This window comes from Podarcis vaucheri (assembly GCF_965113315.1).
Source record: "Podarcis vaucheri genome assembly, chromosome: 8".
In the NCBI taxonomy this organism is placed as follows: domain Eukaryota; kingdom Metazoa; phylum Chordata; class Lepidosauria; order Squamata; family Lacertidae; genus Podarcis; species Podarcis vaucheri.
In genome coordinates this window covers 89,052,246-89,195,744 of record NC_138766.1, presented here as the reverse complement: position 1 = coordinate 89,195,744, position 143,499 = coordinate 89,052,246, and the positions used below count along the sequence as shown (strand labels likewise).

At 47.6% G+C, this 143,499-nt stretch overlaps 1 protein-coding gene across 4 annotated transcripts; it reads left to right on the top strand.

The window, feature by feature from the left end:
- The first annotated feature begins 31,546 nt into the window (after positions 1-31,546).
- Positions 31,547-140,970, top strand: PTP4A3 (protein tyrosine phosphatase 4A3). 4 transcript variants are annotated; one of them, XM_082235989.1, is made up of 7 exons: positions 31,547-31,706; positions 48,103-48,225; positions 112,566-113,413; positions 120,378-120,470; positions 134,826-134,956; positions 136,602-136,676; positions 139,793-140,970. In XM_082235989.1, the coding sequence occupies exons 3-7, from the start codon at positions 113,309-113,311 to the stop codon at positions 139,908-139,910; spliced, it is 522 nt and encodes a 173-aa protein (XP_082092115.1). In that variant the 5' UTR covers positions 31,547-31,706; positions 48,103-48,225; positions 112,566-113,308; the 3' UTR covers positions 139,911-140,970. The 4 variants fall into 4 exon arrangements, with proteins under 4 accessions (XP_082092115.1, XP_082092118.1, XP_082092116.1 ...); XM_082235992.1 differs by lacking the exons at positions 31,547-31,706; positions 48,103-48,225 and adding an exon at positions 69,054-69,200; XM_082235990.1 differs by lacking the exons at positions 31,547-31,706; positions 48,103-48,225 and adding an exon at positions 105,960-106,182.
- Positions 140,971-143,499: the final 2,529 nt, after the last annotated feature.

The following is a 143,499-nucleotide window of genomic DNA, read 5'->3' as shown; positions in this document are numbered from 1 at the left end:
GGCGAAGCACCACCAAGCAGGAGGCCAGAGGAGCAAATGGCAGCCGGTAAATCTTGCGCTGTGAATTAAGGCAGCACTGCAGAAAGAGAATTAGCGTCCCTGCTGAGCATCCCACATTGTCGTTAGGTTTCATTAGCCTTCAGTTAACTGCCTGGGATGCCTGCCAGTGAAGGGTCCCTGTTTTAGTGGGGTGTGCAGAGTCGCTGTCATAGAAACACAGAACTGTAGAGTTGGAAGGGACCCCGGTGTTCATCGTCCAACTCCCTGCAATGCAGGGATTTCGACAAGAGCATCCATGACAGATGACCAGCCAACCTCTGCTTTAAAACCTGCAAGAAAAGAGAGTCCACAGCCTAGCAAAGGAGACCATTCCACTGTCTAGCATCTCCCACTGTCAGAAAGTTCTTCCTGGTGTTTAGTCAGAATTTGATTTCTTGTAACTTGGTATAGGCCCCAACCTTTGGCGCAGAAAACAAGCTGATTGCATCTTCCATGGGACAGCCCTTCAGATATTTGAAAATGGGTGTCCTGTCTCCAGAAAAGCAATGACAAACCTAGACAGCATCTTAAAAAGCAGAGATATCACCTTGCCAACAAAAGTCCATATAGTTAAAGTGATGGTTTCCCCAGTAGTGATGTGCCTGATCTAAAGGAACTGGCGGTGTTCTCATTTTGCAGGCTGGCAACAGCAGTGCCAGCAGCAGCACTCGAGGCAAGAAACCATCTTCTAGAGCAGTGTTTCCCAACCGGTGTTCCGCGGCACACTACTGTGCCGTGAGACGTTGGCTGGTGTGCTGTGGGAGGGAGGCGGGCGAGGCGGGCGGTGAGAGGCGGTGGCGGCGAGGATCCGCGTCGAGCCGGGGCCGGCTCCGCGGTGGTGGTGCCGAGCGGCGGGGCAGCGTGTGCAAAAGGGAGGAGCGCGAGACAGCGGAGGAGGAGGAGGCCAGCATGTCCGGGCAGCAGCAGCAACAACAGCAGCAGCAACTCCCGGCGACGGCTCCTCAAGCCCCACCGCCGCCCCTCCTCCGCCCGCTATCGCCGCCACCACCACAACAGCCGCCGCCGCCTCAGTTGCCGCCGTCCCTCAGTCCCTCGCTCTGCTGCCTCCTCCCACCCCCAAAGCTTGGAGGTTCCCCGGCAAGGGGGAGGGAAAAAACTTTCACTTTCGTGCGTCCCTCCCGGCGTGACGCTGCGCGCTGACATCACGGGGCTGTAATAGTGGTGTGCCGCGAGATTTTTTTCAGTAAACAGGTGTGCCGTTGCCCAAAAAAGTTTGGGAAACACTGTTCTAGAGATCTTGAGCTTGCATAGGGACAGTGGCATCCATTCTGGAACAGATGCTGGGAAGAGTGAAAGAACCATCTAGTGGAAAGTTGGGGAAGAAGAAGCAGCCCAGCAGCAGATCCCCCACACAGAGTCACGTTGCTATGGGAAGGCAGCTCCAAGCTCAATAGGAGAAGGCACATTTTGAATGCAGAAAATCTCAAGTTCATTCCCTGGCATCTCCACCCAGAACTGGATCTTGGGTGGAGGCATGTCAGTGCTTGGCCCTCCCCAGACCAAAACTTCCACCCCCATCACTCAGCCCGGACACTGAGGTCCAGCACCGAGGGCCTTCTGGCGGTTCCCTCACTGCAAGAAGTGAAGTTACAGGGAACAAGGCAGAGGGCCTTCTCGGTGGTGGCACTCGCCCTGTGGAATGCCCTCACATCCGATGTCAAGGAAATAAACAACTATCTGACTTTTGGAAGACATCTGAAGGCAGCCCTGTTTATGGAAGTTTTTGATGTTTGATGTTTTATTGTGTTTTTAATATTCTGTTGGGAGCCACCCAGAGTGGCGGGGTATAAATAAGTTGTTGTTGTTGTTGTTGTTGTTGTACCTTCTCAGAGCTAAGGTAACAGTAAAGGTAAAGGACCCCTGGATGGTTAAGTCCATTCAAATTTGACTGTGGGATGTGGCTCTCATCTCCGCTTTCAGGCTGAGGGAGCTGACGTATGTCCACAGACAGCTTTTCCGGGTCATGCGGCCAGCATGACTGAACCGCTTTTGGCACAACGGGACACTGTGACAAGTGCCAGAGTGCACAGAAATGCTATTTACCTTCCTGCCACAGTGGTACCTATTTATCTACTCGTGCTGGTATGCTTTCAAACTGCTAAGTTGGCAGGAGCTGGGACAGAGCATCGGGAGCTCACCCCGTCGCAGGGATTCGAACTGCCAACCTTACAATCAGCAAGCCCAAGAGGCTCAGTGGTTTAGACCACAGCACCACCTGTGTCCCTTCTGAGAGGAGAAACAGGGAGAGCCTCAACTGCCCAGATCAGGGCTTGGCTGAAAGCCAGGAAGGAGTGCAATCCCCGGCGGATATATAAGCTGCGAGTCTGAGCTGCTCCATTGCTGAAGCAATGTCTCCACGCTCTAGCCTTACTGAACTAGAGAGTTGGTCACAGCACCCAAAAAGATGCCTATCTAGAGAGCCACAGCCAACCAGAGGTGGATGGGTCAGTGGTCTGGCAGTTTCGTATATCTCTAACATGCATAATGAGTCTGCTTTTTTCCTCTCTGCTTTTTGAAAAATGGACGTTAGGTGGCGCCAGTGCTTAAGGTACTACCTTTTGCAACATTATCAACACAAGTCCAGTCAATCTATCCAAGGTACATTCAATGGGTTTTTTTTTTTCCTAACCAAGGTGTTCTGTAGTTCATCTCACAGAGAATCAGGCATAGGTTGGATAATACCTCACACTGAACCATTCAGTAACTTTAAAAAAGCAAAAAAATTCCTTCCAGTAGCACCTTAGAGACCAACTAAGTTTGTTATTGGTATGAGCTTTTGTGTGCATGCACACTTCTTCAAAATACAGGTTAAAATGCAATTTAAAATGCGGCCTCATTTTAAAGTAGCTGATAAATCAAGACCACAAGGGGAGGTCAGACTGAGTCCAAACCAAAGAAAGGCCAGGCGAAACAGCTCTGTCTTGCAGGCCCTGCGGAAAGATGTCATGGGCCCTAGTCTCTTGTGACAGCGTTCCACCAGACCGGGGCCAGTACTGAAAAGGCCCTGGCCCTGGTTGAGACCTATCTAACCACCTTGTGACTTGGGACCTCCAAAGTGTTGTCATTTGTGGACCTTAACGTCCTCAGCGGGGCAGACCAGGTGAAGCTTTGTCTCCAGTTGATGTTTTTGAGCTATTTCTGAGGAAAACCGGCAAAAACGACACCACCGACATGGACTGCCATATGTCCAGATTTCCCCAGACATTTCATTGATTTCCGCCCAAACACTACTTGCAGTATTCCGGATAGGTCCAGGAATTCTGAACGTACAGCAACCCTATCTTAGTTGCTCAGTTAGCTTATTGAAACTCACACAATTAACCAGCAAATATTCTTTAACTAGCTTACAGCATTAGGAGGTGCAGTCAGTATAATTTCTAAATCCCACCCAAACCACATAAGCAGAAGATGCTGGTGTTACGCCAGGCGTTCGTGGGAGCAACCAGCCAGGGAGGAGATGGCATCTACCTTGCCAGTCCAAGTGAGGTGTAAAACCAGCTGCGTTGTTTTTTTAGAGACAGGAAGAAAGATGCTTTTGGCACCGACGAGACAAAACAGAGAAACTCAGTTGCCTGCCTGTGATTATCCAGGATGTTTGGGGATTTAGGACTTAGGAGCAGATATCCCAATGTCTTACTCGCTCTCATGTGGATTAAAAACTCCTTAACTCATATTTAAAATGTTTCTTCAAGAAGGGAGCAATAAGTGGAACATCCTCAGGGGGTTTGCAACTCTGCTGTCTGCCAGAAATACGGGAACGGTGGGCTTTGTCTAACTTTCCTCAAGTCAAGACGTCACATAGTTAAACTTTTGAACAAATGTTGTCGTTTGGTCGTGTCCGACTCTTTGTGACCCCATGGACCGGATTCTGAAGATCCATTATTGGTTAAAACTTATCTTTTTCCCTGTTGGGTTGGCTTTCATTTTATGGATCAATGGTCTCGTTAGATAGTAAAATTCATGTTAAATTTCTGTTTCAGGGGTTGTTTTTAGAAGTCTGGAACGGATTAATCCATTTTGCACTACTTTCTATGGGACAGCACGCCTTGGTTTTGGAACGCTTTGGTTTTGGAACTTTTGATTTTTGGTTTTGGATTACGTTTGAGAACCAAGGTACCACTGTACTATTTTAGACGTGTGGTTTATATGCTTACATGTGTGTGTTCACCATGTGCATTTATGAACATTTATTCGATATTTGAGCCCTTAGAATTCTTATAGCAGAGTCATGTGATCGATTATGCAGGGCAGGGCATACTCAAACCCCCCCCCCCATATTTTATTCAAGTTGGCACCTAAGCTACTGAAGGTAATGGGGCCCTTTATACGTCCAGCTGTCCTTTGTCAACAACAAATTGTCGCTGGTTTCTTTGTGCTGAATATATGCTATATGGTAATTTATGGACCTAATAGGTATCTAAAGCCATTTGCACATCTTGTCATGTGACCAGTCCATGCAGAATGTAGGCACCCCATATACAGAAATGAGCAAACCAGTGATATTTTAGGGAGCAGGCTAGCAGGAGGAGCCCATTGCTTACATCATAGGAGCCTACACAACACAAAACACTGTTGCTGTATGTTGGTTTTATTCTGTTTTTTATCTTATATTTTGGAAATGTACGTCCAGGTTTTTCCCTTTAAATTTTTTGGGTGCCCCCAAGAGAGTGGGGCCCTAAGCTATAGCTTGTTTAGCTTATACAGTGGTACCTCGGGTTAAAGTTGCTTCAGGTTGAGTATTTTCAGGTTGCGCTCTGCGGCGACCCGGAAGTAACGGAATGCATTACATCCGGGTTTCGCTGCTCACGCATGTGCAGACGCTCAAAAGGACATCACGCGCATGCGCAGAAGCGGTGAATTGCCACACACACACACACAAACGTGGGTTGCGTTCGCTTCAGGATGCGAACGGGGCTCCGGAATGGATCCTGTTTGCATCCAGAGGTACCACTGTATGTAAATCTGGCACTGCACCCCGACTCCTGATTGCACAACAGCATTGTAAGGCGGGCTTTGGCTCTGCCGCCCATCAACCGACGGGCAGTGGAGCCAAACCCTGCCAGATCAGCTGTGCAAGCAAGTTTCTCCGGAGGGAAGTCGCTCATGCACCCAGTGGCTGCAGAAAGCTGGCTGTGGCTCTTGTGCCCAGCTGCTGATCTGGGCGCCAAAGCCAAAGCCTGCTTTCCCCCTTGCCAGGAGTTTCCCACGGGCAATTTGCCTGCCCATCCGATGTTGGCAGAAAGCTCCTGGCACCAGCTGCAATGTCATTCTGCCATCAAGTGAAAGCATATTTATTTGCCCAGGGGGGGTCCAGCAAGTAATGTGAGCTGGTTTTAATGAGCAGGGCTCTTTTTCTGTTTTTTCTTTTCTTTTCCTTTTTCCAAGTTTGCAGTTGGACGCTTAAACGTGCAGTTGGGAAAATGGACCTTAGATGATTTTTGAAAGCCACTTAGAAGGCAGGCAATGTCAGAGAAAGACTTATGTACCCAAATTATATGAGAGTGAAATGGCCTTGGCCTGCATACTTAAACGACCCAAAGCTTATTATTATTATTATTATTATTATTATTATTATTATTATTATTATACCCCATCCATCTGGCTGGGCTTCCGCAGCCACTCTGGGCGGCTTCCAACAAAATATTAAAATACAGTAATGCATCAAACATTAAAAGCTTCCCTGAACAGGGCTGCCTTCAGATGTCTCCTAAAAGTCTGGTAGTTGTTGTTCTATTTGACATCTGGTGGGAGGGCGTTCCACAGGGCAGGTGCCACTACCAAGAAGGCCCTCTGCCTGGTTCTCTGTAACTTGGCTTCTCGCAGTGAGGGAACCGCCAGAAGGCCCTCGGAGCTGGATCTCAGTGTCCGGGCAGAACGATGGGGGTGGAGAAACTCCTTCAGGTATACTGGGCCGAGGCCATTTAGGGCTTTAAAGGTCAGCGCCAACACTTTGAATTGTGCTCAGAATTGGGCCAGAACCTCCTCTACTTCTTCCTGCTTCTATCTTCTCTTCTAGTTCTACTGTTATCAGAAAAAACTGCTCCTTTTCACTTATGGGGTACCCAAGAGCCCATATAGAGTCCTTTTGTAGGTTCTCTATTGGTAGGAGAAAATAACAGGCCAATCAGAGAATATTAAGAAGCAAAGCAGCTAGTAAGCCTGATCTTTATTAAACTGTTGCAAGAGGGTCCCCACTCACCACAAGCAGGAGGCAGGAGGGACCCCGAACAATGGTGTGCAAGCCCTTAAATAGACATTTGAAATTGTTAAGACCACGTTCATGGAAGACAATCTTACTTGGCTACAGGTGATTGCAAAAGAAGGAGGAGGATTATTATTAGTTCATTTGTTTCGGTCATGAATTACTTCGCATCAGACGCCCTGAAACCATTTACAATATGCTTTAGGCATGGAAAACTTTGCCGCAGTGGAGCAGAATGTGTGTTGTTTGTTAAAATTGTATATCCCTTATATCAAGTCAGGGCACTGGTGCATTTAGCTCAGAATTGCCTCGTGGTTCTTTAGCGTTTGCCAAACAGTAGTTTGACCGCAGATGGTGACAGCAGCCATGAAATTAAAAGACGCTTGCTTCTTGGGAGAAAAGTGATGACAAACCTAGACAGCATCTAAAAAAGCAGAGACATCACCTTGCCAACAAAGGTCCGTATAGTAAAAGCTATGGTTTTCCTGGTAGTGATGTATGGATGTGAGAGCTGGACCATAAATAAGGCTGATCGCCGAAGAATGGATGCTTTTGAATTCTGGTGCTGGAGGAGACTCTTGAGAGTCCCATGGACTGCAAGAAGATCAAACCTCTCCATTCTGAAGGAAATCAGCCCTGAGTGCTCACTGGAAGGACAGATCCTGAAGCTGAGGCTCCAAGACTTTGGCCACCTCATGAGAAGAGAAGACTCCCTGGAAAAGACCCTGATGTTGGGAAAGATGGAGGGCACAAGGAGAAGGGGACGACAGAGGACAAGATGGCTGGACCATGTTCTCAAAGCTACCAACATGAGTTTGATCAAATTGCGGGAGGCAGTGGAAGACAGGAGTGCCTGGCATGCTCCAGAGTCCATGGGGTCACGACTAAACAACAACAACAACAGTTTGACTAAGCACAGAATCCAGAGTTGTACTACAGAAACAAAGACGTAATACAGTTATGGGCGGCTTCTGCTATTATCTATGGGACAAAGTAAACAATTTGGGTTTTTCAAAAACTGAAATTAAGATATCGAAAGGAGAAAGAATCTGGGAACTCTGATGCTCATGAAACCTGTCCCTCTCCAAGTTGTTGCTGCCACTGCACTGACTCTTGAAACACACAAGCCAATCCTAACAGCGTTCTTTTCACTAGCAAAAATTTAAAAGGCGATTCCCGTTGCATTTCCCCCATGTCATGCTGCACACCTGCGAATTATCACAGGCAACAGGCATTATACTCTGACGCAGAGCCAGCTGCTTTTCAAGGACATGTTGAGGAGCTCTGGTGCATTTCCACAAGTGCAGGAATTCAGTTTCTGATTCAAATTGAGAACTCAGCAGTGAAGGACCCACGAGAAGGGTCCAGGAGGTCATGAGAAGGGGACGTATTTCAGTAGCCAAGTACATTCTTCGCATGCATCACGTCCCAGGTTCAGTTCCTGAAAGCTCCACTTAAAAGAATCTCCGGGCTGGGAAAGAAATTTTGCCTGCGGCGGAACGAAATTCCCAGCAGCTTTTCAACACATGTATATGAAAAATTGCATTGGGAGGTAACCATTTGGCAATGAGAAGCAGCTCGAGAGAGGAAAGGAGGGACTTAACCTGCTACAGCTTCTTTGCTCAACTCTCACCCCACCCCAAATCTAAGGGCTACCTCATGAGAAGAGAAGAGTCCCTGGAAAAGACCCTGATGTTGGGAAAGATTGAGGGCACAAGGAGAAGGGGATGACAGAGGACGAGATGGTTAGACAGTGTTCTCAAAGCTACCAACAAGAGTTTGACCAAACTGCGGGAGGCAGTGGAAGACAGGAGTGCTTGGCGTGCTCTGGTCCATGGGGTCACGAAGAGTCGGACATGACTAAACGACTAAACAACAACAAATCCTATCTCCTCTCGGTCTCCTCTTTTCCAGGCTAAACATGCCTAGCTCCTTCAAGTGCTCCTCATAAGGCTTGGTTTCCAGACACTTTATCATCTTGGTTGCCCTCCTCTACACATGTTCCAGCTTAAATCGTGGTGCCCAGAACTGGACACAGTATTCCAGGTGTGGTCTGACTAATAGAGAATAGAGTAGTACTATTACTTCTCTTGTTCTGGACACTATACTTCTGTTGATGCAGCCTAGAATAGCATTCGCCTTTTTTGCTGCAGCATCACACTGTTGACTCATGTCAAGCTTGTGGTCCACCAAGACCCCTAGATACTTTTCACATGTACTGCTACTAAGCCATGTGTCCCCCAGCCTATATTTGTGCATCTGGTTCTTCCTGCCTAATTGCAGAACCTTCTATTTGTCCCTGCTGAAATTGGTTTTGCTAGCTTCAAGGGCCCCGTTCTCTCTATGGCACCGATAGCCACAGAGGTGTGCTTAGCATCAGGCAGGTCTACTTCGATGGGTGAAAATGAAGGCCTTCTGAAACAATTGCAGTGGACACTTGGGTTGCGAACGTTTCCGAGCACAATTCAAAGTGTTGGTGCTGATCTTTAAAGCCCTAAACGGCCTCGGTCCTGTATACCTGAAGGAGCATCTCCACCCCCATTGCTCTGCCCGGACTCTGAGGTCCAGTGCCAAGGGCCTTCTGGTGGTTCCCTCGCTGTGAGAAGTGAGGTTACAGGGAACCAGGCAGAGGGCCTTCTCGGTGGTGGCACCTGCCCTGTGGAAAACCCTCCCTTCAGATGTGAAGGAAATAAGCAGTTATCTTCTCTTTAAAAGACATCTGAAGGCAGCCCTGTTTAGGGAAGTTTTTAATATTTAATGCTGTATTGTTTTTAACACTTGATTGGAAGCCGCTCAGAGTGGCTGGGGAAACTCAGCCAGATGGGCGGGGTATAAATAATATATTATTATTATTATTATTATTATTATTATTATTATTATTATTATTATTATCTCTGTGGGAGGTGTGTTCGCAACCCACAGCGTTCGCAGCCTGCAGCACCACTGTGCATGCGCAACGTGCAATTTAGCGCTTCTGCGCATTCGCGACCCCCGAAGTACCCGTACTTCCAGGTTTTGGCACGTCTGGAAGCTGAAAAAACGCAACCTGAAGTGTCTGTAACCCAAGGTATGACTGTACATCCACTTTTTTTGCAGGGCCCTTCAAAAGACATTTCAGACCCATCGGGAGGCTGGCTCGCCCTTCCCAAGCCTCCGATTTCAGAGGCTTTGCTGCATCCTGGAGGGAGCAGGGCAGTAAACAGACACTCCCTGGGGAGACTGGGGCCATCAGAGCCAGTGGTGGACCCTGGTCACGCCAGAGAGTGACGTCAGGCCTGTGTCCCAGAGGCTCAGAAGAGAAAGACCCAGCTGCTTGTTAATCTGTGTTCTCATCCGATCATTTCTCGGGATAACCCACCCTGAGAATTCGCGGGGAGGGGGGGAGGGACTTAAAATAAACCCCCAGTAACATACACTGTGAGAATTCTTCCTTTTAACTTTCTCCATGCCAACGCATGGAAACCTAATGCCGTCTGAGGGCCCGAGAGACTCTCCCTTTGACTGAAAATGTCAGTTCGGATCGTGACCTCGCTGCTGAGCGCAAGATGACAGCTCCGGTCCTCAGCGTTCACATCCAGAAGACAGGCCTGCCAAACTCAGCGGGAGTTTGCCCCAAGTAAGCATGCATAGCATCAAAGTGCAAGAAACATATCAGCCAGGGTAAAGTGATTTTGGTAGGGGGGCCCATTGGTTTCAGTGGGCTGGATCTTGCCCCATGGCTATCAAAGCAAAGCTGTGATTGTTTCAACGAAAGCGTGTGATTAGCTGTCCTGTTGAAATCAAAATTATGGGACAGCACTTAGATAGTCTTACCTTGGAGTAAGTGCCACTGAATTTAACAGAATGTATACCCTCCAATATTTCCCCAATGAAAATAGGGATATCCTATCCTATATTATAGAGACGCAGGTGGTGCTGTGGGTTAAACCACAGAGCCTAGGACTTGCCAATCAGAAGGTCAGCTGTTTGAATCCCCGCGACGGGGTGAGCTCCTGTTGCTCGGTCCCTGCTCCTGCCAATCTAGCAGTTCGAAATCACATCAAAAGTGCAAGTAGATAAATAGGTACCACTCCGGCAGGAAGGTAAATGGCGTTTCCGTGCGCTGCTCTGGTTCGCCAGAAGCAGCTTAGTCATGCTGGCCACATGACCCGGAAGCTGTACACCGGCTCCCTCAGCCAGTAAAGTGAGATGAGCGCCGCAACCCCAGAGTCGTCCACGACTGGACCTGATCGTCAGGGGTCCCTTTACCTTTACCTTTATCCTATTATTATTATTATTATTATCATTATTTTCTATTTCTACCCCACGTATCTTACTGGGTTGCCCCAGCCACTCTGTGTGCTATATAAAACATAATAATAAATTAAACATTTTAAAAAGCTTCCCTATGCAAGGCTGCCTTCAGACGGCTTTGGGGTCCAATAACTCCATACCCTCCCACATTTCTCCAATGAAAATATGGAGATCTTAAGGGAAAGCGGGACATTCTGGGATCAAATCAGAAACTTGGAAGGCTTCTGTAAATCTGGGACTGTCCCCGGAAAACAGGGACACTTGGAGGGTTTGAGAATGTACTGCTAATTAGATATACATAGCATGCTGCTGGGAAAACCATGGCTTTTACTATACGGACCTTTGTTGGCAAGGTGATGTCTCTGCTTTTTAAGATGTTGTCTAGGTTTGCCATCGCCTTTCTCCCAAGGAGCAGGCGTCTTTTAATTTCGTGACTGCTGTCACCATCTGCACTGATCATGGAGCCCAAGAAAGTAAAATCTCTCACTGCCTCCATTTCTTCCCCTTCTATTTGCCAGGAGGTGATGGGCCCAGTGGCCATGATCTTCGGTTTTTTTTATGTTGAGCTTCAGACCATATTTTGCGCTCTCCTCTTTCACCCTCATTAAAAGGTTCTTTAATTCCTCTTCACTTTCTGCCATCAAGGTTGTGTCATCTGCATATCTGAGGTTGTTGATATTTCTTCCGGCAATCTTAATTCCGGCTTGGGATTCATCCAGCCCAGCCTTTCGCATGATGAAGTGAGAGCTGGACCATAAAGAAGGCTGATCGCCGAAGAATTGATGCTTTTGAATTATGGTGCTGGAGGAGACTCTTGAGAGTCCCATGGACTGCAAGAAGATCAAACCTCTCCATTCTGAAGGAAATCAGCCCTGAGCGCTCACTGGAAGGACAGATCGTGAAGCTGAGGCTGCAATACTTTGGCCACCTCATGAGAAGAGAAGACTCCCTGGAAAAGACCCTGATGTTGGGAAAGATGGAGGGCACAAGGAGAAGGGGACGACAGAGAATGAGATGGTTGGATGGTGTTCTTGAAGCTACCAGCATGAGTCTGATCAAACTGCGGGAGGCAGTGGAGGACAGAAGTGCCTGGCGTGCTCTGGTCCATGGTGTCACGAAGAGTCGGACACGACTAAACGACTAAACAACAACAACAACAGCATACTGCTGCTGAAAAACATGTTCTCAGGCTCCCAATATTATCTGGGAAGATTCAAGGACAAGCAAAGAAACATTTCAACATTTCCGTGTAGTACAGTTGAAAACCATTTCACATGGGGGTTCCGTTCCTGGCCCCCAAGTACGTCAGTGGGGTGCATATAACCGTACCAGACCCTGTCCCCACCCCACCCCCCTTTTCACGACATGTTGAATGATGTTTTCTGTCACTTCCAGGTTTGTATATGTTTAAAATAATAATAATAATAATAATAATAATAATAATAATAATAATAAGAAGAAGAAGAAGAAGAAGAAGTTTGTGGGAATGGGTAGAGGGAGCACAGATTATTTTTTTGTTTCGTTCGTGTTTTTATTCTGTATTTTGTGTTTTCATCTTGCATTTTTATGCTTTGAACTGCCTTGAGATCTATAGATAAAAGGCGATGTACAAATTTAATAAATGATAATAGTAATTTGAAAGTTGGTGGCCCTGACAACGGGAGACCACATCTACTTTCCAGCCAGGCTATTCTGGCTCTGAGGATCTGCAGTTTTTTCCTTCTTGGCTGCTTGATAGTCTAAGTCACTTTTTTTATTATGCCATAACTTTTTTAACGGCATGTTCTAACTGCTCCCAGAAAATCCTGCATTGATGGTGCGATTTCCCCCGGCCCTCGTAAAAATCTTCTCTTCGCCCTCCAACTTTTATCGCACAGTAAACTGGAAAGCCAAATTGCGTTATTCCGTAAGAGAGATACTTGGAGGGGGGTCGCTTCTGCAAATTGTGCCACAGAAGCAATTGAATGCATGCATTGCTGCTCAGTTTCACTCACAGTATGGATGTCATACATTTGACAGGTGAAACTCTTCCATCGCTTTACTGCTGCGTAAATTTACCCTTTGCCAAATAAATTTCCCACTTCTGCTGCCACTTCCATTTAGCCCATCGTTCAGCCTGGACACTGAGGTCCAGCGCCGAGGGCCTTCTGGCAGTTCCCTCCCTGAGAGAAGCCAAATTACAGGGAACCGGGCAGAGGGCCTTCTCGGTGGTGGCGCCCGCCCTGTGGAACGCCCTCCCACCAGATGTCAAAGAGAACAACAACTACCAGGCTTTTAGAAGACATCTGAAGGCAGCCCTGTTTAGGGAAGCTTTTAATGTTTGATTGTGCTTTCAATATTCTGTTGGAAGCCGCCCAGAGTGGCTGGGGAAGCCCAGCCAGATGGGTGGGGTAGAAATAATAAATTGTTGTTGCTGCTGCTGCTGCTGTTGTTGTTGTTGTTGTTGTTGTTGTTGTTGTTGTTATAGCCAGGAGCATCTTTCTCAGACTGAGGGCCGCATTCACCCGAGGGTAACATTCAGTGGTCCTTCTGTGATCAGAGGGGGTTGGGGTGGGATCATAGAAACATAGAATTGTAAAGTTAGAAGGGACCTCAAGAGTCATCTAGTCCAGCCCCCTGCAATGCAGGAATCTCAGCTAAAGCATCCCTGAGAGATGGCCATCCAACGTCTGCTTAAAAACCTCCAAGGAAGGAGAGTCCACCACCTCTTGTGGGAGTCTGTTCCACTGCCTAACATCTCTTACTGACAGAAAGTTCTTCCTGGTGTTTCATCAGAATCTTCTTCCTTGCAACTTGAAGGCATTGGTTCAAGTCCTACCCTCCAGAGCAGGAGAAAACAAGCTTGTTCCCTCTTCCATTGACAGCCCTTGAGATACTGTATTTGAAGATGGCTATCATATGGAGCTGGAGGAGACTCTTGAGAGTCCCATGGACTGCAAGAAGATCAAACCTGTATCCATTCTTGAAATATACTCAGAGTCGCAAAGTGATTTCATGCTCTTTATTCAGCTCATAGTGGTGAGGAGGAATGAATGAAAGTCCCCTCACAGTATCTGCTTTATATACACTATTTACACAATGGGCTGCACATGATTGGCTAATTCCGGAATTCTACTGTAAGCCAATCAGGTTGTGGATTCACTTCAATCTGGAGCAGGATTGGGTGGTTCCTACCAACCAATCATACTGCTGCATTGTTCTAGGACCAATCAGACTGCTGCAATTTGGATCCTATTGTTCTCAGTACATAACACCCCTCCCCTCTAAGTTCCAGTCCTGCCCGGGAGGTCGCATTCATAGTCCTCAAGGTATGCCGGCGGCCTACGTGTGCGTTGCGGCCTGGGGTGTTCCCTGGTCCGGGCTCCAGGTTCTGGCTCGTGTTCCAAGGATGCTGGCTGTGATGGGGTTGTTTGGTCTGGTGCAACCGGCTCACTCAGTCGTGGTTCTGGTTCTGGTGTCCTTTCGACCTCACGGGTCCTCTCTGTATTTACTGATTCTGCCTCTCCTGCTGGCCCCTCCTGCTCTATGGGCCTCACTGCCCCGCTGTTCCCTTGGGACTCCTCTGACCTGTCCTCCTCCTGGGTTTCTCCCGGGAATCGTCGCCGTATCTGGTCGCAGTGGCGGCGCCAGCATTGCCCCCCATCCGTTAGCACCTCGTACGACACTGGGCCAGTGACCCTGGTGACTGTGGCGGGTACCCATGCTGGGCCTGCCCCAAAATTCTTTGCGTACACTGGGTCCTGGGCCTCGAAGATCCGAGGGTTCCTGCCTTCCCCCACCACTACCTCATCCTGAGCTCTATCGGGGTGAAGGCGGTCCAATCTGATTGCAAGGCGCCAACCCATTAGTAGTTCAGCGGGGCTCCGGCCAGTCGTTGAGCTGGGGGTGCTGTGCTGTGCTAGAAGGAATGTGGCAAGGCGGTACTCCCAGTCCCCTTGCATCATGCGGCGAAGGGTGTCCTTGGTGGTCCGCACCATGCGTTCTGCTTCGCCATTGGTGGCAGGGTGGAACGGCGCCGAACGGATGTGGCGGATGGCGTTCTGTGCTGTGAAGGTTTGGAATTCTCCTGACGTAAATGCAGTCCCGTTGTCTGAGACGAGAGTGTCAGGGAGCCCGTGGGTTGCAAACAGCCTGCGTAGTACACGGATGGCTGCGGATGTGGAAGTGGACGGTACCAGTGCGACTTCCAGCCATTTGGTGTAGGAGTCCACCACTATGAAGAATGTTTTCCCCTGAAAGGGGCCAGCGAAATCCACATGCAGGCGTGACCATGGTGCTCGGGCGGACTCCCAGGACTGGACTGGGGCCCTTGGGGGATCTGGGTGGGATTCTTGGCAGGTCTGGCAGTGTTTGACCCAGGCCTCTATCTCTCCATCAATCCCCGGCCACCACACATAACTCCTGGCAAGGGCCTTCATTCTTACTACCCCTGGGTGTGTCTCGTGTAGGGCTGTGAGGACCCTTTTGCGGAGGGGCTGGGGAACAACGACTCTGCTTCCCCATAACAGGCACCCTTTGTGGGCCGACAGTTCATGTTTGCGGGTTGTGTAGCCGGCGAATTCTGGCCCGGGGCTGCTGCTGGGCCATCCCCTCCACACCCAGTCCAGGACCCGGGAGATGACCCTATCTTTCTTGGAATGGTGTGCAACTTCTTGTGCCTGAATGGGGCGGTCGGGAAGCAGCTCCAGGCTCATAACCTCTTGTGCAGGTGCTGGGTCAGGGCCTGTTTCCGGTAGTGGTAGCCTGCTGAGGGCGTCCGCATGGCCCATCGCCTTCCCAGGTCGGTGAATCAGTGCATACTGGTAGCTGGCAAGGAAAATTGACCACCTGAGGACGCGAGGAGACAGCACTTGGGGGGTTTGCCTTTCGGGGGCAAACAAGCCAAGCAACGGCTTGTGGTCAGTCACCACGGTGAAGGGCCGCCCGTACAAGAAATCATGGAATTTTTTTACTCCCTTCACGATTGCCAGACCCTCCTTGTCAATTTGCGAGTAGTTCCGCTCGGTTGCGTTGAGTGTCTGGGAAAAGTACGCCACCGGTACCTCTCTTCCATCCGGGAGTTGGTGCCCCAGGACAGCGCCAATGCCATAGGGTGAGGCGTCGCATGCTAGCACCACCGGCAGCCTCTCGTCGAAGTGCGCCAAGACAGAGTTTGAGACAAGCAAGTCCTTGACTGCCTGGAATGCGGCCTCCTGGCGCTGGCCCCACACCCAAGGGGCCCGCTTGTCCAGGAGTCTGTGTAGGGGCTCCGCTACCGCCGCCTTGTGGGGAAGGAAGGAATGGTAAAAGTTCAATAGTCCCAAGAAGGCCTGAAGTTCAGTCTTGCTCTTGGGCGCTGGGGCATCACAAATAGCCCGTACCTTGTCCCCAGTTGGGTGGACCCCTTCTGCGTCCACCATAAATCCCAGAAAGTCCACCTGAGGCACTCCTAGTAGACATTTCTCCCGCTTCACCTTGAGACCCGCCGTCTGGAAACGGTGCAGAACGGTGCGGAGGCGGTCCTCAAACTCCTCTGGTGTGGGCCCGGCAATCAACACATCATCGAAGAAGGGGGTGACACCAGGAATCCCTTTAAGGAGAGAGTCCATTAGATTCTGGAATATGCCTGGTGCCACGCTGACCCCGAATTGCAGCCGCTTTACCCTGAACGCTCCTCTGTGCGTCACAATCGTCTGTGCCTCTGCTGTGGCCTCATCTACTGGCAGCTGTTGATATGCTTGGGCCAAGTCCAGCTTGCCAAAAATTTTCGACCCAGCCAGGGTGGCAAGGACATGGCTGACCACTGGCACTGGGTATGCGTGGGCCGTGAGGGCCTTGTTTATGGTACATTTGTAGTCTGCGCAGATGCGGACCGAACCATTAGGCTTGACGGGTGTGACGATTGGAGTTTCCCAGGGGGCATTAGGCATCGGCTCCAGCACTCCTTGCTCCACGAGTCGGTCCAATTCCTCGTCTATACGGGGTTTCAAGGCGAACTGGACCCGGCGGGCCTTGAGCCTGACCGGTCGTACTGCGGGGTCAAGCTGTAGCGCAATGGGGGGCCCGTATACTGTCCCAATTTCCCGTCGAAAACCCCTGGAAATTCCTTACATATGGCGTCCACGTCCACTTGTAAGCTAGTGTGGTTCACCCCGGTGACAGCTAGCCCCAGTGGTCCAAACCATGCCAATCCCAGTAAGCTAATGTAGGGGCCCTTGACCACAAGCAAGTCCAGTTGCCGCGTCCGCCCTCAGTATTGCACCCTGAAGGTCCCCACCCCCATTGTGGGGACCTTACGTTTCTGGAAGTCCCGGAGGGTGAATGGGGCCGGCCTGAGTTTGGGACCCCCAGTAGGACACAGTTTCCTTAAAGTCTTTGCCGAGATTATGGATAGAGTTGAACCCGTGTCAAGCTCCATGCGGCATGGGGCTCCCTCTATCTGTACCTCTACATAAATTTTCTCTACATTGGGGTGGGGCAACTGGTATACCTGGCAGTCCGTGAGCTCCGTCGAGTTGCCTTGGTGCGTTGGGCCCCGGGACCTGGGGCTCTTGGGTTGGTCATCTGATGCCTGGTGTCGGGTGGGCCGAGCCCGACACACCCGGGCGATGTGTCCCGATTTTCTGCACTGCCTGCACTCTGCGTTGCGGAAACGGCAGGTCCTCCTCTCGTGACTCTCCCCGCAGCTTGCGCAGTTTCCTCCTTCTCGTTGAGGCAGCTGTGGTCTGTGCGCTGCTTGAGTGCGCTGCTGTACTCGGTGCACCTCCTCCCTGTCGGATCCTGAGTCGTCGGTGAGGTCTTCGTGGTGGACCCTCGGTTGGGATGGCAGGCTCGGCCGTGCCTCTTGCGTCGACCTCTCGGCAGCTTCCGTTGCCAGGGCCTCCTCCAGAGCAACCTGGAACGTTAGGTCCTTCTTAGCGTAGAGCCGTCGTTGCAGCTTCTCATCCTTCAGGCCACCGACGAGGCGGTCACGAAGCATGTTCTCCAGCTCTGAGAAGTTGCAGAACCGGGCGGCTTGGCGGAGAGAGGTCACAAACCCAGTTATGGTTTCCCCAGGGGCTTGTCGCTTTGCGTAGAAGGCATTTCGACGAGCCACCACTGAGGGCTGCGGCGAAAAGTGCCCCTTCAGCTGTTCCATTATTGTTTTGTATGGAACAGTAGCGACGTCTTCAGGCGCAAGGAGAGCCCGGGTGATTTCAAACGATTCCTCTCCGCAGACGCTGAAGAATATCGCCCTCTTCTTGGCGTCTTCTTCGTCGGTGACCCCTGTGGCTTCTAGGAGGAAGGTGAAACGGGAGGCGTATGCTTCCCAGTCTCCAGATGCTGGGTTGAATGGCGAGAAGCTGCTGTTGGCTGCCATTCTGAGTTCCTTGTGTCCCGGAGCTGAAGCCTGGATACACGGTGCGAGGCAGCGGTGCGGCAGGTGGCGGTGCTGCGGTGCTGTGTGTGGCAGTCAGCTCAGCGGGATCCCACCTTCGTCGCCAGTGAAATATACTCAGAGTCGCAAAGTGATTTCATGCTCTTTATTCAGCTCATAGTGGTGAGGAGGAATGAATGAAAGTCCCCCCACAGTATCTGCTTTATATACACTATTTACACAATGGGCTGCACATGATTGGCTAATTCCGGAATTCTACTGTAAGCCAATCAGGTTGTGGATTCACTTCAATCTGGAGCAGGATTGGGTGGTTCCTGCCAACCAATCATACTGCTGCATTGTTCTAGGACCAATCAGACTGCTGCAATTTGGATCCTATTGTTCTCAGTACATAACAATTCTGAAGGAAATCAGCCCTGAGTGCTCACTGGAAGGACAGATCCTGAAGCTGAGGCTCCAAGACTTTGGCCACCTCATGAGAAGAGAAGACTCCCTGGAAAAGACCCTGATGTTGGGAAAGATGGAGGGCACAAGAAAAAGGGGACGACAGAGGACCAGATGTTTGGACAGTGTTCTCGAAGTTAATAACATGAGTTTGACCAAACTGCGGGAGGCAGTGGAAGACAGGAGTGCCTGGCGTACTCTGGTCCATAGGGTCACGAAGAGTCAGACAAGACTAAATGAATAAACAACATCATATCTCATCTCATTCTCCTCTTTTCCAGGCTAAACGCACCCAGCTCCTTCAACTGCTCCTCCTAAGGCTTGTTTTCCAGACCTTTGATTATCTTGATCGCCCTTCTCTCCCCACCTTCTAGCTTGTCAACGTCCTTCTTAAATTGTGGTGCCCAGAACTGGACACAGTATTCCAATGCAGAATAGAATGAATCCAGGGACCTAAACAAGGACATGACATTAGCTGATTCAGAGAAGTTCATCCACCAGAACCCTTGTCTTAGGAAAGAGAGAGAGAGGGAAATCCTATGTCGTAGGGGGTGGCATTAATTATTCCAGTGTGGATCAGTCTATTTTCCTGTTTCTCATTAACTGTGAAAGGAGGAGCAGGTCTTGTCTCTGAAAGGAGAAGGCTGTAAGGAGCCACACATTTCATAAGGAGCTAAGAAGATTAGGGTAAGTCTCTGAGGCTGTCACAGGTCAAAGCTTAAGATAATTCGATCTCTGTGAGAAGCTGTATGGCACACCCAGTGCCTGGGAGCTTTGGCGGGACTCTGGCCTTGTCCTTATCTTGAGGGAAACAGAAATACCCACCAAAGAAAAAAACCTCTCCTGCAATCATGCAACTGTGCTAAGCGAAATACTAGATAGGCGCACTTTCAAGAGGAGACAAAGAAAAGATAATTCAATCCCAGGCTAGAAGACAGAATGACATTACGGTGCAGGGTGAGGTCAAATCTTTTCCCCCAGTCACATTTGGTGTGGTTTCTCCTTTCCCAATCGTTGCAATCTGTGCCCGTTGGCTAAAGCTAGCGAGGAAACCTCGCTGCGTCTTCCTGAACCTATCCCGCAAAGGATTCCTGTTTATCCGGCGCAGTGCCTGAGTAAACCTCACATTTAGATTTTAAGGAAGCTTCTTGCTCTCACGAAGGCAAATATCTGGAAGCGTATGAACCGCGTTAGCAAAAGTTCCTCCCACTGCTTGTGTCCTGTCCTGCACAACTGAATCTCTTATTTGTCCAGGGCATAGCTGTCAACTTTCAGATTTGAAAATAAGGGATCAGCAGCCTCGAAAATAAGGGATCAGCAGCCTCACCTGTCCCAGGGACAGTCTACAGGATATCTAACAATCCGGGATAGCAGTGGGAAACAGTGCTGGAATAAGGGAATTTCCCGCAAAAAAAGGGATGGTTGACAGCTATGGTCCAGGGCCGGCTCTGCTGTTAGGCAGAATGAGGCAGCTGCCTCGGGCAGCAAATTCAGGGGTGGGGATCAGGTGAGAGAGGCTGGAGGGCAGAGCTGTGGGTACCACTTGGCCTGCCCTGTGCCCTCTGACCCTGGCCTGCTGCCTTCAGGGGTCTGTGGAGAATATGCTGTTCCATTGCCGGCATCAGGGCTTCCAATCTGGGGCACATTTCCACCATAACCTCTCTTACCAGTAAGCACTTACCAATGTTATCTCTTCCACTGCCATCTTTTTTCCCACCTTGGGCTGCCTTTGGATGAAGGGATGTCTCTCCTGGAGATCCTTTAGGCTGCAGCAAGGGAAGAGAGAGCAAGGGCAGTTTGTGCAAATTAATGGAGTGTGTGTGTGTGTGTGTGTGTGTGTGATCTGCAACAAAACGTTGCAGCACAGAGTGTTTCTGCAGCTAAGGATTTTCCCTAAAGCAATTTTTTGGTGCTTTGGCAAACCTACGGGACCGCCTCTCCTGATACGCCCCACGGAGGACCTTAAGGTCCATAAATAGCAACACCCTAGAGGTCCTGGGCCCTAAGGAAGTCAGATTAGCCTCAACCAGAGCCAGGGCCTTTTCAACATTAGCTCCGGCCTGGGGGAACGCTCTGTCTCATGAGACCAGGGCTGTTATGTAGTGTAGTTTCACCCTGGGCCAACAGGGGGATATTGTATATAGTTTTCACTCAGGTCTGTAGATAGTTTTCACTCAGGTCCGCGGCAGTTATTTTAGGCGGGAACTCTGGGCTGTTGTGGTTACAATGTTGACAGCCGGCTGCCTATAAATACAGGCCGGCTGAGCTGTTCACAGTCAGTTCTGTTCCAGCTTACCTTAATAAAGAGCTACTTGAAGAAATCGCTGTGCCGGCTGCTATGTCAACCCACAACTTAATACTGGCGACGAGGATGGGATAGATGGACATCAGAGCACAGCCAGATGCGGCCAGCCTCTGAACTAAGCTGAATCACAGAGCGAAATCACTGAGCGAAATCACTGAGCGAAATCACTGGGCAGAACCAATTCAGAGCTGACTGTTCTGGCTAGAGCGCTGTGTTCCATCCATCGCCCTTCACGTCGGCATCGGAATCATGGCTTCACTTGTGCCTCTACCGCCGTTTGCGCCAGCCTCTGAATCATGGGACTCCTACCTCGCTCGGTTCGACTGCTACCTCCAAGCCAACGAGCTGACAGCAGTATCAACGGATCGGAAGCGGGGCCTATTCCTCAGCCTCTGTGGGCCTGAGGTGTTTGAGACGGCCCGAGCATTGGTTGCGCCTGAAGCAGTCCAGGCAACACCATGGGACACGATCCAAGAGAAGCTCCGCAACCACTACGCACCGAAGCCGTCCAAGATTGCTGCCCGCCATGCGTTCTACCACCGGAACCAGGCAGAGGGGGAGTCAATCAACAACTACACCACCGCCCTGCGACAGGCTGCAATGCACTGTGAGTTCCGAGACTTAGACGATGCCCTGATGGATCGAATCGTCTGCGGGGTCCGGGACATCCATCTGCAACGGCGTCTCCTAGCCAAGCCAGACCTCACGCTACAGAAAGCCATTGAGGAGGCTGTGGCCTCAGAAGCTGCTGAACGCTCCGCCCAGGAGATCCGCAAGTCCAGCAGCCCGCGTCTTGCTAGGGAGCCAGTTCCGGTGCATCATGAAGAGGCCAGCAGTGATGAGGCATCCTCCAGTGAAGACGATGACGTGCACCAGACAAAGCGGGAGCGCAGGAAGTTCCAACAGAAGTCCAAGGGCCAACCGGAATGTGCTGGCTGCGGAGGCAACCATTCCCGTGCCAAGTGTCGATTCAGAGACGCCATCTGTAGGAAGTGTTCCAGAAGGGGCCACATCGCTAAGGTCTGCCGATCGGCTCCGTCTGACACCCCCCCTTCATCGACTCGCAAGTTCAAGTCTTCACTCCAGTCTGCCAAGGAAAGTTGTTTCGCTCTCACCAACTGCCGCTGCCCGTCTGGAACCACGATTGGCCAAACCAACTCGCCTACGCGACGCAAGCTGAACGTCACGGTACTCATTGAAGGAGCTCCATGTGACATGGAGATCGACACCGGGTCTGCCCTGTCCATCGTGTCATGGAGCACCATCAAAAGACTGGTACCCAGAGTGTCCAAAAGGCAACTCGACTCTCACCGCGTACACCTGAGAGACTACCAGGGAAACGATGTTCCCGTGGTAGGCGTTGGCCGGTTCCGGATCGCCTTCAAGGATTTTTCAGGCCTGCTCCGGTTGGTGGTGGTCAAAGGTCAGCGGCCAAGCCTCCTAGGGCTAGACTGGTTTGATGCCCTCGGCCTGGAAGTCACCGGCATCAACTGCATCTCTAACGCAGAGACTGAGGGTCTGGTCAAAGACTTTGCCGAGGTTTTTGACGGCACCTTGGGACAATATACAGGTACGCCCATCTCCTTTAGCCTTGATCCACAAGTCGCCCCCATCAAGCTAAAGCCACGCCGGGTTCCCTTTGCGCTCAAGGCTAAGGTGGACGAACAACTGGACAAACTGATCGCCCAAGGAGTTTTGGAGCCAGTTGACCACGCAAAGTGGGAAACCCCCATCGTCACGCCTGTCAAGCCAGATGGATCGGTGAGAATCTGCGCTGACTACAAGTGCACGATCAACAAGGCACTTCCGCAGCACGCTTATCCGGTTCCTGTTGTCCAACACCTGCTGCATTCCCTGGGTGAGGGTAAGGTCTTCGCTAAGCTGGACCTTGCCCAAGCCTATCAACAACTGCCAGTCGATGATGCCACTGCTGAAGCCCAGACGATCGTCACCCACCGGGGGGCATTCCGTTGCCGCCGGTTGCAGTTCGGGGTGAGTGTGGCTCCTGGCATCTTCCAAAGCCTTATGGAGCGTCTCCTGCAAGGGCTTCCTGGCGTGGTACCATATTTTGATGACGTCTTGGTGTCTGCAGACTCACACCAGCAGCTGTTCGAGCGCCTCCGTGCCGTGCTGACCAGGTTCCAGGAGGCCGGGCTCAAGGTAAAGAGGGAGAAGTGCCAGATTGCCGTTCCACAGGTAGAGTTCCTGGGCTATCTTATCGATGCCTCCGGCCTTCATCCAACCACATCCAAGATCCGCGCTATCCAGCAGGCCCCCACCCCAAAGAACAAAACAGAATTGCAGGCATTCCTGGGGCTGCTGAACTTTTATAACATGTTCCTGCCCCACAAAGCCACAGTGGCTGAGCCTCTTCACCGACTCCTTAGCACTAAGACGCCTTGGGCCTGGGGTCATCGAGAGACGGTGGCCTTCAACGCGGTCAAGGCCCTCCTTTCTTCAGACAGTGTGCTGGTACAGTACAGTGAATCCAGGCCGCTGGTCCTTGCCTGCGACGCCTCACCTTTTGGCATCGGTGCTGTCCTTAGTCACCGTTTTCCAGATGGAAGAGAAGCACCGCTCGCCTACTTTTCCAGGACACTATCTCCGACGGAACGGAATTACAGCCAGCTCGACAAGGAGGCATTGGCACTTGTGGCTGGAGTGAAGAGGTTCCATGAATACCTCTATGGCAGGACCTTTGACCTCATCACTGACCACAAGCCACTCCTGGGCCTCCTCGCCGGTGATCGTCCAACTCCACCGGTCCTCTCACCACGCATGCTGCGATGGACTGTTTTCCTGGCTGCCTACCACTACCGGCTCATCCATCGCCCGGGGAAATCGATGGGCCATGCCGACGCCCTCAGCCATTGCCCTCTTCCAGCATTTGTGGAAGACCCGGCTCCAGCTTCATCGCTCCTTCTGATTGAGGATCTTCCGGCAGCGCCTGTATCGGCTGCCACTGTGGCCTCCGCGTCTGCCCAGGATCGCACCATCAGCCGGGTGCTCAACTGGGTGTGGAGGGGGTGGCCACAAGGGCCTTTTGCATCGGAGTTCCAGCCCTTCGCAACCAGACAACATGAACTCTCAGCTCATCGCGGCTGTCTGCTGTGGGGAGACCGCGTCGTGATTCCCCAGGGACTCCGTCAGCGCGTCCTGGAGGCTCTGCACGTTGGCCACCCGGGAATTGTCAAAATGAAGGCGTTGGCTCGGTGTTACGTCTGGTGGCCTAATATGGACGATGCCATCACTGCCTGGGTGTCCGCCTGTCAAGCGTGCCAAGAGTCGAGGCCTGCACCACCGGCAGCTAAGGGACACACCTGGGAGACTCCAAAGACACCCTGGTCGAGGGTGCACATCGATCTGGCTGGCCCCTTTCACGGCCGGACCTTTATGGTAGTGGTGGACGCCTATTCCAAATGGCTGGAGGTCGCCCTGATGCCCTCCACCACTACCGAAGCTGTCATCCGGGTGCTGCGAGGCCTGTTTGCAACGCATGGGTGTCCTGATGTCCTTGTCTCTGACAACGGACCGCAGTTCACGTCAGGCACGTTTGAGCGGTATCTTTTGGGACTGGGCATCCGCCATGCCCTAACGGCACCTTTTCATCCATCCAGCAACGGGCAAGCGGAAAGAATGGTGCGCTCGACAAAAGAGGCACTGGCGCGCCTGGACCGGGGAGACTGGCATGAGCGGGTCGCCGAATACTTGTTTGTGCAACACATCACCCCTCATGCGGCCACAGGGAGGAGTCCTGCTGAACTGCTTATGGGCCGCCGCCTCAGGTCACCGCTCGACCGGCTGCACCCGGACTTTGCCGTGGCTGAACCCCCAGGCTGTGCCAACGCACCACGGTCATTTGTCCCAGGAAACCAGGTCTTTGCCTGGAACTATGTGGGGGACATCCCTTGGGTGCCAGCCACAGTAGTGGGAGTCACTGGACCTCGCTCGTACCAGGTGGCACTCGAAGACGGACGTTTGTGGCGACGGCACATAGACCAGCTTAGGCGCAGGGTTGGCGACTTGGACACTACCGAGGTGCCCCCAACTGCGCTTGCGGCTCCAGAAGAGACACGTACAGATGGCGAGGCCCCACCTACACCTCCCTCGCAAACTGCCAGCGTGGAGCCGAACCAAGCCGTTTTGATTATTTCATCCCCAAAAAGTTTTTGAGTTTCTACTGAAATGAGGCTGCATTTTAATGTTGTATTTTAATCTTGTTTTTAAGTTGTATTTTAATTCATTGTTTTTATACCTGGTGTTAGCTGCCCTGAGCCTGGTCTTGGCTGCAGAGGGCGGGGTATAAAGAAAAGTTAGTAGTAGTAGTAGTATTAATACTGTTAAGTCACGTCGCGAATGACTCTGCGGTTGCGGCGCTCATCTCGCTTTACATGCCGAGAGAGCCGGCGTTTGTGCGCAGACAGTTTTTCCAGGTCATGTGGCCAGCAGGACTAAGCCCCTTCTGACGAACCATAGCAGCGCACGGAAACGCTGTTTACCTTCCCGCCGGAGCGGTACCTATTTATCTACTTGCACTTTGTGCTTTCGAACTGCTAGGTTGGCAGGCACTGGGACCGAGCAACGGGAGCTCACCCCATAGCGGGGATTCGAACCGCCGACCATTCGATCGTCAAGCCCTAGGCTCTGTGGTTTAGATTACAGCGCCACCCGCGTCCCTTCGGCAAACCTTTGGGTTGCCCTGAACCTGCAGATTATGTTCCCTGCACCCTGTTTGTGTATGAATGGCGCTGTTTTGGTTACACAAGCAATGAGACTCACATCCTGAGCATCGGGGACAGAAGGAATGGTTTCCGACAAATTGGCAGCTCTTTTCTCAACTCAAAGATGGCGGCGCTGTTCTCTTGTGCCTGCGAAGTCCATTCCTGAAGGTTTGTTGTCGAACCGCTGCTCGCTCCTGTCCTGATAGGCTGTGTATCTATAATCTGTTGCGCAGCTCATCTTTATTTCATCAGGCTGACATTTGCTGTGAGTGCAAGTCCCCCTCTCCCAATTCTTCTTCTTCTTCTCCCTCCTTGCCTTCCTGGAATGAATATTTTAAAAATAACATCTTGGAGATGTGTTCCTAATAGGTAGAGAGGACACGAATTCTTTTAAACTGGCTGTTTGTACCACATAATCTTTCCAACGTGGAATTTCACTATAAATATGGAGGCATCCATTTATTCAGTTCTGCATTCTTTGGTTTCTTAAACAAACTACCGGTAGTTGTCAAGGCAACTGCACTCTCTTTCTTTGTTGCCCCATTCTTTTAAGCTTTATTTATTTTATTTTTTTAAAAAAAGAAAGTAGCCATTTAATAATAATTGAATACCAGCGGCGCCTTCACTCTGCCTTCTTCATTAGGGGCAAGGATTGTTTGGCAGCAAAACGAGCACAAATCAAGGTCTGGGAGCACAATGCGGCAGGATATAATGTAATCAGTAACACCCAATTATCGAAACCGAATCAGAACAGCAGAAAGAAAGAGGAGGGGAAACTAAGTCAATATCAGCAAACAGGTTACACTGGACACTAGGCTATGGTATCTATTTTTGATGGTGCTGATGGATCTTACTTCCCAACAATCAATTTTATATCTAGTGATTGCTGCTCATCTAGTGATCTCTCAAAGGGTAGAAGAACTAGTGTGTTCTGGCGAGTTCCCCCTAAAACAAAAAACCCTGGGAAGGACACATTTTGTTATTAAATAGATCTATGGTTTTAAAAGGGACGCGGGTGGCGCTGTGGGTTAAACCACAGAGCTTAGGGCTTGCCAATCAGAAGGTTGGCAGTTCGAATCCCCGTGATGGGGTGAGCTCCCGTTGCTCGGTCCCTGCTCCTGCCAACCTAGCAGTTAGGAAGCACCTCAAAGTGCAAGTAGATAAATAGGTACCGCTCCAGCGGGAAGGTAAACGGCGTTTCCGTGCGCTGCTCTGGTTCGCCAGAAGCGGCTTAGTCATGCTGGCCACATGACCCGGAAGCTGTACGCCTGCTCCCTCGGCCAATAAAGCGACTGCACCTAACGGTCAGGGGTCCCTTTACCTTTACATTACCTTAGTTCCTGCCTGCACCCTGTCCTGCTTTCCTGCCTGAGCTCCTGACCCGCCCTGGCTCCCTGCTTGCATGCCTGTCCCTGACTTCACCCGACTCCCTGCCCTGCACCCAGCTTTAGCTACTACGGACTGCCTCCACGTTGCACCTTTGACCACAAACTGGACTTGGACCTCGCCTCTCGGGTAACCCACGGGACTAGCACACCTGTCCAGACTGAAACAGTGGAACTGTTTAGCTGCCTGTTGTCTGCTTCGGGTGCAAAATTGAGTGAACTTCAACAATGCAAGGCCAGCCAGGATGAAATTAGATCATCCAATGGCAGCTGGCTGGGTAATCAGGACTCCACACTCCCATCTTCCCTTGGTTGCATGTACGTAACTGCTGCTACATACAAGACACAACCGTATCCTTTAAGTACTGGGGAATAAAGTTGCACTAAACTGAAGAGCTTTGCTGTTTCGGCGAGGTTAATGTTTTGTTTGTTATAATCAGCGCTTTTTTTCTTCTTCTTAAAAAATGTTTAGGGGTACTCTCATTTTGACTCAAGAAAATCACCACTTTATAGTTCAAATCGGGGAAAATAAATACACTAAATGGACAAAAGTACAGTGGTGCCCCGCAAGACGAATGCCTCGCAAGACGGAAAACTCGCTAGACGAAAGGGTTTTCCGTTTTTGAGCTGCTTTGCAAGACGAATTTCCCTATGGGCTTGCTTTGCAAGACGAAAACGTCTTGCAAGTTTGTTTCCTTTTTCTTAACACTGTTAATACAGTTGCGACTTGACTTCGAGGAGCAACTCATAGAACGCAGTGTACATAGTAGCCTTTTTTGAGGTTATTAAAGACTTTGGTGATTTTTGAAGCTTTTCCAAAACTTCTTTTGCAGCCATTTGGTAAGTTAAGCTTTTAAAACTTTTTTGGGGGTTTTGGATTTTGGGTTGGGGTGTTTGGAATTCAAGGACTTGGTGTTGGGAAGGGGTTTGCAAGAATCTGGAAGCTTGTGTGTGTGTTTTTCTGCATTTTTATGATTTTCTGTGACCATTGGGCCACTCTGCTGTATTTTAAAAAAAATTCTGGATTTGAATTTCTGTGTGCTGGGTGGCTGGGGGAACAGTTGGGGAGGGGTTTGCAAGAATCTGGAAGCTTGTTTTTTTTCCCCCTGCATTTTTATGATTTTCTGTGACCATTGGGCCACTCTGCTGTTTTTTTAAAAAAAAATTCTGGATTTGAATTTCTGTGTGCTGGGTGGCTGGGGGAACAGTTGGGGAGGGATTTGCAAGAATCTGGAAGCTTGTTTTTTCTGCATTTTTATGATTTTCTGTGACCATTGGGCCACTCTGCTGTTTTTGTAAAAAAATTCTGGGTTTGAATTTTGAAATGCTCTTTACAGTATGTGTGACTCTAAAGAGCACTTAATAAACTCTTGTTGTACCAAATTTGACTTTGTTTGGACTTATTTTGACCATAGGAACGCATTAATTGATTTTCAATGCATTCCTATGGGAAACCGTGCTTCGCAAGACGAAAAATTCGCTAGACGAAAAAATTCGCGGAACGAATTTATTTCGTCTTTCGAGGCACCACTGTACAAAGATTCACAAAATATTTAGGGTACCCCAATGTCGTCCCCCCCCCGGAAAAAAACACTGGTTATAATGCATTTTTGTGTTTCCAGACTGTAAACAGCTCTGTGATCCTGAGGGTTCTATAAATTTAATACATAAAATAAATACAGTGGTATCTTGGTTTCTCAACGGCTTGGCTCCCGAATAAATCGGTGAGTGTTCCAGTTTGTGAATGTTTTTTGGAAGCCGAATGTCCAACGCGGTTTCTGATTGGGTGCAGGAAGCTCCTGCAGCCAATCGGAAGCCGCGCCTTGGTTTTCGAACTCTTTTGGGAGTCAAACGGGCTGAGTTCGAGAATGAAGGTACCACTGTAAATAAATAAAGCCTGAATAGGATTGGGCAGCGAGTCTTCAGCATATTGAAACCAATCCTGTCCATGTGTCCTTGGAAGCAAGTCCACCAAAATTAATGGGATCCAGTACCAAAACATTGCTCTCTGAACCTGTATTATATCAATATTACTACTGCTTCATTCATCACCTTATGCCACAAAAGCCTCAAGGCTTCTTGCAAAAGTAAGGTAAAGGTAAAGGGACCCCTGACCATTAGGTCCAGTCACGGATGACTCAGGGGTTTCGGCGCGCATCTCGCTTTATTGGCCGAGGGAGCCGGCGTACAGCTACCAGGTCATGTGGCCAGTAAGACTAAGCCGCTTCTGCGAATCAGAGCAACGCACGGAAACGCCATTTACCTTCCTGCCAGAGCGGTACCTATTTATCTACTTGCACTGGTGTGCTTTCGAACTGCTATGTTGGCAGGAGCAGGGACTGGGCAACGGAAGCTCACCCCGTTTTGGGGATTCGAACCGCCAACCTTGTGATTGGCAAGTCCCAGGCTCTGTGGTTTAACCCACAGCGCTACCCGTGTCCCCTTGCAAAAGTAATCACACACTAAGTCCAAGCATTAAGTCCACCTTCCCCAAGTACACCAGCACGATCAACATTAAAACAACGAATTAACAGAACCCATCTAGCAAAAGGAGAAGAAAGGAAGGACAACATGCCTGGGACTGGGAGTAGAGGAAAGTCTTGAACTGGCTCCAGAAAAAATAGTAATGTTAGCACCTTGGGTGAGTGTTCCACAGTCCGGGAGCCACCACCGAAAAGGCCCTCTCTCTTTTAGCCCTGCCAGAGGGGGATCTCAGAGGAGATTCTAAGCATTGAACTAAGCATCCAGGCGAGGCCACAGGGGAAGAGGTGCTGGGCATCTTTGAACCGAGCCCGGAAACATTTCGGAAAGCCAGCGCAGCCGGGTCAGAATCCATGCCGCAAAATCCAAAGATGAAAGTCTGTGCGGTAAACAGACTCGTGAACAGTCAGTCTTGTAAATCAGAACGGAGTTTTGGCCTGTTCTCGTTTCTTATGACTTTATTAGGGGTTTTTGTTCCAGGCTTTAGATACTTGGCGTGATTTATAGGCAGACCGACAGGCTAAGACAAGGACCCTCTGCCCTGAAGCGGCAAGCTTTGGCGGCTTTTAAATCGCCCCTCCCTCCAGAGTAGTGACCCTCCTGCAATGGAGACGATTCACTTAGCATTTGAAATGCACACTCAAGCATAATTTAGGAAATTATAACACTTTCCCCCTTTTCCTTTCATTTTTAGCTGCTCTTTGACCTGCCAAGGCTTGGTTCCGGTGCTGACCCAACATAACGACACCGGAATCCTAGAAGCCTCACGCTACCCCAGAACCACCATCACCATCAACCCCAAGATACTTGCAAACATATCATTCTCCTCCTCCTCCATCACCCCAGTCCTTGGGACAACATGATTTGGGGCAGAAGGCAGGTGAGTCCTAACCTCAGAGTCTTCTGTCTTAAGCCACGTGCAAAAAGTTGTGTGAGAGAGAGGAGAAAAAAATAGAATTAAGGAAAAACTGCCTGCGATTATTGGCTCACCCCATTTAAATCTGTTAACGGGCGATTGATAACATTGTGACCCACCTGTATTGCAGCTACCTACCTGTGACAAGACAAAAGAGGAGTTCTCCTGCTTATTTTTAAACAGCAATATGCCAGGCAGAAGCCCAACAGGTTAAAAGAGATGCCTCCACCAACTGTATCTTCTTCTTTTTGTATATAATTTTAAATAATTTTTTTCTCTTTTGCAACTTAAAACACTCCTTTTACATCCTTAAGATATCAATGACTTCTTTTCATCTCTTTTCATGGTTCATTTTACATATCATAAATCCCTGCATATTTTTTTTAAAAAACTATACCATTCAGTATTCCATTACTGCGTCCATCAAAACTTGTTTACACTGTTGAATTTATCTGCATGCTGCCAGAGTTTTCAGCTGTACGCAATTATTTCCCATATATTCAATAAACGTTTTCCAACCTTCTTTAAACTTACGCTCTTCTGTGTTTGAGGAGTGTGCGTTTGTTGCTACCTACATATAAATAATAACAATCAGGGGCTTTCCCACTTCCATTTTATTTTTTTTATATAAGATATTTATTAAAGATTTTAAACAATTCAAACAATACAAAAAGAAAGCATACAAAAATACAGATAGAAAAATACATAAAACAAAAACACACAAAATAAACTAATTCAATTTTTTAAATGTTATTTCCATAAACCTCTTTCATGACTCCCTCACGTCTCCTTTTACTGTGTTCCTAAATTCAAAATCATGTTGCGCAATACTTCACCTTCTCCCAAAATTTGTTTTCAATTATACATTTCAGCAGTTATGTCTCCAAATTTAACGTTTCAATATCAAATATTCAAATATTTAAATTTGACATAATATTATTCGAGTTTCATCTTTGTTCTTATAATTCAATTATTTTCATAGTTTACTAATGCCATCTTATTTTTATATCCATTTTAACAGCAATATGCCAGGCAGAAGTCCAACAGGTCAAACCCGCCTCCATCCACTGCGACCTCAATGCTTTGGGAGGGAGGAAGTGAATGAGTGTGCAATTGTTTTGTGTGGTTTTGCATGTGTGTGTGGTGGGGATTGGCCTGACCTGTTGGATTTCTGCCTGCAGGCGAGAGAAGCTCCCCCTCCCTCCTCCCCCCCAGTCGCCCCTCCCCTCGTCTTACTTCTGATTGGCTCCTCCGCCTCCCTCCCCTTCCCAGTCCCTTCGCGGAAAAGGAGGGCGGGCGGGCGCTCGCGAGCGCTGATTGGCTCCGGCTGGCTCTCTGTTTCTCCCTCCCACGCCGCACCCCCGCCCATGCGCGGGCGGGCGCGCGCTGCCGCGGATCGCTGAGGCCGGCGCGCGCACGCGCAACACACCGCCCTTTCTCTCTCTCTCTCTCTTTTTCCCCGGGTCTGGCATGCGGGAGCCGCGAGGCTGCGTGGCTGTTGCTGGGGCGGCCGGCTGGCTTGCAAAGCAGCGGGCAAATCAGGTCAGTGGAAGCATGGATGGGGGTGGGGCGGGTGTCTCCCCCCTTTAAACTCCCCCCTTCCTTGCAAATCAGCGTTGCACCGCGTTTTACGGCATTGCAGCGCATATGCATTTTGCAATCTGTTGCAAATCTATTTTGCCATCTATTGCAGTAAGTCCGTGCAGCTGCATTGTGCATCGTTTGCTGCACCGCGCGCGCATCGCTGCTTTTTTTGCGCCTTGTCCGCCCGGCAACGGCATTGTGTGCTGCAAAGGCAAAGGGCGCCTCGCGCGCACGTGCAAGAGGGGAGAAGGCTCCGTCTGCAGTTGCAATGCACGCCCCGTTGTCCGCCTTGCATTTCCCCAGGTCGGGTTGCAAGAATCCGAAAAGGAAAGGCATGCATGCATGGTTGCAAAAAAAAAAAAAGGAAGGCGCCGCCGCCGCGGAAGAGGGTGCGCCGCGGAAGCGTTGGGCGGGGCTGCAAAACTGCAAGCGAGAGAGAGAGAGATTTTGCAAAATTTAAAATAAAAATGGCTCGTGTGCGTTTCTGACGTGCAGGAGAGGAGCGGCGGAGTGAGGGAGGGCGCGCGCCTGTGCCATGCGGTGCACTCAAGAAACGGGGCGGGGGTGGAAGCAGGCGATCCTGCAGATAATCCCCACTCCCCCCAGGCCTCCGCCTTCCCTCTCGCCCCACTGGCTTTCCAGAGTGCGCAATCGGGTGAGGTGAAGGTTGAAAGAGGATCGCTGCTGTGGGGAGAGAGGGTGGGAGAGTGACTGGGGCCCATGCAACCCACAGCCAGTTTGCATGCTAGGTCTTTGTCACCAAGCGCTCCTTTCCCTTCGTCCCGGATTGCACCAGCCTTGCGCCACCTGTGTGATTCTCCATCAATGCAAAGGACCTTCTGGAGGGCAGAAAGCTCTCATATTTTAAGTGCTTGCTTCCTTTATGAACTAGTAGCGCCTGGAATGTGGGTTGTTGGCGGGCATCCATGTGGCAACGGGTTGGCATGACGTTCTTTGCTTTTCCACCCCCCGCTGCCTGCAGGATGCATGATGTTGCTGCACATGGATAGGGAAGGCCCACTTCAGTTCATCTTGTTGTTGTTTAGTCGTGTCCGACTCTTCGTGACCCCCTGGACCAGAGCACGCCAGGCACTCCTGTCTTCCACTGCCTCCCGCAGTTTGTTCAGACTCATATTGGCAGCTTCGAGAACACTGTCCAACCATCTCGTCCTCTGTCGTCCCCTTCTCCTTGTGCCCTCCATCTTTCCCAACATCAGGGTCTTTTCCAGGGAGTCTTCTCTTCTCATGAGGTGGCCAAAGTATTGGAGCCTCAGCTTCAGGATCTGTCCTTCCAGTGAGCACTCAGGGCTGATTTCCTTCAGAATGGAGAGGTTTGGTTTTCTTGCAGTCCATCGGACTCTCAAGAGTCTCCTCCAGCACCAGAATTCAAAAGCATTAATTCTTCGGCGATCAGCCTTCTTGATGGTCCAGCTCTCACTTCCACACATCACTACTGGGGAAACCATAGCTTTAACTATACGGACCTTTGTTGGCAGTTCAGTTCATACTGAGCACCAAACAGATGGACGTTTTCCATGTCCTCCATGCGCCGATCGAGCTGTCTGGCTCAGGTTTGCAGCCAGTCGGAGAAACTTTAGTTTAAGAGCATAAGAAGAGCTCTGCTGGACCAGCATCCTGTTCTCACATTGGCCAAGCAGATGAACCAGTGAGAAACTAGCAAGCAGGATTTGGTTTCCAGCAGCTGGCATTTGGGAGCATTGCTGTCTCTCACTGTGGCATAGCCATTGTGGCTTATAGCCCACTCACTGCCCTCTTTATATGAATGGGTAAAAAGGTAAAGAGACCCCTGACCATTAGGTCCAGTTGTGGCCGACTCTGGGGTTGCGGCGCTCATCTTGCTTTTTTGGCCGAGGGAGCTGGCGTACAGATTCCGGGTCATGTGGCCAGCATGACTAAGCCGCTTCTGGCGAACCGGAGGAGCGCACGGAAACGCCGTTTACCTTCCCGCCAGAGCGGTACCTATTTATCTACTTCCACTTTGACGTGCTTTCAAATTGCTTGGTTGGCAGGAGCAGGGACCGAGCAACGGGAGCTCACCCCATTGCGGGGATTCGAACCGCCGACTTTCTGATCTGCAAGTCTTAGGCTCTGTGGTTTAACCCACAGCGCCACCTGCGTCCCACCATAAATGGGTATTATTATAATATTATTATTAATTTCATTTCTATACCGCTTTACATTTCAAATAAAAAAAATCTCAGTAGTCTTATAATGACACATTGCAGTGTCAGACAAAACAATCCAGAATAAAACAAATTTCAGTGTCAAGGAAAATATTTTGGATCCTTCTCCAAGTGGGGGGTAGTGGCCGTCCCTGCCTCGTGTGGGAGCATGTTCAATAGTTTTAACTGTGGGTAGGCAAACGGGGCCCGAATCCGGCCCAGTCGGCTTCTCAATCCAGCCTGCGGACGGTCCGGGAATCAGCGTGTTTTTACATGAGTAGAATGTGTCCTTTTATTTAAAATGCATCTCTGGGTTATTTGTGGGGCATAGGAATGCGTTCATTTTTTTTAAAAAATCAAAATATAGTCCAGCCCCCCACAAGGTCTGAAGGACAGTGGACCGGCCCCCTGCTGAAAAAGTTTGCTGGCCGCTGGCTGTGTTCCATGTGAATAATTAGTACAGTCATACCTCGGGTTGAAGTAGCTTCGGGATAAGTATTTTTGGGTTGCGCATTGCGGCAACCCGGAAGTAACGGGGCACGTTACTTTCTGGTTTCGCCGCATGCGCAGACGTTCAAAATTATGTCAGGTGCAGAAGTGGCGAATCGCGTTTGCAGGTTGCGTTCGCTTCTGGATGCGCACAGGCCTCTGGAACGGATCCCATTCGCATCCCGAGGTACCACTGTATTAGTAATAGAGCAATTTCATTTTAAAGAAAAAAAGTGCAAAGAATCCCTTGTGTGTTTTGCGACTGGCACGGGTCCAGTTGCGACCACGTGGAGATCTTTAGGTGCCAGACCACAACCTTTCTTAAGCAGGTCAGAAGAAGAGCTTATTAAATGGGCCAGACTAATTGGGACAAAAAGAACTGATAATCCCGGGACCGGGGGGAGGGGACGCTGGAAGAGGATTGGATTGTTTTGATTCTCTTTTTTTTATCGTCAGAAATGTTTTTATGAAAGTTGCAAAAATGTTGAAATGAAATTACTAGGCTCTTGTAAGAATTAGGTAAAAAGGTAATGGTTATGAAAAGCTGGTATAAATAAGATTTAAATTTTAAGGTTCAAGGTTTAATATAAGATAAGATGAAAATAGAGCAAGGTAATGTATTGACAGAATATTATGAATTATGGAAAGGATTTGCTGTGACAATTATCAATCAAGATACAAGAGATGGGAGGAGGAGGAGGTCATGGAAAGAAGGTAAAGAAAGTGGAGAATTTGAAAATGATGGTTTTATTTTTTATTTCTGTTTTTGTCTTTTCTGTAATTTTGTCTTTTTCTTTTCTCTGTGATTTTAAAAATTATTTTTTCAATAAATATCATTTAAAAAAAACAACAGAAGAAGAGCTTATTCATTGCATTTAAATCCTACCTTTATTTCCAGGGACTACATGGTTCACGGCCCCCCCCCAAGTTAATCCTTATAACAACCATACCGGGCGGGTTAAAAGGCTGCGACTGATTCCAGAGTCACCCAGTGAGGTTCGCAATGGAGTGGGGGTTTGAACCCCAATCTCCCAGTTCGTAGTCTGGCTCTCTTAACCACTACACCCCACCGGCTTCCTAGAAGACATTTGCTATGGGGCAGCTCTACAAATCAAGTAGGCAAATAAATACAGGGAAAGCCAATTGTCACTTAAGAGAAGGGCTTGAAATACTCTCCTTGAAGCCTGAATTCGTTTTACTCTGGATCGTTTTATTTGCTGGTTTAATGTGTTGTGAACCACTTTGAGATTTTCTTTATATAGTGGAATAGAAATGTAATGAATAATATTAATAAATCCCATTGGAGTGGGGGGGGGACAGGCTGCCTAGACTTTCTGTGGTGGCGACTATAATGTAGGTTTAAGCTGCCATTTGGTGATTATCTTATATGCCTGAGTTTCTAACACTGCCCCATTTCCAGCTCCAGATTAGGATCAGGAAACTTTCCAGGGCTTTCATTTTTCTGTGCAAGGTTTTCCATTTCTTAAGTTCGTTAGGAGCAATGAGTGGGTGCCAGCAGCTGCTACTGCAATATCTGGCAAGCTTGGCCACTGCAAAGTTTTGAGCTTTGTTTACTAAATAGAAGTAAAACAAACTCTCTAGGGCATCAGGAAATTTGCCCATGCAAGCCTAGTTTGTCTAGAGAGATCCCTCCGCCAAAAGCCCACGTCACCAAAACTGGAGAAGGGGGTTGATTTGGATGCTGGGTGTGCAGAGGGAGATTTATGCACAAGCATCGCAAGATAACGGTGAAAGCATTTTGGGTTGCACAGTTGACATTCTTTTAGTAAATGTGGCAAAAGGCTAGGAACTGTTAGTCTCTCCTCCTTGTCTGATTTAGTCGCCTGCTCTGACTTCTGAGTCCTTGGCACACATTTATATATATATATATTTAATAGTTTTTTAACATACCATTTTTAACAGTAATTAAACATGCTTTTACATCTTTACAGTTTTTTAGACTTCCATCAATCCTGTCTGAAAATTTTCCAATCTAATCTCTTAGTATACATTTCTTATTTTCCTTATTACATCTTTATTCATTATCTATTTTGTAACATTTCACATATTTCTCCTTACAAAACTTCTTGTCCATGCTAGCGTAATTTGTTGATTACAATTGCTCTTCAGATAGTTCATATACTTCTTCCAATCTTCTGTAAATCTCTGGTCCCGCAGGTTTCAAATCCTTCCTGTCATTTTGTCCAATTCTGCATAGTCCATTAATTTCCTCCGCCATTCTTCTTTCATCCTTAGAACACATTTCTTGCATGCTTTCAAACGTTCTTCACAGCCGGTCTAGAATAGGAATAATAATAATAATGATAATTATTTATTATTTATACCCCGCCCATCTGGCTGGTTTTTCCCAGCCACTCTGGGCAGCTTCCAACAGAACATTAAAAAACTGATAAAACATCAAACTTTAAACACTTGGCTAAACAGGGCTGCCTTCAGATGTCTTCTAAAAGTCAGGTAGTTGTTTATTTCCTTGACATCTGATGGGAGCAGGGAGCATGTCCTGCAGATCTTGTTGAACGCCATCTCCCATCAGGCCTAGCTTGCTACATTAGGAAGAACTTTAGGAAGAACTTCCTGACAGTAAGAGCTGTTCGATAGTGGAATTTGCTGCCAAGGAGTGTGGTGGAGTCTCCTTCTTTGGAGGTCTTTAAGCAGAGGCTTGACAACCATATGTCAGGAGTGCTCTGATGGTGTTTCCTGCTTGGCAGGGGGTTGGACTCGATGGCCCTTGTGGTCTCTTCCAACTCTATGATTCTATACATTGTCCATGGCCTTGAGAGATTTGAAGATGGCTATGCTATCTCCTATGCTTTTGAATTCTGGTGCTGGAGGAGACTCTTGAGAGTCCCATGGACTGCAAGAAGATCAAACCTATCCATTCTGAAGGAAATCAGCCCTGAGTGCTCACGGGAAGGAAAGATCCTGAAGCTGAGGCTCCAAAACTTTGGCCACCTCATGAGAAGAGAAGACTCCCTGGAAAAGACCCTTATGTTGGGAAAGATGGAGGGCACAAGGAGAAGGGGACAACAGAGGGAGAGATGGTTGGACAATGTTCTTGAAGCGACCAGCATGAGTTTGACCAAACTGTGGGAGGCAGTGGAAGTCAGGAGTGTTGGCGTGCTCTGGTCCATGGGGTCACAAAGAGTCAGACATGACTAAACGACTAAACAACAAAAATCCTATCTCCTCTCCGTCTCCTTTCCCAAGCTAAACATACGCAGCTCCCTCAACCGTTCCTCATCAGGCTTCGTTTCCTAAGGAGCTGGGGGGGCTGCCTTATTATACCATTAGTTCAATGATTCTTGAGGATTTCTGTTAGGAGCTGCTGGGGATCGAACCTTTGACCGTCTGCTTGCAGGGCAGATAAGCCTACAACTGAGCTATGGCCCTTCTTAGCACCTGGAGGTTCCTAATTCTTGGTGTTGAACAGTGTTTCCCAAAGTTGGGTCTCCAGCTGTTTTTGGACTACAACTCCCATCGTCCCTAGCTAGCAGGACAAGTGTCCTGGGATGATGGGAACTGTAGTTCAAAAAACAGCTGAAGACTCGGTTTGAGAAACACTGGTTTGGAAGGTTTGCGTTTCTTTTTAAAGTGAAAGGGGAGAATTCTTCCAATTTTGCAAATACTGCATTCCATTCCCTGGTGTCGCCTACATTTTGGTGAAATCATGTTACCCGCTAAAGCCCTAGGTGCAGAATCTGGCATGTACACCTCCTACAACCCCTTTGGGTGCTTTTTCTTAAAAAGCATTGCCGTCGAAGGTCTTTGTGTGTAATTATTGAGGGGAAGTGCGTGGAACAGGTCTCGATAGAGTTGAGAGATGACCTAACCTGGGGAGACAGCAAAGACCTGATGAAGAGAGCACAGCAGAGGTTATATTTTCCGAGAATCCTCCAGAAAAACAATCTCTCAAAGGACCTGTTGATGGCATTTTACCATTGTACTGTGGAGAGCGTATTAACTAATGGTCTGTGTGTGGTTTGGGAGCTGCACGGCCAGGGGAAAAACAATGCTTTCCAGGGTTGTAAAGACTGCGGAGAGAATAATTGGGTGCACTCTTCCCACCTTGCATCTCCAAAGTAGGAGACTCCACCACACTCCTTGGCAGCAAATTCCACTGTCGAACAGCTCTTACTGTCAGGAAGTTCTTCCGAATGTTTAGGTGGAATCTTCTTTCTTGTAGTTTGGATCCATTGCTCCGTGTCCGCTTCTCTGGAGCAGCAGAAAACAACCTTTCTCCCTCCTCTATATGACATCCTTTTATATATTTGAACATGGCTATCATATCACCCCTTAACCTCCTCTTCTCCAGGCTAAACATGCCCAGCTCCCTTAGCTGTTCCTCATAAGGCAATTCAAAAATTCAGGTGTCGTTTTGGGGGAAAACAACAACAAAAACCAGTCAGTAGACATCAAATGACCACCAGGGCTAACTGGCCAAGCTGGTCCTACTAGGGCCAGCAAGGAGACCAGGGAAGAATTTAAATTTCTTCATAGAAGAGGAAAGGGAAAAGGGAATAGAGGATCAGGCTAATTCACATTGAGCCGCAAGAGGGATGCTCCAGCTCTGGGTTTTCTGCATCAGCCAGGGGCTTGCATTACAAACTCGCTCCCTCCCATCTCTGTGGTTTTGTTGAGCACGGGGAGCTGTGGGTTTGTTTGATGCTGAGATGCGCAAACGCCACCCGTATCTGCAAACGATACTGCATTTCCGCGAGAGCGCATGTCGATTGGGAAATCGGTTCCCATGCAAGAAGTGCTGAGCGTTCGGTGATGCTTCCCCCGCCTCTCTCTAGCTTACCTGCATGCTGTTCCGCATTTCATCTCCCAAGACCTGCAAAATCAGCAAATATATTTGCCAGGTGACGGGCGCCGCCACCACATCCAGAGCCATCAGATCATTAAACTGTGATGCAATGCCCTCATGGTTTGCATGTTCACTCCAGCGCCAAAGATGGGTATGCTGGTTATACACCTGATGTTTAGAAAACAGCTCTGTTATTTTGTCAAATGTTTGCATCTCACCATTTAAAGTGCCATTTGGGTCCCGTAGGTTCATAAAGCAGGTATACCGTTCCCACGGTGGGAAAGGGTTTAAAGACATTGCCAAAGGAGTTTGGATCCTGCAGTGTTCCCTATTCAAAGTTGCTGAGGTCATGTATCTTAGTGTGCACCTATCCTGTCTGGTGCTTGTCCCCTAATGGGGTGTAACAGTTGCTGACACCATTTAACCCAGGCATGTTCCAAATCCGGCCCGGGGGCCTAACCCTGCCTGCCCATCGGTTTAACCCGGTCCCTTTGGCGGTTTATTTCGTGGGGGGGGGGGAATCCTAAAAGGTCAACAACTTCCATCCCCCCAAAAAGAAAGGTCAACAACTTTGGGGGAAAATCCTAAGTTCCATCCTTAAAAAAAGGTCAACGACTTTGGTTGGTCCTCACACATGTTCACTTCACCAAATCTGGCCCTCTTTAAAAAAAAAGTTTGGATTTACAGTGGTACCTCGCAAGACGAATGCCTCGCAAGACAAAAAACTCGCTAGACGAAAGGGTTTTTTGTTTTTTGAGCTGCTTCGCAAGACGATTTTCCCTATGGGCTTGCTTCACAAGACGGAAACGTCTTGCAAGTTTGTTTCCTTTTTCTTAACACCGTTAATACAGTTGCGACTTGACTTCGAGGAGCAACTCATAGAACGCAGTGTACATAGTAGCCTTTTTTGAGGTTTTTAAAGACTTTGGTGATTTTTGAAGCTTTTCCAAAACTTTCCCGACACTGTGCTTCGCAAGACGAAAAAAACCGCAAGACAACAAAACTCGTGGAACGAATTAATTTCGTCTTGCGAGGCACCATTGTAACCTGTTCGAATATCTTGTGTTGATTTTTGCTGAGCTGCTTGGCTAAACTAGAAAGCTTGGTTTTTGACATTGTGGCATTGCTTGCTTTCCCTTATGGCATAATTCTTAAATCTCAACCCCTTGCAATGCAAAACTGCGCAGCTGCCCCATACGGGGATCAAACCTGCAGCCTTGGCAGTACAGTGGTACCTCGGGTTAAGAACTTAATTCGTTCTGGAGGTCCGTTCTTAGCCTGAAACTGTTCTTAACCTGAAGCACCACTTTAGCTAATGGGGCCTCCTGCTGCTGCCGCGCCACCAGAGTGCAATTTCTGTTCTCATCCTGAAGCAAAGTTCTTAACCCGAGGTACTATTTCTGGCTTAGCGGAGTCTGTAACCTGAAGCATCTGTAACCCAAGGTACCACTGTACAGTCAAACCCCGGGTTACAGATGCTTCAGGTTGTGGGTTTTTTGGGTTACAGACTCGCCAAAACCTGGAAGTACCGGAACGGATTACTTCTGGGTTTCAGCGGTCGCGCATGCACAGAAGCACTAAATTGCGCTATGCGCAGAAGCACCGAATTGCAACGTGCGTGCGCACACGGGGTGCTGCGGGTTGCGAACGTGTTCCCCGCACGGATTACATTCGCAACCCGAGCATCCACTGTACATCAGCACCACGCTCTTACCATCCAAGCTGTCCAGGCTTTCTGTGTCCCTGTCTCAGTTATCCTCTCCCACACCTGATTTTCTGCTCCATGGCCATGCTTCTGCCTCTATTAGAAGCCTTTGATGTAGTCACAATTTCATTCCTACCTTTGGGAAGCTCATTTCTGAACCCTGCAGGGTCCTCTCCAGCCTGTCGATTGCTGATTTCTGCTGTTGCTGGAGGAACGACGGTTTCTCCCAGGGTGCCGGGAGGATGGAGACTTCATTCTCTCCAAAATTGATGTCATCATTGGATGTAATCAGACAGAACATTCGAAGCCACTTTCCCCCTCCGCTTGTTCCATCCCGTGCCGCTAGCAAACTCTCCCTCATAATAACCTGAAGCTAATTTTCCTCGCTCTCGCCGTAGAGCTGGAGTGGAATGCATTATTTGCAAAGATGACACTTATTTGAGCAAACCCGTGCATATTTCCTATTTGGATTTTTCATTTCGTTTTCCCATTGCAACGTCTTCCCCATGGCCCTTCTTTTTTAGTGCTATTTTTCCAAATTTGTTTGAAGTTGATGTTGGATTTTCCCGTAGCAAAATGGAAGCCAGTCGTAGGAGGTAGAGGATAGCGAATGCTGGACAGAGGAACAAGTTCTCTGAATCTGTTCTCAGACATTAAGACTTTCCGCATTATTCTTTTTTTAAGACTCCAAATTGCTCTTTTCTCCCCATGTAAGCATAACAGTTTTGCAATCTCCCAGTTCATTTGTAGTTCTGCCCACTTTGCTTGCTGTCCTGCGTTTCTCTCGCTTCTTCAATATATGATTCTAAAATTGCTTTTGGGGGGGGTAATTAGATTTCTTTACATCCTCTTTTCATGTCCACCACCAGCTTCAATTTACTGTCTTGCTGTCTAAATTCTCCTCTGTTCTTTGTTTCCAGGTGTCTTTGAAATCGGGGTTTGGGTGGGGAGGAGCGGAATTCATTGTACCGTCCTGCCTTTGCCAACTTGGCACCTTCCAGATGTTTGGGGCTATAGCCCTATGGGAATAAAAAGAATTGTAGTTGGAAGGGACCCAAGGGGTCATCTGGCCCAACCCTTGGCAGTGCTATAGTCTAAAACATCTGGAGCATCTCAGCTTTGTGAAGAAAATTCAAATACAATGGCAGCTTGGTTCTCAAACGCCTTGGCACTCAGAACAACTTGGAACCCAAATACTGCAAACCCGGAAGTAAACGTTCCGGTTTGCAAACTTTTTTGGAAGCTGAATATGCTCCGTTTTGAGTGTTACGCTTCTGTTTCGATTGTTATGCTGAGGTGTGTCTGTTTTTGCAATTTATTTTGCATATTTGTTTTTGCGGCTTTTTGTTTTGTTTTTGTGACTCTGTGGAATCCAGCCCAGCTACTGATCGATCAATAGTGTGACTGCAGTACACTGGTAGTACATCCAGTACACTGGATCAATGGTCTTGTTAAATAGTAAAATTCATGTTAAATTGCTATTTTAGGGGTTGGAACGGGTTAATCCATTTTGCATTACTTTCTAGGGGAAAATAAAAAGTGCTACCGATGCGTGACTAGGCATTTTTTTTTGGCACCTAAACCCAGGACCCAGAAGCCATTTGGCTCCTAGCTTTTTTCTCCTAGTTTCTAACACTGGCTGTGACTTAAAAAAGAAATAAATTCTAAAACAAGGCTGAAACGTGGTGTTATTTAGAAGAAGCTAGAAATTGGAGAGGGACACGGGTGGCGCTGCGGGTTAAACCACAGAGCCTAGGACTTGCCAATCAGAAGTTCGCGGTTCGAATCTTTGTTATGGGGTGAGCTCCCGTTGCTTGGTCCCTGCTCCTGCCAACATAGCAGTTCAAAAGCACGTCAAAGTGCAAGTAGACAAATAGGTATTGCTCCGGCGGGAAGGTAAACGGCGTTTCCGTGCGCTGCTCTGGTTCGCCAGAAGTGGCTTAGTCATACTGGCCACATGACCCGGAAACTGTACGCCGGCTCCCGCATCCCAAGGTTGCAGTTAGGCATTGGTTAATTTTGGTTGGTGGACGGGATGTGGTTGGCTGTGCCTGCCCCTCCAATGCTGCTGCTGCAAGAATATTCCATTAAAGGAATCCAGGGGCTCGTCATGCTCTTGTCCGAACCCCTGGCAAGGGGCTACGGCCATGTAAGAGCCCCTGGGAACATTTGGGGAGAGGTGAGAGCCTGGCACCCAGCTGTAGTCTCTCCCCAAAAATGTTTACCCTTGCTGACTTCCGCAGGCTTACAGTTGTTAGTTCTGTTCCTACCTCTATGTGGGAACAGATGGTCGCTAACCAATGCCTACGCAACCACTCACATACTGTAATTCAATAAAGTTGTGGCCCAAATTATGCCAAAAACCCAAACAAAAGTGGTGTGTGAACTGTGTCTTTATTTGGGCGTTGACACGCAAACCTGTTACCTCTTCGTCTCCTCTAAACTAAAAACACCCCGCGCTCTGCAGCTTTTTCTCATTGCAGCGCCGCTGCACTCAGTCGAGGCGCAGGGCTGCCTTAACGCTGTTTGCAACGTCACTTTCTAATTGCAAGCTGCGTTCTTGTTGCTGTGCAGCGGGGAGGAAAGCTTGGGAAACCTGGGAGATCTGAGGCTCCATTAATGAGCTGAACTGATTAGTAGTAGCGGCTTAGCAGGGGAGGAACGCTTTGGCCGGGCACTTGAGAACGCAGCTCCCACTTTTATCGGGCCTTGAAGAGACAGCTGCAGACTTCTGAGCGGGGCAACAGATGCTGGTTTCAAGAGGTGCTTTCTACGTCTTTTTGTCTAGCGATACAAAGGATGCTTTATTTTCTTAAAGATTTTCTTGTTTTACAAAAGCGTGTGCAATCTCTCGCTCTCGTATATTCCCCCCCCCCATGTAACATTTTTACAAATCAGTTTCATTTGTTGAGACATTGGGAAGAAAAGGGGGAAAGATGAGTGGGGATGAGGTCGGGTGGCGATGTTTCTATTTTACTTACTATATGTAGGGTTTGGTGTCAGGGTCGCTTGTGCAGGTTCTTTGCTGTTTACTTGTGTTCCTTTGGTCGTGAGAGAGGTTGGGGTTGGCCTGGGGTGTGGTTATTCATTTGTGGTTGGCTGTGGTGGTCTTTGTTATCATGTGGGGTGGGTGGGCGTTTTGGGTCAGGTTAGCCATATTGATTTGTATGCTGTTGGTGGATTATTGCCATTGTCTTGTTGGGCTGTGTATGTGTTAAAGGGGAGCTATACCAGGGTGAAGGCGTCTTCTTCTATTCGTCCCTGTGTCAGTTACAGTTTATTGGTTAATTTTTCTACTAGGGCTGTTTCCCATACTATTTAGTACCATTGGTCCAGGCTTACTCCTGACAGGTCTCTCCAGTGTCTAGCTATGGTGCTTCTGGCTGCTGAAAGTAGGTGGGTTATGAATTCTTTGTGGTGTAAGTGGGCATTATTGTCTTGGATGATGTTTGTTGTTGTTTGGTTGTGTCCGACTCTCGTGTCATGACCCCATGGACCAGAGCATGCCAGGAACTCCTGTCTTCCACTGCCTCCCACAGTTTAGTCAAACTCATGCTGGTAGCTTTGAGAACACTGTCCAACCATCTCGTCCTCCGTCATCCCCTTCTCCTTGTGGCCTCCATCTTTCCCAGCATCAGGGTCTTTTCCAGGGAGTCTTCTCTTCTCATGAGGTGGCCAAAGTATTGAAGCCTCAGCTTCACGATCTGTCCTTCCAGTGAGCACTCAGGGCTGATTTCCTTCAGAATGGAGAGGTTTGATCTTCTTGCAGTCCATAGGTGACCCGGCACTCCCATTTCTTTAAGAACTTGCCATAGTTTGCTGTGGTCGACACAATCAAAGGCTTTTGCATAGTCAATGAAGCAGAAGTAGATGTCTTTCTGGAACTCTCTAGCTTTCTCCATAATCCAGCGCATGTTTGCAATTTGGTCTCTGGTTCCTCTGCCCCTTTGAAATCCAACTTGCACAACATTGCCACAGTCGCTCCTTCCAAACTTCCTTGCACAAAATCCCAACTCTCCACAGCCCTCAATGGTCAGTACAAGGACCCCTGCAATTGCACTTGCAAAGGTTTGTGGGATCACTAGGCACTGTTTTTACACATTATTTTGACCTTTCTGGGCTGTTTTGCCATTTTTAAAGTCACTTTTGGATTCAGCATGTGTGCGTGGCTGCACATAAATTGCTCCTTGCCCATATTTTTTATTTATTTTCAGAATGAATTTTTTTTCATGAATGAAATATTTATTTTCAAAATGAGAGCAGAGAGTGTCAGGTGATACTGATTGCAGTCCCGGTTGTGAACCAGAATCGCCTTTCAAACAGAGCGCTAGAGATGACTCGTTTATAATTACCGTATTTTTTGCACCATAAGACTCACTTTTTTCCTCCTAAAAAGTAAGGGGAAATGTCTGTGCGTGTTATGGAGGGAATGCCTACGGGTGGCATGCCTACGGATTTTCCTCCTCTAAAAACTATGTGCGTGTTATGGTCGGGTGCGTGTTATAGAGCGAAAAATACGGTATATTTTGGAAATAGTTCATGTTCTTAAGTAGCTGCGTTGTTTGGACTTTCTGGGTGTCCCGTGATCGTACTATAAAGTCACTGTGTTCTATGTTATAAATCAAGCATTGCTAAGAGTTGCTGCTTTTCTGTTTTCAAGTGCATTTTTTTATCAATAAAAAAATTGGCATGGTGCAAGCTGATTTTTATTCTGAAAATGTGGTCCTGAGAATAAAGTTTGAGAACCACTGTATTTGCATATGCATGCACACTGGGCAGGTTTTGACTCAGCATGCCTCTTTCACAAGGTAGGAGCATAATGCAAAACGTTTGGTCATGCACTAGAGAAGTATCTGTTTAGAGACAAGGTGCAATTATGAAATTAATGGATTTCTGTCTGTCTCCGTACGTTTTCATGGACAGCAAGCAGAATCGTCAGTCAACAAATTGTTTTCTTTATTACATGCGGCTTGGCAATTGGCAAAAGAGTGGCTTCAGTCCAAGAAAGATTAATAACGACAAAGTCCCAAAGGCTGAATTGATAGAGGTTAGTTGAAAATAAAGTTCGCCTCCACTGCTTTCAAAGAGTTAGTCATAGCAGGTTGGATTGGGGGCCAGTGCTTCTCTGTGAGACAGAATATGGCCATAATTCAACTGGACTTTAGGGCTATTTAAATACCACTGATTCCTGTGAGCGATTAAAGCAAACTCTCCCTCTGAAGCCATTGCAAGTTTAAAATGACTTGTGTCTTAAAGCAATCGATATGTTCCGTAGACAGGAATAAATGCTTATAACTTGATGCAATGACACAAGACCTATCTTGTCCCCTTTCTTTCACAAAGAAGCATAGCTGTCAACGTTTCCCCTTTTTTAAGGGAAATTCCCTTATTCCGAATAGGGTTCCTTGCAAGAAAAGGGAAAAGTTGGCAGCTATGCAAAGAAGCAGACCAAGTTCAGTAAACCAATCTAGGCATCAGTCCACACCATTGTTAAGTTGCCAACAAAGGTCCGTATGGTTAAAGCTATGGTTTTCCGAGTAGTAATGTATGGAAGTGAGAGCTGGTCCATAAAGAAGGCTGATCGCTGAAGAATAGATGCTTTTGAATTCTGGTGCTGGAGGAGGAGAGGAGACTCTTGAGAGTCCCATGGACTGCAAGAAGATCAAACCTCTCCATTCTGAAGGAAATCGGCCCTGAGTGCTCACTGGAAGGACAGATCCTGAAGCTGAGGCTCCAATACTTTGGCCACTTCATGTGAAGAGAAGACTCCCTGGAAAAGACCCTGATGTTGGGAAAGATGGAGGGCACAAGGAGAAGGGGATGACAGAGGATGAGATGGTGGGACTGTGTTCTCGAAGCTACCAGCATGAGTTTGACCAAACTGCGGGAGGCAGTGGAAGACAGAAGTACCTGGCGTGCTCTGGTCCATGGGGTCACGAAGAGTCGGACACGACTAAACAACAACAACAGTTTAGTGTCTGAACGGGTAAACCGTGGCTTGCAACCAGGCAGCAAACCTAGAATGAGAAACCAACGGTGTTAGAAACTCGGATATATAAGCTTGGTGCTAAGTGGCTGAAGCTCCCAAAACGAAATGTCTAGTTGGGCCATATTGCTCTAAAGTCTTACTTTTCAAGTGTAAAATAAGGGGGCACTGATTCTGATGAATGTGGCTCTGCTAGGGATTGCAGTCTGTGTTTCTTGCTTTGATCTAGCCTCTTCCTGTTTGGCTATATTGCTGTGGGTTGTTTTGCAAGTATTGCCTCATCTGACTTCCCAGCTTTCACCATAGCATCATGTAAGGTGAGATCATGGGCTCCGCAGAACAGAAACCTGATGGGGATGATTCTCGCTCGACTACTTAAACTTAGGGACAAGAGTCCCCATATCAAAATAGAACGTAACATGCAAAACCTTGTGTGCTCTGAACAGTTTTCCTGTGCTTAGGAACTTTGCCGTGAAGCAGAGCCTTGAGTCTTCTTACTTAACTGCAGGAAATTATGTGTGTCCTCCGCAATCCACAGCAAATTTTGAGTATCTCTATGTTGTCTGCCATAGAATCTCAGGCAGCTTTTGTGTCCATTTTTAAAAAGTTGTGTGCGTCTCTTTCTCAGCTGCCATCCGTGTACATTCTGCTCTCCCTGCAAATCTGTATTTTAACTTAGGATGGTGCTGAATGCATTTGCCTCGCAGCTTGTTAAAGAATCTTTGCAGCCAAAAAAGAAAAAAAAAGAGCATGGTAGTTTTAAATATTACGTTTGGGACGCCGGAATTTCTGTAGATGTTAAATTTAAGCAATTCTTCTAACCTTTAAATGGACTTGGCTGCTTCGTGCAGCAAGAGGCAATATCTAGTGCACTATCTACTTTGGTCTGTAACTGGCAGTGATGTGCTTGAGAACAGCAAGATCAGAAAAGTGAGCCAAGTTAGTTGGTTAGGGCACAGGTGGATTTTAAAGATAATCCTAAAGATCCATCCTAGCAGATATTATTATTTTATTTATACCCCGCCCATCTGGCTGGGTTTCCCCAGGTACTCTGGGCAGCTTACAGCATATCTAAAAACTAATAATAATAATAATAATAATAATAATAATAATAATAATAATAATAATACAAATCATTGTTCCTGTTGTCAATATCTTTACAGGCGTGGGGCTTGGATGGTGACCTGGGAAACTGCTGAGCATGGAATTTGTTGGAGGCAGATGAATTCACTGCTCCCGGCTTTTGAATCTGTTGGGAGATTTCTTGGATGCGTGTGCTGATTTAGGTAAGTAACTTTTATTTTTATTATTTATATTATTAAAACAACATGGTTGTGGTCCAAGCTGCCTCTGGAGCACGGCTGACGCCATTCCTATGCGCACGCCCTGTGTTGACGGAGTTTTGACATTTGCACATCTTTCCTTTGCTTGCCATTTTGTCGTTTTGGGTCCAGCCCACGGTCAGCATTCTGGGCAACGATTCGAGGGCATTTCCTTTCTTGACTCTGTGGTGTTAGAGTAGGAGGAAGTTTTGAAATGCGATGCCCTGTGTGTTGGTGTTTGGAGGTATTTTTACCAACCTGAAGGTGTGCCATGTTCCTAAGGGCCGAAAGCAGGGGTCCCAGCGCCCAAATGTGGCCCTTTAGGCTTCTGTACCTGGCCATCCTCCGGCTTCACATCCTCCTTGAATGTTTGTACTTGGCTGGAAGGTGTTCTTGAGCTCTGATCATGCCTCCCTCTCCCGCCGCCCCCATATAAAGAATAGAGGTGCTTCGGTGTGTTGAAAGTACTCCAATGAAAAATGATTTTTATAATAATAATTTATTATTTATACCCCGCCCATCTGGCTGGGTTTCCCCAGCCACTCTGGGCGGCTTCCAGCAAAACACTAAAATACAATAACCTATTAAACATTAAAAGCTTCCCTAAACAGGGCTGCCTTCAGATGTCTTCTAAAAGTTTGGTAGTTATTTTTCTCTTTGCCATCTGGTGGGACGGCGTTCCACAGGGCGGGTGCCACCACCGAGAAGGCCCTCTGCCTGGTTCCCTGTAACTTGGCTTCTTGCAGCGAGGGAACCGCCAGAAGGCCCTCAGAACTCAACCTCAGTGTCTGGGTTGAATGATGGGGTGGAGACGCTCCTTCAGGTATACTGGACCGAGGCCATTTAGGGCTTTAAAGGTCAGCACCAACACTTTGAATTGTGCTCGGAAACGTACTGGGAGCCAGTGTAGGTCTTTCAAGACCAGTGTTATGTGGTCTCGGCGGCCGCCCCCAGTCACCAGTCTAGCTGCCGCATTCTGGATTAGTTGTAGTTTCCGGGTCACCCTCAAAGGTAGCCCCACACAGAGCACATTGCAGTAGTCCAAGCGGGAGATAACCAGAGCATGCACCACTCTGGCGAGACAGTCTGCAGGCAGGTAGGGTCTCAGCCTACGTACCAGATGGAGCTGATAAACTGCTGCCCTGGACACAGAATTGACCTGCGCCTCCATGCACAGCTGTGAGTCCAAAATGACTCCCAGGCTGCACACCTGGTCCTTCAGGGGCACAGTTACCCCATTCAGGACATACGTTGCTGTGCTGAATTTTGCCTCTGACATCTGGCCCCTGGGGGGGGGATGTGGCCCTTGATCTGAAAGTCATCGCCATGACAGGTTTGCACTCATCCTTTGCGACCCTTTCCTATTCCTCCCTTGTCCTTTCCTGGCTCCCTCAGTGTCAGGATTCCAGTTTGTATGCAGCTCGGGGCAGAGATTGCTCTTTTTCTGACGTAGCTCCATGGTTGCAGTCTGTGGAAACTAGCCTACTTAGGAAAAAGCTTCAATTCATTGTCCCACGCACTATTACCTCTGGCCTTGCCCATGGCATTTGGCTCTCAGAAGGTTTTCAATCAGGGAATGTGGCCCCTGGGGCGAAGTAGGTTCCCCACACATCCAAAATCCCCAAGAGTGCTTCCATATTGTTACGTCACTCGCCTAAGGCGAGCGGAATATTCTCCAGGTTATCAGTCAGGAACGTGTGACGTGATTTTGTTCCCCTGCACAACAAATGGCTTGATACTTGGTTCCTAGGGGTTAGTAACCGTGCCTTAACTTTCGTGGACCACGCCTTGTGTGTTAGTTTTCTAAAGAATGTCAGAGTTGGAGCAAGGAAGACAACTTCGGTGGGAACCAGTGTTAATTGCATTGCGAGGTGGATACAAGCCGAAATCATTTGGTCAAGTGTTTTTTAAAAGCCTTAACTTTATTGGAGCAACGCACAAGATTATTGAATCCTCAGCAGCCTGGGCGCTTGAACTGATTTGATTTTTGTAACCAGATTAATTGTGAAACACAGAAATCGAACAGTTGCCAGGAACTGGAAAATATAACTTAGCAACGTTAGACAAAGTTCCTATGAATGATCCCCTGGGCACATACATAGACAAAGTTCCTATGAATGATCCCCTGGGCACATACATAGACAAAGTTCCTATGAATGATCCCCTGGGCACATACATAGACAAAGTTCCTATGAACGATCCCCTCGGCAGTTCTTCTCTTTTGGTTTTTATTTTGGAGAGCCCACGTCGTCAGCCTGCCAGAGCCAGGGTGGTGTGATATTTAAACGTGCTGGACTAAGACCTGGGAGACCAGGGTTCGAATCCTGACTCACTGTCTTCCAGTCCAGCCTATTACTCAGGGTTGCTGTGTGGATAAAATCAAGAGGGGACGATGATACGCACCATCTTCAGCTGCCTGGAGGAAAGGTGGGTTGGAAATGTAAGAAATAACAAAGTTGTCATTTTCCGTTTTAAAAAATGGAATTGGAACAGGGATAGAAGTGGCAATCGCTGAAGGAGTCCATTTTAGAAGATGGGTCAAGCAAAGTACTGTCCAGGGCAATGCAATTCGAAATATGTGGCCTTTCTGCTGATAGTTATGCCAAGCCTAAGGCAAAGACAACCGTGCTGTCTTGAGAAACTTGTCGATACAGTGTGCAAAAGGCAAAATTGCTTAGCTCGGAACAGAAATAAACAAGATGGAGGTTGTGTCTATTTAGTGTATCTCTTCCTGTGTATTCAGTTACGGGTCCAGTAAGGAAGGGATTCATTGAAAACTTGAAAGCAGGCGTGTGGCGTTGTTTGTGTGTAATGCATCACACGTGCTTAAGGGAACACACAAATTCCTGTGCGTCATTTTGGAGCGCACGTAACAGAGCTGTGGAAGGATCCTGGGACGCAAGGGACCACCCCCCTCGACTCAGCTGGCGATTTGAATTTCAAAGCAAGCTATTAAACCACATCAGAAATGCAGCCGCAGCACCAAAGCAGGGAGAGAAAGGGGGGGGCACAGCATTAAATTGGAGCAGCGCTGGGGAATAGCAGCGTTGGCAAAATGTGTCCCTTATGAGAGCTTAAATCTTAAATACTTCCACACAGCCTCGGTGGCTGGCAGATTAAGGGAGGCCCTTTCCTCTGGGGGGCTTTAAGAGACTGCGGGGGGTTGTATGTTCGTGGTGAGGAGGGTTGTGGGGGTTCTTGCTCCCCTTCCCCTCCCTCCAAACTCTTCCTTCGCCAGTTACAAATTCTGCAAATTAAATGAAACAAACAATGTAGTTTATTGTACACATACATGTACAAAACTCATATATACATACATTAGTAGTGGATATGACCTCTGCTATTTTTAAGCAGCATTTGAACACGGTTTGGCATGGATTCTACTAGTTTTGAACAGTCGCTGTTGATTTTCGGATCCCTGTACCACTCTTGAATAAGTGCCTGAATGAGCTTCTCCATAGTCATACAGTCTCCAGCACAACACTTCTCACAGGGAGGGATCCGCGAGAAGGCCGTCTGCGCTGGACCTCAGTGTCCAGGCTGAACGATGAGGGTGGAGACGCTCCTTCAGGTATACTGGGCTGAGGCCATTTAAGGCTTTAAAGGTCAGCACCAACACTTTGAATTGTGCTCGGAAATGTACTGGGAGCCAATGAAGATCTCTCAGGACCGGAGTTATATGGTCCTGGCAGCCACTCCCAGTCACCAGTCTAGCTGCCACATTCTGGATTAATTGCAGTTTCCGGGTCATCTTCAAAGGTAGGCCCATGTAGAGCACATTGCAGTAGTCCAACCAGAGCATGCACCACTCCGGCGAGACAGTCCACGGGCAGGTAGGGTCTCATCCTGCATACCAGATGAAGCTGGTAGACAGCCGCTCTGGACACAGAATTGACCTGCGCCTCCGTGGACAGCTGTGAGTCCAAAATGACTCCCAGGCTGCACACCTGGTCCTTCAGGGGCACAGTTACCCCATTCAGGGCCAGGGAGTCCCCAACACCTGCCCGCCCCCTGTTCCCCCAAAACAGTACTTCTGTCTTGTCAGGGTTCCTCCAGGTATACTGGACCGAGGCCATTTAGGGCTTTCAAGGTCAGCACCAACACTTTGAATTATGCTCGGAAACGTACCGGGAGCCAATGTAGGTCTTTCGGGACCGGTGTTCTATGGTATATAATCAGGTTCTCTCTCCCCAAACCAAGTTTGCAATGCGCGCCCGGCCTTTCGAAACAGGCAGCGTTCCATGTGCCAGCGAGCTCTGCCAAATAGGACTGGGCTTGATTAAATCCATTCATCAGGGATCTGAAGCCACAGGGCTGGCTGCTCGCTTGCCACAGACTCCGAGATGCAGTTGGCAGGCCTGGGATCAAAGTGCCGATCTCTCTGTGGCTCGGTGGGGGAAGCAGGAGAACCTCAAAACAGGTTCTTGCCCTGCCAGGAAGCTGCTAAACTGGAGCCGCGCACCTGGTGCCAGAGGCAGGGAGGCCGTGTCGCGGTTGGCGGTGCTGGCTGAGTGCGCAGGAGGTGCGTTCTCTTTCCCACAGCTGCTCCTGCGAGAGGCAAACAAATGACCTTCTGATAAGGATCTCGCTAGACTGGTGTCCTCCCCTTTTCTCTCGCACGCCTGTAGGCTCTCCTTCTCTCCCACTGCAGCTGGAAGAGCAGGGCTGTTCGTCTGCCAGGGATACGCAAACAGCCCCCTCTGACTCTTAGGGAAAGTCTTTCTCTCTCTCGTGGGCTGGATTGAAAGCATGCAGACGGCTACAAATCTGCCGGTAAGTGATAAGGCTCGGGGAAGAGAAAGCAGGGGAGATCCAGGCAGCCGAATGCTGAAGATTCAGGGACAGGTAAAAAGAATATCCTCCTTCGCATAGCGTGTGGTTAATCTGGAACTCGCTGCTGCAGGAGGGGCCCACCCAACTGTTGTTTGTTTAATCATTTAGTCATGTCTGGCTCTTCGTGACCCCATGGATCAGAGCATGCCAGGCACTCCTGTCTTCCACTGCCTCCCACAGTTTGGTCAAACTCATGCTGTTAGCTTTGAGAACACTGTCCCACCATCTCGTCCTCTGTCGTCCCCTTCTCCTTGTGCCCTCCATCTTCCCCAACATCAGGGTCTTTTCCTGGGAGTCTTCTCTTCTCATGAGGTGGCCAAAGTATTGGAGCCTCAGCTTCAGGATCTGTCCTTCCAGTGAGCACTCAGGGCTGATTTCCTTCAGAATGGATAGGTTTGGTCTTCTTGCAGTCCATGGGACTCTCAAGAGTCTCCTCCAGCACCATAATTCAAAAGCATCAATTCTTCAGTGATCAGCCTTCTTTATGGTTCAGCTCTCACTTCCATACATCACTACTGGGAAAACCATAGCTTTAACTGTACGGACCTTTGTTGGCAAGGTGATGTCTCTGCTTTTTAAGATGCTGTCTAGGTTTGTCATTGCTTTTTAAGGCCATCCCAAATGGGATGGCTTTAAAAGCGGATTGGACAGCTCTGTGGAGAAGTCTTATCGATGGCTACTAGCCGCGATGGCTGTGCTGTGTACCTCCGCAGTTGGAGGCAGAAATGCTTCCAGATACCGGTTGCGGGAAAGGAGGGGGCTCCTGTGTTCGAATTCTGCTTGCTGCAGGCCTCTGGTTGGCCGCTGTGAGAAGAGAATGGGTGAAATACAGTGGAGCAGATGGGCTATTGGCCTGACCCAGCAAGGTCTTCCAATGTTCTTATCAACAGAGCGTTCATCCTCATTTGTTTACAGCAGGCATGGCCAAACTCGGCCCTTCAGCTGTTTTGGGACTACAACTCCCATCATCCCTAGCTAACAGGACCAGTGGTCAGGTATGATGGGAATTGTAGTCCCAAAACAGCTGGAGGGCCATGTTTGGCCATGCCTGGTTTACAAGGAAGTTAGATCAGTGGTTCCCAAAAGTGCCATGGGATTACATAGCGGGGGCGCTGAGAGGCAAGTGTGTGGCGGGGTAGGAGGGGCTGCGGGGGGGGTGTCATTGACTATCAGGCTTAAGAATCCGTGTCGCTGAAACTATAATTAAATAGTTTCATTCGGATTTTGAATAAATGTGCAATTAATTGTCACTGCTTAAATTTTTTTTGTGTCACTCGCTTCCTTGTGCAAACTGCCGTTTTTGAATGATTACATTTATTATGGCACCGAGGGGGCATTGCCCTCAAAACATTTGGGAACCACTGGGTTAGTTGAGAGAACACATTTGTCCTGGTCTTTGATGCTGTGCATTTTCCCTGTCGCTTTCCTTCCTGCAAAAAAATCATCTCTTGGGGACGTGGGGTTTTTGCTCAAGACCAGGGGTCAATAAAAACACAAGACGTAACCAGCTGTACGTTTGAAAAAATAATATATACTATTCATTGTATTGAGACATAGCTCAGAAAGTTCAACGAAAAACGTAGTGGGCTTTGAAGTCTTTTGGGTCCGATGAATTGCGTTTTAGTTTTAGAAACTGACCTATGGGATGGTTATCACAGATATGTTTGGGATGATTAGATCTATAATGTAACAAGAGATTTCTAGTCGTACTTTTCTTATAAGGACATACTTTAATTCTTGACTCATCCACAAAAATTTCTAAATCAAGAAAAGTTAAATGATGTGAACTTGATGTTCCTTCATAGGTCAAGTGAGAATTTACACTATTGATCCAGCGGTTAAACTGTTCAAAAATATCCTCAGAAAATATGAATATCAAATCATCTATATATCATCGACTCTGAACAGACAGGTGGAATAGACACTTTCACATATATGGACCTTATGCATAAACTGATTAAAGAATAAACTGGGTCTTCTACTTTTTTCGTTGAACTTTATGAGCTGTTTCTGTTGAAAACTACAATTCAATACAATGAATAGTATACATTATTTTATCAAACATACAGCAGGTTACGTCTTGCGTGTTTATTGAATATGTTTCATGTACCCAGAGGTTTGTTGTTGTTTTGCTCAAGACCAGGGGTTGGCAAGGTGTACCTCGCCTGGGTTGGTTCACTCCAGCAGAGATCCTTCCATGGGCCGGATCGCGCCCGCATCCGCGATTTCCGGCGTCTGCTCAGATGCAATTTCCGGTGCCATGGAAGCGAGTTGCCGTGCCGCATTGCCCCGGTTTAGCGCAGTGCACAGGGACTCGCATAGCAGGCTGCTCGGTTCAGGGGCAGATCGTGGGCCGGTTAAACGACCCCCATGGGCTGCTTGAGGCCCATGGGCCTTACGTTGCCGACCCCTGCTCAATACCTTCCAATCACTCGTAGCTGTGCCACCTGGTTTTGCTGGTACAGTCATACCTCTTCTTACGTTCGGTTCAGGTTACGTCTTTTCAGGTTGCATCCCGCGGCGACCTGGAAGTACCAGAAAGGGTTACATCTTGGTTTCGCTGCTCGCGCATGCACAGATGCACAAAATGCCGTCATGCGCATGCGAAGAAGCGGCGAATCACAACCCGCGCAGACGCGGGTTGCGTTCCTTTCAGGTTACGAACTGGCCTCCAGAACGGATCCCGTTCACAACCAGAGGTACCACTGTATGTGATTGAACCCCTACCCCAGAATAGTTGCAGTTCGGAATCAATGAGATTAAACGCCTACCATTGTACGAAGCCATGGCATTAGATGTTCTCAACGTTTTGGCTCAAGGTCCAGCAAATTCACTAGACACAAAACAGGCTAAACTCCCTGGAGCTGCCTTTTCCTTATTCCGTCTTCGGATTAACCCTTCATTAAAGGACCCCTGACCATTAGGTCCAGTCGTGGCTGACTCTGGGGTTGCGGCGCTCATCTCGCTTTACTGGCTGAGGGAGCCAGCATACAGCTTTCCGGGTTATGTGGCCAGCATGACTAAGCCGCTTCTGGCCAACCAGAGCAGTGCACGGAAACGCCGATCACCTTCCTGCTGGAGTGGTACCTATTTATCTACTTGCACTTTGTCGTGCTTTCGAACTGCTAGGTTGGCAGGAGCAGGGACCGAGCAACAGGAGCTCACCCCGTCGCAGGGATTTGAACAACTGACCTTCTGATCGGCAAGTCCTAGGCTCTGTGGTTTAACTCACAGCGCCACCTGCGTCCCTAACCCTTCATGGGGTGAGCGTAAACGTTGGAAGTGGGTTGTGATGGCTATTTTTGCAATGCTGTTGCGGAGGGTGGGGAGAGATCCTTGCAAAATGCCGTCAGCAGGTCCCGATATTAAAGCAAAACAATATTCTGAATGAATCAAAAAGTACAAGAAAATCAGACAGAGAGGTGTGTCAGGCGCTCATTAACTGCCCCCCTGCAGTTGTGACATCCTCAAACGCCCACCCCACATTTGCAGGGACTTTTTCTATTTCTTTTACACCAGCCGGGTTTTACCGTAAGCGCCGAAACCATCGCGAAAGCAAAGGGCCCCCCCTGCCTTTTTCGAGTTCTGCTCTGCTCGAGGAGGCTTCTTTTCCCGTAAGATATTTGCATTTCTCCAAGGATTCTGCTCTTCATGCAAATAGAATTAAAAATGTAAGCAGATGTGCGGCGTTTAGCGCTTTTTTTGAAAAAAGAGTTTTGCATTTCAGAATTGGCTGTGACAAAGGGGAAGTGATTTTTAAATGTGTGCGGGGGGTGGCAGTTGCCTTGACAAAAGTCTCTTAACAGCTGTATGTGTGATTCTTTTTTTGGACGGAGGAAAGAAACAGCACCATTCACACACACAGGTATAAGCTGTTAGTTTCCTGTTTTGCTTTTTAACTGGCAATTATCAAGGGTCTGCAGCCACAGGGTTTCAGCATCTGTGTTTCATCCTGTTTTTCTCTGTTTTTCCTCATCTGTCTGTGTTCCCCTCCCTTCTCTGTCTCTCTCCAGATCAGAGCTGCTAGCATTTAAGAAATCACATTCAGCAGCTTTGCAAATATGCTGGTATCTCCTTGAATCCTGGAGGCATTCCAGGCTTTGAGAGGTCATAAGGTGGCAGACCTCTGTTCTCTGCTAATCTGACCATTGGCGCATTTACAGACACGAAACTGTCTTTATCCCCCCACACACTGGCCCCATCTATATCTCCAGGTGCCCCCATATCTTGACCGAACAGGTAACCCCATGACCTGTGCGTGTCCTTCTTCCCTCCACCCAGTTCTGTATTTATTTATTTCACAGGTAGGCAAACTAAGGTCCGGGGGCTGGATCCGGCCCAATCGCCTTCTAAATCTGGCCTGCGGACGATCCGGGAATCTGTGTGTTTTTACATCAGTAGAATGTGTCCTTTGATTTAAAATGCATCTCTGGGTTATTTGTGGGGCGTAGGAATTTGTTCATTTCCACCCCCACCCCCCAAAAAAAATATAGTCCGGGGCCCCCACAAGGTCTGAGGGACAGTGGACCGGCCCCCCTGCTGAAAATATTTGCTGACCCCTGATTTATTTCATAAAATCTACATACCGCTTGATTGTAAAAAAACCAACAACCTCAAAGCGTTTTATAAATACTACTACTACTACTACTAATAATAATAATAATAATTTTTATTTATACCTTGCCCTTCCCGGTTCAAAATCCGGGCTCAGGGTGGCTAACAACAAATTTAAAACACTTTAAAACACTTAATTATAAAACAAAATTATTAGTGAAAGCGAAACGTTAAAAGAATTGAAGCCAGCAGTGACCTAAGAAAAACACACACACACACCCTAGGATTCTGAATATCTGGGCAGACTTGCCTAAGCAAAAATGTTTATAGCAGATGACGAATGGACTTCGCGGAAGATCCCTGCTTGGAGTCAAAAGGCGGGGAGTTCCAAAGGGTAATGGGAGCTGCTACAATGTCAGATCACTTTTTTGAGAATGTGGAACACGTGTCATGTGGCACCTTTGCGTGCGGAGAACTCAAGGAAGGGCCGTGCTTTGCCAAGCACCAGATATCTGTGAAAAGTGAGAGGTAGTGTTGCATAGTGGCTAGTGTTTTCGGAGCCAGAACTGGGAGACCGGAGTTCAAATCCTCACTCGGGCATGAAGCTCGGTGGGTGACTGTTGCCCAGTTGCTGTCTTCTCTGAGCCTAACCCAACTCACAGAGCTGTTGTTGGGTTTTAACGAGGAAGCGGAATAACCATGCACATCAACTCAAGCTCCTTGGAGGTAACACGTTTCATGCTCGCCCCAAGAAGCGCAGCCCGCAGCTGTGAGCCTGCTGGGAGCCTAATTAGGTGCATCATTAACCTGTGGAACTCCCTCCCACAGGACGGCTCCAACTTGGATGGATTTAAAAGAGGATTGGAAAAAATTGTGGAGGAGAAAAAGGCTCTCAGTGGCTGCTAGCCAGGATGGCTGCGTTCTGAATACCAGCTGCTGGAAACCACTGGGGAGGAGAGGGGTCTTGTGTTCAAATCCTGCTTGCCGGTTTCCCACAGGCTGCTTCACTAGATGGGCTGCAGCGAAGAACTGAACACACTTCCCTCCTTGTGTGCATTTCTTTACATAATTTTTCCCAATAGGGATTTTTGTTTTGGGGGTGGGCGCACTTTTTTGAGTGTTGCATCGTATCGCAAAAGGTTCAAAATTCAAAATGCGATTCTGTTCCGATCAGAGCACATTAGGAGTTTGAGGTATGGTTTGCATGGGGATTTGCAAAATCTTCGTTGCCTGCCTTTAAAATATTCTGTGTGAATATTCCAGTGCGGTTAGGGAAAATGTACAAAACTAGACATTTTATCATATGTGGTGGGATTGTAAGGTAATTAAAAATTTTTGGGAAATGAGATACAACGAATTGAAGAAAATGTTCCATTTAACATTTGTTAAAAAACCCGAGGCATTTTTGTTGGGGATTGTAGGGAAAGACCTGCCAAAAAAGTTGAAAAACATCTTTATGTACGCGACAACGGCTGTGAGAGTTCTGGTAGCACAAGGATGGAAGACTGAAGAAACCCCAACTAAAGAATCATGGCAAGAAAAATTGATGGACTATGTAGAACTGGCAAAACTGACATATAAGCTACGGGACAAGGAGAACTGTGAGTTTAAGGATGAATGGGAACCCTTTATAAAGTATTTGAAGACGCAACAAAGCGAACTGGACTCCTTGGCAGGTTTTGAATAAACATTCACAAACATTTTATTGATAATAATCAGCTAAATAGTTTGAGGATCGATACAACTTTGTAACATGCAGAAAACAGCAGTCTCAGAGAAACCAAAGACTGGTACTAAGGGAAGCCGGGGGGTGGTGGGTTTTGTGGGGGGGGGGAACAAGGATGATATTTTTTGGATAATATGTCTTGTTGTAATTTTGAATTTAAAAAAACTTTTTTAAAAAAGAAGTTCAAAGTATGGTTTGCATGGGGATTTGCAAAATCTTCATTGCCTGGCTTTAAAATATTCCTCGTGAATATTCCTGGCTTGCAAAGAAAGCAAAATCGCAGCAGCTTTTGTGTGTGTGTGTGTTGTTTTGTGGCCTCACGGTCTCATTGTCGCTGTTAGCGCTGCTCCGGCTGAATTGCAAAAGGCACTTGAAGATTCGAGTCAGAGGCCCGGGTGGATGATGAGACAGTAACCTACTTTCTGTTTCTGGTTGACAGCCCAGATGCAGACCAGGAAATCTGCAAACAGCCAGTGTGTGAGAGAGACAGAGAGAAACAGGCAGCCGTTCTTGAGTTCTTGGCGCTGCCGTCCGTTGCCAAGGGCGTAGGATTGGACGGCCTGCGTCTCGGGGAGACAGCCATGGTTTCTGCATGCGCGGAGCATGTTCCTTGTGTCTATGTGAGGAGGAACGCTGCGGCCTCAAAAGTTAAATGTCACTGGAGATCGCTTCTGCGGCAGGCAGGCGCACTATGCGTTCCTACCCGGGGCACTTGGAATTCTGCCAACGTCACGGCAAGCACCACCAATGTGCAGCTGAAAGGGCGCGGGACCCAGAAGCTTGTGGTGCTTCTCACAGCTCTGCGGTGGCGCCCAAATTTGAAATCCCGCCGGTGACGTACGGGGGCGTTCGTTTGCCCTTCAAAATATAGTCCAGCCCCCCACAAGGTCTCAGGGACAGTGGACCGGCCCCCTGCTGATAAAGTTTGCTGACCCCTGGGCTAGAACCAGCGGAAATGCGGTTTCGGCCCTTCTATCTGGGAGTGAAGGCAGGAACTCGAATCCCTTGGCATCCCTTATTATTCCTGACCGAACTTGTTGCATTTTGGCAACGCAGCAGGAAGATAATCCTGTTTTATGCTTTTTGCCTGCTGGATTAAAGATGCAAAATACGAGTATTATTATTTTTTTATTCCTGGAGCTTCAGAGCCCATTTTGCAATGTAGAATACTACCCACCTTCGATCATCCAAAAGTTGGCCTCGTCTTACCTAGTCCCCGCCGGCTATATCCCTCTAAGCAAGCAAACGTTCGCAAGGGAGGGTATTCCCCACCTTTATTCCCACCTTCCAATTTTATTAGCTTGAGTCAGGTGCTCCCTCTCTGAGCGGGATGCCAACGTTCTTCACCTCGCGTGACCCCCCTGTGCCTTTCGCGGTATTAAACGAAGGGTGCTCTGTTGCATCACGGGAGAAAAGCACTGTCTGGGTGTGTTAGAAGAAACAGTTCCTGCCAAGGACTTTTCCTTCTGGACCTCGTGTTCTCCTAAGCCCTGCAGCTTTTGGATCAGTTAACCAAAAGAAATGGTGAAAAAGTTTCCTTCCTCCAGCAGATTGTTACATTCCCTTTTTGGGGAACCTTCAAGGTGCAAGGTGGCCTTGTTGGGACGGGGCAAAAAACGATAGCTCAGTTGGTTAGAGCACAGTGCCTAGTAACACCACAGTCACGGGTTCGATTCCCCCTGTGGACAGCTGCATATTCCCGAATTTCAAGGGGGTTGGGCTAAGATGATCCTCAAGAGTCCCTTATAGCTCTACAATTCTATGATTCTCCCCTCATCTTCGTTCATCCTTCTCTGTTTGACCTTGGGCATATCCCAGCTGGAGAACTGCGCCCAGTTCTGGGTTCTGGGCGGCACAATTTAAGGAGGATGTCGACAAGCTGGAACGTGTGCAGACAAGGTGGGACCAAGATGGTCAACTTTGGGGTAAAATCCTTAGAAAAGCTCAACTTTGGGCGGCCCTCACGCATATTCCCTCCGGAGCACGATTTCTGTTCTCATCCTGAAGCAAAGTTCTTAACCCGAGGTACTATTTCTGGGTTAGCGGAGTCTGTAACCTGAAGCGTATGTAACCCGAGGTACCACTGTAGTTGCTGGGCTGATATTTTGTTCTTGACATCCTGGTATTGGGCCTGTTCAACATGCCTGCCATTCTCCCTTGGTTTCTGTTCAGGCAAATAGCACTGAGATGAGGTCAGGGATTGGTGGAGTGGTTTTGCTGGCACAAAGGCAGCTTTTGTTCCTAACTTTGCAGGAAATGGCATTCTCTCCCTCCCTCCCCCCGTGTTTTTTAGCAGCGATGGGCATCGCCTCCTACTTTTGCCTCCCTGTCAGCTTTCTGACAACCTCCTGCGTCAGCAGAAACATTCAGAAAGAGGGGAGCTTATTGGCAGAAATACTGATTTGCAAGTGTGTGGGAAGCGATTATATTTAAGTGACGTGTGCACAGAACCGTGAAAGTTGGCCACCGTGTTTAATCTCATTGCGAGGCCTTGAGAAAGGAGATAAGAGGATGCAAGGTGATCTCGCGTTTCTACAGGAATTCAGGGGGAAATAACTAATACGTCTTGCAGGGTCGAGGCCTTGTTTGACAGGTAGCCTTCGGAGAGGGTCAGGACTGCAGATCTGTTACTAATACCAGAATAAATGCTAGCAGGTGTGCTGTTGAAGTCAACAACGTGAGGGATATTGCTTTTGACCACTGAGTTCAGCCGTAAATGTCAGTGAAACTGCCAGAGGTGGGCTGTTGTCTGTGTGCTTCCTCCTCCTTCCTATAGCACAGTGTGCGTTTAAATGAAAATTGTTGCAGCCTATCTTGGAATCTTTGTAAAATATTTATTATTATTTTTTGAAATATAACAGAAAAATGAAAAAGAAAAAATACAAAATAAGAACAGTTAAAAACATACATTTTTTTCTTTTACTTATTTTCTTTAAGCTTATTTCCCGGACCTCCTCATACCTCCCTTTTTTGTATTCCACTTCAATTTATTGGTTCGGCAAATCCTTACCATTAGATTTTAACCCATATATAACCCTTTTTTCATATTCTCTTAAATTATTACAGCTGGAAACCCCTTAGTTGCTATCCAACATCATTCTATCATTCATTAATTTTACAATATTTCTGTAGATAGTCTTTAAATTTCTTCCAGTCTTCTTCCACCGACTCTTCTCCCTAGTCTCAGATTCTGCCAGTCATTTCTGCCAATTCCATATAGTCCATAATCTGGTTTCTCTTCAGATCGTATAAATCTTTCGCCTTTTACTATCTTGGAATCTTTGGTACTAATAGACACCAGCAGTCTTAGTTCCGTATACAGTGGTACCTCAGGTTACATACGCTTCAGGTTACAGACTCCGCTAACCCAGAAATAGTTCTTCAGGTTAAGAACTTTGCTTCAGGATGAGAACAGAAATCGTGCTCCGGTGGCGCGGCAGCAGCAGGAGGCCCCATTAGCTAAAGTGGTGCTTCAGGTTAAGAACAGTTTCAGGTTAAGTACGGACCTCCGGAACGAATTAAGTACTTAACCCGAGGTACCACTTTAGTTATATGCCAGGTTAAAGATGTGTGTATGCAACAAACAAACAAACAAACAAAAACCCCTAAACTTCGCAGTTTTGGGTCAAGCATTGCGTTTGCATTTCATTTTGTTCTTGCCTATTAAATCCCATGAACTATTTGAAAGGAGGATGTGATTTCAGCAGCTCATTACCAAACTTAAAACCATGGAGAGACCTGGTCTGAACAGAGACATTGGATTCTTATCTCATATAGAAGGATCTGGCTACTTCTGTTTCAGTGTATCTGAAGAAGTGTGCATGCACACGAAAGCTCATACCAAGAACTAACTTAGTTGGTCTTTAAGGTGCTACTGGAAGGAATTTTTTTATTTTGACTATGGCAGACCAACACGGCTACCTATCTGTAACAGTTTATTTATTTTTATTCAACTGGCGGCCTTGTGCCTGGCATCGCATGGGAATTCCCAGAAACCAGAAGATCTGATTTTGAAATCGCCGGTGAAAATCAGTGCCGTTCTGAGAAGCTCCCTCCGCCATCTTGATTCAGATTGGCACCCGGTTGTATCAAGAATGGAAACAGAAACCTGCCCCTTCCTCTCAGGAGGCGCCATGCCAAAAGAGGTGTCCATAAGCAGAGCCGACGACTTGCCAGAATATATAGCAGACGAATTACCCGGGTTGGAAAATCCCCAGGCGCCTGCTTACTCAGGCCCCTGAAAATTGCAGCATGCTCATTGTTGGCTAGCAAAGTGTGGTTTAATCAGAGTCAGTTTAGCATGGGAAGTAAGCTTCCAATTTGGATCCTGCCCAGGCAGAACAGCCCTCAAGACTTCTTCTCAGTGGGGTGATTTGAAAGTTCTGCCAGCTGAGAGCACGTCATGTAGAGTTTCGTTGGAAGTTTGCTCCTCGGATAGGTTTGCTTGACATTCATCAATTGGAGATGGGTCATTGAGGTCTTTTGTCTCTGCTGTGTGTGTCTGTGTGTGTGCATGTGTACATGTGTACTGTATATGTCTGATACAAACACTAGGTCACAGGAATGGGTGGCCCATTGGCTTTAGGGCCAGGTCTCTGTGAACTTGACCAGTTCTTCTCCATATAGGATGTACTCCTCCAAAGGGAGCGGGTGGCGCTGTGATCTAAAACACGGAGCCTCTTGGGCTTGCTGATCTGAAGGTCGGTGGTTCGAATCCCTGCGACGGAGTGAGCTCCTCTTGCTCTGTCCCAGCTCCTGCCAACTTAGCAGTTCGCAAGCATACCAGTTGTTGTTGTTTAGTCGTGTCCGACTCTTCGTGACCCCATGGACCAGAGCACGCCAGGCACTCCTGTCGTCCACAGCATCCCACAGTTTGGTCAAACTCATGTTGGTAGCTTCAAGAACACTGTCCAACCATCTCGTCCTCTGTCGTCCCCTTCTCCTTGTGCCCTCCATCTTTCCCAACATCAGGGACTTTTCCAGGGAGTCTGGAAAAGTCTTCTCATGAGATGGCCAAAGTATTGGAGCCTCAGCTTCAGGGTCTGTCTTTCCAGTGAGCACTCAGGGCTGATTTCCTTCAGAATGGATAGGTCTGATCTTCTTGCAGTCCATGGGACTCTCAAGAGTCTCCTCCAGCACCATACCAGTGCAAGTAGATAAATAGGTACTACTGTGGCAGGAAGGTAAATGGCATTTCCATGCACTCTGGTTTCCGTCACTGTGTCCCGTTGCACCAGAAGTGGTTTAGTCCTGCTGGCCACATGACCTGGAAAACTCTCTGTGGACAAACGCCAACTCCCTCAGCCTGAAAGCGAAATGAGCGCCGCAACCCCATATTCGCCTTTGACTGGACTGAACCGTCCAGGGGTCCTTTACCTTTACCTTTTTTATGGCACCCATCCAATTCATTATGCTCTGCCCTACAAGTCCCTTCCAGTTGGATGTTGAGGCTGGCCCTTTGCGGAACCACAGATTTACACGTGCTCCGTTGGAAACCCAGTTCTGCCTCAGTTTTCTGGCCCTGCAAGCACCCAGGAACGCCTCCCTGTTTCGCCCGGCTTTCACAGGAGTGCCCTAATTATTGGTTGGTGCAGTTTTACTTCTGCAGCCTGGGCTTTGTTTTAATTATGTGGTCTGTGATTTAATTAGATATTGCACAATGGGTTATATAATAAACATAGCACACACTTACTTACACCACTGTGCCAGTAAAGTGCCCATCATGGGAAGAAGAGAAGAGAAAAGGCTGGTATATTTTCACCAACGCTTGTAGGGGTGCAATATCTATCTGTCTGTCTGTCTGTCTGTCTGTCTGTCTGTCTGTCTTTTGCACTCTCCCACCTAGCACTTTCTTCTTCCACAAAGTTTCCTTTCCGTTGAGTCTAGAGCATGGGTAGACAATCTAAGGCCCGGGGGCCGGATCTGGCCCAATCACCTTCTAAATCTGGCCCGTGGATGGTCTGGGAATCTGTGTGTTTTTACATGAGTAGAATGTGCCCTTTTATTTAAAATGCATCTCTGGGTTATTTGTGGGGCCTGCCTGGTGTTTTGACATGAGTAGAATGTGTGCTTTTATTTAAAACGCATCTCAGGGTTATTTGTGGGGCATAGGAATTCGTTCATTTCCCCCCAAAAAATATAGCCCAGCCCCCCACAAGGTCTGAGGGACAGTGGACCAGCCTCCTGCTGAAAACGTTTGCTGATCTCTGGTCTAGGTGACTGAGAAAATCAAGTAAGGATTGATCTCTCAGCTGCAAAATGTAATGATGGGTGCTATCTTTAAGATGTGGAACGGTCTCCCTTGGGAGGTTGTGGACTCTTCCATAGAATAGAATCATAGAGTTGGAAGAGACCACAAGGGCCATCGAGTCCAACCCCCTGCCAAGCAGGAAACACCATCAGAGCACTCCTGACATATGGTTGTCAAGCCTCTGCTTAAAGACCTCCAAAGTAGGAGACTCCACCACACTCCTTGGCAGCAAATTCCACTGTTGAACAGCTCTTACTGTCAGGAGGTTCTTCCTAATGTTTAGGTGGAATCTTCTTTCTTGTAGTTTGGATCCATTGCTCCGCGTCCGCTTCTCTGGAGCAGCAGAAAACAACCCTTCTCCCTCCTCTATGTGACATCCTTTTATATATTTGAACATGGCTATCATATCACCCCTTATCTTCCTCTTCTCCAGGCTTCCTTGGAGGTTTTTAAGCAGAGATCGCCTGGCCATCTGCCATGGATGCTTTATGCAGGGGGTTGGACTAGATGAGCCCTGGGGTTCCTTCCAACTCTGCATAAGTGTTTGAAATTAGGAGCGTTTTGCTAATGGCACAGGTCCGTTTGCGGCCACGTGGAGATCTCTGGGATGCCAAGTTGGCGACAGATGTCTCCATCTGGCTGGCCCTTCCAGCTTTCCTAAGCAGGTAAGCAGAATAACTTCTTTATTACGTTTATGTCCTACTTTTTCCTCCAAGGAGTACATGGTCCACCCCCTTCCTCTGTTAATCCTTACAACGACCCTGTGAGGTGGGTGAGGAGAGGCTGTGACTGATTTCAAGGTCACCTATTGAGATTCATGACGCAGTGTGAATTCAAACCCCGATCTCCCAGGTCCTATTCCACTGTGCCACATGTTACTTCCTAGAGACCGTCTGCTGTTGGGCAGCTCTGTCAGTTTAAGTAGATATTGATGATGATGATGATGATTTATACCCCGCCCATCTGGCTGGGTTTCCCCAGCCGCTCTGGACGGCTTCCAACAAAATATTGAAATACAATGGTCTGTTAAACATTAAAAGCTTCCTTAAACTGGGCTGCCTTCAGATGTCTTCTAAAAGTCTTGTATTTGTTCTTCTCGTTGGGGACAGTGAAATGTCACTTAGAGAAGGATCTGAAATATTTTCCTTGAAGCTTGAATTTGTTTCATTCTGGATCGTTTCATTGAATGTTTTAATGTGTTGTTAAAGAGCTTAGAGATATTGGAGAGAGGGATAAAAACTTACCTTTATCCACTTTCCATAAACTCCTTACTCGCCTTTTCACTAAACTAAAAATTCCTAAATGCTGCAAGCTTTCCTCATAGCGAAGCTTGCTTCATCCCTTTGATAATTTAGGTTGCCCTTTTCTGAACTTTTCCCAGCTCTGCAACATCCTTTTTTGTGGCAAACCAAGGATGGGTTTTCCACAATCTCTTGTGGAAACCAGCTTCCATTCCTCATCCTCTTGAGCTGCCTAGCTGTTTGCTGGCTCCCAGAGTTGAGTAGTTCAGAAACAGAGAGACACTTGACAAGCAATGAATGCAGGCCCCATTTTCCCTCCCACAGTGGAGTTTTGACAAAGTCTATGAGTCTATGACTATGACTATGACAAAGTCGCTAGACTTTGCAAAGTTGGAAGGGGGTGATGGTTAGCAAATATAGTTTGGGAGATGCAGAAGCTGGCAAGCGAAACGTAGGGAGGAGACAAACCAGGGACGTTTTCAGTTTCTTTGCATTGGTGTGGGTGAGCTTGTCTGGAGAAAGGCAAGTTTGGCATCAGAAAAATCCAGATCATGGCTTGGCGTGTTGGAACGACACTCCGTGTGTAAAGAGGAAGGAATAACATGAGTAGGCAGAAAAAGAGAGGCCTGGACGCATTAATTACGACATTGGGAAGCTTGGGAACTGATGTACAGGTAAAACTCGAAAAATTAGAATATCGTGGAAAAGTTTTTATTTCAGTACAGGGGTACCTCGGGTTACATACGCTTCCGGTTACAGACTCCGCTAACTCAGAAATAGTGCGTCCGGGTTAAGAACTTTGCTTCTGGATGAGAACAGAAATCGTGCTCCAGCGGCGCGGCAGCAGCAGGAGGCCCTATTACCTAAAGTGGTGCTTCAGGTTAAGAACAGTTTCAGGTTAAGAACGGACCTCTGGAATGAATTAAGTACTTAACCTGAGGTACCACTGTAATTCAACTCAAAAGGTGAATCTGAGCTCCCGTTGCTCGGTCCCTGCTCCTGCCAACCTAGCAGTTTGAAAGTGCAAGTAGATAAATAGGTACCGTTCTGGCAGGAAGGTAAACGGCATTTCCATGCGCTGCTCTGGTTCGCCAGAAGCAGCTTTGTCATGCTGGCCACATGACCCAGAAGCTGTACACCGGCTCCCTCGGCCAATAAAGCAAGATGAGCGCCGCAACCCCAGAATCCGTCATGACTGGACCTAATGGTCAGGGTCCTTTTACCTTTACCCAATATATGACATGCAAAACAAGATATGTTAAACCTTTATTTGTTATGATTGTGATTATTATGGCGTGCAGCTGATGAAAACCCCAAATTAACAATCTCAGAAAGTTAGAATATTGTGAAAAGGTGCAGTAGCTATTCAATCCATAACACCTGCAATGGGTTCCTGAGCCTTTAAATGGTCTCTCAGTCTGGTTCCGTAGGAAGCACAATCATGGGGAAGGCTGCTGACCTGACAGCTGTGCAGACAGCCATCATTTAGACCCTCCATAAGGAGGGAAGGTCTCAAAAGGTAATTGCTGAAGAAGTTGGATGTTCCCAAAGTGCTGTATCAAAGCACATTAATGGAAAGTGATGCGGAAGGGGAAAGTGTGGAAGAAAATGGTGCACAAGCAGCAGGGATGACTGCAGCCTGGAGAGGATTGCCAGGAAAAGACCTTTCAAACATGCTGGGGACTTTCACAAGGAGTGGACTGAGGCTGGAGATAGTGGGGTTTTCATCAGCTGTACACCATAATCAAGCAGGACTCGAGTGCGAGAGCTGGTGTCCTGCTAGTGAGATTCGGAAGTGTTGCTTTGTCCAGTTGTGGAGGCTGATCTCATGTCAGCAAACTGGCCTGTTCCTCCGTTCTCTTCATGCGTATTGATGTGCACCCAGCTTCCTGCCTTCAAATACCCCAGTTTAGTGCCAGACAAACTAACTGCCCCCCCTTGGTGTGTTTTTCCCCCCTGCCAGGCCCCTTTGGTAGCTCACATATTCTCTCTCCTTGCTGCTGCTCCAGGCCTTGGCAGGCTGCCACCCAGAGCTGGAGCACTCTTGCCTTTGCAGAGCTGCCAGTTTAAATGATTATGTTACGATTCCCCGTAGAGTTGGCCTCCCTCTTCCCCCTTCTCCTCTCCCTCCTCGACGCTGCTTTTTCCTCTTAAATTGGCACTTGAGATTGCTAATTGAAGGCAGACATCTCCGCCCGGGACGGAGACGCCTCGCGTTCCCGTCCTTTTCTCTGGAAGACTCCCGTCCCCAGATTCCCGTCCCCAAAGGCGACACTCTGCTTTGGGGGGAAGGCGGCAGAAGCGACAGCTGTCCACAGCGGGGGCGACTCACAAGGTAGGTCCGGACGCCTGTTTCGGCCACGACAGGAGGAGTTTCTCTGCAAGGTTTTTCCCGGGTCGTTCGTCCACAGCCTCCTGGAAACTCTGGGAAATTTATTGGCCTCGCTGCACGAGAAGTTATCAAGTTTGGGAAAGTTTCTCCCTTTGAGGTTGAGGACTTGCAGCTGTTGGCTCAAGGCGGCGAGGGGGGGGGTGTTTGGTGGGGAAATCCCAGAAAATGAGGTTTTTCTCCCCACTCCCTCTCCGCCGGGGTGGGCTGGGGATAAGCGAGGAGGAAGTGGAGACACCAAGCCGCTTGGAAATGGGCAGAAAGGGGGAAGACCTGACGTTATGCGCTTCCAGGCTCTGCAAAGAGCTGGAGCTGTGCGTGCCTTTTGCCGGATCGGCCTTCATTCTTACAAGCTGGAGTAGTCGAAGGGGCCTACGGGAAATAAATGCCCTTTCCCTTTCAACCGTGCCCTGGTTGGAGGATGGATGGTGGCTAATGGATTGAGGTTGAATCCTGACAAGACAGAAGTACTGTTTTTGGGGGACAGGGGGCAGGCTGGTGTGGAGGACTCCCTGGTCCTGAATGGGGTAACTGTGCCCCTGAAGGACCAGGTGCGCAGCCTGGGAGTCATTTTGGACTCACAGCTGTCCATGGAGGTGCAGGTCAGTTCTGTGTCCAGGGCCGCTGCTTATCAGCTCCATCTGGTACGCAGGCTGAGACCCTACCTGCCCGCAGACTGTCTCACCAGAGTGGTGCATGCTCTAGTTATCTCCCGCTTGGACTACTGCAATGCGCTCTACGTGGGGCTACCTTTGAAGGTGACCTGGAAACTACAACTAATCCAGAATGCGGCAGCTAGACTGGGGACTGGGAGTGGCCGCCGAGACCACATAACACCAGTCTTGAAAGACCTACATTGGCTCCCAGTACGTTTCCGAGCACAATTCAAAGTGTTGGTGCTGACCTTTAAAGCCCTAAACGGCCTCAGCCCAGTATACCTAAAGGAGCATCTCCACCCCCATCATTCTGCCCGGACACTGAGGTCCAGCGCCGAGGGCCTTCTGGCGGTTCCCTCATTCTGAGAAGCAAAGCTACAGGGAACCAGGCAGAGGGCCTTCTCGGTAGTGGCTCCCACCCTGTGGAACGCCCTTTTATCAGATGTCAAAGAGATAAACAACTACCTGACATTCAGAAGTCATCTTAAGGCAGCCCTGTTCAGGGAAGTTTTTAATGTGTGACATCTTAGTGTATTTTTTATCTTTGTGGAAGCCGCAGTCAGATGGGCGGCGTACAAATAAATTATTATTATTATTATTAAGCATTGCAGCCACTTGCACGATGCTTAACGTTGGCCCCGTGCTAGGCGCTGTACAGGAAGGAGATGGGAGGTGCAGTCTCTGTCGCAGAGATGGTTGGATGACATGAAAAACCCAGCCAGATGGGCGGGGTATAAATACAAAATTTTTATTATTATTTATTAGGAAAAGCTGTTGGAGGGTAGGACGGACTCCTTTGGAAGCGGGTGGTGGAGACCTCTAAGTAGAGGCTGAATGCCCCTCTTTCCTGGGAGGGGACTCTTCAACTGCAATTCCTGCATTGCAAGGGGTTGGGCTAGATGGCCGCTGGGGTTCCCTCTCCGTTCTGCAATTCTGTGAATCTGCACCACGCCACGCCTCCCGGCTGAAGCCAAGCAGGTCTGCACCTGCTGCCTGCCGTGATGGGTTTCATAATGGTGAAAAGGTGGACTGCAAATGAAAGGGAATCGATGTGCTAGATTGATAAAATGGACAGGGATTGAGTTTTGCCGCGAGATCCATTTACTGTTGTATTTATATTCCTTTTTTTATTTTCTGGTTCACTGTCTTAATCCATTTTGCTCTCTATTGCTTATTTGTTGTGAAGCCACCCAGAGGACTTCCCTCCCTGCTCCCGGCCGCCCAAATATTTTATGGTTTTTGCTTTTATTGATCTCGTGGGGGGGGGGATGGATTGAGCCTGTTGGGTTGCGAGTTTCATCAGCGAACCTTCCTCTTTTATTTGCGTTATAGAGCTTTTATTGTTCAGAGAGCTTCAGCATAGGTGATCATCAGCAATAGGAACTCGGATCATAGAATCAGAGAGTTGGAAGGGGGACCCCAAGGTCATCTATTCCAACGCCTTGCAAATGCAGGAATCTCAGCTAATTGCCAAATGACAATATGTCAGCTAATTGCCAAATGGCACCTTAAACCTAGGTTAGCGTTGCCACAACAGAATGTCTAAGGTGCCCCTTTCCCCCCAATGGAGTTGTTTTCATTTCATTTCATATATATGGGGGGAATCTCAAAGCGGTTTACAACACATTAAAACACCAAATGAAACAATCCAAAATGAAACAAAATTCAAGCTTCCTGGAAAATATTTCAGATCCTTCTTTTAAGTGGCAGTTGGCTTTCTCCATATTTAGTCACCTGCCTCATTTATATAGCTGCCCAATAGCAAAAGTAGTCTAGGAAACCAGGATGGTCTAATGTGTCTTTTTGTTTAAAATGCATCTCTGGGTTATTTATGTGGCATAGGAATTCATTCATTTTTTTTCTTTTCAAAATATAGTCTGCCCCCCCCCCCACAAGGTCTGAGGGACGGTGGACTGGCCCACGGCTGGAAAAGGTTGCTGACCCCTGGTCAAATGGTTAGATCAGGCATAGGCAAGCTCGGCCCTCCAGATGTTTTGAGACTACAATTCCCATCATCCCTGACCACTGGTATTGTTAGCTAGGGATTATGGGAGTTGTAGTCCCAAAAACATCTGGAGGGCCGAGTTTGCCTATGCCTGGGTTAGAGTGATAGACTAGGACCAGGGAGATCCGGGTTCAAATTTCCCGCTGCGGATTTGCCACCACCTGACACCAGAACAGTGTGATTCTGGCGTCAGGTTTGTGGCATGGAAGCAGTTTGTGGCATGGAAGCAGAACATGGAGCGTGGACTGCTGCTTCTCATCCCTGCACAGGAGAGGTTGGGCTAAATTATTATTATTATTATTATTATTATTATTATTATTATTATTATTATACCATGCCCATCTGTCTGGGTTTCCCCAGCCACTCTGGGCGGCTTCCAGCAAAATATTAAAAGCCCAATAATTCATCAAATATTAAAAGCTTCCCTAAACAGGGGTGTCTTCAGATGTCTTCTAAAAGTCAGATAGCTGTTTATTTCCTTGATATCTGATGGGAGGGTGTTCCACAGGGAGGGTACCGCTACCGAAAAGGCCCTCTGCCTGGTTCCCTTTAACTTCACTTCTCGCAGCGAGGGATCCGCCAGAAGGCCCTCAGCGCTGGATCTCAATGGGCAAACGATGGGCGTGGAGACGCTCCTTCAGGTATACAGGACTGAGGCCATTTAGGGCTTTAAAGGTCAGCACCAACACTTTGAATTGTGCTCAGAAACGTACTGAGAGCCAATGTGGGTCTTTCAAGACCGGTGTTATGTGGTCTCGGTGGCCGCTCCCAGTCACCAGTCTAGCTGCCGCATTCTGGATTAGTTGTAGTTTCTGGGTCATCTTCAAAGGTAGCCCCACACAGAGCGCATTGTAGTAGTCCAAGCGGGAGATAACCAGAGCATGCACCACTCTGGCGAGACAGTCCGCGGGCAGGTAGGGTCTCAGCCTGCGTACCAGATGGAGCTGGTAAACAGCTGCCCTAGACACAGAATTGACCTGTGCCTCATAGAATCATAGAATCATAGAGTTGGAAGAGACCACAAGGGCCATCGAGTCCAACCCCCTGCCAAGCAGGAAACACCATCAGAGCACTCCTGACATATGGTTGTCAAGCCTCTGCTTAAAGACCTCCAAAGTAGGAGACTCCACCACACTCCTAGGCAGCAAATTCCACTGTCGAACAGCTCTTACTGTCAGGAAGTTCTTCCTAATGTTTAGGTGGAATCTTCTTTCTTGTAGTTTGGATCCATTGCTCCGTGTCCGCTTCTCCGGAGCAGCAGAAAACAACCTTTCTCCCTCCTCTATGTGACATCCTTTTATATATTTGAACATGGCTATCATATCACCCCTTAACCTCCTCTTCTCCAGGCTAAACATGCCCAGCTCCCTTAGCCGTTCCTCATAAGGCATCGTTTCCAGGCCTTTGACCATTTTGGTTGCCCTCCTCTGGACACGTTCCAGTTTGTCAGTGTCCTTCTTAAATTGTGGTGCCCAGAACTGGACACAGTACTCCAGGTGTGGTCTGACCAGAGCAGAATACAGTGGCACTATTACTTCCCTTGATCTAGATGCTATACTCCTATTGATGCAGCCCAGAATTGCATTGGCTTTTTTAGCTGCCGCGTCACACTGTTGGCTCATGTCAAGTTTGTGGTCAACCAAGACTCCTAGATCCTTTTCACATGTACTGCTCTCAAGCCAGGTGTCACCCATCTTGTATTTGTGCCTCTCATTTTTTTTGCCCAAATGCAATACTTTACATTTCTCCCTGTTAAAATTCATCTTGTTTATTTTTGCCCAGTTCACTAATCTGTCAAGGTCGTTTTGAAGTGTGATCCTGTCCTCTGGGGTGTTAGCCACCCCTCCCAGTTTGGTGTCATCTGCAAATTTGATCAGGATGCCCTTGAGTCCATCATCCAAGTCGTTGATAAAGATGTTGAATAAGACCGGGCCCAAGACAGAACCCTGTGGCACCCCACTAGTCACTCTTCTCCAGGATGAAGAGGAACCATTGATGAGCACCCTTTGGGTTCGGTCAGTCAGCCAGTTACAAATCCACTGAGTGGTAGCATAGTCAAGACCGCATTTTACCAGCTTCTTTACAAGAATATCATGGGGCACCTTGTCAAATGCCTTGCTGAAATCAAGGTAGGCTACATCCACTGCGTTCCCTTCATCTACCAGGCTTGTAATTCTGTCAAAAAACGAGATCAGGTTAGTCTGACATGACTTATTTTTCAGAAATCCATGCTGACTATTGGTGATCACAGCATTCCTTTCTAGGTGCTCACAGACTGTTTGCTTAATGATCTGCTCCAGAATCTTCCCTGCTATTGATGTCAGACTGACTGGGCGGTAATTATTTGGGTCCTCTCTTTTCCCCTTTTTGAAAATAGGGACAACATTTGCCCTCCTCCAGTCTGCCGGGACTTTGCCTGTTCTCCAGGAATTCTCAAAGATGACTGCCAGTGGTTCTGAGATCACATCTGCCAGTTCTTTTAATACTCTTGGATGCAGTTCATCTGGCCCTGGAGACTTGAATACATCTAAACTAGCCAAATATTCTTGTACTATCTCCTTAGTTATTCTGGGCTGTGTTTCCTTTGCTGAATCATTTGCTCCAAATTCTTCAGGTCGGGCATTGTTTTCTTTATCGGAGAAGACTGAGGCAAAGAAGGCATTGAGTAGTTCAGCCCTTTCTGTGTCCCCTGTTTGCATTTCACCATCTTCTCCTCTGAGTGACCCCACAGTTTCTTTGTTCTTCCTTTTGCTACGAACATACCCATAAAAGCCTTTTTTGTTGCTTTTAACCTCTCTAGCAAGCCTGAGTTCATTCTGTGCTTTAGCTTTTCTGACTTTGTGTCTACATGTGCTGGCTATTTGTTTGAATTCCTCTTTGGTGGTTTCCCCCCTTTTCCATTTTTTGTACACATCCTTTTTTAATCTTAATTCAGTTAAAAGTTCTTTAGATAGCCACCCTGGCTTCTTTAGGCACCTTCCATGTTTCCGTCTCATTGGTATTGCCTGACGTTGTGCTTTTAGTATCTCCCTCTTAACAAACTCCCAGCCATCATGAACTCCCTTTCCTTTTAGTATTGTTGTCCATGGGATCTCACCCAGCACTTCCCTAAGTTTTACGAAGTCGGCTTTCTTAAAGTCAAGAAATTGAGTCCTAGTATGCTTGGCTGCTCCTTTCCGCTGTATAGTAAACTTCAGAAGAGCATGATCACTCGCGCCTAATGATCCTTCCACTTCTACCCCACTAACCAGGTCATCAACATTGGTTAGGACCAGATCTAAAATGGCTGTTCCTCTTGTTGCTTCTCCCACTTTTTGGACAATGAAGTTGTCTGCAAGGCCAGTGAGGAATCTGTTTGACCTTATGCTCCATGGACAGCCTCCATGGACAGCTGTGAGTCCAGAAAGACTCCCTGTTCCTTCAGGGGCACAGTTACGCCATTCAGGACCAGGGAGTCCTCCACACCTGCCCACCCTGTCCTCCTAAAACAGTACTTCTGTCTTGTCAGGATTCAACCTCAATCTGTTAGCTGCCATCCATCCTCCAACTGCCTCCAGGCACTCACACAGGACCTTCACCGCCTTCACTGGTTCTGATTTGAAAGAGAGGTAGAGCTGGGTATCATCCGCATACTGATGAACACCCAGCCCAAACCCCCTGATTATCTCTCCCAGCGGCTGCATGTAGATGTTGAAAAGCATGGGGGAGAGGGCAGAACCCTGAGGCACCCCACAAGATGACCCTCGGGTCCTTTTCCCACTCCTTATTTCCACGATCTGTACATTCTCAGGCTTTTGTTCACCGCGGTGATTGCGCAGGAAGCTGTCTTGAGATGTGCGGATGTTTTGGGGGGAGAGGGGTTCGCTCATCTCGCGACCGGCTTCCAAAGGAGGGTCCAGCCCGCAGCAATCTCCGAAATTAAATTCGCGGCCTACCCTAGCAACCATGTTGGTGGACCCCTGGAGACAATAACACGAGTTCTCCTCTACATTGTGGATGGAGCAATGGACGCATCCCTGCATTCATTTAGCGCGTGCATCCCTGCATTCATTTAGCGCATGCATTCCTGCATTTATTTAGCGCATGCATCCCTGCATTCATTCAGCGCGTGCATCCCTGCATTCATTTAGCGCGTGCATCCCTGCATTCAATTAGCGCATGCATCCCTGCATTCATTTATCCCCTCCGCTCCCTTTCCAACCCCCCCTTCTGCAACCCCTCCAGTCCTTTCTCTCCCTCCGGCTCCTACAGAGCAACAAAATCCCCTCCCTGCTCCTGTCCAATGCATGGATTTTTCTCCCACTTGGTCCCTAGCGCCGGACAGAGGTTCCGGTTCGTGAGTAATCAGGAGGTGCACGAGTCTCTTGCTTCCTTTTCCTCCTCCAACCTTTTCACCAGGTCACTGTGAGCACACAGTGTCGTTCTTGTTGCTTTTTAAGAAAGAAAGAAAAAACCCAAAGGAAGCAGAGGGAGCGAAAGCGGGGGAAAGGGAGACAGGAAGGTGAACTCCCAGAATGTGCACTTTTGCGTCCTTTTTATAGCAGATGCCGTTTCCTTTTGCTTCCAAATGCAGAAGCTCTTTTGACAGCGCCTCTCTCTTTGGAGTTGTCCTGTACATTTCCTGCCGGAGTGGCAGATGTCTGCGGCTATTGGTGGCTTTTGTTCATCGAGGGGGGAAAAACCGTCGGGGCGGATGACACTCTGTTGCTTCCTCTCGCGCTCCCTTCCCATCTTTCCGGCTTCCACTTGGCCCCGTATTCATGCAGATGTTTGGGGCGTCCCCCCCCACCCTTCCCCGCCTCTCCTCCTCCCTCTAACCCTTTCATCTTCCACATCCTGCCTCTCCACACCCTTCCACCCACTGGGAATTGGGTGGACTTTGCTTTCCTGTTGCTCCTTTCCTTTGTGCCAGACGCACCCAGCTGCTTCGCTCTCTTTTCTCTCTCTCTCTCTCCCCCCTTTTCTTTTGTCTGGAAAACAGTCCTTGCAAGCGGGGGAATCCGGCCGCCCGCCGCCGCAGTGAATTCAAGCAGAGGTCCCCCAATACAGTAGGGTGGGTTCTAATCCTTTGCTGCTACTAAAGGTACCCCTGCCCGTACGGGCCAGTCTTGCCAGACTCTAGGGTTGTGCGCCCATCTCACTCAAGAGGCCGGGGGCCAGCGCTGTCCGGAGACACTTCCGGGTCACGTGGCCAGCGTGACAAAGCTGCATCTGGCGAGCTAGCGCAGCACACGGAACGCCGTTTACCTTCCCGCTGGTAAGCAGTACCTATTTATCTACTTGCACCCGGGGGTGCTTTCAAACTGCTAGGTTGGCAGGCGCTGGGACCGAGCGACGGGAGCGCACCCTGCCGCGGGGATTCGAACCGCCGACCTTTCGATCGGCAAGTCCTAGGCGCTGAGGCTTTTACCCACAGCGCCACCCGTGTCCCATGCTGCTACTCTTAAACCTCCCCAATTTGGTTTCTCTTTTTTTAAAAAAAAAACCCACTAAACTTAAATTTTATTATGCCTATTAACACACACACAAATACATTCAGAATTGAAGAGGGTGATCTACACAGCGAATCGTAAATAAGTATTTTATCTCCTCTTTCCTTTAACACAACTCTCTGTGTATTCTAAATATGCAGTTGCGTAAATAACCCAAACCTCATTGTCTTCTGTAAATATCGGAGCAAAAGTATGGAATTCTCAGTATAAATTTGTGTGTCGGATCAGGCATGCCAGCAAATAGATAAAGAGGCTAAATTTCATTTGCGAAATGCCCTCTTAAACCACATGCTGTCTGTTCTCATCCCCATTTCTCCTAATTCTTTCTAGATATGATTCGTAACTCCCATTTATTTTGTATTCCACTGGAGGTTACTACCGTGTCTTGACACCGTGGTTCATTTTATTACTTCTGGTTTGCTTTCCCTGCTTCATGACCCTTGTCTGGAGCATGTCCTTGGTGCACAGCCTTGCCTCCTGGGCTTCACTAGAATCTTAGAAATTTAGAGGTGGAAGGGACCCCAGGGGTCATCCAGTCTGACCCGCGTGCAATCCAGGAATCCTGTCCACAGCTATCCCTTGGGTGAGCTCGTACCACCAACCTTCTGTTTAACAGCCAGGTGCACTGAGCCATTGGGATTAGTGTCTTGAATGAACAGGGTGACCCCTCCAAAGGAACACCCCAATATATCAGTCGATTTTGGGGGGTGCGTGTGAATGAGTAGCAGTGGTCGAGCTGTCTTTTGTGGGGCCTTGCCCCCCATGGTTAAAGTTAGAGAGGCTCCAACACTTATTTTCTTTGGGTGCAAAGAAAACCCCACCCATTTTATTTGTACAGTGGTACCTCGGGTTAAGAACTTAATTCGTTCCGGAGGTCCGTTTTTAACCTGAAATTGTTCTTAACCTGAAGCACCACTTTAGCTAATGGGGCCTCCTGCTGCCGCTGCGCCGCCAGAGCACAATTTCTGTTCTCATCCTGAAGCAAAGTTATTAACCTGGAGCACTATTTCTAGGTTAGCGGAGTCTGTAACCTGAAGCGAATGTAACCCAGGGTACCACTGTACTTAGTGGCTTTTCCAGAAGGACGTGTCAACTTGCGGGCATTGTTCTCTCCCCCCCCAAAAAAAAAACTGCTATAAACTAGCCAGATGTTTAACTGAGAATCACCCACAACCAGTCCATCATTTGGGAAATAAGACTTGCAGTGGTTCTCAACCTGTGGGTCCCCAGATGTTGTTGGCCTACAACTCCCATCATCCCTGAGCTCTGGCCTTGCTAGCTAGGGGTGATGGGAGTTGTAGTCCAACAATAATATCTGATGAATTATTGTATTTTAATATTTTGTTGGAAGCCGCCAGAGTGGCTGGGGAAACCCAGCCAGATGGGCGGGGTATAAAATTTATTTATTTATTTGACAGGAAAGCAGGGCAAAGAGGAAGAGGTAGCAAGGAGAGTCAGTGTGGATCTTCTCGCAAGGCTTCTGAATTTTTGCATGAACAGAGTGACGTGGGAGGAACTGTCGCAGGAACCGCCAATTGCCCTGGTTCCCTAAATTAAGAACCGGCCCTCTTTCGCCTTAATCGCGATTGCTATATTTGGGGAATGTGTAGGCAACCTGTGGTAAGCCGCTGAAGTCGAGAGGGCACCTGAATTAAGTTTATTCATAGCTGGAGGCAGGACCCATTTCTCCCCCTCCAGAACTCCTCACCCCTTTGACAGACTGAGCGACAACAGAGTAAGTTGTGCTAGCAAGAAAAGATTAAATAAAATGCAGCCTTAATTGTTGTTGTCCATGTAGGTCTCATGTGGGTATACAGCAGGGTGGATTTGATTTAAATCAAATCAATTTAAATCACTAGTCAGTCAGGCTGGATTTAAATCATTTTTTCTACAGAAATAAAAGCATACATTCTGCTCATGTAAAAACACCAGGCAGGCACCACAAATAACCCAGAGATGCATTTTAAATAAAAGGACACATTCTACTCATGTAAAAACACGCTGTCCGCGGGCTGGATTTAGAAGGCGATTGGGCCGGATCCAGCCCCTGGGACTTAGTTTGCCTACCAATAATCCAGACGCTTGATCATTTGGTGGCCATTTTCTGAACCTTCTCCAGCTGCACGGTATCCTTTTTTCTTACGGCAGGATGGAGGGGGAAAGGAAGGATGTTGCTGTAACTTATTACTTTTCTGGCCTTGTATTGTTGGCCCCTAGGAGCAACGGAAGGTGAATTCCAGGCTGTGTCTTGAGATGGGGTTGAGGCAAAGTTTGCCAAGGTGGCTCAGTTTTCCCTGCGCCTGAGCGAGAAATAGGACCAGGGTGGATTTGATTGAAATAAATACGATTTAAATCACTAGTCAGTAAGACTTGGTTAAAATCAATTTTTTTGCTCGAGTTACAGATGCTTCAGGTTGCGTTTTTTCAGGTTGCGGAACGCTGAAACCCGGAGGTACCAGAACGGGTTACTTCCGGGTTTCAGCGGTTGCGCATGCACCGAATCGCAACATGTGCAGGCGCGATGCTGTGGGTTGCGGACGTGCATCCCGCACAGATCACATTCGCAACCCTAGCGTCCAATGTATAATCTTAATATTTGCAACCAGATGAAGGTTTCATTTTTGGAATAATAAATTTTCATAGTAGCTTTTACGGTTACATCAAAAACTACTGATTTGGTTATGCTATTAGAAATATATTGATGTAATTATGAAATTATTGTGAGATTTAATAAGTTAACTGTTTATATTTGGGCAACTTTTCTGCTGTACTTTATTGGAAGGAGAAATATAATCCTTAGTAACATGTTAAACAATTTATTTAACTAAAACAATAACATTATAGCATATGTATCCATGTTTGTTAACTGATGCGGTTAAACTTTAAAAACCAAAAACCCTAGGCTAGAGTTTCAGCACACATGCAAATCTTAAAACAAATCCTTATTTCCTGATGAATAGCTTTTGGACTATAATGCAACCTAAATAGAAAACTATCTTTAGAAAGATTTTTCCTGCGAAAGCATTTTATTTTAAAAATCCAATTTAAATAAAAAAAAATCCGATTAACAAAAATCTGATTTTTTTTAAATAAAAAAATCATACCCACCCTGAATAAGATGCAGCTCGCCAGTCTGGGCTGTGACAGCTTTAGGGTGATGAGGGGGAGATAAATCTTTCATCTCAAAGGAAGCCGTCTTGGAGAGGAAGGGGAATCGGAGCACAAGGAGGAATGAGCAGACGTGCTGTGACACAACCGTTTAATCTCCAGTGAGCAATCTAATCCTAGGATTTTTGCAAGATGCGGCTGTACCTGGGCGAGGTGAAAGAGAGAGCTAATGCCGCTGGCCGCCCCCCAGCTGTGCTCTAGATTCGATGGCTTTTGTTGTTGTTGTTTAGTCGTGTCCGACTCTTCGTGACCCCATGGACCGGAGCATGCCAGGCACTCCTGTCTTCCACTGCCTCCCACAGTTTGGTCAAACTCATGCTGATAGCTTCGTGAACACTGTCCAACCATCTCGTCCTCCGTCGTCCCCTTCTCCTTGTGCCCTCCATCTTTCCCAACATCAGGGTCTTTTCCAGGGAGTCTTCTCTTCTCATGAGGTGGCCAAAGTCTTGGAGCCTCAGCTTCACGATCTGTCCTTCCAGTGAGCACTCAGGGCTGATTTCCTTCAGAATGGATAGGTTTGATCTTCTTGCAGTCCATGGGACTCTCAAGAGTCTCCTCCAGCACCAGAATTCAAAAGCATCAATTCTTCGGTGATCAGCCTTCTTTATGGTCCAGCTCTCACTTCCATGCATCACTACTGGGAAAACCAGAGCTTTAACTATACGGTCCTTTATTGGCAATTTGATGGCTTAGGAGCGCCCAAATCTAGGTTGATTTGCAGGTTATGCTTTTGGCAAGATGCCCACCCCCTGGTTGCCTTCTGCCCCCTTTCCCGACTGCTCTGCCATTTTTGGAAGTGGGTGGATGAGGCTTTCCTCCTTTAGGCCTCCCACCCCCCCCAGGGGGAAAAAAACCACCAAACACCTGGGAGCTTTAGTTTGGGGTTCTTGGAATTGGAACTCTTCCCGGGCTTCTCCAGGAAGTTGAAAACTGAATATTCACCCTTTGGTCTTGCCGTAGGCGTTTTCTTTAACTCCCCAGAGTTCTACGTTCTGTTGATTTTTTTCTCATCTGCTGGGTGCCGGGAGTTAAGTGAGATTAACTTGGTCAGCCTTGTGGCAAGAGGTGGAGGCCTAGCTGCATGTTGTTGTTGTTTTGCTTTTATCACAGAGTACACACAGCTCTGGCTAGGAATCTCAATCTCAGCTGCAGCACATATAGAATCATTTAAGGGACCCTGAGGGTTTTGTAGTCCAACCCCCTGCAATGTCGGAATTACAGTCATACCTCGGGTTACAGACGCTTCAAGTTGCATGTTTTTTGGGGCGGGGGTTGTGGACCGCCGAAACCCAAAAGTACCAGAACGGGTCACTTGCTAAATCACGCTATGTGCAGAAGCGCTGAATCGCAACTCACACGTGCGCAGACGTGCCACTGTGGGTTGCGAACGTGCATCCCGCACGGATCATGTTTACAACCTGAGAATCCACTGTATACTTAAAGATTCCCCGGCAGATGGCCTTACAACCTCCGCTTAAAAAACTCCAGGGAAGGACAGTCGAACTTCCGAGGGAATCTGTTCCATTGTCAAACAGGTCTTACTGTTGGAAAATCCTTCCTAACTCTAGAATTGGAAGGGATCCCTAGGGTCATCTAGTCCAACCCCCTGCAATGCAGGAATTTCAGCACATGGTCCCCCCTCCAATTTGGAACCTGTAATAATAATAGGGGTTGCTCGTGCGTAAGTTGCCGCCTCTCCAGGCTTTGTTGCCTTGCTAAACCTTTCAGTCTGGGCAGCCCTTCACTTCGTGGCTGTTTCAGTCGCTAGCAGAATCCGTCAGTGGGCGTTTCTTAAACCTTTTCCAGCATAAAAGCTGTTTGACGCCAAGTCTCCTCCTACTCTCCCTGCGCGGAAGTCTTCTGCGCAGGGAGGGTGTGGGTAGCGGAGGACCCGTGCTCTCCCCGCTGGTGTCCGGCGAAGAGTCCTGGAGCCCCCTCGCCGATTCCCCCATCTGCCCCCCCTTTATCCCTGGTGTTGCGCTGATTTCCTTCCCCCGCTGATGAGCTGCCTCTCTCCCTGCTGGGCCCTTCTCCAGCATCGTTTGAGAGCCTCGCCTCCACCTCTGGCTCCGATGTCAGTTCCCTGACAGAACCATACCGGACCCTGCTTGGCTTTGCAAATGTGATAGCACTTCAATCTCTGCATCCGTGATTAGTCGAAATCTCCTTCTCATTTGGATAATAATAATAATAATAATAATAATAATAATAAATTTTATTTATATCCCGCCCTCCCCAGCCGAAGCCGGGCTCAGGGCGGCTAACAACAATAAAACAGTACAAAAGTACAACATAACATTCTAAAATAATTCATTATAAAAATTAATTAATTCAAGCCACTAGCAACCATTGGGCCAGAGCTCTGCGAAGATTGCCAAGGGAGGGAGTCAGGCTGTGCCCTGGCCAAAGGCCTGGTGGAACAGCTCTGTCTTGCAGGCCCTGCGGAAGGATGTCAAGTCCCGCAGGGCCCTGGTCTCTTGTGACAGAGTGTTCCACCAGATCGGAGCCACAGCCGAAAAAGCCCTGGCTCTAGTTGAGGCCAGCCTAACTTCTCTGTGGCCTGGGACCTTCAAGAGGTTTTTATTTGAAGACCGTAGGTTTCTCTGTGGGGCATACCAGGAGAGGCGGTCCCGTAGGTACGAGGGTCCTAGGCCATATAGGGCTTTAAAGGTTAAAACCAGCACCTTAAACCTGATCCTGTACTCCACCGGGAGCCAGTGCAGCTGGTATAGCACCGGGTGAATGTGATCTCGCAGCGAAGACCTCGTAAGGAGTCTCGCTGCAGCATTCTGCACCCGCTGGAGTTTCTGGGTCAGTCTCAAGGGCAGCCCCACGTAGAGTGAGTTACAATAATCCAGTCTGGAGGTGACCGTCGCATGGATCACAGTGGCTAGGTCAGGGCGAGAGAGGTAAGGAGCCAACTGCTTAGCTTGGCGGAGGTGGAAAAATGCCGCCTTTGTTATAGCTGCAATCTGCGCCTCCATGGAAAGGGAGGTATCGAAGATTACACCCAAACTCTTAACGGACGGTGCTGGCACTAATTGCGCCCCCGCAAGAGATGGGAGTTGCCCCCCCAATCCCATATCGCCCCGTCCCAGCCACAGGACCTCTGTCTTCGAAGGATTTAACTTCAACCGGCTCCCACGTAACCATCCAGCCACAGCTTCCAAACATCTGATCAGTGTGTCTGGGGCCGAGTCAGGATGGCCATCCATCAACAGATAGAGTTGGGTGTCATCGGCATACTGATGGCAACCCAGCCCAAAACTCCGAACAAGCTGGGCGAGGGGGCGCATAAAGATGTTGAAAAGCATCGGGGAGAGTATCGCACCCTGAGGTACTCCACACACCAAGGAGTGGCGCGATGACAATTCCCCCCCAAGCGCCACCCTCTGTCCCCGACCAGAGAGAAACGAGCGCAGCCATTGAAGGACTGTGCCCTGGATCCCCACGTCGGCAAGGCGGTGGTCCAGAAGTTCGTGATCGACCATGTCGAAAGCTGCTGATAGATCTAGAAGAATCAGCAGCCCCGACCCGCCTTGATCCAGCTGTCTACGAAGGTCATCTGTTAGGGCGACCAGAGCCGTCTCGGTCCCATGACCAGCGTGGAAGCCGGACTGGAATGGATCCAGAGCCGATGTTTCATCCAGAAACCTACCAAGCTGTTCAGCAACCGCTCTCTCAATCACCTTACCCAGGAACGGAAGATTCGAAACTGGGCGGTAATTGGATAGATCTAAAGGATCTAATGATGTTTTCTTTAAGAGCGGGCGCACCACTGCCTCCTTCAGTTCCCCTGGGAATGTCCCCGTGCCAAGGGACAAATTGATGATATCCCCCAGGAGGGCCCGCACCTCGTCTGGACACGCTCTAATCAGCCAAGACGGGCACGGGTCGAGAGGACAAGTGGTGGGCTTTCCAGCTCGGAGGAGTCTGTCCACATCGGCTGGGGATATCTGGTCGAAGTGGTCCAATACTGGACCCGAGGACAGTCGAGGGGCCTCCAGTTCCTTTATTGTATCCAAATTGGCAGGGAGGTCATGGCGGAGCGACAAGACCTTCTCCGCAAAAAAGCTCGCAAATGCCTCACAGCCGTGTGTCAATTTGTTATTTAAATTTGGCTGTCCCTCAAGGGACGTTAAAGACCTGATTATACTAAATAATTGCGCTGGGCGAGAGCTAGCGGATGCAATGGAGGCCGAGAAGTATGACTTCTTAGCAGCCTTCACTGCCATCTCGTAGGTTTTCATAAAAGCCCTATAAGATGTTCTTGAGGCTCCGTCACGGGCACCCCGCCATACTCGCTCTAGCCGTCTGAGGTCCCGCTTCATTTTTCGGAGCTCCTCGGTAAACCAGGGAGCCCGGTTTCTGCGGGGTCGCAGAGGGCGCTTAGGTGCGATCTCATCGATGGCTGCCAGGAGCTGGGCATTCCAGCCCTCAACAAGCTCAGTCAATGAGTCGCCAGGGGGAGCAAGGTCCCGCAAGGCTTGGCGGAATCTCTCAGGGTCCATCAGCCTCTGCGGGCGAGCCCAAATTGGCTCGCCACCTAAGCAAGGTGGGGGTGGAAAGTCAATCCTGGCTTTCAGAGCGTAGTGATCAGACCATGGCACCTTCGTCAAAGGAGACATGATCACATCTATACCGACGCCAAAGATTAAATCCAGCGTGTGGCCTGCTTGATGTGTGGGGCCCGAAACAAAAGCATCTTTTGGTCACCCACACCCCCGTGCGTCCATACGCCAAAAAGAGTTCTGCTTTTCTTTCTGGGTGGTTATCCCAGCGGAGGTAGCAAAGCCAAAGGGAAGTTTCCACCCTGCTCAACGTGCACCTTAGTTCAATGCAAGGCATTATGGGAAGTGGTAGTTACAGGGTATGAGGGACGTGGTTGGCACTGTGGGTTAAACCACAGAGCCTAGGGCTTGCCGATCAGAAGGTCGGCGGTTCAAATCCCCGCGACGGAGTGAGCTCCCGTTACTCAGTCCCTGCCCCTGCCAACCTAGCAGTTCAAAAGCATGTCAAAGTGCAAGTAGATAAAGAGGTACCGCTCCGGCGGGAAGGTAAACGGCGTTTCCGTGCGCTGCTCTGGTTCGCCAGAAGCGCCTTAGCCATGCTGGCCTCATGACCCGGAAGCTGTACGCCGGCTCCCTCGGCCAATAAAGCGAGATGAGCGCCACAACCGCAGAGTCGGTCACGACTGGACCTAATGGTCAGGGGTCCCTTTACCTTTTTTTAGTTACAGGGTGAGCGGGCTGCTTTTAGATGGCACCCGCTTCTCTCCCTCTCCCCGGTCCCGTCCTGCTCACGGCTTCCGGAGTTATGGCCAATTTGAGGGTTCTGGAAAAGGAGCTCGCGGCAAAACTTAATAGCAGCCTGCCTGTTGCCGGGGCCTTTCGTTAAGGAGAAAATGAAAGGCTTGGCATTTCCTGGAGTTTCACTTGGTCCGTACCTGAAAGTTACTGCTTGTGCCTATATAAATCAGGAGGCATAAAATTGTCCTGTTGTTGCCAGAATCTCACAGGCTTTTATGAGAGATTCCGACGGCTACAGGCTGGGGCTGACGAGAGTTGAAGGCAAAAGCACTTGTGCGGTGTCAGGCTGGGGCAAGGCTGTTTGAGCGTCTGTAGAACAACACAACAAACAATACAGGCAACACACAGACCAGTATACTAAATAGCACTGTAATTCTTATTGCATAATATATGCAATTTAGTAACAAAAACAAACTGTGTGCACTTGTAAATTCTCTAATATATTATTATACTTCTGCGGACTTTCAAAGATTGACAGACGTGTGTTCAATTGATTTCAAATATATTAGTGAATATATTTGCAACACACGGGTTGTTCTGTAGAACAACACAACAGCAAATACGACAAAGATACCCCCCCCTCAAAAAAAAAAGCCCAATGTTTCGGCAAAATAAACATAACAAGATTACATGAAATGCATTACACCTCCTGGCAGTAGCAGGATAAAACAAGGGAGCTTAAATTTTCCGTCTTGCTTGTTTATCCCGAAAGGCAAAAGTGCAAGGAACGTGGCTTAATTGCTTTTCAAGGAATGGTTTTTCACCCCTATGTTTTTAGCTCTTCTTTCTTTTACAGTGGTACCTCAGGTTAAGAACTTAATTCGTTCTGGAGGTCCGTTCTTAACCTGAAACTGTTCTTAACCTGAAGCACCACTTTAGCCAACGGGACCTCCCGCTGCCACCACGCCGTTGTGCGATTTCTGTTCTCATCCTGAAGCAAAGTTCTTAACCCGAGGTACTATTTCTGGGTTAGCAGGGTCTGTAACCTGAAGCGTCTGTAACCCAAGCTACCACTGTGTCTGTAAGCCACCTACAGTCCCTGTCTGGGGGAAAAGTGGGGATATAAATAAAAATATTTTAATAGTAATTTCTAGGCTCTGAAGGGGTTGATGTAATTTATGTGTGGCGACTCTCATCCTGTCCTACATTTAAGAATTGTGTGCTGACCCTGGAATTTGCTCGTAAACTAACCTTGGTCTGAACCCCATTTTCTTTTAGTACGTAACCTTCTCATTTGCCTAAAAAACCTTAATTAGAGCCCAGATCACACATCACGCTAACAGTTGACGGTTTACTGTGAACACATATCACCAGGGCTTTTCGGAAACCACAATCCCTTGCTTCAGCCTTGTGTCTGATCCAGGGGGGTTGTGATTCGTACCCCCTTCTAACAACCCCACTATCATTAAGCCAAGGACACACCTTGGTGACAGGTCATAATCCTTCCTCTGGGCATAGCGCTAAGCCTGGCATCACGGTTTGTTTCCTCCTCCCAGACGCAAGAAGCTGAGCAGATTCAGTTTCCTGGCGTACAGTAAACCAGGGTTCATAGCTTACCATGATGCATGAACTTCCACTTTTTAAAGCAAGACTGGCATAAGGGTAAACTTCCTCTTGCATCATTGGGCTGTGTTTTCCAAAGAAACCAGCCTCCTGGAGAGAAACATTGTACCCATCTGTTTGCTATTGGGAACAGAATAGTGGATCTTGCTTTGTTATAGGAACGCAGTAAGTTAAAAACAGTCATTCCTCTCGGCAAGTATAGAATCAAATAATCTTCCCCTTGTTGTTTTGGGGGTTCTTTTTTATATATGTGCTCTACATGGGGCTACCTTTGAAGGTGACCTGGAAATATTCTGTTGGGAGCCGTCCAGAATGGCTGGGGAAACCCAGCCAGATGGGCGGGGTATAAATTTATTATTATTATTATTATTACTACTACTACTACTATTGTAAAGGGACCCCTGACCATTAGGTCCAGTCGTGGACGACTCTGGGGTTGCGGCGCTCATCTTGCTTTATTGGCCAAGGGAGCCGGTGTACAGCTTCCGGGTCATGTGGCCAGCAGGACTAAGCCGCTTCTGGCGAACCAGAGCAGCGCACGGAAACACCGTTTACCAGAGTGGTACCTATTTATCTACTTGCACATCATACTTTGGAACTGCTAGGTTGGCGGGAGCAGGGACCGAACAACGGGAGCTCACCCCATCATGGGGATTTGAACCGCCGACCTTCTGATTGGCAAGTCCTAGGCTTTGTGGTTTAACCCAAAGCACAACCCGCGTCCCGTTATTATTATATATCTCCCCTAATTGCAATCTGATGTGCTTTAAGTTCCTTCTTCCACATCGTTCAGGGGAACCTGCATGAACCTTGAAATGACCTAGCAAAAGTCATCACCGACGTTTGTACGTTAGAAGGCAAGAACTTTATAGCTCCTTTTGCAAACTGCCGAGCGTCACTGATACCCTCTATATCCTTGGTGCAAAGCCTAGACAGACATCACCTTGCAATTATCTCAGCGACGCTGCCTCTGTTTACAGGGACATGCAGACATCTGCAGCAGCTGTCAGGCTGACGATTAGTTTCCAGGGTGGCCTTTGAGGTTACAGTCATCCACCGCCAAGGTGCAAGGTGGCGTCATGTTCTCTGGGGCCGCTGGCTTTCCCACGCCTCACCTGTCAAGCTGAGCATTGTTTACTGTTCAGGATTTAACGCTGGCATCCAGTTCCCCAAGCAGGAGCTGCTGGAGCTCAAACTAGGAGAGTTGGTATCTGAAGAAGTGTGCATGCACACGAAAGCTCATACCAATAACAAACTTAGTTAGTCTCTAAGGTGCTACTGGAAGGAATTTTTTTATTATTATTTTTTGGGAGAGTTCCAGGGATCTATTCCTATGGCTGTCCCAGGCAGTGTGGTCCGGTGAACTGTATGTTGCAGCATCACTGCCGTGAATAGGAATACCGAATCAGAGCATTGGCCGTCCTGCTCCCACTGGCCAACCAGATGCCTTGTAAGAAACTCACATGCAGGATCCTAGTGTGTAATAATAGTGTGTAATAATATAATAATAATAATTTATTATTTATACCCCGCCCTCTGGGCGGCTTCCACAGAAAACAAAAATACAATAAAATATCAAACGTTAAAAACTTCCCTGAACAGGGCTGCCTTAAGATGTCTCCTGAATGTCAGGTAGTTGTTTATCGCTTTGACATCTGCTGGAAGGGCGTTCCACAGGGCGGGCGCCACTACCGAGAAGGCCCTCTGCCTGGTTCCCTGTAGCTTTGCTTCTCGCAATGAGGGAACCGCCAGAAGGCCCTCGGCGCTGGACCTCAGCGTCCGGGCAGAATGATGGGGGTGGAGACGCTCCTTCAGGTATACTGGACCGAGGCCGTTTAGGGCTTTAAAGGACAACACCAACACTTTGAATTGTGCTCGGAAACGTACTGGGAGCCAATGCAGGTCTTTCAAGACCGGTGTTATATGGTCTCGACGGCCGCCCCCAGTCACCAGTCTAGCTGCCGCATTCTGGATTAGTTGTAGTTTCCGAGTCACCTTCAAAGGTAGCCCCACGTAGAGTGCATTGCAGTAGTCCAAGCGGGAGATAACCAGAGCATGCACCACTCTGGCGAGACAGTCCGCAGGCAGATAGGGTCTCAGCCTGCATACCTGATGGAGCTGCTAAACAGCTGCCCTGGACGCAGATTTGTCCTGTGCCTCCATGGACAGCTGTGAGTCCAAAATGACTCCCAGGCCTGCCCGCCCCCTGTCCCCCAAAAGCAGTACTTCTGTCTTGTCAGGATTCAACCTCAATCTGTTAGCTGCCATCCATCCTCCAACCGCCTCCAGACACTCACACAGGACCTTCACCGCCTTCACTGGTTCTGATTTGAAAGAGAGGTAGAGCTGTAATGTGTATGGGTTGCTCGTGCGTAAGTTGCCGCCTCTCCAGGCTTTGTTGCCTTGCTAAACCTTTCAGTCTGGGCAGCCCTTCACTTCGTGGCTGTTTCAGTCGCTAGCAGAATCCGTCAGTGGGCGTTTCTTAAATCTTCTCCAACATAAAAGTTGTTTGACACCCAGTCTCCTCCTACTCTCTCTGCACGGAAGTCTTCTGCGCAGGGTGGGCGTGGGTAGCGGAGGACCCGTGCTCTCCCTGCTGGTGTCCGGTGAAGAGTCCTGGAGCCCTCTCGCCGATTCCCCCATCAGCCCCTCTATATCCCTGGTGTTGCGCTGATTTGCCTCCCCATCTGCGGAGCTGCCTCTCTCCCTGCTGGGCCCTTCTCCAGCATCATTTGAGAGCCTTCCCTCCGCCTCTGGCTCCGATGTCAGTTCCCTGACATAGCGCAAGAGCATTCTCCGCACCTGTAGTTCCCAACAGAAGCACCGCTGCCTCCAACTGTGGACACAAGAGCATAGCCGCCATTGCTAACAGAGAATTTGGCTGATCTTTTCAAACCACCGCTGTCTCCTGCGGAAGCGAGTTCCATAGTTGAACTAAGAGCTGCGTGAAGAAGGACTTTTCTTTGATCACTCCCGAAACTTCAAGCTGCCCAAGATGAGCCTTCTTTTGGATTTCATTCCTTTCTTTCTTTTAAAATACATTTTTATTAATTTTTTAGCATACCAGTTCAAACACTCCTACAACATAACTTCTCGTCTTATACAGTGGTACCTCAGGTTAAGTACTTAATTCGTTCTGGAGGTCCGTTCTTAAACTGAAACTGTTCTTAACCTGAAGCACCACTTTAGCCAATGGGGCCTCCTGCTGCTGCCACGTCACCGGAGCACGATTTCTGTTCTCATCCTGAAGCAAAGTTCTTAACCTGGAGCACTATTTCTGCGTTAGTGGAGTCTGTAACCTGAAGCATATGTAACCTGAAGCGTATGTAACCCGAGGTACCACTGTACAATGTTTTATTTTTTATTTTTTTATAATAATTTTTATTACATTTTTCCAAGTTACAGAAAAAACAGAAGAGAAAGCAGAATAGAAGAAAAAAAGAAAAAAGAACAGAAAATCACATCCATTTCAACAGCTTATTTCAAATTTCCATTGGACTTCCCCACATCTCCCGCATAATGCATTCTTGATAATAAAGTCATCAGCAAATTATACCCTTATTTCGTGTGTTTCTTTATATTTTCAGTTGCAATTTAAGTTTAAATCTCTTATTCTCCATTTACTCTAGAAATATAACATGATATCATTTTTACCCATTTAAACTTTGATTCTTTCACAAATGTTAGCAATTTCATAAATAATTAAATTTCATTGCTGGGGCTAACGTTCCAAATCATACGACGTCTTATGTTTCATACAACTTATAATACTTTTGCAAATAGTCTTTAAATTTTTTCCAGTCCTCCTCCAATGCCTCTTCTCCCAGGTCTCGGATTCTTGCAGTCATCTCGGCCAGTTCCATGTAGTTCATCAATTGCGTCTGCCACTCCTCCAGTGTGGGCAAATCTTGGGTCTTCCAATGCTTGGCGATAAGAATTCTTGCTGCAGTTGTAGCATACAGAAAAAAAGTTCTATCCTTTTTTAACACCTTCTGGCCGACAATGCCCAGAAGGAAGGCCTCTGGTTTCTTGGGAAAGGTGTACTTAAACACCTTTTTTAACTCGTTATAGATCATTTCCCAAAAGGCCTTCAATCTTGGACAAGTCCACCAGAGGTGAAAGAATGTCCCTTCAGCCTCCTTACATTTCCAACATTTATTATCAGACAAATGGTATATCTTAGCGAGCTTGACTGGGGTCATGTACCACCTGTATACCATTTTCATAATGTTTTCTTTCAAGGCATTACATGCCGTAAACTTCATACCGGTGGTCCATAACCTTTCCCAGTCCTCAGACATAATATTGTAACCAATGTCTTGAGCCCATTTTATCATGGCTGATTTAACTGTCTCATCCTGAGTGTTCCATTTAAGCAGCAAGTTGTACATTCTCGATATTACCTTGGTCTTTGGTTCTAACAACTCTGTCTCAAGTTTCGATTTTTCCACCTGGAATCCTATTTTTTTATCTAGCTTAAAAACCTCATTAATTTGGGCATAGTGTAGCCAATTTTGCACCTTATCCTTTAATTTTTCAAAGCTCTGCAACCTCCAATTACCTCCAATGTTTTCTATTATTTCCCAATATTTCGGCCAATATGCCTCCATATTGGATGTTTTCCGAGCTTTGGCCTCTATTGGTGAAATCCACCTCGGGGTTTTACTTTCCAATAAGTCTTTGTATTTTTTCCAGACCATAAATATTGCTTTTCTGACAATATGGTTTTTAAACATTCCATGTGTTTTCCCCTTGTCATACCACAGATACGCATGCCAACCTAACGAATTATTAAAGCCTTCCAGATCTAGGACATCAGTGTTTTCCAATAGAATCCAATCTTTCATCCAGCAGAAGGCCGCAGCTTCATAGTATAACCTTAAGTCCGGCAGGGCAAACCCCCCTCTCTCCTTTGCATCAGTTAGTATTTTAAACTTTATTCGGGGCTTTTTGCCCTGCCAGACAAATTTAGAAATGTCCTTCTGCCACTTTCCAAAACAATCCACTCTGTCCACAATCTGCAAGGCCTGGAACAAAAACAACATTTTTGGCAAAACGTTCATTTTTATAGCTGCAATTCGGCCTAACAAGGATAGTTTCAATCTTGACCAAATTTCTAGATCTTTTTTAACTTCTGACCAACATTTTTCATAATTATCTTTAAATAAATTCAAATTCTTGAAGGACAGATTGACCCCCAGGTATTTCACTTTTTTAACAATGTTTAGTTCTGTTTCCTTCTGAAACCCCTCTGTTTCAGTGACCGTCAAGTTTTTCCCTAACACCTTAGTTTTTTGTTTGTTCAGCTTAAAACCCGCCACCCGACCAAATTTCTGAATCAATTCCAAAACTCTTTTTGTACTAGGTTCTGGCTCCTGTAATGTTAAAACCAAGTCATCTGCAAATGCTTTCAGTTTATATTGTTTCGCTCCGACCCTTATTCCTTGTACCTGCCGATCCTCCCTTATCATATTCAGCAAAACCTCCAGGACTGAAATAAACAACAGAGGGGATAGGGGGCACCCCTGGCGTGTTCCTTTTTCAATATGAAGCTCTTCTGTCACCACATTGTTCACTATCAACTTAGCTTTTTGTTCTGAATAGATTGCCTCTATTCCATTCTCAAACCCCCTTCCCACTCCCATCCCTTCCAAGTTTTTCTTCATAAATTTCCAAGAAATGTTGTCAAAGGCCTTCTCCGCATCAATAAAAATTAACACTGCTTTGGTGTTAATATTTGTTTGTAAAAGTTCCAGAATATCGATAATGTTCCTGGTATTATCATACAAATGTCTACCTGGGAGAAAGCCTGCTTGGTCCTTATGGATTACTTCATTTAGTACTTTTTTAAATCTGTTAGCCAAAACATCCGCAAATATTTTGTAATCCACGTTTAGGAGTGAGATGGGGCGGTAGTTCTTGAGTTGAGTCTTTTCAGTTTCCACTTTAGGTATCAGTGTGATGAATGCTTCTTTCCACGTATCCGGTGCCCTCCCTCCCCCCATAATCTGGTTGCAAACCTCCATTAATGGTTGTATCAAATAGTCTTTTAAAATCCTGTAGTACTTGGAGGTGAGTCCATCAGGGCCCGGAGATTTGCCTAGTTGCATATTCTGAATGGCATCCTCGATTTCCTGTTGTGTTATTTTACAATTCAAGATTGATCTCTTCTCTTGAGATAATTTTGGTAGGCCGTTATCTTTCAAGAATTGTTCTATCTCAGTTGCTTCCTCGGATTCTTGTGTGTACAGTTTTTTAAAGTATTTCTGGAAACACCTTCTAATTTCTCCCGGTTTCTGAATGTTTTTCCCTTCAACTTCTAAGTTGGTGACATAATTTAATTTTTGTCTCTTTTTCAACTGCCAAGCGAGCAGTTTCCCACATTTGTTCGCAGATTCAAAAGATCTTTGTTTCATTTGTTTGATTTTCCATTCCACTTCTTGGTTAATCAATTTCGCATATTGTGACTGGTGAAATTTGATTTCTCTTAAAGTCTCTTTTGATTTTGGATTCACTCTTAATTTTTTCTCTCCATCACTTATCTTCTCCAATATCTTGTCTTTTTTACTATTCCAAAGTTTTTTCTTGATTGTATTCTGTTGTATCAGAAACCCTCTCATAACAGCTTTGCTTGCGTCCCAGATAATTCTTTTTTCCACCGAGGTATTCAAGTTAATTTCAAAATAGTCCTTTAAAGTTTTTTGGGCCTTCTTTACGATCTCTTGATCTCTTAACAGGTTGTCATTCATTTTCCATCTGAAGGAGTCGGCAGTAGTAAATCTCATTTCCATTTTCAAAGCGTTATGGTCGGAGCAAGTCTTTGGGCAGATTTCTATTTTTGTAGTCTTAGGTGCCAGCCCTCTAGTTGCCCAGATTTGGTCGATTCTTGTCCATGACAGGTGGGCCTCAGAAAAGAAAGTTCCTTCTTTACCTAGGGGGTTTCTCGTCCTCCATAAGTCAATTAAGTCCATATTGTCAGTTAATTCAAAGAAAGTTTTTGGTAGTCTTCCATCTTTAGTCAGATTCTGATTCTGTGACTTATCCATCAAAGTAGAGACGACCCCATTCATATCTCCCATCATAATGATGTTGGAATAGTCCAGATAGTCCAGTAGTGTCTCATGCAGCTTCTTATAAAATTCTGATTTCCCCTCATTTGGTGCATAGATTCCTAATATCAAAACTTTTTCTCCTTGGGTCGAAATTTCAATAGCCAGGATTCTTCCTTGTTCATCTTTAAACAAAAATTTTGGTGATAAATTCTCTTTGGCGTAAATCACCACGCCTCTCTTCTTGACTCTGTCTGATGAAATAAATTCTTGGCCTAATCTTTTATTTGTTAACACCTTCCTGTGTAACCTGGTCACATGGGTTTCTTGCAAGCAAATTATATCCAAATTCTCTTTCTTTAGGATATGGAAGATCCTTTTGCGTTTTTCTGGGGAATTCGCGCCGTTAATGTTCCAACTATACAGCTGCAGAGACATCCTGTATCAATCTGTTGTTACTCTTGTTGGGTGTCTTCTTTTTTATCCAAATCCGAGGGTGGTAACTCTTTTCCTGACTCTGGTGGTGGCCAAATAGCTGCCGCTCCTTTCTGCAAGTCTTCTCCGTGGTCGTGTAGGAACTTCTGGCTATCCTCTTTCGTTTTGATTTTTATCTTCTTTCCTTTGTATTTGAATGAGAGGCCTTGTGGGAACTCCCACCTGTAAGGTATTCCGTTACCTCTCAAAAGTCCAGCTAGGTCAGTGTAGTTAGATCTTAGATCCAGTAATTGTTTAGGAATATCCTTGTAAATTTGTGCTCTTCTGTCCTGGATCACAAGTGCTTTATTAAAATGTAGGTCAAGTATCTTGTCTCTCTCCTGCTTAGTCCTTAAAATAATCAAACAGTCTCTAGGTCTGTCCTTCCCGGCAGCCCTTCCCAATCTGAATGCAGTTGTTATTTTGAAGTCTGTATCTTCGTTTATACCCCAGAATTTAGAAAATTCTGCTGTTAGAAAGCCAATCAAGTCCTCTTTCTCAATCTCTGGGATAGAGCGTAATCTCAAATTATTTTCCCTGTTTCGCAGTTCCACCAAAGACAGATAGGCCTGCTGGTCAGTAATATGTTTATGGAGCGGCCTTACCTCTCCTTTCAATTCCTCCACTTCTTTAGTTACTGCTTCTACTTTTTCATTCGCAGCCTCGGCCAATTTTCGATTTTCGGATACAACGTCCTTTAGGTTTCCAATATCTTGTGAATGCTTAGCCACCTGTTCAGAAAGTTTGGTAATTGAGGATGTGGCTAAGTCAATTTTTGCAATTTGGTCATCCACTTTTTTGTTCAAAATTGCAAATTGTTGTAGCATTTCCTCTAGGAGAATGTTGGATCCCCCAGCTGCCATATCTTCACTTGTTGATTGTTCTGATTCTTCAGCTGGGGTTGTTGGTAATGGTACAGCCTGTAGAACCGCAGGGACTGAAGATCTGCGGGCCTGGGAAACCAAAGTTGTTTGTACCAATTTGCCTTTCCCTGCTTTCGACGCAGCTCTTGTTTTTGGTTTACCACTCATTCCACACTCATTCCACACCTGTCTTTGGATTCAAGGTCAAGCTGTCAAAAGTTCCATGGGAAAGACAGGCCTCAGAGTGAGTAACCAGACCACAGAGAGACAAAACAAAGTCAGTTCTCAGGAAATTGTAAATCCCAAACTCCACTAGGGGGAGTGTTGTTCAGTTCATGAAAGAAGAAACAAAGTTTCAGTCGCCATTAAAGTTCCTACAATTAGTTAAATTAATCTGTATCTTTAGAGAAGATCTTTTCCCTCTGGCAGAGCCCTCTCAATTTTGCCACAATAGTTTCTTAAAAGGTGCAAAATACAGTTACTTAATTGTATCCACCGGTAATGCCTCTAAGTGTCTGTTTCAGCTTTGTAAGTGTATCCGCAACACAACTTTTTGCCCGCTGCAAGTCCGGGACTAGGGATTTTCAAGTCTTTAAAGTTTTTAAAAGTTTTAGCGGAGAAGAAACCCCAAGCAGAGTAGACACGATCACAGGAAAATAAAGATAACTTGCCTTTCCCTTCAGTTTCCAAACTTCTCCAGACGTATGCTGTCTCTCATTTAAAAAACCCTTTTGTACTGCTTCCAGCTTGTCAGTTCCTTTGCCTTTGATCATTAAGCACCTCCGGGAGACGGACTTCCTTTTTCTCGTCTCCCGCTTTCAGCCGAATTCACAATTTGTAATCCAATCTCAAATAAATCCTACTCACGAGTAGTTGATTTGTAATCCAATGTGAAGGAAGAAAGGTCGGCGCTCATCGGTAACAGCCGCGCGGCTTCGCTCCCGCAGAAAGAGCGATGAATCCACAGCACCGCTTCCCCTCCGCGCTTCCGGAGCCCCTTACGGGGTCCCTTCTTCGTTTTGGGGGTCGCTCTCGGTGCCCGCCGGATCCCACGGCCACGAGCTCGCTCTGCTCGTGGTTTAACTTAATGGGTCGTCGCTTCGCCGTAGCGAACAACCCTTTTCTGCGGAGCCCCTCTTTGCTGCGCAAAGAGGACCGCCATTACTCGTTTCGCGCCGCCTCCGGAAGTCCCACTGTACAATGTTTTAGACTTCCGTCAACGCCTCTGATGATTTTCCATTTTTATCGCTTATTTTGCATTTCTTAGTTTCTATATTGCATTCAATTGTCCTTAACTAATAATTCTTATCATAGTCTTGTAATATTTCAGATAATCCACCTTACAAAACTTCTTGCAGTCCTACTAGCATAATCTGTTCCTCACAATAAAAAAATTCCTTCCAGTAGCACCTTAAAGACCAACTAAGTTAGTTCTTGGTATGAGCTTTCGTGTGCATGCACACTTCTTCAGATACACTGAAACAGAAGTTGCCAGATCCTTCTATATAGTGAGAAGGTGGGGAGGGGTATAACTCAGAAGGGTGGTGGGAATGGGAGATTGGCAGATAGCTGAGATGAGCCTGTTGATGAGCCTTTTCACTATATAGAAGGATCTGGCAACTTCTGTTTCAGTGTATCTGAAGAAGTGTGCAAGAAGTGTGCATGCACACGAAAGCTCATACCAAGAACTAACTTAGTTGGTCTTTAAGGTGGTACTGGAAGGAATTTTTTTATTTTGACTATGGCAGACCAACACGGCTACCTATCTGTAACTGTTCCTCACAGTTACTTTTCAAATAGTTCATGTCCTCTAAGATTCTTAGATGTTTTTGGATTTCTTAATCCTAACGCGTTGTGTGAAGTAACACACACATCCCTTTGTGTTGAGTTCCCCCAACGCCTTTCGCGACAAAGCACAGGGCTCGCAGCTCTGCCTTTTCCTCTGCCAGAAACTTGTTATTCTGCATGCAAAACAGGGGCAGTCCCTACCTGTCTTCCAGGTGGTGAGTTTTCCTCCAGCCTTTGATGAAAAGCTTTTTCTGCAGGCAGGCAGAATGGGTTCCTCTCAGCCATGTTCAAACTGGTCCAGGGCTCCAGGGCTAAAATATTCCAGTACCTTCATATGCTTCCTTTCTGTTCCTCCAGATTTCTGTCTCCGAGCTTCAGAACTGGTTGGTGGGAACGGGGCTCAGCAGGGAAGGCTTTGGTGCTGATCATGAGCACCATAATTTCTGCAAATGTTTAAAAGGTATTGATCTCGATGGCCACATGTCCGGAGAGAAACGAGAAATCGACATCTTCCATGCCACTGCAAGCTTTTCCCCGCCAGTGCACGCTTGCATTTTTTGTGCATGTTGCAGGATTCATGCAGAGTTCACATGAGGGAGACATGTGTGGAGTGAGGAGACAGTAGTGTGGAGACATGAAAGGCTAGGCCATAGGCCTTTGTGTAAGCAGCTCGTGAACCCTAGAATATGTCCCAGACTCCACTGTGTGAAACTTGAAATACAGCCTTTTGTAACTTCTTTCCCTGGCAATGGTGTTTGTGGTGTGATGGTTAGAGTGCTGGGTTAGGACCTCGGAGACATTTGGCTTTCCCCATATTTACCGTATTTTTCGCTCCATAAGACGCACTTTTTTCCTCTTAAAACCTAAGGGGAAATGTCTGTGCGTCATATGGAGTGAATGTGTGGTCCCTGGGGCGGGGGGGGATGGGACCCAGGCTTCCCTTGCCAGCCCCACAGGCTTTGGGGTGCCTTCTGCTGAAGCCTGGAGAGCGAGACCCCTCTCCTCTCCAGGCTTCAAAGATTCAGGTTACAGACTCCGCTAACCCAGAAATATTACCTCGGGTTAAGAACTTTGCTTCAGGATGAGAACAGAAATCATGCTCTGGCAGCGTGGTGGCAACAGGAGGCCCCATTAGCTAAAGTGGTGCTTCAGGTTAAGAACAGTTTCATGTTAAGAACGGACCTCTGGAACAAATTAAGTACTTAACCCGAGGTACCACTGTACAAAGCTGAAAATGAAAGAAATGCACCTAAAATATTATGTTCATTTTTCACACGGTCTAGCCCTTCCCCTGCCCACACCCTAATATTCTTAAGAGGGTCTCTTCTCCAGTCTTCAGAGAGCAGCTGGAAGTGGGGAGGCAGGAAAAGGTTCTCCTTTCCTTCCACTCTGCAGTTTTAATCTGAAATCTTAGGTGCAGTACTGAGCCCAGAGCTCAGAAATGGTTCGCGCTAATGAAATTCCCTGCTGCAAAATGCGCCTGGAACAATGGGAGTTTCGAACATTGCTTCCCATTATCTGACAGCTTCCTGGTTTTTCGCAGGAAAGGTGACGGCTAACAGGAGGAGATTTGTTCAGTGACCTGCAGAAGAGACCAGTCGTGCAGTTTGCTCCATTTCAGAGTATATTGTTCTGAAATACCCTGAGTCACAGCGCAATGTATGCGGTGCAAAGAAACACATGCGCCGCGCATTCCCTGGGGTCCCCAGCCCACGTCTCAGGGTGAAATTCTCCCCAGAGAACGGTGGGGTGAAGTTGTCTCCGTAGCCTTTTCCACTCCAGTAGCTTTCGATGTGTTTGAAATCTGGATCAAGTTAGTTAAGAGTTTGATCTCCCTGTGATCCTTCCCTAAATCCTCCTGAGCGCTTACTCCTTCTGTGATGCGCGCAGAGAGCTGCCAGATGAATAATAGCTTGGCAGGTGGTGAGCTGGCGTCATTGTTGGCCTGCCTGTGTGTGTGTGTTTTTGTGCCCGCCTGCGCAGTGTTCATATTGCCGGCGTTGAAGCGTTCGGACGCTGGTTTGTTGCATTTCAAGTGATGTTGAGATGTTTGTGGGCATTCTGTGACTGATAGAACTGTCAGCGGAATGTTCGCAGGCTTAGCTCTGTGGGGAAAGGGGCGCTTGTTAGTTTGGCTGGGATTATGAAACCCCATACATCTGTATGGGGGGCAGGCTGGCTGGGAAGACTGACTGAAAAGAACAGAGCCTGACCCAGATGAAATTAGGTTGGTCAAGGAGCAAATTAACCCTTTCCAAATCTGGAGAGGCTGGTGGCTGAGCTAACTAGCGCTCTGTTTCCTGTTTTTATCGACCTGGTGAAGTTTACAAAGCATGCATTTCCACTGGTCTGTGCAAGTGTGCTTGGATTTTCAGGAGGCTGCTTGTGTGGGAGAACCCAGACACAATTGGATTATAGGCAGTAGCGGGTTGAGCTACATGACCTTTGGAGGTCCCTTCCAGCTCTCCTATTCTGGGCACAGCAAAGAGGGAACAGCGTCCCCTTTGTGCTTTTCTTCTTGGCTTCCGGATAGCCTTGCCCGCTATTGGGAGGGGGGGTTGTGGTGGGAACAGGATCCTGAACCAAGTGGATTTTATTCGGTCTAAGCGAACAGGGCTGTTCTTAGCTTCTTTTAAGTGTTTTCGTAAAGTCGAAGCAATCTTCCTCCCAACGGTTTCCCTCCTCCCTTGCCATCTTGAAAACAAAAGCCAGATGTTTGCGCCAAGCAGATGTAGCGCAGGTGTCTCTCGCAAGAGGGGAGCCCGCCGATGTTTATCAAACAGCCCTGAGAAGTTTGCACAGGATATGAGGGTATGTCCTTCAAAGCGGCTGCATCCTGGCTCTGGCGGTTCTGTGCAATGTGATTTAGGGTTATAAATAGACCCCGGGCCAAGCGGCTTCGTTTTGCTCCCCTCTCTCCCAAAGGGGATACCAGAATTTCTCGCCCGGCTTGCTCCCCCCTGCACTTTAGAACTGTTTAATCACATCATCAAGAGCTATGGGTCAAAGGATAATTTCTTCCTTAGCATTGTAAGCCCTTTATGCCTCTGGGGCTTGCCGGTTATCAACATTATTCCTAAGTTGCCAGAGGTGCTGGTATAGCACCGCTGGGAGTGACTACTTGTATTTTTTAATAGTGGTTTTCCATTACCATCACTGCTGTAAAACTCCAAGATACCGTAGTTGTTATAAGTACCGCTCATAATTACTGTAAAATGGGATATGGATGCAGCCTTGCTGGGAACGGGGAACTCTAGAGACCGCTGGTGGAACAGTTTGTGTGTGCGCAGGTTGTGCATGCTCAGGCACGCGTGTGCCTTCTCACATTTTACACGCACAAACGCAGAGCTCATCTTTGCACCAGGAAACACTGAATTTGCTCGTGACCCGTACGCGTTACCTAAAATAAGCATATCTGCACGAGTAAGCTTCATTTGCAAGATTCTCTTTTTAGTCACAGAAGAGGGCAGTTAGATTTGTGCAGCGCTGAAACACTCCCTCTCCCCGCAAACAAATTTTGGTGCAAATGTACACACACACACACACACACACACACACCGGACCTGGCTTCTGAGATCCTACTAAGCGTTGTCTGTAGGTTTTCAAAGCCATTTTTCCAATGCTAAAAAAGAGGTGGATAGTAATAAACAACAATAATAATAATTTATTATTTATACCCCGCCCATCTGGCTGAGTTTCCCCAGCCACTCTGGGCGGCTCCCAATCAAATGTTAAAAACAGTACAGCATTAAATATTAAAAACTTCCCTGAACAGGGCTGCCTTCAGATGCCTTTTAAAGATAGGATAGCTGCTTATTTTCTTCACATCTGAAGGGAGGGCGTTCCACAGGGTGGGTGCCACTACCGAGAAGGCCCTCTGTCTGGTTCCCTGTAACCTCACTTCTCGCAATGAGGGAACCGCCAGAAGGCCCTCAGCGCTGGATCTCAGTGTCCAGGCTGAACGATGAGGGTGGAGACGCTCCTTCAGGTATACTGGACCGAGGCCATTTAGGGATTTAAAGGTCAGCACCAGCACTTTGAATTGTGCTCGGAAATGTACTGGGAGGCAATGCAGATCTCTCAGGACCGGTGTTATGTGGTCCCGGCAGCCACTCCCAGTCACCAGTCTAGCTCCCAGGATGCTGAATTGCGCGCCTCGATTTCCAAATCTAAGCAGCATGGCGGGGTTAACGCTATCCAAGTTGAAACAGTGTGCAGACAGGGGCTTTGTGTCTGGGGCTTCAAGCGTAGAGCCTTGGCTTGTGTCAGTTGTTGGTGGTGTGTGTGTGTTTGTGTAGATTTAACATGAGAGCTGGACCATAAAGAAGGCTGATCGCCGAAGAATTGATGCTTTTGAATTATGGTGCTGGAGGAGACTCTTGAGAGTCCCATGGACTGCAAGAAGATCAAACCTCTCCATTCTGAAGGAAATCAGCCCTGAGTGCTCACTGGAAGGACAGATCGTGAAGCTGAGGCTCCAATACTTTGGCCACCTCATGAGAAGAGAGGACTCCCTGGAAAAGACCCTGATGTTGGGAAAGATGGAGGGCACAAGGAGAAGGGGACGACAGAGAATGAGATGGTTGGATGGTGTTCTTGAAGCTACTAGCATGAGTTTGATCAAACTGCGGGAGGCAGTGGAGGACAGAAGTGCCTGGCGTGCTCTGGTCCATGGGGTCACGAAGAGTCGGACACGACTAAACGACTAAACAACAACAACAACACTGGTAGCAAGGGTGAAGCAGATGAACAGGGCTTGCCCTTGAGAGCTAATGGGATTTAGAAACACATAGCTGCAATAATATTTCCCAAGGGCTGCAAAAGTGGAAAGGGGGTCTCCTTGGGCATTCGCCTGCCTGCCACGTTCTGAAGCCTTTATCGGCCGCCTCTCACAGGCACCCACCAAAATGCAAAGTTGCCAGGAGCAGGAAGTAGCCTGCAGCAGCAGCAACAACAACATGGAACTCTCTTTATAAGAAAAAAGTTGCCTTCTCCTTTTTCGTTGCTGCTGCTGTTTTGTGCAAAGGGAGGGGGGCGATTGACAAAGATTCACTCTCTTGTCTGTCCATCCCCCCCGGCTGCCGTATCCCTTGCATCATTCAGCTGCCCTGTTCCCGTTTACTTATGTGCTTAGCCCTTGTGTTCTATTTTGAGGCTCTGTGCACCCGGTGCTAAGCAGCCGATGACCCTGCCGAAGGTAAGCGTTGCAAAACAAGAGCTGTCAGGCAGATCACGCCACGGGCTTAGCCGGCAGCCAGCCTCTTCGAAGGGGGACTGAGCAGTCCTCAGCAGGGCGAAAATCTGGCTGCAAGAGGCGTTCGGGCAACCTGGAGGTTCTCCTCTTCGGAAAGGTAAGCCTCGCGTATGAGAAATCAAACTCCAGGGACTGGTTTTGTTCACCTCCTCCTCTTGCAGAACTTTAGCCAGCGATTTCCCCAAGCCTCTTTCCCGACCACCCTCGGACGAACGCTTTGTACTTCCTGCAACAGGAGGTTCCTGCACGGACAGGCGATGCCTTCTTAAAGCTGCTTTCAAAATTGCCTCTTCCTTTAACCAAGCCCAGGTATCTCAGCACGCAGCTCTTCCTAAGCTACGGGTTTGCAGATTTCCAAATTTATAATTCGCCGGCTCGTCAAAGCAACACGTTGCGGCAAGCTGGTAGGGGTTATGGAAAAAGGAAAGGAGGAATAAATATGTTGGGGGGGGAGTTTCCAAGTGGGGGGGGGGATTTTCAAAATCCCAGGTCTTCTGTTTGGGAAGGTCCATTGCTTAGTAGGGGAGAATTTGCATTGTAGGAGAGCCCCGTAAGAGGAATGGAGCAGGGCATGTTTAGCTTGGAGAAGAGGAAACTGAGAGGTGATGTGATAGCCATCTTCAAATATCTCAAGACTGTCACATGGAAGATGGAGCATGCTTGTTCCCTGCTGGTTCGAAGGATAGGACCTGAACCGATGGATTCAGATTACAAGGAGATTCCAGCTGAACATCATAGAATCATAGAGTTGGGATAGACCACAAGGGCCATTGAGTCCAACCCCCTGCCAAGCAGGAAACACCATCAGAGCACTCCTGACATATGGATGTCAAGCCTCTGCTTAAAGACCTCCAAAGTAGGAGACTCCACCACACTCATTGGCAGCAAATTCTACTGTCGAACAGCTCTTACTGTCAGGAAGTTCTTCCTAATGTTTAGGTGGAATCTTCTTTCTTGTAGTTTGGATCCATTGCTCCGTGTCCGCTTCTCTGGAGCAGCAGAAAACAACCTTTCTCCCTCCTCTATGTGACACCCTTTTATATATTTGAACATGGCTATCATATCACCCCTTAACCTCCTCTTCTCCAGGCTAAACATGCCCAGCTCCCTTAGCCGTTCCTCATAAGGCATCGTTTCCAGGCCTTTGACCATTTTGGTTGCCCTCCTCTGGACACGTTCCAGTTTGTCAGTGTCCTTCTTGAACTGTGGTGCCCAGAACTTTCTGTCAGAGCTTTCTGACAGTCAGAGCTGTTGGACAGTGGAACTGTCTCCCTCGGGAGATCGTGGACTCTTCTTCCTTGAAGGTTTCTAAGCAGATGTTGGGTGGCCATCTGTCAGGGATGCTTTTGTTGTGATTCCTGCATTGCAGGGGGGTGGACTAGATGACTCTTAGGGTCCCTGAAACTTACAAATTTAACATTATCAAAGGAATGCTTCTGCACTCTTACAAAGACCATTAGAAAGAAACAGAAATTTAAAAGCTAAGAAACTGCCTCAAAGGCATTTTTACAATCCTTCCTCCCCAGTAAGGTATTAAATAATCGGATCTATTCACGAAACGGCTCTCTGCATCTGCTCTGGTGTCTTCTGCCATATCACTGCATATTTATGCACGACTGAGATAAGTTCCCTTAACGATGTTATTCGAAAACCTGAAGCTGTTCTTTTACCTCTGTGAAACCTTTTTTTAAAGTGTTTTCTCAAAGTTTTGAAAAGCTATTAGCCAGGATCATGGGACATAAAGTTTTCCTTTTAAAAATTTAAGTGTGTGTGTAGAGTTAAGAAGCTGTTGTACATTTATGATTTAATACAATAATTCTAAAGGGAGAAAAAAAGATTACAGTGGTGCCCCGCAAGACGAATGCCTCGCAAGACGGAAAACTCGCTAGACGAAAGAGTTTTCCGTTTTGGAGGTGCTTCGCAAAACGAATTTCCTATGGGCTTGCTTCGCAAGACGACAATGTCTTGCGAGTTCCTGCTGGTTTTTTCCCCTTCCCCCCCCCTTTTTCTAAGCCACTAAGCTGCTTATCAGCTGATCCGATCAGCAGATAAGCTGCTAAAAGCCGCTAATAGCGCTAATCCGCTAATCTGTCAATGGGCTTGCTTCGCAAGACGAAAAAACCGCTAGACGAAGAGAATCACAGAACGGATTCTTTTCGTCTTGCGAGGCACCACTGTATTCTTAGGGTCCCTTCCAACTCTAGGATTCCCTGATCTCATACATACACCCCCCCCCCCAAAAAAAAAATACAACTGTAAAAACAGGATCCTTTCCTACCTGAAATGAGTTTGACAGCAATGATAATGAACAGCGGTAGTTGAGATTGCTGCACTGCAGCAGGTTGGACTAGAGAACCTTCAGGGGTCCCTTGCAACTGTACAATTTTATGATCCTATTCATAGTGTGCAAGAAGTCTTGGGTTCAGTCCAAAGACCCCTGCCTTTGAAACCCTGGAGACCCCTTAGCAACCAGGAAAGACTACGCTGAGCTGTATGGACCAGTGGTCTGATTTGGTCTAAAACCAAGATTCCCCGAAGTTTTGGCTTCGTATCTCAAGACTGTCTTTTCTCACAATCCCCACTTGTTGCGAAGACTTAGAGTCTGCCAGGCGCGGGGTTCTCCTCCCCAAAAGCCCTGGGATGCTGAGAGCGACACCAGCTCACTCTCTCTCTCACACACACACCCCGATTCCTGGCCTTGGCTACCCAAGCGAGCAGGCGTCGCTGGCAGCGATCCCAGTCCGTTTCCGATTCAGCATGTTTCTGGATGTTTGTGCACTCATCTCTCTCTCTCTCGACACAGCAGTTTCTGGGTTGGAAATAAGAGGAAACTGCTGGTGTGACGAAGGCCTGGCACACCCAGGGCTTCCGTAGGAGGGGCGCGCAAGCCTGATGCTTGCCTCCGGCTTATTCTTAGCACGTTGCAAGCTTCAGAGCTCTTGAGTCGCTGCCAGAGCCAGCCCCGGCACACCGGAGGCGCACACTTTGCCGGTGCTCCTTCCGCCACGCACGGACAGGCTTTCTGGCCGCTGGCAGGAGTTCCTCTCCTACTTCAGAGAGAAGAGGCAACAACGGGGAAGCAAAATGCCTTTGAGGAGGTGGGAGAAACACCTTCGCGCAAAGCGAAGGTAACGTCGGGAAGGTTTAGGAGCCTTCTGCCCTCGATGGACCCGGAACCCTACTCGTAGAACCACGTCCCAGGGCTCGCCCAGTGCTTTTGGAGCCGTGTGAGGATTGTAGTGCGTGCCTCAACTTGCAGCATCTGCGCTCGGTGTGCGTTGTGTTGGGAAACTCTGAACAGGGGAAGGTAAGGCATCCGTCGGCTGTCGTTTCACCCACACGCGTTTTTGGTGTGTGATTTTGTCCAAATGGCACCCGCTCTCTTGAGAAGGCTGGGCCTCTCTCTCTCTGCAAATCTCGTTGCAAAGTGAGCACGTTGAACCTAAAATAGTTCGGCTCCTTTTTCTTTTTTAGAAAAAGGAAGACTTGCCTCAGCGGTGGGAAGCCAGCTCTGTGTGTGTGTGTGTGTGTGTGTAGATTAGCATCAAAGGAAGGAATAAGGCTGCCATTGTTTGAGAAGCAAAGTGAGGCTTGGGTAGTCATTAATTATCAATAAAATTACTGTATGAATATTGGTCCCAGTCCAGTGATCTCTGATTCGGATACGATTGCAAAGGTTTCACATCAGATGGGTCAGAGACCTACCGATATTATGTATACTGGATTTCAGTTTGTAGGGTCTTTTGTTTAAAGCTGTTCTAAACATGTCTGAGCCCGAGGCTACACGCATTTCATTGCAACAGAATAAACTGAATTCTATTCAGCCCGGTTCCAACTCCTCAGTTTCACAAGGAAATGAGGCTGGAGATTTCTCAAAATGTACCTAGCCCCATCTCACCCACTGGTGGTTATCGACACTGCGGATAGGAAACAAGGTTTTTTTTGGTGTCTCTCGCACCTTCTTCTCTTGTGGTAATGGGACACAAAATTTGTTGGCTTCTAAGTCAGCTGGCCTGTCTTAGCGCAGTACCGCGGGGCATATTGTGCCAAATCCTTCGTCATAAGTAAATTTGGGGGGGGGCTTTTTTTGTTTAATTAAAGAAAAAACCCTATACATTTTTACTTTACATACCCATGCTCTGGCTTCCCCTGTTCTGGAGGGTTTAGAGTCTGTAATCTGGCATCTTCTAGAGGAAGGGCATGGCTGCTGTTAATGGGGTGGTAGGAAAGCCTCGCCCACGATTGATTTCGGGAACAATAGGGAAAGGACAGGAAATTCTTTAGGACACACCCGTTCCCCACAGCTGGGAGCCTCCGCTATCAGGCAACCTGTTGTGTTGTTTTGTATTCTGGGCATGTCGTGTGCCCGTTTTTCCACGCGTCTCTCTTTGAGCCTCAGTAAAAGCAATTATCTCCTGGAGGGGTGTGTGTCATAGCTGTCAACCGTCCCTTATTTGGTGGGAAACTCCCATATCCAAGCGCCGTGTCCCGCTGCTGTCCCTTATTGATGATGTCTCTTAAATTTCCCAGGTTTCATGCTCGCCCAGCTCGGGAGGGAAGCAGTAGCTCGGGGTCCTCTGCTGCAAGAGAGAGCGTCTCCGTCTCTCCCTTTTTCCCCTCAGGGGTGCGTCATGAGAAGACGGGTGGCGGCGGGTGGGCAGGGAGCCCCTCTCTTGCGAGACTTCCACTGCGCTGCCAGGGGAAGCCGGAGGTGGCGGCTGAGGAGGCAGCCTGAGGGAGGAGGAAGAGGAGGGGATGGGGAGGGACGCAGAAGGGCCGCGGTGCAGCTGCAACCGCCTCATGCCGGGCTCGCGGGCGGCGTGGACGAGAGTCTCCCTCCCTCCCTCTCTCGGGCGGGGAAGGGCTGATGGAACTCCTTGCGCCAGGACGGCGGCAGCCCCAATGTGCTTCTTAGCATCCCCTCCAACCAGTGCAGCATCTTAATGTAGTGATTTCCCCCTCTGCATCCCTTTCATAACTCTATTTTTATAAATCATTTGTCCATCCATAGTTCAAATTTTTACTACAAGTTTTCTGTCAATCCTACCAATGTATGTAACTCTTCACAATAGCTTTTCAAATAAATTATAAGCTTTCTCCATTCTTTATTAAAGAGGTCCTCTTCCTAGTTTCTAATTCTGCCTGTAAGCTTTTCCATCTCGATGTCGTTCATCAGTTTTGTCTGCCCCTCTTCTTTGGTGGGAGGTGTAGACCCTTAGGATCATCTAGTCCAACCCCCCAGCAAAACACAGTCAGTCGCAGCCAAAGCAGCATAGCTCCATCAGTGCCGGATTTCTGTATGTTAAGCAAAATCCCTTATTTTGGCTGCTGATCCCTTATGTTTGAGGCTGCTGGTCCCTTATTTTCAAATCTGTAAGTTGACAGCTATGGTGTGTGTGTGTGAATATTTGGGATCAGCCGAGTAGAGCATATGTTTCTCAGTGCTTGCATCTCTCCCAAAAGAGCAAGCATCGTTGTAGACGGTCCAAGAAGCTGTTCGGTCTGCTTTGCATTATCACCCCGTCTCTTGGCCCAGTGGAGAGATGCAAATCTCTTGCCGTGTAGCCAGGACCGAGATCTTTTCAAAGGAAGAAATGAGGCCATAGCTAGATCTTGCTTTGTTGGCAGGGCTCTCGAGAGAGTGAGATAAAAGTTCAAAGCGGCGTTGACAAGCTCTTGGACGTTCCCTCTTGCAGGTGCCGTCGACGTGGTCTGATACCATCATTGCCACGACTTTGCTGGCCTGGGATTTCCCCAGCAGGGGAGGGATAATCAGAACTTAATAAGGCTGTAGGCAAACTCATCGCCGTGCTGCAAGGCATTGCAGTTAAAGTGGGACAGAACAAGATAAAAGGTCATTGGGAAGATTGGAAATTGTAATAATAATAATAATAATAATAATAATAATAATAATAATAATAATAATAATTTATTTATACCCCGCCCATCTGGTTGGGTTTCTCCAGCCACCCTGTGCAGCTTCCAACGGAATATTAAAATACAAAAACCTATTAAACATGAAAAGCTTCCCTAAACAGGGCTGCCTTCAGATGTCTTCTAAAAGTCGTATAGTTGTTTATTTCCTTAACGTGATGGAAGGGTGTTCCACAGGGCGGGTGCCACCACCGAGAAGGCCCTCTCCCTGGTTCTCTGTAACTTGGCTTCTCGCAGCGAGGGAACCGCAGACGACTCTGGAGGTATGGCTCTCGCTTTATTGGCCGAGGGAGCCAGCGTACAGCTTCCGGGTCATGTGGCCAGCATGACTAAGCCACTTCTGGCGAACTAGAGCAGCGCACGGAAACGCCGTTTACCTTCCCGCCGGAACTATACCCATTTATCTACTTGCACTTTGATGTGCTTTCGAACTGCTAGGTTGGCAGGAGCAGGGACCGAGCATCAGGAGCTCACCCCATCGCAAGGATTCGAACCGCCGACCTTCTGATCAGCAAGTCCTAGGCTCTGTGGTTTAACCCACAGCGCCACCCGCGTCCCTTTGAGACTCCTTAGGGTAGTGATAAAGCGGGATATCAAATCCAAACTCTTCTTCCTCTTCCTCTTCTTCTTCCTTCCTCCTCTTTCCCCCTGCAAACAGCCACAGCTTACCTGCCAGGAAGCGAGTTTAGGGTCTCTGTCCCACATCCGGCGACATATTTATTTCCTCATCTTTTCAATCCCTGACAAGGGTGAGTCTGTGCATGTTGATGAACCACGGGGAAAACTTTAAAATCACCCGAGGTCACCAAACCACCCTGCTCTTCTGAGTCAGCAGTTTACAATACTCAGCTGCGAGTTGTTCAGTAACGGCTGTTTGCAACCGATGCTTGCATATGTATGAGTCAGCTCCAAACTGCTAGCGTTGCAGCTTTCAGGTTCCGGGTGCAGTTGGGAAGTCCATGCCATAACGCCCGGCAGCAGGCAGGAGCAAGAAGGGAAGAGGGGCGATATCCACAGGCAACCATCTCAAGGTGCTTGTTCCAGGTGCTTTCCTTCCTGGCGAAGGTCACATCACACTGGTCTTGGAAGTTTAAGCAATCATAGAATCATAGAGTTGGAAGAGACCACAAGGGCCATCGAGTCCAACCCCCTGCCAAGCAGGAAACGCCATCAGAGCACTCCTGACATATGGTTGTCAAGCCTCTGCTTAAAGACCTCCAAAGGAGGAGACTCCACCACACTCCTTGGCAGCAAATTCCACTGTCAAACAGCTCTTACTGTCAGGAAGTTCTTCCTAATGTTTAGGTGGAATCTTCTTTCTTGTAGTTTGGATCCATTGCTCCGTGTCCGCTTCTCTGGAGCAGCAGAAAACAACCTTTCTCCCTCCTCTATGTGACATCCTTTTATATATTTGAACATGGCTATCATATCACCCCTTAAACTCCTCTTCTCCAGGGTAAACATGCCCAGCTCCCTTAGCCGTTCCTCATAAGGCATCGTTTCCAGGCCTTTGACCATTTTGGTTGCCCTCCTCTGGACACGTTCCAGTTTGTCAGTGTCCTTCTTGTACTGTGGTGCCCAGAACTGGACACAGTACTCCAGGTGAGGTCTGACCAGAGCAGAATACAGTGGCACTATTACTTCCCTTGATCTAGATGCTATACTCCTATTGATGCAGCCCAGAATTGCATTGGCTTTTTTAGCTGCCGCGTCACACTGCAATGGGAGGATTGTAAGAATGAAGAGAGTAAAGAAATTTATAATAGAATAAGAATTGTGTATAGGCATAGAGATGGAAAGGCTTTGGGGGGCAGAATGGGGGGGGGACAGGTTTTTTCCCCAAAACGCTTTTTTTCCAGAAAAAAAAACACTCTCTGTGGAATATTCAGACTATATCAAACTGATTGTTTGTTTTTTCATGAGGGAGGGCCTTGGGTTTTTTCCAAAATTTTCCAGGGTTTTTTTCCAGGCCTTCCCATCTCTAATGAGGCAGCAGGTAATTTGTCTGTAGGGGAAAACCTCATGAATGTAAAGCTGGGAAGTCAAAGTGTATGAATTGCACTTTGTGTAAAGTTTATAAAACCAATAAGAATTTAGGTATAAAAAAGAAAGAATTTGAGGAACCAAAGAGTCACATTGAAAAATACGACCTTTGAGCCGCTTGGGCCCAAAATGGCAGCTAGACATTCCATTTTGGTCACCGCAACCCTGGTTTAAGGAGCTGTTCCTATCTTATATATCTTGAGTTTCTAACACTGGTCTAGTCCAGCTGCTTCCCAGTCCAGGATTAACGGAGGACGAAGAACGGGGGCAGATTTAGGAAGGCACCTATTCTCTTCCCCACCTCCTCCTTCCATCATTTTCGTCCTATTTATTTCATAAACTTTGTACACCTCTTGGTTGCAAAACGTCTCAAAGCGGTTTGCAAAAGAGAAAAAGACCTTTCTCCCTCTTGACTAGAGGATGGCTTCCCCTGGTCCATATTGTGACCTCACGTGTCGCATACTGTGACAGCAGAATAGGCTGGGCAAGTTCAGGCTAGTGATGTCAACCTTTTGGGTACCACTTCCTAGCAGAGAGAGAGAGAGGGATTATCTGTTGTGCAATGCTCCTCCATACTGGATAGAAAAGTGGGTACCATTATTATTATTATTATTATTATTATTATTATTATTACATTTTAAATGAAGTGTTTAGATAGTGCTTGTTACCAGTGTACATTGGTACCTTCGTTCTCAAACGCCTTGGTACTCAAACAACTTGGAACCCAAACACTGCAAACCCGGAAATAAGTGTTCCAGTTTGCAAACTTTTATCGGAAGCCGAACATGCTCCGTTTTGAGTTTTACGCTTCCGAGTTGAGTGCCACACTTCGGTTTTGAGTGTTACGCCAAGGTCTGTCTGTTTTTGCTGTTTATTTTGCTTTTTTGTATGTGTGACTGTGTGGAACCCCTTTCAGTTACTGATTGATTGATTGATTGATTGATTGTATATTGTTTATTGCTTTCATTTTATGGATCAGTGGTCTCGTTAGATAGTAAAAATCATGTTAAATTGCTGTTTTAGGGGTTGCTTTGAAAAGTCTGGAACGGATTAATCCATTTTGTATTGCTTTCTATGGGAAAGTGCGCCTTGGTTTTGGAACGCTTTGGTTTTGGAACAGACTTCCAGAACGGATTAAGTTTGAGAATCAAGGTGTCACTGTACTATATATCTGTATATAAGAGTCGGTGTTAGAAACTCATATACAGTGGTACCTCTGGTTGCAAATGGGATCCATTCTGGAGACCCGTTCGCAACATGAAAAGAACACAACCTGCAGCAGCGCATCTGTGCATGCGCAGGTTGCAACTTGCCACTTCTGCGCACACGCATGACGTCATTTTGTGCTTCTGTGCATGCATGAGCGGCAAAACCTGGAAGTAACCCTTTCTGGTACTTCGGGACACCGCGGTACGTAACCTGAAAGAACATGAGGTATGACTGTATATAAGTTGGGTGGCAAATGGCTCCTTAAACCAAGGTTGAAGTCGCCAAATTGGAACATCTGGTTGCCTATGTTATTATAGGTTATTGTATTTTAGTGTTCTGTTGGAAGCCGCCCAGAGTGGCTGGGGAAACCCAGCCAGATGGGCGGGGTATGAATATTATTATTATTATTATTATTATTATTAGTCCATATCGATGGAGACTTTTCCACTGACCAGAGACCCTTCCCTTCTTTTTTTCCCTCTCCCCCATTTCCCCTTCTTCCAGATTGTCTCGTATGCTGAAAGGCTGTCGATTTATGGAGGGTCCCGGCTGCAGCTTTGAGCACTGCCCCGCGCAACATCCTGCCCGCTGAAGGAAGGACGCCGCCGCCCCGCCCAAAACCGGGCGCCCTGAGTCGTCGGGCTTCACCATTCAGGTCTCCTGTGCATGGCTCTTGCAGCCCAAGGAGGACTTTTGCCGCCCGCTGCCCCAGCCTGAGCCGCCCCGGGTCCCCATCGCTGCCCCCAAATATTCTACATATCCAGATGGGGTAACGTGATGGCGCAGGACGGACGCCGGTGGGGTTAACCGAATGCAGAGGCCTTTCTAAAGAGGGGGAAGAGAGAGATAGAGAGAGCCCAGGCAGGGAAGCGAAGCAGCAGCGAAGGACGTCTAAAATTGCACACACAAAGGAAATTGACACTACAGCAGGTTTTGGTTTTGTTTTGATTTTTTTTTTGCTCAGCAACAAGCAAGCACAGGGTTCCATTTTCCCCCACCTTAACTGTATGGTTTAGAGAATCCGGCCTGCTCTCTCCCCAAAGCTGGGAATATTTTGCACAACATTTGTCAGGGGGGAGAAAAGATAGCCTTTTGCCAAACTCTTCCATTTCCTTTTTCGCCCTGCAAATCTTCTCTTTTTTTTCCCCCACCTCCTTTGCGGGCGTGTTGGATTTTGGTGTGTGTGCATTTGATTCCCCCACCCCACCCCTCCAACCAATCTTGAGACCCCCACTCCTTCCTCCGCCATGGCCCGCATGAACCGCCCGGCGCCTGTGGAGGTTTGCTACAAGAACATGAGATTCCTGATAACTCACAACCCAACCAACGCCACTCTGAACACCTTCATTGAGGTAAGTCCGCCTGAGCAAATTGGAAATGTTGGGGTCGAATCGGATTCTGCGTTTGCCCATTGGTTTAAAAGGCCCTCTTGCAGGTTCCACCCAGAATAATAATAATAATAATAATAACAATAATAATTTTATTTGTACCCCGCCCATCTGGCTGGGTTTCCCCAGCCACTCTGGGCAGCTTCCAACAAAGATTAAAAATACATTAAAATGTCACACATTAAAAACTTCCCTGAATAGGGCTGCCTTCAGATGTCTTCTAAAAGTCTGGTAGTTGTTGTTCTCTTTGACATCTGATGGGAGGGCATTCCACAGGGCGGGTGCCACCACCGAGAAGGCCCTCTGCCTGGTTCCCTGTAGCTTTACTTCTTGCAGCGAGGGAACCGCCAGAAGGCCCTCGGCGCTGGATCTCAGCGTCTGGGCAGAACGATGGAGGTGGAGACACTCCTTCAGGTATACTGGACCGAGGCCATATATGTTGGTGTTCCGCTCTAGCAGATGTTTTTGAGGGGGACGGGCGCAAAGGGCAGCGGCCAACAAAACAGTTGTGCGAGGGGAATGAGGAACCTGCGCGATGGACACTGCTGCCACCCCCAATCTGCTTTATTTGGTTCTGGGAAACCGCAGAACCGATGTAGGGGATAACCAGAGAGGGAGAATCCCATAGTCACTGCTTTGGATGCAACCCAAAAAAGTTAAGACTACATCACTTTTCCAGGAGTCTGTTCCAGGAATGTTGCAAGGAAAGAGGGATTCCTGGTCCCTATCCAATCTCAGATCAAGCACATATTGAGTTAAGAGCTGGAGAGAAAGACTCTCCTGTCTCCCACCCCAAAAGCGTTCCCTGTGTTTTCAGGGAGTTGGGACAACTATAGAGTAGAATTTGGGGAGTCTCCCATCCCAGTTAAAGACAGTGGGTGAGAGTCTTAATCTTGAAGTTGCACATTCTTACATGTCAAACAAAGAAGGGTGTATTTTCCCCTGACGTTCTCTCACTGTTAACTGGAGAGGGATTCAGTCTGAATGTTAGGTGCCTTGTTCAGAAAACCGCCTTAGTCACCATAGGATCTCCGGACAGCTCCAGAGTATGTGAAGATTACCTGAAGTTCTGACGTACTTGGAAAGTTCTCAAGGACCTCGGCTGCCAGCGGTTCAGATAAGCCACAAACTTTTGGCACCGCCGCTCCTGCAGAAAATTGGTTCTGCTGTCTTCACGTCCAACTCCTAGATGGAAGGACCGTTTGTTTAGCCTACTTAAAGGTTACTCGCTTGCTGAACGTTCGGTCTGTATCAGCCGTCGCATTTGTAGGCTGCAAAATAAAACCATTTTGGATAGATCTGTGGTTCCCAGACACTTTCAGGATACCGCCTCCTCGGTTCCAGAAACTCACCCCCAAATTCCCCTTGCCCTGCCCTATGAAAAAAGCATCAATCAGAATATCGGTTTGCACAGCCCACTAAGGAAGATAATAACACAATAAAATTCAAAACAGTAGCAATTGCGCTTTCATTCTGAATGCAAGTAAAACTAGTGGGATTAATACCAGCTTTCCAAAGCGGGAAAGTCATTCCGCACCCCGCTTGCCCCTTAGCACTGACCCCCAAGTTATCCCAGTGCACCCAGCGGGTGGTTCCTTTTCTCCCTGTTTTCCTGGAGATGGTTTTTGCTCGGCAAGGGATCTGGTTCGCAGAAAGATTGTTTTGGCCGAATTGTAATTGTAACAGGCTGGGCCAGGAGAGTCAACAGTCAGAAGGTGTTTACCTTTGAAAGTAAGGTAATATTTAGACCATCAAGGTCAAAGCTGTCTGCATGGAGCCAGTGGAAGGGCTTAAAGTGTCGTCATTCTTCAGCACATCATTCTTCAGACCCCCAGAACAGCAAGTTGCCCATTTGAAACAGGGGTGGTCACTCTTTTAGCCTCTCGAAAGGGCACTCAACTACAAATCCCATCATCCTTGACCCTGCTGATTTATTTATATTTATTATTTATATCCCGCCCATCTGCTTCCAACAAAGTATTAAAATGCAGTAGTCTATTAAACATTAAAAGTTTCCCTAAAGAGGGCTGCCTTCAGATGTCTTCTAAAAGTCTGGTAGTTGTTGTTCTCTTTGACATCTGGTGGGAGGGTGTTCCACAGGGCGGGCGCCACTACTGAGAAGGCCCTCTGCCTGGTTCCCTGTAACTTGGCTTCTCCTAGTGAGGGAACCACCAGAAGGCCCTCGGCGCTGGACCTCAGTATCCGGGCTGAACGATGGGGGTGGAGATGCTCCTTCAGGTATCCTGGACCGAGGCCGTTCAGGGCTTTAAAGGTCAGCGCCAACACTTTGAATTGTGCTCGGAAACGTACTGGGAGCCAATGTGGGTCTTTCAATCATGGGAGTCTCTAGTGCACCTGGAAGAGCAAACTCGGAGGGGTAGCTAATACCACAGAAGACAGAATCGGGATTCAGGATGACCTTAACAGACTAGAGAACTGGGTCCAAACTAACCCAGTGAATTTTAATAGGGACAAATGGCACTTTCTGCTCTTGGGCAGGAAGAATTGGATTAACAAATGGAAGACAGGGGACACTTGGCTTGCTAGCAGGCCATGTAAAAAGGATCTAGGGTTGTTAGATGACCACAAGCTTAACAAGAGTCAGCACTGTGATGCTGCAGCAAAAAAGGCTAATGCTTTTCTAGGCTGCCTCAACAGACGTAGAGTGTCCTGATCAAGGGAAGTAATAATAATATTAATAATAATAATTTATTTATATCCCGCCCTCCCCAGCCGAAGCCTCAGAGCGGCTAACAACAATATAACACAACATTCTAAAATCAATTCATTTTAAAATCAATTCAGATGTCAAGTCCCGCAGGGCCCTGGTCTCTTGTGACAGAGCGTTCCACCAGATTGGGGCCACAGCCAAAAAAGCCCTGGCTCTGGTTGAGGCCAGCCTAACCTCCCTGTGGCCTGGGACATCCAATATGTTTTTGTTTGAAGACGGTAAGGTCCTCCGTGGGACATACCAGGAGAGGCGGTCCCGTAGGTACGAGGGTCCTAGGCTGGTTAAAACCAGTACCACGCTTGGTCAGACCACACCTCGCGAGTACTGTGTCCAGTTCTAGGTGCCACAATTTAAGAAGGCTGTTGGCAAGCTGGAGAGTAGAACTCGAACCCACGGCATAAAGTTACAAGAAAGGAGATTTCAGTTTAACATCGGGCAAATCTTTCTGACAGTAAGAGGGTGATGGACTCTCCTTCCTTGGAGGCTTTTCAACAGAGGTTGGACGTCCACCTGTCATGGATGCCTTAGTTGAGATTGACAACGCTACAAATCTAGCCTTCTATGCCCACGATGCAGCTGCAGTCATACCTCGTGCTGCGTTTGCTTCAGGTTGAACGTTTTCAGGTCGCGTCCCACAGCGACCCGGAAAGGGTTACTTCTGGGTATCGCCGCATGCGCAGACGCTCAAAATGACGTCATGTGCAGAAGCGGCAACATGCGCAGACACGGGTTGCATTCTGCTCAGTTTGCGAACGGGGCTCCGGGACGGATCCTGTTCGCAACCTGAGGTACCACTGTACTACCCAAAATGGGGCCATTGACAACTGTCTTGAAATCCCCAAAGGGCTGCTACGAAGAGCAGGGCAAAGACTTTCTTGTGGGTTTTAAATACAGGATGAAGTTACTAGATCAATTGGACCAGAGAGAGAGAGAGAGAGGTCTGGAAGGCTACACTTGGCTGAGGTCCGCCATCTTTGGCCTAGTCGCTCCTCCTCCCACAAGATTCTCCTCCCAAGTCCTACTTTAGAGAAAGCAGACTCCAGCCAGGGAAGGCAGTGTTATTCTTTCCTGCTCCCTCAAAGGTTAAACGAGGGCGTTTATTTTTAATCCCGGTAGGTATGCTGCAAGTTCGCCGAGTTGCCCACGTAACCAGATCAACATCTGCGGACAACAGAGCTCTTTTGGGGGCCTTTTGGGGGCGGGGAAGAGAGAGAGAAGAGACGAACAGCTAAAAACAGCATCCTGGCCGTAAGCCCAGGTATAAAGGAGAGGGCAAAAACTGCCCAGCAAATGTTAAGCAGATCTGGGTGGGCTTTAAAAACAAAAGGCAGTAGGGACACAGGAAGGGGCCTGTGGCAAAGCAGAGGGACGGAAGTACATTCATGCAGAGTAAAAGCAAGGGGTGCTTTTGGGAAGAACAAGCAGCCAGGCACCTGGTTTGGTTAGCAGGTGACGTAATTCAGCATTCCCAAGGATCTGCCTGGGCAAGCTCAGCCGCCAAAGCGGTCAGAACCTCCTGCCAAATGTAGTCTGAATACTTGCATCACAGCCACCCCTATTAAAAATAAATAAATGGGGGGGGAGGGGGGAACTGTGGCTAAGTTTACATGATACCTTTTAAAGCAGAATGAGATCACGCCCCCCCCCCCCAGCAAAGAATTCTGGGCAGTGTAGTTTATCCTTTGCAGGAGCACAATTCCAAACAACCCTTTGACAAACTACATTGCCCGGAATAATTTGGGGGTGGGTGGGCAAATGTGCATGGAATGGGCTTTAAAGGTAAAATGTGCACACAGACTAAGAGATCAAAGTTGTGTCTGGTGGCTTCATAGAATCACAGAGTTGGAAGGGACCCAGGGGTCATCTAGTCCAACCCGCTGCAGTTCAGGAATCTCAACGAAATTGTCCATGACAGGTGGTCATTCTACCTCTGCTTAAAACCTCCAAGGAAGGAGAGTTCACAACCTCTTGTGGGAGTCTGTTCCACTGTCAAACAGCTCTTGCTCTCAAAAAGTTCTTCAGGATGTTGAGTCGGAGTCTCCTTTCGAGTCATACCCTCCAGAGCAGGAGAAAACAAGCTTGCTCCCTCTACAATGTGACAGCCCTTAAGATATTTGAAGATGGCGATCATATCTCCTCTCAGTCTCCTCTTTTCCAGGCTAAACATACCCATCTCCTTCAACCATTCCTCATATGGCTTGGTTTCCAGACCCCTGATCATCTTGGTCTCCCTCCTCTGCACACCTTCCAGCTTGTCAATCTCCTTCTTAAACTGTGGTGCCCAGAATTGGACACAATATTCCAAGTGTGGTCCAACCAAGGCAGAATAGAGGGTACTATTACTTCCCTTGATCTGGACACTAGACCTCTGTTGATGCAGCCTAGAATAGCTTTAGCTTTTTTTGCTGCTGCATCACACTGTTGAATCATGTTCTGCTTGTGATCCACCAAGACTCCTAGATCCTTTTCACATGTACTGCTAGTAAGCCAGGTGTCCCCCATATATAAGCTAATCGCCAAACGGCACCTTAAACCTAGTTACGGTCACCACGGTGGACGGTCTAATCGCCTTTTTTTAGTGGAGTTTATTATTGGCATTATTCATTTCACTTCTATACCGCTTTGAATCTTAAAGGGGAAAAACCTCAAAGTGCTTTACAACACATTAAACCATCAAATAAAACAATCCAGAACAAAACAGCAACTGTTCCTCATCAGGCTTGGTTTCCAGAGACTTGTAAATTCTCTTAATATATCTGAAAACAAAGGAACACATGTCTGTCAATCTTTGAAAGTCCGTAGAAGTATAATAAGTCTATGGTTGAAACAAAGTAATAGATGATATCCTGTGGGCTAAGCGGTAAACTTTGTAGGTGTTCACGGTGCCAAAGTAGTAAGTGAATAACGAACGTAGGAGAGTGATCCCAGATAATCTGACTGTTTCCCTGGAATCTTCTTCAGCACAACTACAAAAGAATTCAAATATGAAACAATGACCTGTGTACATGAAAGCTATATAAACTTCACACATTACAACCCATATATTACAATCCTGAAGGAGCGTCTCCACCCCCATCGTTCTGCCCGGACGCTGAGGTCCAGCGCCGAGGGCCTTCTGGCGGTTCCCTCACTGCGAGAAGCAAGGTTACAGGGAACCAGGCAGAGGGCCTTCTCGGTAGTGGCACCCGCTCTGTGGAACGCCCTCCCACCAGATGTCAAAGAGATAAACAACTACCTGACATTCAGAAGACATCTTCAGGGAAGTTTTTAATGCGTGACATCTTAGTGTATTTTTGGTCTTTGTGGAAGCTGCCCAGAGTGGCTGGGGAAACCCAGCCAGATGGGCGGGGTACAAATAATAAATTATTATTATTATATGCTACAACTACAATAAGAAGGACAAAGGTACATACCCTATAGATTAGAAAAATGCACAAGGAGCAGTGGTCATGTGGATATGTAACCACTGCTACCAGTTGCATGAAACCTGAAGTAACTATTCCCAGGTGGCACTCATTACCGGGGAGACTGAATTGCAGTAATTCAGTTTAAAGGTACAGAGCAATATTGCAGCAATAAGAAAACATTATACTTCTACGGACTTTCAAAGATTGACTGGTCTTCGTGTTGCTTGTGTTGTTTGCAACACAGGGGTTTGTTGTTCTGTATTAAAGATTCCTTCACGGCAGGAAGTACCAGAATGACCCTTGTGGTCAGTCTACGAAGCCATGATTCAGGCCAGGCGAGCTAAAGTCTTCTTTTTTTATAAGATATTTATTAAGATTTTCAAAATATTACAAAATAAAAATGGAAAAAAAGAAAATACAAAATAAAAATGGTTAAAAACAACTCCATCCTTCCATTACTTATTTTTCATTAGCTTGTTTCCCGGACCTCCTCACGCCTCCCTTTTTTGTATTCCAGTTCGGTTTGTTGGTTCAGCAAATCCCTACCCTCTTTGTTTATCCTAGTCTTTAATTTTAAAATATTATGACATTAAATTTTTACCTAAATAATCCATTTTTCATATTCCCTTATAATATTACAGCTGAAAACCGCTTAATTTCTATCCAACATCATCCTAACATTCATCAATTTTACAATATTTCTGTAGATAGTCTTTAAATTTCTTCCAATCTTCTTCCACTGACTCTTCTCCCGAGCTAAAGTCTTCTTTCCCCTTCTTCCCCTGCGCAGGACCTGAAGAAATACGGTGCGACGACAGTCGTGAGGGTTTGCGAAGTTACCTATGACAAGACTCCGCTGGAGAAAGATGGCATCACCGTCATGGTATGTGCCTTGGTCCCATATACAGCCCTGGGAAGGCTGAAATGTCAAGTTTCCAGGTCTGATAACCTGGCGGGTTTTGTTTTACTTTTCGCAGGCCATTGGACAGGTATCCTCGTACAATGCTTTGGTGTACATTGGTTATTTAAGGAGTGCTTTTTAGCTCTGTACTGTTCGCGCCTTCACATTGTGGCCGCCTACCATTAGGGTTTTGCGATAATCTGGTTTTCAGCATTGTGATAGACCGCAAACTTAACTATCGCGATACACCAGTATAAGTTACAGGGAACCAGGCAGAGGGCCTTCTCGGTGGTGGGACCCGCCCTGTGGAATGCCCTCCCACCAGATGTCAAAGAGAAAAACAACTACCTGACATTTAGAAGATATCGGAAGGCAACCCTGTTTAGGGAAGCTTTTAATGTTTAATATTATGTTGGGAGCCGCCCAGAGTGGCTGGGGAAACCCAGCCAGATGGGCGGGGTATAAATAATATATTATTATTATTATTATTATTATTATTATTATTATTATCATCATCATGATGCTGAGGTCCTGGGAGGGAGGGAGCAAGAGGAGTGAAAGAACCCTCCAGTGGTTCCCAGCGATCGCTCCGGCATGACCTTCCCAGCGATGGCCCCTCACGGCAATATACTGTCATTCTGAAGCCATTATTGCAATCTTAACTTCAAATTGGTTTCATTGATAGACCGCTCACCCCTACCTAACATGATGGCATTTCTCTGTGAGGTAAAACACTGTTGATGCAGGTATTGATCTCCTCCAAGACTAAAATCAATGGGGTTGTTTTGTTTTGTTTTGTTTTGTTTGAAAACGTAGCCCTCAATATGCTTCCCCCCCCCCGCTCTGGAGGGTAGGACTCGAACCCGTGGCTTCAAGTTACAAGGAAGGAGATTCTGACTAAACATTTGGAATAACTTCCAGACAGTAAGAGCTGTTTGACAGCGGAACGGTTTCCCTCAATAGGTGGTGGATTTTACTTCCGTGGAGGTTTTTAAGCAGAGATTGGTCAGCCATCTGTCAGGGATGCTTTAGCTGAGATTCTGCATTACAAGGGGGCTGGACTAGATGACCTTTGATGTCCCCTTGCAGCTGTTAAGATTCTATGAATATAAATGAAGATGGGATCAACTAGAGCAAATATTAATATAATATAATAATAAATTTTTATTTATACCTCACCCTCCCCGGCCAGAGCCGGGCTCAGGGCGGCTAACAATTTAAAATACCGGTTAAAATATAATTTAAAATGCAGCCTCATTTTAAAAAAAAATATTTATTTATTTATTTATTTAATGTAAATTCATCATTAATGCACATATACAAGCATACAAACATACATTTCATACAATCCTTAAAAATGTTCAAACATACTTACACTCAATCCCACAAATCGTTCCTTTCCCCATCACCATCCACCAACCCTTCGCCCCACCTTTGTGTTTGACTTCCAATCTACTCAATTACAATATCTTTCCACTTCTATTACTTTCTTTCACACACCTTTACTCTAATTTCATACTTCTTTTTCTATTACACATTGTTTTCCATCTTATTTGATATTTCAGTATTTGAAACGGAACTTGTTTATTCTAATAGGAGTTCTGATTTTTCGATATGATTTTGCAAGTATCTTTTAAACACCTTCCAGTCCCTATCTATCTTTTCTTTTGAAATCCTTCCAATTTCTTCCATTGTTTTGGATATATTGTAATACTCCAATAATTTGGCAAGCCACTCTGTTTTTGTCGGTATTATACCACTTTTCCAGTTTTTCGCAATCAATAGCCTTGCTGCTACTGTTGCGTATAAATATAAGGTCTTATCTTCTTCCTTTAGGCTTCCTGGTACTATTCCCAATAGAAAACCTTCTGGCATTTTCCTAAATGAGTATCTAAACATTTTTTTCATTTCATTATATATTATTTCCCAAAATTGTTTGATGTTTAAACAATTCCACCATATATGTATCATAGTACATTTTCCCGTGTTGCATCGCCAGCAGATATCGCTACAGTTTTTATTCTTTTTTGCTATTCTTTCAGGTGTTAAATACCATCTATGTTGCAGAAAATGCAGCCTCATTTTAATAGTAGCCCATAGAACAAAACCATAAGGGAACAAAACCTTATGAGGGAAACATAAGGGTCAGACTGAGTCCAAACCAAAGGCCAGGCGGAACAGCTCTGTCTTGCAGGCCCTGCGGAAAGATGTCAAGTCCTGCAGGGCCCTAGTCTCTTGTGACAGAGCATTCCACCAAGTCGGGGCCAATACTGAAAAGGCACTGGCCCTAGTTGAGACCAATCTAACCACCTTGCCCCCTCCAGAAGCAGGAAGATGCCTGGGCAGGCTGGCTAGCTGGCTGGCTCACCCTGTGCCTTCTGCAGGGAATGAATGGTGGAGAGTTTTAAAGGGGCTTGGATACGAAACCAGCTGCTCGCGTTACCCTCTGATTATCTCGCAGGGAAGGAATGAAATTCCGCATGTTTCAGCAGTTGCCTTTGATTGTTTGAAGCCGTCAGCAAAAGAAAAAGAACTAGGTTTTGTTTTTTCCAAGTGCCTGTTCTGCCCTTTTAATTAGAAATAATTAAAGACGGCGTTAAGACACAATCTTCTGTGCTCAGGGCAAGGAACGGCGTGGGAGAAGGTTGTGGCTTTGCTCAGGTGTAATCTTTACTTCCTGTTCCAGAATGCATGCTTACAGATCAGTAGTATCGTTTCAGGCAGCTCTGTCTAGTTTCAAGCTCAGACTCGGGGCAATATGCTTCCCAAAAGCCGGGAGGTAACTTAACTGGTGGGGACATGGGTGGCGCTGTGGGTTAAACCACAGAGCCTAGGACTTGCCAATCAGAAGGTCGGGGGTTCGAATCCCCGAGACAGGGTGAGCTCCTGTTGCTCAGTCTCTGCTCCTGCCCAAGCTAGCAGTTCGAAAGGACGTCAAAGTTGTCGTTGTTTAGTCGTTTAGCCGTGTCCGACTCTTCGTGACCCCATGGACCAGAGCACGCCAGGCACTTCTGTTTTCCACTGCCTCCCGCAGTTTGGTCAAACTCATGCTGGTCGCTTCGAGAACACTGTCCAACCATCTTGTCCTCTGTCATCCCCTTCTTCTTGTGCCCTCAATCTTTCCCAACATCAGGGTCTTTCCCAGGGAGTCGAGTCTTCTCATGAGGTGGCCAAAGTCTTGGAGCCTCAGCTTCAGGATCTGTCCTTCCAGTGAGCACTCAGGGCTGATTTCCTTCAGAATGGATAGGTTTGGTCTTCTTGCAGTTCATGGGACTCTCAAGAGTCTCCTCCAGCACCAGCACATCAAAGTGCAAGTAGATAAATAGGTACCGCTCCAGCGGGAAGGTAAACGGCGTTTCCGTGCGCTGCTCTGGCTCGCCAGAAGTGGCTTAGTCATGCTGGCCACATGACCCGGAAGCTGTATGCCGGCTCCCTTGGCCAATAAAGCAAGATGAGCGCCACAACCCCAAAGTTGGCCACGACTGGACTTAATGGTCAGGGGTCCCTTTACCTTTAACTTAACCGGAGGACTCTTTACATAAGCTTTGGTAAGATCTGAGAAGCAGTACAGTCATACCTCATGTTACCTTCGGTTCAGGTTAGGTCTTTTCAGGTTGCGTCCCGCAGCAACCTGGAAGTACCAGAAAGGGTTACTTCCGGGTTTCGCCACTTGGGCATGAGCAGACACGCAAAATGACATCACACGCATGCGTAGAAGTGGCGAATTGCAACGTGCACAGACGCGGATTGCGTTCCTCTCAGTTTGCGACCGGGGCTCCGGAACGGATCCCGTTCACAACCAGAGGTACCACTGTACAGTGGTTCCTTGGTTCTCACGCGTAATCCGTTCCGGAAGTCCGTTCCAAAACCAAAGCGTTCCAAAACCAAGGCACACTTTCCCACAGAAAGCAATGCAAAATGGATAAATCTGTTCCAGACTTTTAAAAACAACCCCTGAAACAGCAGTTTCACAGGAATTTTAATATCTAACAAGACCATTGATCCATAAAATGAAAGCGATAAACAATGTACTGCAGTCACACAATCAATCAATGAGTAACTGAACTGCCTATATATTTTTCATTTAACCACATGTTCCGTACCACAATTTTTGCTTTATTTTTAACTTGCGGCACCGATAGCCCACCCAAGAGAGGTGGAGTTAGAGTGTTGGACTGGGACCTGGGAGACCAGGGTTCAAATTGAAGCTCATTGGACGACCTTAGAGTTAAGTCACAGCCTCTCAGCCTAACCTACCTCACAGGGCTGTTGTGAGGACTGAGGGGGAGCATGCAACTTTGATCTCCTAGGAGAAAAAAGTGGGATATAAATGCAGTAAAATCAGTCTTTAGGATTCATAAATATTGATTATGACAAACACTGCAAAATTAGCACGAGAAACATGCTTCTCAGAGTCTTATCGGGGCGAAGGGAGAAATCCCTTAAGATGGGATGTTGTTACGAGTGGCTGGCAGATGAGCCAGGGTGTAGCTGGGAGTGAAGATTTCATCCGAAGGCACGAGCCAGCTTTGTGAGCCTGGCATAAGGCGATTAACTGTCAAGTAGCAAAGGCAGGGCAGGATTTGGGTAAAAATAGAAGGCACAGAGGCAGACTGCAGAGTCCCTTTTAACTTTTATTTGCACAATCTGCATAATAAAAATACAGTGGTACCTCTGGTTGTGAACGAGATCCGTTCCGGAGGCCTGTTAGCAACATGAAAAGAGCGCAACCTGCAGCGGCACATTTGCGCACGCGCAGGTTGCGATTCTGCACTCCTGCGCATGCACGTCATTTTGCGCTTCACATGCGTGAGTGGCGAAACCCGGAAGTAACCCTTTCCGGTACTTCCAGGTCGCGCGGGATGTAACCTAAAAGAACGTAACATGAAGCATGACTAATAATCATAATAATCATAATAATGTACTGCTTGTCCCTTCAGGTTCGTTGTTTGCAAATGTCAATAAATAAGGAAGACTTGGGGTGTTGGGATCCCCAAGTTGCTCTCCCTGTGGCCTGGTTCACATATCACAAATAAGCCAACCTCCCTTACCAAGGTCTGCAGTCTTAGCTACAGCTCGTGGTGAGCGAGAAACAAGCTTTTCCTGGGCACAGCAGAGGAGCAAAAGGAACCAGCACATCCTCACGGTGCCAGTAAGCCATAGTTACCGCGACACGTGAGTGAGGCATGTTGTTAACGGAGAAATCTGAGGGCTCCCTTGGACAAAAAACCAAGGAATACCAGAGCAAAACAGCAGCCGGTTGGCTTGGTCTTTATTGAAGACTGTCGCGACAGGACTCCCACCTGCCACAAGGTGGGACAAGATGGAAGCCCCAAACAAAAGAGAACCCAAACTTTTATTAGCGGCTAATCCCCATGTTGTTGTTTAGTCGTGTCTGACTCTTCGTGACCCCATAGACCAGAGCACACCAGGCACTCCTGTCTTCCACTGTTTCCCGCAGTTTGGTCAAACTCATGCTGGTAGCTTCGAGAACACTGTCCCACCATCTCGTCCTCTGTCGTCCCCTTCTCCTTGTGCCCTCAATCTTTCCCAGGGTCTTTTCCAGGGAGTCTTCTCTTCTCATGAGGTGGTCAAAGTATTGGAGCCTCAGCTTCAGGATCTGTCCTTCCAGTGAGCACTCAGGGCTGATTTCCATCAGAATGGAGAGGTTTGATCTTCTTGCAGTCCATGGAACTACATCACGGTTACATCATGAAAGGGGAGGTCTGGTGGCAGTAAAATGAGCACCCTGGACCCTGCCCCATGGTTCCCCTTGCCCTCCACCAAACACCCATCAAGTGTAATGTAAAAGATATTTACATTTCCCTGTTTCCCAGCCAGGTTAATCACACCTTTTTGTGTTTATCTGGGTTTGTTATTTCTGGAATGGCTACCTGTCTGGCACTCAGGTATTAGGATGCCAGGGATTATCACTCAGGCAGAGGGGCTGCTGAGTAGCTGAGCTCACATGTCTATATGAGTTTCCCCTGAGTTTTCCCCTGTGAGCCAGTACATAGATACATTTATCAGCGAATTGTGAATATTTGGTATTGTGCAGCAAAGGCTCTTTGAGTAGATAGGAAGAAACTGCGATGAAGTGGTTTGTGGGGACAAGTCACAAAAGTGATTGTGCTGATTTTGGTAGTGGGCTGCATGTGCATAATATCTGCTGGAGGGGCAACCCCCCAAAAAACCTATACATAAATTCCTGCAACAGTGTGTACCCAGGAAGGGAGAGAGGGCTGTTGCGCTCAGGAGAGTAGGACTCGGATGGGTCACCACCCTGATCCAGGAGGATCTCTGCTGTTTATGTGATGGAGCAATTCTGAGATGCTCCTCCAATGGCCAGTTCAGGTGCCCGAGGCTAATGAGAAACCACCTGGTACTGAATCCGACCGTTAGTCCATCATCAGGCTCAGTGTTGTCTTCACTGAGTGGGGATCTGGACTCCCAGGCCCTAGTCCAACACTTTAACCACTACACCACCCTGCCTACCTAGAGTCATTCTGCTATGGGGCAGCTCTATCAATCAAGTAGGGAAATAAATGCGGGGAAAGCAAAATGTCACTTAGAGAAGGATCTGAAATATTTTCCTTGGAGCTTGAATGCGTTTTATTCTGGATTGGTTTGTTGTTGTTTAGTCGTGTCCGATTCTTCGTGACCCCATGGACCAGAGCATGCCAGGCACTCCTGTCTTCCACTACCTCCCGCAGTTTGGTCAAACTCATGCTGGTAGCTTCGAGAACACTGTCCAACCATCTTGTCCTCCCTTCTCCTTGTGCCCTCCATCTTTCCCAGCACCAGGGTCTTTTCCAGGGAGTCTTCTCTTCTCATGAGTTGACCAAAGTCTTGGAGCCTCAGCTTCAGGATCTGTCCTTCCAGTGAGCACTCAGGGCTGATTTCCTTCAGAATGGATGGGTTTGATCTTCTTGCAGTCCATGGGACTCTCCAGAGTCTCCTCCAGCACCAGAATTCAAAAGCACCCATTCTTCGGCAATCAGCCTTTTTATGGTAAAACGGTGATGATATATAAATGTAATAAACTAACGGCAAGTGGAATTTTGGCAGAGGCAGATACAGGGGTGCCTGGCTGCTTTGCCTGTCTTGGGTGCCCCAACAGTTGCAGACAATGAAAGGCAAGGAGGAGGCACCCAATTTTGGCATCACACTGGGCACCACTGAAATTTTAAAGCCCGGCGGCCACCACCGAATTTTGGAGGCGTGGAGCTATTTCACTCTCACTGGACACGTTATCAACATCCTGCCTCCTTGTCGTTTTTCTCCTGATTATTGTAACTCGCTCTACATGGGGCTGCCCTTGAGACTGACCCAGAAACTCCAGCGGGTGCAGAATGCCGCGGCGAGACTCCTTACGGGGTCCTCACCGTGGGATCACATTCACCCAGTGCTTTAGCAGCTGCACTGGCTCCTGGTGGAGTACAGGGTCAGGTTTAAGGTGCTAGTTTTAACCTTTAAAGCCCTATATGGCCTAGGACCCTCGTACCTATGGGACCGCCTCTCCTGGTACGTCCCACGGAGGACCTTACGGTCTTCAAACAAAAACATCTTGGAGGTCCTGGGCCACAGGGAGGTTAGGCTGGCCTCAACCAGAGCCAGGGCCTTTTCAGTACTGGCCCCGACTTGGTGGAACGCTCTGTCACAAGAGACTAGGGCCCTGTGGGACTTGACATCTTTCCGCAGGGCCTGCAAGACAGAGCTGTTCTGCCTGGCCTCTGGCCAAGGCACAGTCTGACCCCTCCTCACAGAACTCTAGCCCAATGGTTGCCATTAATTTGATTTTGAACTGATTTTAAAATCAATTGATTTTAGAATGCTGTGTTACTTATATTGTTGTTAGCTGCTCTGAGCTTGGCTTCGGCTGGGGAAGGCAGGATATAAATAAATAAATTATTATTATTATTATTATTCCTTCTCTCTTAAGAGACGAAACAAAAGGGGGCTTTCATGCACCCGAATCTGTTTCTGCTTTGTGCGGGTGCCGTTGATTATGTCCCCGTATGGTTCTCGTTTCACGTCGAACAAGGCGACATTGTGGTTTCCTCCTTATCGCCCTCGCATCGCGTTTTGCGGCCAGGAGCCTGAAAACTGCCTGTCCTATTTACCTGGCAAGGCCCTTTTCCTCCCCGACCCGCCCGGTCCTTGGAAAGGATTTGCGGAGGCTTGGTTGGTGAAACTCCTCTCTCTCTCTGTCTCTCTCTTCCCCCCCACCTAACCCCAAACCCGTTCTAAATGGGCAGCTTGTCTAGAGCTGCTCCTGGACACCGGCCAGCTTGCAAACCTTTTTTCTCTATGCAAAGAAGAGAGAGAGAGCCTGTTTGCAAGATTTAGCTTTGAGGCTCCAGAGAGAAATCGCATCACTCGGAGTCTTCCCTTTCTCTGCAACTCTCTTTGGGGGTGCAATCTTGCTTTTGGGAGGGGTGTTGCTGACAGGCTTTCCTTTCTCGTTTTTGCAAAACGGGCTCTGCTGCAAGGCTGCTCATAAGAGCAAAGGCCCGGCCTGCGTTCCAGGTCTCCGTAGCCGGGAGAGAAGACAGCTCCACGTCCTAGAAATGAACTATTTACGAGCCGCATCTGTGAAACCTCCTCCTTGGGTCGGTGCCTCACTGATTACGCACAACCAGTGGATTTATCGCCAGCCCCAGGGGGGAAGGCCTTTTCCAGGCTTGACTGGCCCCCCTCTCTCCCTGTTCCCTTTCCTATCCAAGCCTGTCTTCGTTCGTTCGAAAACAGGCGGCTGTTTATGGTGCAGAAGGTTTTTCGTGTGCCTGCGTGCTCTTGTTTGCAAAGGGGTGGAATCAATCAATCCTTTTGTCAGCTGCGGAACTCATGGATGATCTCAACACGGTTGCACAGGGAAATCCAGATGGATCCCATGCCACATAGAACCTAGCAGCCCAGAACGGGGTGTGATATATCAAGTCATGCCCACGTCCCGTCTAGATCAGTTTTGTCTGCACTGAATGAGAGTAAAGCTTTTCAAAAAAAATTATTTCATTGGAAGAATTTTATTTATGAAAAGATAGAGTGACAAAGAAGAACGGAAAAGTGAGAATGGAAAAGAGAATTAAAAGTTACGGTTCTATAAATTATTATGGAATACAAGAGTACCTCTGGTTGCGGATGGGATCCGTTCCGGAGGCCCGTTCGCAACATGAAAAGCCCACAACCTGAAGCGCCGTATCTGCACAGGTGCGTGGCGCGATTTGGTCTTGTGGGCATGCGCGATTTAGCGCTTGCGCGAGTGGCGAAACCCAGAAGTAAGCCTTTCCTGTACTTCCGGGTCGCTGTGGGACGCAACCTGCAAAAACGTAACATGAAGCAAATGTAACATGAGGTATGATTGTAACAACAACAACATTTATATCCCGCCCATCTGACTGGGTTTCCCCAGCCATTCTGGGTGGCTTCCAACAGAATATTACAAACATGATAAAACATCAAACATTAAAAACTTCCCTAAGCAGGGTTGCCTTCAGATTATTATTATTTTATGCTCTGTCCTTAATACACATATAGTTCTCAATAACCTAATATAGTTTCTGTAAAACTCACTCCAAATATCATTGTATTTATCCAAAGGAAGTCTGCGTCTATTAGGGTTAGGCGATATCTGTTTTTCATTTATTTTTTAAAAAATATTTATTAAAGTTTAAACATTACAAAGAAAAAAAAAGAAACAAAAAAGAAATACAAGCAATAAACAATTACAAAACCTCAAAAACAAAAATAAATACAGTAATACAAAACAACAATACAAAAAAGAAAAAGGGAAAAAAGAAAAACATTTAATAAACCAAAAAAAAGATAAAAAGAACCCCGTATTTTCATACCCTTATCTTTCATTTGCTTATTTCCTCGACTTCCTCACACCTCCTTTTTTGTATTCTAGTTCAATTAATTATTCTAGCAAGTTCTTTCCCTCTTTCTCAAATTTAGTTCCATAATTTATCTTAACACATTTTAGCCTTAAATTTACCCCTTTACCCAATATCAATCTATTCATACTTAATTCTTTATAGTATTTCTACTAAAGTCATGTAACCTCTTTCCAGCATCCTTCTAACATTCGTTAATTTTAGAATATTTCTGTAAATATACTTTAAATTTTTTCCAATCTTCTTCCACCGACTCTTCTCCCTGGTCTCGGATTCTGCCAGTCATTTCCGCCAGTTCCATGTAATCCATCAGCTTCATCTGCCTAGGCGATATCTGTTTTTCAACATTGCGATATATCGCCAGCTAAACATTGAGATGTACTGATATATCACGATGTCTGAAATAAGGATGGAGCTATGCATTGGCTGGTTGCACTTTTTTTCCTTCGTTGTGTTTTTCGTGTACCACATGAAACACATGCATCATGATTTGCGATGTAATGCCAGATCAGAAATTATGGAACCGATATCACAATATGGACTTCAAACCAGTTTGAGACTATATATTGAAATATTTCCCAGCCCTAGCATCTATAAGCAGCCTGTTCATATATTGTTATGTTCAACTTTGAGTTTATAAAAAGGGCAAATGTTTAATGCATACTTTTTAAGTTTTATGTATAACTTTTTAAAGTCACTTGTAATAAGATGAAAAAGGTTTTAAAAATGGATTATTAAAAATATAAGATGTTATAGACGTGCATGAACAAGTCTAAAATAATGGCACCAAGAAAGAGAGTGGAGGGAAGTCAAGCAAAACGTTATGGTTTTAAAATGTGTTTATTATATATATATATATATGATGGTTGGACAGTGTTCTCGAAGCTACAAACATGAGTTTGACCAAACTGCAGGAGGCAGTGGAAGACAGGAGTGCCTGGTGTGCTCTGGTCCATGGGGCCACGAAGAGTTGGACACGACTAAACAACAACATATATATATATATATATATGCTTTCGTAGATTTTCACGGGTACAGGAATGCAGGTTTTGGTGTCTTCGGGTGTCTTCCCGTGTAAGAGTCGGGGTGTCTGTGCGACGTTTCGACGAGGTCTCACTCGTCATCTTCAGGCTGGTGCTTTCGGCTTCTTGTTACTGGAACAGAGCAGAATCTGGTGTTTGAGTTCCTATAAATACTGTTGAGGGGTGTGGTGTATAGCCTCCAACGTTCTGGGCAGAGAGGAAGTTCCTAGATTAGTGTGCCTTTTCTTCTTTTGTTCCTTAATTACTTGAGGGATATCTTGAGTGATTTCATGAGTGATATTCTGAATACCACTGGGTGGGTCATTAAGTGTAGATTAGTTGCTAAAGCTTTCGTGTCTTGACCTCTTGAGCTTGTGAAGAGTTTTTCTGAGAAGATGGCTGTGCTGCATTTAGTTGTGCTCTGGCTTGGCTTCGTGTATAGGGGCGAGCTGTGGTTTTGTGCCTTGTGCCAGCCAGATCTGTGTAGGGATTGCAGGGGGGTGCAGCATCCGGAGGTGCCACTATAGTTTGGCTACTGGATGGAGTCTGTAATATGTCTGTGGAGAGGGTCTGGGTTTGGGTCTGGTGTGGTTGATTGGTGACGGCGTTCTGTGTGCCTCTGGTTCTGGTGTCGGTTTTTGTGGGGAGGGCTAATTTCCAGATGTCTGGCAGGCGGGACGTGTCGTCACGCTTGTTCATGTTGTGAGGGTGTTTCTCTATCTCGATGGCTTCCATGATTATTCTCTTGTGGTGATGTTCCATGTTAAAGAGCAATTTGGAATCTGCAAAATTAATTTCGTGTCCTGTTTCTTTCATGTGTTGGAAAAGAGAGGAAGTTTTTTCTTCTTTTTTGACGGCATTCTTGTGTTCTGCGATACGTGCATTTATTCGTCTGTTTGTTTGTCCAATGTACGTGGCTGGGCAGACTTTGCAGGGTATTTCATAGACCCCTTGGTTTTCCAGCTGGATTTTGTCTTTTGGGTTTCTGAGGATATTGGCTATTTTTTGGTTGGTGCAGAAGGCTGTTTTGATATTGTGTTTATGGAGGATTTTGCTGATTTTGTCTGTAGTGCCCTTGATATAAGGAAGGAGGGCCATGCCATTGTTTTCTTCTGTGTCTTGGTTTTTGGGGGGTGTTTCTTTTTGGATTAGCTTCGTAACCCTGTTTTTCTGGTATCCATTGGCGATTAACACATTTGAGAGATTCTGTAACTCAGTTGTCAAGTGGTCTTTGTCAGCCAGGCGTTTGGTTCTGGAGATGAGAGTCTTGGCTACGGAGTTTATTTGTGCAGGGTGGTGGTGTGATTGTGCATGTAAGTAGCGGTTGGTGTGTGTTTTTTTCCGGTAGATAGTGTGTCCTAGGGAGCCATCAGGTTTTTTGTAGATTAGGACGTCAAGAAAGGGGAGTTGGTTGTTGTCTTCTATTTCCATAGTGAATTGTATTTTGGGGTGTAGGCTGTTGAGATGTGTGAGGAAGCTATCTAGTTTTTCTTTCCCGTGTGGCCAAATTACAAAGGTGTCGTCAACATATCTGAGCCAAATTTTGGGTTTGTGTTCTGACTTGTCTAAAGCATTGGTTTCAAAGTGTTCCATGTACAAATTTGCGATGACCCACCCTAATCTAATCTACACTTAATGACCAACTAATCTACACTTAATGACCCACCCAGTGGTATTCAGAATATCACTCATGAAATCACTCAAGATATCCCTCAAGTAATTAAGGAACAAAAGAAGAAGAGGCACACTAATCTAGGAACTTCCTCTCTGCCCAGAACGTTGGAGGCTATACACCACACCCCTCAACAGTATTTATAGGAACTCAAACACCAGATTCTGCTCTGTTCCAGTAACAAGAAGCCGAAAGCACCAGCCTGAAGATGACGAGTGAGACCTCGTCGAAACGTCGCACAGACACCCCGACTCTTACACGGGAAGACACCCGAAGACACCAAAACCTGCATATATATATATATATACACACACACACATACACACACACACACACCAATAAATTGCTTGTTTAAAAAAAAGCATACAGTGGTACCTCGGGTTACATATGCTTCAGGTTACATACACTTCATGTTACAGACTCCGCTAATCCAGAAATAGTGCTTCAGGTTAAGAACTTTGCTTCAGAATGAGAACAGAAATCGTGCTCCAGCAGCGCGGCGGCAGCAGGAGGCCCCATTAGCTAAAGTGGGGCTTCAGGTTAAGAACAGTTTCAGGTTAAGAACGGACCTCCGGAACGAATTAAGTACTTAACCCGAGGTACCACTGTATATTGTTATGTTCACATGTTGTTAGATTGCCAAGCCATTGATTAAGGAGAATCGTATCTCTATTCTTCCAGTTCATCAGTATCAATCTCATTAGGGCGCTTAGAGTAATTCTGAGAATAAACTTGTAAGAAAATTAAGGAATTTTGGAATGTAATTTATAATGAACTTAAAAGAATGATTATGGTATCCTTCATTTAAAAAAACAAAAAAACGCAGGGATTTCTCCTGGGGATACTAGGCCCAGATATACCTAAAAGTGCAAGAAAAATATTCTTTTACGCTACAGTAGCTGCAAGAATACTAATCGCCACAAATTGGAAAGGAGAGAAAACTCCCAAAAGGTGGAGTGGCAAAATTTGTTGGAGTGCGCCGAGTTGGCAAAAATGACAGAAAAACTGAGAGATCATACTGATCAAACATTTCTTAGGAAATAGGAAATGTACAAAAAATATCTTATTGAATACTGTAATAACATCACACCAGTGGCAGGACTTTGAATAACTTCTGTGGCAGGACGATCGATCGTAAGAGAACATAACATTGATGAAAATTTTAAAAATTTAAATTAATTGTGCGCTAGATAAAGCAGTAAACACACGATGGGGTGATGGGAAATTGTTAGAAACTCAATCAGAATGTACAGTGATGTGACGCCACAAATATTACTGTATTTTTCGCTCCATAAGACGCACCTGACTATAACACGCAACTAGTTTTTAGAGGGGGAAAACAAGAAGAAAAAAATTTGGAACGAAACAGTGGATGTATGATTTTTGTGGTTCATGCTGTGGCCACAGACATGTGATTTGACAGTGAGTTTGGGATAGTCCAGTGCAAAAATCCTGAGAATCCATGTGGATCCATGTGCTTTGTATAACCACGTTTTTGCGCCATCCATGATCTGCTTTTCGCCCCTGGGCAGTTTGGCTCCAGGGACCATGCATTCGCTCCATAAGACGCACAGACATTTCCCCTTACTTTTTAGGAAGAAAAAAGTGCGTCTTACGGAACGAAAAATACGCTACTTTCTTTTCTTTTTCCTGATTAACCCTTATGTTTGTTACTTCTTTTTAATCTCAATAAAACATTTTAAAAAGAGGTAAATAAACCTCTCTCTTTGTGCCCCCTCTCCTCCAGGACTGGCCCTTTGACGACGGCGCTCCGCCACCCACCAAGATTGTGGACGACTGGCTCAACCTGCTGAAGACCAAGTTCTGCGAAGACCCCGGCTGCTGCGTGGCCGTCCATTGCGTGGCTGGCCTGGGACGGTAAGCCGGAACTCTGTGCTCTCAAAGGAGCCTGGGACTATATGGAGCTCCCCTCAGTCTAAGTCGGGCCATTCTTCTGTCGGGGAAGCATGAGGCTCTTCATCTCAAGGTCCTGGGTTCAAGCATTGGGCAGAAGAGTCCTGCATTTCAAGGGGTCAGACTAGATTTCTCAAACTTGGGGCTTTTTTGGGACTACAACTTCCTTCATCCCTAGCTAGCAGGGCCCGTGGTCAGGGATGATGGGAGTTGTAGTCCAACTACAGCTGGAGACCCAAGTTTTGGAAACCCAGGACTAGATCAAGGGAAGTAATTGTTAAATAATAATACAGTGGTACCTCTGGTTGCAAATGGGATCCATTCTGGAGCCCCTTTTGCAACATGAGCAGAACGCAACCAAGGTCTGCGTGGTTCGCAATTTGCCGCTTCTGCGCATGCGCGTGACGTTATTTTGAGCGCGAGCGGTGAAAGCCGAAAGTAATCCTTTCCAGTACCTTTTGGTTGAATCCTAAAGGCCAGATAGAGTGGCCACATGTAACACACACAGTTCAAAGTGTTGGTGCTGACCTTTAAAGCCCTAAACGGCCTCGGTCCAGTATATCTGAAGGAGCGTCTCCACCTCCATTGTTCTGCCCGGACACTGAGGTCCAGCGCCGAGGGCCTTCTGGCGGTTCCCTCACTGCGAGAAGCCAAGTTACAGGGAACCAGGCAGAGGGCCTTCTCGGTAGTGGCACCCACCCTGTGGAACACCCTCCCTTCAGATGTGAAGGCAATAAACAACTATTTTACTTTTAAAAGACAACTGAAGGCGGCCCTGTTTAGGGAAGCTTTCAATGTTAATAGACTATTGTATTTTAGTGTTCTGTTGGAAGCCGCCCAGAGTATCTGGGGAAACCCAGCCAGATGGGCAGAGTATAAATAATAATAATTATTATTATTACTATTACTGCTACTACTACTACTACTACACACACCCAGGTCTCTGGTTCCCCACCCCTGGATTAAAAAGTGTGAGGTGCAAGGTAAAGGGACCCCTGACCATTAGGTCCAGGGTCGTGGCCAACTCGGGTTGCGGCGCACATCTCGCTTTACTGGCCAAGGTAGCCAGCGTACAGCTTCCGGGTCATGTGGCCAGCATGACTAAGCCGCTTCTGGCGAACCAGAGCAGCGCACGGAAATGCCCTTTACCTTCCCGCCAGAGCGGTACCTATTTATCTACTTGCTCTTTGACGTGCTTTTGAACTGCTAGGTTGTCAGGAGCAGGGACCAAAAAACGGGAGCTCACCCCATCATGGGGATTCGTACCGCCGACCTTCTGATCAGCAAGTCCTAGGCTCTGTGGTTTAACCCACAGCGCCACCCGCGTCCCATGAGGTGCAAGCATAGAGCAAAATACCAAGGAGACAACAGGCTGGGCTTATAGGGAGAGTGACAAGGGCCTGTGCAGGGCTTTAACCAGCTGTAAATATCTAGATGCTCAAGTCGGGAAGGGGTGTGTGTTTAATTACGTTTACTGAAACTGATTGAAGTCCATTACCTTCTTCCCCCTGCAAAAATAAAAATGCCAGTCGTTTTCTCTAGTTGAACCCTGTTTCTTCTTCCTAGTGTGATGGTTTAATCTTCTATTTCTCTCTTTTTTTAAAACCAGAGCTCCGGTTCTTGTCGCGCTGGCGCTGATTGAGAGCGGAATGAAATACGAAGATGCCATTCAGTTTATTAGACAGTAAGTGCCTCTGAGCCACCTGCTAAGATCCAGATTAATGGCCCGGCGTTCCCAGACTGGCTTGATGCTTGTGGAGAGGGGAGTCAGGGGTTGCTTACAGAAAAGGCAGAGGTCGTTCGGCCTAACGAACGCACCAAAAATGGCAAGTGTGAGGCTCGCTGGCATGGGTTTTCTCCACCCAGAAAGTTGATCGGGTGCAGAATCGTAAAAGAAGCCTGGGACAAGTCCCCCCCCCCCTCTCTTGAACTCTTTGTTTCGGTTTAGCTGAATGAATCAGAACCTGACCTACAGATTTACACAGGCAAAGCTGTTTGTTTACGGCCAGGATCCGAGGCCAAAGGGAAATTTAAACAGTCATCTTTCCCCCCGCCTTCCCCAAAATTGCTGTTCTGCCTCGGAGGGGACTTTGTAAAATGCTTCTGGGCACTCCCGCGTCTCGAGACGCAGCTTTTGGACCCCAGCCTCGGTCTTCCATAGTTGATCAAGGTAATGAATAGAGATACTGCTTGGGTTATAAACGGACTGACTTTAGGGGGCAGACTTTTATTATGACATGCCACTCGGCTTTCTCTTCCTGTCCTCAACAACTCAACTCTCGACACACCTGGTGATTATCTCAGTATTGGTCCTGGTGCTAAACATCTGGAAGAACTTTATGACAGTAGGGATCTGTTTGGCAGTGTAACAGTCTCCCTCAGGAGGTTGTGGACTCTCCTTCCTTGGAGGTTTTTAAGCAGAGGTTGGATGGCCCTCTGCCATGGACGCTTTAGCTGAGATTCCTGAATTGCAGGGCTGGGTTAGGTTGGATGACCCTCGGGACCCCTTCCCACTCTTAAGATTCTATCATTCTACTCTGCTGGAGTCATAGAGGTGGCTGTACCGCTTCATAGTCCTAAGCGGTGTGTCACATCTAATTTCCCTTCCTACAGCAGCAGAAATCCTAAATGGAGAAAGCTAGCATATCAAGAGGGATGTGGGTTAAACCACAGAGCCTAGGACTTGCCGATCAGAAGGTCGGCGGTTCGAATCCCCACAATGGGGTGAGCTCCCGTTGCTCGGTCCCTTCTCCTGCCAACCTAGCAGTTCGAAAGCACGTCAAAGCGCAAGTAGATAAATACGTAGCGCTCCAGCGGGAAGTTAAATGGCGTTTCCGTGTGCTGCTCTGGTTCGCCAGAAGTGGCTTAGTCATGCTGGCCACATGACCCAGAAGCTGTGCGCCGGCTCCCTCGGTCAGTAAAGCGAGATGAGCGCCGCAACCCCTGAGTCGGCCACAACTGGACCTAATGGTCAGGGGTCCCTTTACCTAGCATATCAAGAAGAAGGATTTAGCTTAGCGTTGTTCTCCCTGAGAGGCTAACTTTTCCCATGCAAAGATGCAAGAGGATTCCTGTAACAGTGACACCATCACAGCGATACAGGAAGCTGCGTTATACAAGCCAGGCCATTGCTCTTCTCTAGGTTAGTGCTGTCTACACTGGCTGGCAGCATCTCTCGAGGGTTTCAGGCAAGGGGGTCTTTTCCAGCTGCACCCGGAGACGCCCTTGGGGGATTGAAACCAGAGCCTTCTGCATGCTGAGCAGACACCCTCCGGCTGAGCTCCGACCCTTCCCCAAATCCCACGTCGCTAGCAGAAACAGTACCTAAAGAGAGAGTTGCGCCAATCTACTGAGAACCAATCAGTCTGAGTCAGGGATGTTTCGAACCCGTGACGAGGGACGCTGCAGGATTCTACACTAACCGATGATGTTGGGAGGTTTAACCTGGAGCATTCTGCATGCCAAGCAACTGATCTCCCATATGCAGCCCGTTGCTGTCGCATGGCACAACCACCCACCCTGCCTCTCGCTTTCAGAGGGGTTATTCTTGGGAAGCGGGGCGTTGTTGACCTGCCAGAAAGTCATCTGGGGTTAGGGAAGGACTAAAATGAACCTTTGGGGGGGGGAATCCAGTGAAAACTGCCCGGCCGGATCCGGCGAGGATTACGGTCCATCTGGCCGCATCTCCTGGCTTGCAACTGTAATAGCTGTGTGAGCCCTTCGTTGCCACCAGCTCTGCTTACGAGCTGCAGCCGAGCGTTCTGCTCTCAATCCCTCCTCTAATCTCCTTAGCGTATTCTGCTAAGGCCACGGAACAGGGATTTTTCCTTCAGTCTCTCCCTCGTGCTCTTGGCAGAGCAAGGACCTTGGGGAGGGGGCTGAACGGCCAGAAACGTCTCTTCTTGCTGCGGGATCACATTCATCCAGTGCTTTGCCAGCTGCACTGCCTCCCGGCGGAGTACAGGGTCAGGTTTAAGGTGCTGCTTTTGACCTTTAAAGCCCTATGCAGCCTAGGACCCTCATACCTACGGGACCGCCTCTCCTGGTATGCCCCCGGAGGACCTTCAGGTCCACAACTGATAACATTTTGGAGGTCCCAAGCCTCAAGGAGGTTAGATTGGTCTCAGCTAGGGCCAGGGCCTTTTCAGTACTGGCCCCGACTTGGTGGAACGCTCTGCCACAAGAGACTAGGGCCCTGCAGGACTTGACATCTTTCCGCAGGGCCTGCAAGACGGGGCTGTTCCGCCTGGCCTTTGGTTTGGACTCAGTCTGACCCTTATGTTTCCCTCCCCTTATGGTCCTGATTTATCGGCTACTTTTAAAATGAGGCTGCATTTTAACCTGTATTTTGTATGGTTTTTCTTTTTCTTTTCCCCTATCATGTTTTTTACTGTGATTTTATTGGTGTCAGCCGCCCTGAGCCCGGGAGGGTGGGGTATAAATAAAATTTATTTTTATTATTGTCATTATTATAAGCCCCACCCTCCCGCATCTGGAGTTGAGGGTGCAGCTGGGGCTGCTCTGACCAGCCTGCTGCCCTTTCCCCCGACTCTGCAGAAGAAAAAGAGTTTTGCTGCTGCGCGGCCTTGGAAGCACCTAACTGGGGCAGGCAAAGATAGCTTTTTCTTGCTGCATGCGATGGTCTCTTGGTAGGCAGGACCTCAGGGAAGGTTTTACTTGGGGTCAAGAAGCCGTGTGTGTGTGTGTGTGTTCAACGCTTGCAAGCTGTTTTTGATCAGCACACCAAAGCTTTGATTTTTCTATCCCCTTCCTTCCCTTCTTTCTCTCTCTCCTCGCCAGGAAGCGCCGCGGAGCCATCAACAGCAAGCAGCTGACGTACCTGGAGAAGTACCGGCCCAAACAGCGGCTGCGCTTCAGAGACCCACAGAACCATAAGAACAAATGCTGCATCATGTAACCTCAGTAATAGCCTTTTGCCAAAACACACACACACACACAAACTACACAGACACAGGGCTTTACCTCTGAAGTCCCAGGCGGCAATCTTCCCCACTGGGCAGGATTCCCCTTGTTCGGCGCTGCCAAATCTGGCAGCGCTGGGATCTGAGCCTAGGAGGGAAGGTGGCTGAGTCCATTCCCCCCCTCCAACAAAAAAACTAGAAATTATGTTGTTGTTTTTCCCCCTGTCCCCCTCTCCTCGCAGAACACTCGCCAAGTGCGACGATGGTACACCACAATGCAATTGTGCTTTTTTTCTTTGTTGCTGGGGTGTATCTATCTGGGACCACCACAGCTCCTCTTCCGTGCCCCCCCCCCAAAAAAAACCCTTTCCAGGCATGGGCAGGTCCCAGCAGGGGCTGAGTGGGATCGCTTTGGGTGGGATAGACTTCTTGCAGCTCAGATCCCTTGCCACTGCCTCCCCTCTCCCTGATGCCAGCGTGGCTTCTGACGCACCAAGCCAAAAGCAGTGCCTCCTTGCCACTGCCTCCCCCCTTCTGCTGGGGGTGGTGGTCTCCAATTGACTTGGTGGGCACCGCAGGTTATGCCAGGCCTCCTGCAACCCAAGTGGCAAGTTGGTTTTGGCTGGAGGGATGGCATTGGTTGGGTAATGGCGTGATGGGTCAGTTGCCACCTTCTGGCAAGGTAGTCTTTCTGGCAAGGTAGTCCTGTGGTCTTCTTGAGTGATCTGCTGTGATCTTTGATCTAACCCCATGAAGGGGGTTTCCTCACCCCATTTGGAAAAGGTACAGGGACATTTCTCTGCAATGCACAACAGGAAAGCAAACAGGCTCTCTGCCAAAGGCATCGTAGTTCTACCTTGTGAGATTCCGCCTCCCAGGTGCTACGATTCCTCTGTGTGTGTGTGTGTGTGATCAGAAGTTGATCCCTTCACGTTTAAATCATCCGATTCCCATCCTTGCCTCTGCTTGCAAGGGCATCCTAGGGTTGTAGCTCATTGGCAAAGGTTTGGCTTACCTGCACGAGAGACCAATAGTGAATTCAGGGGAGGCAGGTAGCTAGTAAAAAATGGTTTTTGGGCTGAGAACAGAGGGCTTCAGGAATGTTTGGCATTGGGCTCAGGAATTGGGAAAAGGCATGAGACAGAGAAAGCTGTTTCATGCGTGGAACGACATCTGATTTGGACATGGAGGACTGCATAATTTATTCCTGTCTCCGCCCTAGGCCTTAAGAGATCAGGCCAGGGGGAAGGAACCGCTCCTGCCCCTTGCAGCTATTCCTGCAGTTGTGGGACATTTACGAGGAGATCCCACTTCGCTGGAGAAGAATAAATGAGCATGCAATGTACCGTATTTTTCGCTCTATAACACGCACCTGACCATAACACGCACGTAGTTTTTAGAGGAAAATCCGTAGGCATGCCACCCGTAGGCATTTCCTCCATAACACGCACAGACATTTCCCCTTACTTTCTAGGAGGAAAAAAGTGAGTGTTATGGTGCAAAAAATACGGTAATTTTGGCACCCAGGGAGATCCCCGGACCTTGTGGGTCCAGTTTTAAGAGACAGAGGAAGCTGGACCCAGGAGAAGGCAGGCTAATAAATTCTCCTATGACTCTTCACAGGTTGTGAGGAGGTTACCGGAAGCTTTAAAACCCATTTTCCGTGCTGCAGTTTTGCCCTTGTCAAGAGCACCCAAGCCACACCGTCGGTTTTGATGCTTAAAGTTTTTAATCGCAATTAAACGCACAAGTTATTTCTGGTGATTTTGTCTTTGCAAAGCTAAATCGCGCCATTGCCGCCTGGGTGCTTGCAGATTTGCTGTGTGAGCATAGCAGCAGCGGCTGGTCCTATACCGAAGCCATGCAGAAATCACAGCCCCCAAATCCCCCCCTTCAGCAGGGAGTTGCTCACCGCCTCTTCCCTGAAAGAGGACTAAGCCTATGTGCCCCTCGGTGCAAAAAAACAATAGTAACAATTCTACCCCCAATGCATTATGGGTCAAGAAATCAGGGGACTGCGGGGTGGGGGGGTTGAGGAATAATAATTCTGCCCCTCTTGCCTCATTCTGGTTTCCCTAGTCCTATTTTGCAGCTTGGCTACTGAAGCCCCACTTCCAAATTATGAAAATCTTCAGCAGCTCAAAAGTCATGAGATCCTGAAACTTGCTTTTTTTGTTTTGCTAGCAAAAATGGGAGTTCTGGGTGCATAGCTATGTTTTGTGTGCTCTCCTCCTTTTCTGGCGCTTGGGAATGGCATGCAACGTTAATCACAGGCGTGCAACTGGTTGCAGGTGCACACATTCCATCTGCATGCAGAACGCCCTGGCTGAAGCGGTAATCCGTGTCGGAAATCGATGAATTAAAGTCCCCATGAACAAATCGAGGATCTTTGTTTTTGGCAAACGTGCGCAGAGACTCGCTCTGCCTCTCCCTGTAAGCCTTGGTATTATTAGCGCTCTAAAGGTGAACATGCCCCGATCTGAGATGCGCAGCCCACAGGAGACTCCACAGCTACTGCTTTCCTCTTTGTTTGTGTAGCAAAAGTTTCGGTTGCGTTTTCAATACCTTCAAGCAAAAAAGTTCAGCATTTTGCTTTTTAAACTTTTAAGGTCGTCTCCCCTGGCCCGGAAAGCTTTCTTCCGGTTGACGATAAATGTGCAGTCCTCTTGACAGCTTCCATGCGTGGGTGGGAGCGATTTCCTGTGCTGAGAGCTCAAGTGTGCAGCCAGCAGGTTATGGGATGGAGGATGGGTGGGAATTGTTCAGCCTGCAAAGGCGTGACTTGGTGGAGGGAACAGTTGGTGGGGGGCAGGCAGGCAGCTGCTTTGAGTGAGCTTCTACCAAATTGGGGGAAAAAGAGATTTGTGGCCGGGGGGGGGAGCCTTGCTGACTAGGGTGGACTCAAGCAGATCGCAGCACAAAATGCGCATGGCCTAATTTTGCGCCTGCGCCCAAATTTGGGCTAACTCTTGTGGCAGAAGCAGGATTGCACCATTTCCCCAGGATTTCAGGCTGCAGGCAGAGAGACTGTTGTGCGGAAGCTTTCACGCACGGGCTCCTTGCATGTAGACAGCTAGCATGTCAGGGAGAAGGAAGACTCGGCCCACATGCCTTTTCTGGTGTATGGCTTTTATGTGGGCTGCTGGGATTCCCTCCCCATCCTGCCTCCCATGTGAAACATTCAAATAATTGGATTTCCTCTTCCCTCGGACTCAAGTGATGCAAATTAGGACAGGGATCCCTGCCTCAAAAAGAGGTGATCATGCCAACACAACTTTATCCTGACCCTCCCGATTTTAATTTTTAATTTTAATTTTTAAATGTTGCTTGTAGTTGTCACTTCCAAGAAGCATTGGGCCTGTTTATATATTTCACTGCCAGCCTCCAGGTAGAGGGGATCTTTCAGGAAACACATTCCTCACTTTGGCCCCTAGTCAGCAACCTTCTGCCATCAACACATAATGTGCCCAATTGTGGTGAAACCTCATAGCCTGGAGATGCCATCTTTACGATATAGAGTCTGGCCACTCAGCTTGCTCCAGGGCCCAAGATTAGTGTCTGGGGAACACAGTGCCCTCCCTCAGA

Coding starts and splice junctions, on each gene's coding strand:
- PTP4A3 (XM_082235989.1), top strand. CDS start 113,309: ATGGCCCGCATGAACCGCCCGGCGCCTGTGGAGGTTTGCTACAAGAAC. Junction 134,957..136,601: donor TGCGTGGCTGGCCTGGGACG/GTAAGCCGGAAC, acceptor TTTTAAAACCAG/AGCTCCGGTTCTTGTCGCGC. Junction 136,677..139,792: donor GCCATTCAGTTTATTAGACA/GTAAGTGCCTCT, acceptor TCTCCTCGCCAG/GAAGCGCCGCGGAGCCATCA.